This window comes from Equus quagga, chromosome 8 (assembly GCF_021613505.1).
Source record: "Equus quagga isolate Etosha38 chromosome 8, UCLA_HA_Equagga_1.0, whole genome shotgun sequence".
NCBI lineage: Eukaryota > Metazoa > Chordata > Mammalia > Perissodactyla > Equidae > Equus > Equus quagga.
The window spans coordinates 83933283-84077461 of NC_060274.1; positions in this window are offsets into that span (position 1 = coordinate 83933283).

The following is a 144179-nucleotide window of genomic DNA, read 5'->3' on the forward strand; positions in this document are numbered from 1 at the left end:
ACAAATCAAAACCACAGTGAGATACCACTTCATACTCATTAGGATGGCTATAATTACATAAATAAATAAAAACAGACAATAACAAGTGTCAGCAAGGATATGGAGAAGTTGGAATCATCATATATTGTTGGTGGGAATGTAAAGTGGTGTAATCACTTTGGAGAACAGTTTGATAGTTCCTCAAAATGTTAAACATAGGGTTACAAGGAAACAACAATTCCATTCCTAGGTATTGAATTGAAATATTATTGAATTGAAATATGAGAAATATGAATGAGAATTGAAAATATATGCTTATGCAAAAACTCCCTAAATGTTCATTGTAGCATTATTTCATAATAGACAACAAGTGAAAACAACCCAAATGTCTATCAATTGATGAATGAATAAACACAATGTGATACATCCATATAATGGAATATTATTCAGCAATGAAAAGGAATGAAGTACTGAACGTGCCACAACAATGATGGATCTTGAAGACAGTGTGCTAAGTGAAAGAAGTCAGTCACAAATGACCACATGTAGTATGATTCCATAAAATGAGATGTGCAAAATAGGCAAACCTATAGGATCAGAAAGAAGATTAATGGTTGTCAGGGATTGGGGGAAGAAGACAATGAGAAGGAGCTGCTAATGGGTATGGGGTTTCTTTTTGGGATGATAAAAATGTTCTGGAAGTAGCAGTGACAGTGGCACAACTTTGTGAATTTACTAAAAACTACTAAATTGTACACTTAAAAAACAAACTAAAAAATGACAGAGCAGTTAGAATGAAAAAAAAAAAGCCAATCATTTTGAGAAAAACAGGATTGCTCTAGGAACGTCATTAGGGAGGGCCTTGCGGAGAAGGAAAGGCTGTGGAAGTCAATAGTCTAGCATATCTCGGTGAGAGTCAGAAAAATGCCTTACCAAGGTATGACGACAGCTGCATTCCCTCTGCCACAGAGAAGGAGGCTGCTGGAGGACCTGGCTCCTCCAACTCTTCCCACATTGTCTGGGCTATGGTTTATTTTGACGAAACTTTAAGACAGCACAGGAGGGAGTCATTGATAAAACCCACAGAGAAAGGCCCAGAAAAATACTCACTTACAAAGTATGATATCCCAGTGCGAGGAGGACAGTGCTGAGGACTGCATGCCTCCTTCCTTCCTGGAATGAGGATGAGGTTTCCATCCAGGAACTGGATACAGGCTGTCTGAGTCCATTCAGGCAGCCATAGCAGAATACCATGGATGGGGTGGCTTACAAAAGACAGAAATTTGATTCTCACGGTTCTGGAGGCTGGAATGTCCAAGATCACGGCTCTGGCAGATTGGATGTCTAGTGAGGGCTGGCTTCCTGGTTCACAGACAGCTGTCTTCTTGCTGAGTCCTCACATGGCAGAGGGATGAGGGAGCTCTCTGGGGTCTCTTTTATAAAGGCACTAATCCCACGATTGGGGTTCCACCCTCCTGACCATCTCATCTCCCAAAGGCCCACCTCCAAATACCACCGCATGGGGACTGGATGTTAACACATGAATTTTGAGGGGCACAAGCATTCCGTGTATAGCACAGACCCTGTTCCCACTTTTCACATGTTGCAGAAGTATATTTCCTTTGTTGTTTGTCCCCTGTTAATTACATTAGATTCAAGACTGCCCTTTTTGTGGTTTATTTAAAATAGAAAAAAGAAAAAAGGCAGGGGACATACAACAGTAAGCAAAACAGACCCAAATCCCCATCCTTGTAGAACTTGCATTCTAGTGACTAAATGCTAAGTCTTTTTCTGGGGGCTTCTTATATACTCATTACCTTCTTGTCACAGCCTGATGAGCTAGCTGCTATGGTAACCCCCATTACCAGCGAGGAAAGCTGAGGCTCAGGGAGGCCTCATTATGTGCCTAAGCTTACCCTGCAAGGGAAGGGCCAGAATTTGAACCCAAGCATGTGACTCTAGGAAACTAAGCACTTCACCACCATGCCCACAGATCTCAAACTGTGCACCGAGGTGCCCCAGAGGCCACAGGGAACTAAAGGCCACTGCAGGAGCTTTTAATTTTTGAGGGAAACGGACATATATCAGACACCACATCAACTCCTACTCTTAAGTTGCTTGGGATTAAACTAATAAATAAAACCATTAGGTATTTTTTTGATGTAGAGGCACTGTGAAATATTACTAATATTAACAGCATTATATTGTGCTAAAGGTACTGTGAACTGAGAACGTTTGGGAAGTTCTGCACTATGCTATTGCCCATTTACATATCTGGTACCCCCTCTAGACTGCAAGCTCTTGAAGGCAGCCTGGCACATAGTAGGCACACCAAAAATGTTTGTTGAATGAATGAATGAAGAGCAGAAGTAAAGGGGAGATGGAAAGTGAATCAGAGCCAAAATATAAGTAGCAGGGACACCAGAGAGAAGAAATGGCAGAAAGGGGGTGCAACATTTGGGGAATAGAAATTATGTGGGGATCATACTGCAAAAGACAGTATAGGGTAATACTTAGCAAGTAGTTTCTGAAGCCAAACCTGGCTTTGAATCCCAGCTCTACCACATACAAGCTCTGGGATTCTGGGTAGTTATATGACTCCCCTGGGCCTCGGTTTTCTCATCCATGAAATGGAGTTAAGATAAAATTGTTAAGGCAGGTTAAATGTGCCCACGTGAATAGGCTGCTTAGAATGTTGTCTAGTGTATGGTCATTGTTAGATGCGTGCTTTTCAGAGTGTTATTTTTTGGGGCTCTATTCAACTAGGTTTATTTTTTCATGAATTTGAAGTCATTGGTGTCTAAGAGGAGAGGAGAGTAGCCAAGTTGGTGGCAGCTAGGGTGACCCATTACCCTGGTTTACCTGGGACTGGGAAGTTTCCCTGGAGATGAGACTGCCTGTACTAAAACCGAGGCAAGTCCTGGGCACACGAGTTGGTCGCCCTGGTGCCAGCTCATCTCTTCGTTCCTGCAGGGGATTTGACTGGAGGCTTGTTCCTAGCTCAGGAGGGCTTGCTTCCTTGGCAGGTCCAGAGAAAGCAACTGTGAGGGATTCAGGTTGTTTTGTGGCTGAGTGACAGGAGGCAGGAAGTGTGCAATTTAAGACAGGAAGGCATATATTGTTTAGATTTATATCAGCAACATAAGAACAGAGAAGAGGATCTGTCATTACCGACCTCTACAAGGCTCCATGTTGCTCAGACAGTCTAAGTTTTCAAGAGTTTTCAGAGAAGGGAAAATAATTGCTTTAATTAAATTTTATAGATAACTGGTGACTCAAACAGTATTGAATCATGTGAATATATATGAAAAAGTCTGCCTTCACTCCTATCTTCTAGCCAGTCAGCTCCCAACACACAAAGGTCATCCTTCCAGAGTTTGTTCAGCCACATACAAGAAAATCCAAACATGTGTTTTCATTTTACCTTAATTCTGGCACCAGCTGACCTTAAAGGTGGATGCAAGTTGTCTGGTCACTGGAGAGCTATACTGTGATAAATGGATAATTGAGAACAAATCTTGAAAAGGTTGTTCACTTTGGGGTTCACTGAAAAATTGGGGTTTGGGACCTGTGGAATTAAGGATGAGATCCTGAGAGGTAGTGACAACATCAAGGCCCAACCACTTCTTAGGGTCCAGCTACATGCCAGCCAGCCTTCAGTGATGGCATCTTTATCTTTCCACTCTCTTATTTCCATATAAGAACCGTAATTTTTAACTTATTCATTGTCAAGATTCACAACCACTTCTATAGAGATTGGCCCCACTGTTTTCAATGTTGTTGGTGGTGTTCATTTCATGTTTATTTCCTTTGTCATATTATCAGTTCAGGATGTTTGACAACTACCCGCTCCCATGCCTCCAAATTAACATCACTGCCCCCTGTTATCTCAGTTTCTAACTGGCGGTTTTAGTTTTGTTATGACTAATTCTATATTTAGGTGCTTGTCAATTCCGCTCCAAAAGCTGTGCAGGACAGAGGAGGAAGATGCTGTAGATATGCACTGGGTTTACCCAAACATTTTCTCCAATCCTCTACCATTCTGCCTTTCTGCCATCACCCCTCCCCAATTCTCCTTGCTATGCTTATGTCCTCTCTCTCTCTTTTTTCAGGTTTAACTCCTTCTTACATCTCAAAACTTCCATCTGAGTTCACTTACATTCTGACTGCAATACCTTCTTTAGAATTTCTTTGAATGATGGTCAGCTGGTAATAAATTATCTGTTTTCTGTTTCTTTACAAAGGTTTTTATTTCCCTCTTTATTGGAAATTATCTTCACTGGGAAATAAATAAAATTCTACATTGGCAGCTATTTTCTTTCAGCACATGGAAGATATCATTTCTCTTGAAAGTATGTTAGACCTTATCGCTCTATATTCCATGCCTCTTAATCTCTCTTCCTTTTTTCTCCCATTTTTTTTTTTTTCTCTTGCCTTGTTCCGGATACTTTCTTTCTTGTCTAATGTTACTGTTAACCCCATCTATTGAAGTTTTATTTTATTATTAGTTTCATTTCTAGACATTCAATTTAGTTCTTTTTCAAATATGCTGGATCACTTTTTATATTTTCTATATCTGGAGACATTATCAAACTTGTTTCTAATAATTCCAATACTTCAATTATTTGTGGGTCTGTTTCTACTTTCCGTTGTTTCTGCTGTTCCCACTCATGATGCCTAATTTCCTTGGGTGCTTGGTTATTTTGACTGTGTGCTTCTTGTTGCCTTTGAAAAATTATATGTGTTCTTTGAGGCCAAGAATAATGGTGCCCCTTCTGGAGAGAATTTGTCTTTGTTATTGCCACATTAATAACTGTACTATCAGTCTGGGATTACTTTAAACTAAACTCATGGCTTCAGGTTCTTTTGGACCACCCACATGATGTAAATTTGAGGTAAAAATCTTTGTGAGTGCTATTTTGTGGTTAACAAAAAAAGTCTCAGGATGGATGGGGTTTCCTCCCGCGCTCAGCCCAGCATGAAGGTAACTTCCCTTACATTCGGCTGGGGTTGGGGTCAGTGTTAGTTTTACATCTGGTTCCATCTTACCCTGGTGTCCCTTATTATTGTGGGGTTTTCTGTTATATTTCCCACCTGGAGTGGATTTGGAGCTTTGATTTTTTTCCTTTCACCCAACAAATAGAAGTTCAAAGTTGCTGGGATTGACAAATGATCTCAGGGCCTAAGTGGTTGGTGCACTCACTTTTTTCTCTGGGTTCCTGCTCTTGCTTAGGTATCTTTTTCATTTGTCACATCTTCCTTATCTTAAGGGATACGTTTTTTTTTTAAATGTTTTATCCAGCATTTTAGTTGCTTTCAGTGGGAGGATTGATCTGAATAATCTGGTTTGCCACTATCAAAAATATCAGTATGTGGGGCTAGCCTGGTGGCATAGCAGTTAAGTTCACACATTCCACTTTGGCAGCCCAGGATTCACCAGTTCAGTTCCTGGGCGCAGACCTACACACTGCTCATCACGCTGCGCTGTGGCAGGCATCCCACATATAAAATAGAGGAGGATGAGGACAGATGTTAGCTCAGGGCCAATCTTCCTCAGCAAAAAGAGGAGGATTGGTGGCAGATGTTAGCTTAGGGCTAATCGTCCTAAAAAAAAAAAATCAGTATAATCATCTATTTTTCAACTGCATACTTTTCTATCACATGCATTTACCAAAGTAATTTAACCACTGTCTTATGATGGACATTTGCTTCTAATCTTTTGATGATACTAATAATATTGCAATGAATGAATTTCAACATCTACTGTTTATATATACACATATATACATATACATATATATATAATATTTATATAACATACGTTTTCTGTAGGGTAAGTGCTCAGAAGTGGATTTCAGGATCAAAATGGATTACACATTTTTACTTTTGATAGCTATCATCAAGTTACACTCCAATGTACCAGCAATGTATGAGCGTATCACCATAGTCTTCCTAAGTGTTATAAAAAATAATATTTTACATTTTTCTGAGAAGAATTTTCAAAATCTTCATTTGATATTCTTCTGACCAAAGGCATTACTGGTGTTAGCATGAGGAAAAAGCTCAATGCTGGTGTCCATTTTTCTTTTATATTTTCAATTTAAGAGCCTCTTGATTTCATGTTCTGTTGGCATACGCTTTGGATATCCATTCAAATTACTAAAGACCTGGATGAAAATAATTTCTTGGTAAATCACTTATATTATACGCATGCCTAATTGCCATACCCAGGTCTCCCTGGGCCCCATCACGGCTCTGAAACATTTAAATGACTGTGCAAACGTAAATGGAGAAGGCAAACTTAAATAAGAGCAAGCTTAAACAAATTAAGATCTCGTTAGCTCAGGGACAATCTTCCTCAAGGCAAAAAAAAAAGGAAGATTGGCAACATATGTTAGCTAAAAAAAAAAAATTAAGATCCCCAATTTCAGGTACTTCATTTTAAAAAAAAGGAAAGGAAACACACAATAGCTGCACCAAATAATTTGAGATTTCTCTCAACCATCCCACATCTTTTCACTTTATAATGTAAACCTGAAGAGGAAGTCTATAGAAGTCTTTCACGTTGCAACAATGTTAATACTTTTTATTTTTGAAATAATTTCAAAATTACAGAGAAGTTGCAGGGACCGTTGAAGGAACTCCTACATATCCATCAATCACAGACCCCATTCAAATTTCACCCATTGTCCTGGTAACGTCCTTCATAGCAAAATGCTCCAGTACAGTATTATGTGTTGCCAGACCTCTTCAGTCTCTTTCAATCCAGAATAATTCCACCATCCTTTCTTGACTTTCATGACTATAATATTTTTTAAGAAAACAGGCAAGTTATTTTGTAGAATGTTCCTCAATTTAGGGTTGCCTGACGTTTCCTTATAATTAGATTCAGGTTATGCATGCATTTTCAGCAAGAATATCACAGAAACAACGCTAATTTCTCCTCGCATCCTATCAGGTGGCTCATTTCAATCTGGTGATGTTACATTTGATGTCGCGCTGGAAGGAGGCGGTGTCTGCCAGTTTTCTTCACTCGAAAGCTATTCTTCTCCCCTTCATAATTGTCAGTCTTTTGAGGGGAGATCCTTTGGGACTATGTAAATATTCCATTTGTCATCTAACTTTCACCCACAAATTTTAGCATTCATTGATGTTTCTTGCCTGAATTGGTTATTGCTAAGATTGTTGCCTAATGCAATTTTCTATTTCTTTTATATTTAATAGTTGGCCTTCCACTACAGGGAAGAGCTTTTTCTTCTTCCATTTATTTATTCATTTGCTTAGATTTGCATGGACTCAAGGATATTTTATTCAATGGGTCATAATCAATTGCTAGCACTATTTATTTTGACGCTCAAATTGTTCCAGACTTACCCAGCGGTTGGCCCTTCAGACTGGCTTCTCCATCCTTTCAACATCTCCGTATCATTTCTGAAGTACTTCATTACTTCCTGACATTAAATTACCTTTCATACTCATCTCATGCTTTTGCTGCTCCAGCCCTGAAATTAGTCATGTTTTCTAAGAACTCTTTTAACTGTTAGTGGAAAATGGTTTTTAGAAATCAAGATCTGCCTGCCAGGTATGGGCTATTGCTGCTTTCAGGATCTTCCAGTGGCTAGAACTATGATAAAACATAGATACATCTATACTCATTTTTCTATCTATCTATCTATCTATCTATCTATCTATCTATCTATCTATCTACCTGTCTATCTGTCTATCTATCTATCTATCTGTGTACCTACCTATCTATCTATCTATCTGTCTATCTGTCTATCTATCTATCTATCTGTGTACCTACCTATGTATCTAATGATATGTGTATATACCATGAGTTCACATCAGTACTTTCATTTCAGTTCAAACACAATACCACAGAGTTTATTATCCTTCTTCTTTTTTTATATTTATAATTCCCTTATCTAACAGCAAGAAATATGGCTCCATAATTCTCAATATATTTACTTATTTGCTTAACCCCCCATAAGCAACAAACCCCCTAACCTGCCGGGCTACCACCCATTCGACTTTCTGGCTGTCCTTCCTGCTTGGGCCTACCAAATGACTTTTTAAATGAACTATTAAGGAAGGAAGGATGGTAGGGCATTAATTGTAATACTGTCATGGATAAGCATGTGAGTAGAAAGTCTGTGAATCAGGGAAAGACAATACAAAAATAGGGATCTACCTGACTGAGAAGTGGTTATGAGTCAGGCGAGGCTAGGTTATGCTGTGGTAATAAATAACCCTAACATCTTAGGCATTTAAAACAAGAAATATTTATTTCTTGAACCCATGAAATTCACTATGGGCCCGTGCAGCTCTACAAACTGACAGCTCTTTGTGCGCTAGCTGGCACTCCAGGCTGCTTTGACCTCATTGTCCCTCTATCTTATGATGCTGCCATCTCAACACACGTCTTCAGGGATCTCCGGGGCTGGGGAAGAGAATGTAAGATGACCAACTCTTAAATACTTCCTCATGGAAGGGACACATGTCACCTCTGCTCACTATTTGTTGGTTAAAGAGAGTCACATGACCGCTCATAATTTCAAAGGGGCAAGGAAGAACCACCCTCCCCACTGTCCCTGAGAGGAGAGTAGAAAATGCTCATAAACCCGGGGAATAACCACCCGGAGCGTTTGTTCTCCCACCTGTTAGGAAATGCTAGTGATATTCAGACTGGTCAGATCCATCTATTTTTTTTTTTCTGTAAAGAAGATTTATTATCTCTAGGCAACCATAAATATTTTTGAAATCTAAGATAATTAGGATAACAGTCACATTATAGTGACTAAGAAAATAATTTTAAAATGATTTACTTCCAAACTTACACAGGACTTAAATCTGAATTTAGAGATGGTTCACACAGTTTCCACTCAAAAACTTTTTAGTAATTCCTTAAATCAGCAATTTTCAAACCTGGCCACACATTAGAATCACCTGAGGGTTGTCACACTCACCCAAATTTTCTCAACTTCATGCCCTCCTTAGCCTAGAATATTCTTTCATCGTATTTCTGTCTATCCAGTTATGCTGAGTAATTGTTGGTCTCCTTCCTCTCCCTCTTGAGTTGTTATGTCTAAATAAGTCTGGGCAATGAAAACCAAGCAGTGAGGGGGGAAAGATGCTCCTGGATGGCTGTATTTTCTGGAGCGCTCTAAGTGGAGAACAGCAGGGGAGAAAGGAGAGAGTAACGGCCCCATGCACTTGCGCACTGATTTCAAGTGTGCCATCTACTTTTAATTATTATTATGGCACTTCAAAGCATATTTTGTAAAATTAATAAAGTCTGAGTAATTTGAAACCTCTCTCATTTAGCCTGCCAATACATCTTTGCTGAGAAATGCGTAAGTGGGATTCTGAGAGAATGATTTGATCGATGGGTTGGGGACAGAAGGATTACTGAGGATTTTTATATGTTCTGAGAGCACCCTTCTATTTCAGGAGAAAAAGAATACGAATTCCATTTCACAGAAGCAAGTGCAGTTATCTCAGAGAATTACTTGTTTAGTAAAAAATTGAATTTTTACTCTAAACCATGCTCATTTTGTTTATATTAAATATAGAATGAAAAAAATTTAGAAAGCAAAAACAATGTTTGTGATTGAACTTTTACAAACTGATGCAGAGATGTCATTGAGGATATTTCAACTGTGTGAAGGCCTATATTAAATTTTGCATGATAACGTTGGTTTCCAGGATTTCCTGTTGAGAGTAGAGACCTTTACCAGCATTTACCAGCATATTGTCACGGAAGACTGCTTCTGCATGATGCTCTGTGACGAAAGCTTTCCAGATTAAACCCGTTTGGTAAACCATGCATGCTCTTCTCTCTCTCGGAGATTCACAATGTGTCTGCCTATTAAAACTCGGAGTGCTCCAACAGCAAAGATACTGTTTAAATTTGTTTAACTCTGTCATTCCCAAATTTGTTTGACTGTGGAACCTTTTTAAAAATAATAGTTATTACACCTTTTAATACCTGAAAACCTAGTGTCCTCTGGGGTATCCACTGGAAAACTCTGAATTACATACATCAATCAAATACAGTCCCTTGCCCAGCTAACCCTCAGAGTGTCCTTTCTGGAGTGGAGTTGCAAGAATTACGTAAATGTTTATATAAAGCATAATGTGATTTAAAACTGGCCATAAAGATTTTTTTGGTGGTAGCTTTATTGAGATATAATTCATATACCATCCAATTCATTCATCTAAAGAGCACAATTAATGCTTTTCGGAAGTTCACCCTTGTGCAGCCATCCCCGTAGTGAATCTTAGAACATTTTCATCACTTCAGAAAGAAACATCATCTCCTTTTGCTATCACCTCCATCCCTCCATCCCCCTACTCCAGCCCTAAGTAATCACTAACCCACTTTCTATGTCTATGGATTTGCCTATTCTAGATATTCCTATAAAGAGAATAATATAATACTTGGCCTTTTGTGCCTGGTGTCTTTCACCGAGCATAATGTTCTCAAGGTTCGTCTATGTCGTAGCATAGATCAGCACTTCATTCCTTTAGCAATAAAGTAATGGAGATTGACAGAAGACCAGGAAAGTAAGAAAGGAAATGAAGGCAGGACTGGTGAGTTGTCCTGCCGGAAGCTACCTGCTTTCTCCTTGGGAGTGCCACGGTGAGCAAGCACCCCGTCTTCCCTCTCGGGGTGATGAGGGCTCGGCTAGAATGGAAAATGGCCCGCCAGGGAAAGGAGTGCCATCTGCTTTCCTTTCTTCCCAGTCTTCTCATGGTTTTGGCTCCAAATCTTTTTACACATATGGAATTGACCTCCTCTGCAAAATCTGCTTCCTAATAATTGCCTGTGGATGGACACTGATGCTGTTCTTAGATATGCCGGACGTGAGGCTTGCACCTGTTTCTCAAAATGAATATCTGAAGTCAGAGATGCTCGTACTTGCTTTCTGCTTATTTCACAGCCCTGAGGAGGGAATTTCCATGGGGATCGCATGGAGCTTCAGTTAAACCTTTTAAAATGTTAAAATAGTCTGGAGACAGAGTGCGGCTTCTCTCCTGAGGCATCTCCCAGAATCACTACGGGGATATGATATTTTGTAAAGTGTCTCACAGCAATTTTCAGTAATTAGCTCATAAGAGCTCTGGGGGTGAGGAGAGTTCCTTTTCTTAACACAGAAGAAAGGCAGGATTTGGGCACAGAGTTTACTCCCAGTCATACTCCCCCCGAGAAGAGGAAAAGAAAAGGAACTTCAGTCTTCCCTGAGCACCTGGGATTTAGGTGGATTTTATGCAGGTGCCTTCTATTTGGCCAAGTCGTGTCTTTCACTTGCATCCCGTTGCCTGCTGCTTATTATCCATGGTTGAGTATAATTGGGTTGCAGAGTTCAAGGACCATAGGACCCTGCAACAGCTAGAGGGGGGCATTTTGGAGGTTGTTCTGGCTCTCGATCAGGAAATCCTGAGGGCCTGGTTGTTCGCTTCACAGGGAACCTGTACTTAGTCTGGGTTACACTCAGGGGAATATTGATTCTGAGGCACTGGAGCCGTGGAACCCCCCGCAATTTTATTCATTCATTCAGCTGACATTCCTTGAGTACTTACAGCTTGGAGACGATAGGGATACAGCAATACTCAGACAGCCCCTGCCCTCATGGAATTTATAATCTGGCTCAGAGTCTTCTAAACCATAGTTGTCTGAGGTCTCCTGTGGATTCCATGAAATAACCAAGGATCTCTCAAATGAACTCATTTTTGACCTGACCTCCCTAGAGAGACCTCAAATGAGCAGGAAGAAGCATTTACGTGCTATTTACATCCTATGTCCCAGCTACCCCTCTGCATGCTCCACAGGCCTCGTCTTTCACCTTCTTAGCCCACCTGCAAGTGGAGTTTTGTTATCACCCTGTGATGAAAGAACTTGAGGCTCAGCAAGGTTTATTTTTATTTTTTGTTTCTTTTGGTGAGGAAGATTGGCTCTGAGCTAACATCTGTGCCAATGTTCCTCCACTCTGCATATGGGATGCCACCACAGCATGGCTTGATGAGTGGTGTGTAGGTCTATGCCTGGGATCCGAACCCACGAACCCCGGGGCACCAAAGCGGAATGCACAACCTTAACCACTACCCCACTGGGCCAGCCCCTCAGCAAGATTTATTAAGAGACAGAGCCAGGATTGACTCTAAGACTCTCTGACTCCAGATCCCATTCTCTTTCAATGAATCAATTCTACTCCAAAAGACTAAGAAAGTTTGAAATTGACCTCAAGTTCAGGGGATGCCCAAAGGAACACTAACAGGTGACAAGGAGCAGTGTGCTAAATTCAGCAGGGACAGAGGCATTTTTGTGCCTTGAATCTCTTGGTGTGGTGGAAAGAGTGTGGGCTTTCATAAATCAGTGTGAATTAGATTAGTCTCCAAGTAATTGAAATTCCAAGAATCGTGGCTTAAAAATTAGAAGTGTATTTACCTTTCACATAAAACGGGGTATGAAACTCCTTGGTCTTCAGGGTCAGGGACACTTCCAGCTTTGTGCTTGTTTTTCCTCATTGTCCAAGATGGCTGCTAGAGCTCTGGATATCACATCCTTGTTCCAGGCAGCAGAATGAAAGAAGGGCTGAAAAAGGACGTGGCCCCTTTCCTTTGGAAACACTTTCCAGCTGTTCTACATAATATTTGCACTTCCATCTCATTCAGAACTTAGTCACGTGACCAACGTAGCTACAAGGGAGAGTGGGAAGTGTGGTCTTTTAGCTGGATGGCAGTGTGCCCAAATGTAAATTAAGGTTCTTATCACCAAGAAGAGGAGCCTAGATATCAGGAGGTAACTAGCAGTATTTTCTCTAATATATTCTATGCTTCTTTATTATATGGTATAATATTAGCTATAACCTGTTAACTTAACTGATTGCAATTTTTCATTCATTCAACAAATATAGATTGCTGCCTACTGTACGCCAGGCCTTGCATTAAGTGCTAGGTATACAAAGACCAATAAGACATAATTTCAACTAGATATCATCAAAATAAAAAATTTTGTGCATTAAAAGATACCATTAAGAAAATGATTCCCAGAGAATGGGAAAAAAATTTTGCAAATAATATATCTGATAAAGGAATAGTATCCTATATATGTTTATATATATATATATAACTCTTACAACTCACTAATAAAAAGGCAAATAACCCAATTAAAAATTGTGCAAAGGATCTGAACAGATGTTTCTCCAAAGAAGTTATACGAATGAGCAATGAGCAGATAAAAATGCTCAGTATTATTAATCCTTAGGAAAATGCAAATGAAAACTACAAAGAAATACCTCTTCACACTCACTGGAATTGCAACATTCAAAAAGACAAGCATTGGTGAGGATGTGGAGAGACTGGAACCCTCATGCACTGCTGCTGGGAATGTAAAACGGTGCAGCTACTTTTGAAAACGGTCTAGCAGTTCCTCAAAAAGGTAAACATAGAATTACCATATGACCCAGCAATTCCACTCCTAGGAGTTGCCCAAGAGAAATGAAAACGTATGTTCCCACAAGAATCTGTACACAAATGTTCACAGCAGCCTTATTTGTAATAGCCCCAAAGTAGAAACAACCCAAATGTCCATCAACAGATGAATGGATAAACAAAATGTGGTAAATCCATATAATAGAATATTATTTAGCAATAAAAAGAAATGAAGTACTGGTCCGGGCTGCAACGTGGATGAGCCTTGAAAACATTACGCTAAGTGAAAGAAGCTAGTCAGAAAAGACCACACATTGTAAGATTCCATTTATATGAAATGTCTAGACTAGGTGAATCTACAGAGGCAGAAAGTAGATTAATGGTTGCTTAGGGCTATGGTGGGGGATAGGGGCAATTGGGGGTGATGGCTAAGGGATGTGGGGTTTCTTTCACAATTCTAAAATTGATTCCAAATTTGATTGTGGTGATGTATACACAACTCTATGAATATACTAAAAAATGATTGAATTGTACACTTTTAAATGTATGATTAAATTAAATTGTACACTTAAATTGGGTGAATTGTATGGTATATTTATTACGTCTCAATAAAGCTGTTCAAAAAAAGGACACAATTCATGCCAGCTCATGAAGGATCCGGGATCCCAGGGCTTAGGAGTTTGGTGTCAGTGTGGAGCAGAAACAGAGCTGTGGTTCTCAAAGTGTGGCCCTGGACCAGCAGCTCCAGCTTCGTCTGGGGACTTGTTAGAAATGCAGATTCTCAGGCTTTGCTCCACATCTGTGGAATCAGAAACTCTGGAGGTGAGGCCCAGCAACCTGTGTCTGGAATGAGCCTACTAGGTGATTCTTGTGCACTCTCAAATTTCAGAGCTACTGGATTAGAGACTATGAAACGACTGAGGGAAAGCATTTAGCATGCTGTTTCAATACTCCAGGTCAGAGATGATGGTGGGCATTGGTGGCTTGAAGTAAAGTAACAGAGTTGGGGACAAAGAGTTGGATGGAGATTGCTTGAATAGGAGGAGGGAGTAAAAGTAATGTCCTCCCCTCCTCAAATCATCATGCTCTTAAAAATATTCTTTAGGCGTCTCTGGACACACTTCTAAAAGCATCCTAATATACTTACTTATTAAATTTGTGAGTCAGGAGGTAATGGTTAAAGCTGATGAAAAATAATGTAAAAGTACATTTAGATAGATAATGGAAGTAACCTATTAAAAGAAGTAAAGAAATTGTCATCAACATTTTGGAGGAGGGAAGAAAAAGAATAATAAAAATAAATTGGTCTCCATCCTTTTCGGCAATCTCTTGAATAATCTTGAACTTTTTGAATGATAATCTCTTAAGATGACAAATACATTTTTGAAAAGAAACATAAGCTTATTATGTAAAGAAGAACTAGACCCGGAAATGGTTAGAAGAAATTTCCCTGCTAAGGTGGTCAGGGTGGGGCTTTTGACTATACACCTTTCTGTACTTAAAAAGAAAATAGTTCAAAAATGGAGTGTTTATTGTTTAAAAAAACCCAGCAACCTTCTAATGAGGCAGATTATACTCTCTATTAATCTCACTAATCTGATCCCTCTTAAGGTATCAGCTACAGTTTATGAGTAAATCTGAAAAACCACGAGTTTTAAGAGGTAATGCCAGAGGATTGAACTGAATATGAGGAAAAGGTCATCTCACAGTAACACAAAAAATCTTGGGTGTTTCCTAAGCCTCAATAACTGTTATCTTTTCAATATGAGTTAACACCACAAGATTCTTGGTTTTCTAGTTATTTTTCTTGCCTAATTTTGAGCTGCTCTGGTCCTGTCCCCCAGGTATGAAACATACCTCTCTATGGATGTGTTTCCCTTGGTTCACCCAAATCAATAACATCTATTGGTTCCTTCAAGGCACTAAATTCTGTGTGTTTTTATACTTCACTGCCAGGCATCCCAGGAGAAGAGACACATTCCAGTCAGGCTTTCAGCCCCATCATTCCTCCAAACCTATTCCTTCAAGGCCCGTGGACTTCCGTGTTTCCAGACGCAGTGGTCAATTCTTGGTGCACGTTTATGCAATCCATCAACTCCAGCTGATCATTCACTGCCTTCACTTGGCTTTCAGGACCCCACTGTCATGGTTTTCAGACTTTGCTGGTTGCTTCTTTTCAGTCCTCTTGGTTCGTTCCACTTCTAAACATTGGCGTGCCTTGGAGATCCGTCCTCAGACCTCCTCTCCTCTCTAGCTACACTCACCTCGTTCCCTAAATTATCTTATCCAAGTCTCAGGGCCTTAAGTGGCATCTGTACGCTGATAACAGCTGACTTTACATCTCTAGCCCTTGCCACTATGAACTCCTGACTTGTACTTCCAGCTGCCTATTCAGTGTCTCCTCTTGGGAGAGGAACAGTCACTTCAAATTTGACAGGTTCCAAAACACTCCTCCTGCCAACCCTTATCCTTTTGCAGGGTTTCCCAACTCAATAAATGGAAACACCCTTCTTCCAGTTGCCTAAGTCAAAGCATATGGACTTATTCTTGTTCTCTTCCTCTCATTGCTCTGTTACTCTCCATCAGCAATAGTGCAGCTCTCCTACCATTTCTATTCTGAAGACTACTTCTCAACATCTCCGTTACCACAACCCTGGGCCAGGCAGCTAGCATTTCCACCTGGATTACTGCAATGAACTGTGTTCCCGTGTCCACCCTTGTACCTTTCCAATTAATTCTCCTCATAGTCGCAGAGTGAACCTCTTAAAACATATATGGGGTTATATTACTCCCTGCTCAAATCATCTAATGGCTCCCATCTCACCCAGAGAAAAAGGCAAAGGCCTGACTTTTTCCCCCAGGTGTGACCTTATCTAACATATGATACCATGATTCTCTTTCCCTTATCAGGATTGGTTTCACTTTGTTCTGGATGAATCCTTCTCCTGCAGCTGGCTGTCTTGAAAACATAGGCCACTGATCACAGAAAATCTTAAAAGAGAGTAAGTGGCTGAATCAGAGAATTTCTATCTGCTAAAAACAAACAAAATATAAAGAAAAAAAAAGAGTAGTGTGGATGATGCCTTAGTAACGGTGAATGTTTATATGTACAACAAATGACAATGTCAGTCTACAAACTTAAGTATTCCAAGGCTATACTTTATTTAGTTTTCTATAATTCAATTTATATCTAGAGCAGTGCTGTCCCATAGAACTTTCTGAGATGGTGAAAATGTTCTATATCTGGACTTTCAAGTGTAGTAGCCATCTACCATCCTGGACAGCACAGAGCCAAAGCCCCCATTCTTCCTCGTGGTGGAAGACACGATCAATGTTGAGCAAACTCAGTCAAAGCAGGGATTTCCCAGCCAGTTTGGGGGATCTCCCGCCTCTCTAGAGCCCTTCAGTTGCATCTAAGTTTTACAAGGCTCCTTGAGGGTCTCTCTTTCTCAGTCTTCCTACAGTCATCTGTTGAGGTGTCTCAGTTCTTATTTGGTCCCTGGTCATCGATCTCTCAGGTGACTGTATCTTCTGGTGTGCTGGTCAGCCCCTAGTATTATTTATGACCTTGTTGTGTGTATGGAGGGGGTGATGGTGAATATGCATTTGTTCTAATATTTGAGAACATTCAATTCTATTATAGAAAACAGGAATGGAATGGTGACACTCATAAAATGTGTTCAATATAGATAAGTAAGTTACTAACTTGTGAGACATGTTAAACACGGATAAAGTAGGGCTTATGAGTACTGAACACAGATAGCAAGAAATGGAGGAACTAAGAGGCACAATTTTCACAAAGCACTAAATACACATGGGGCATCAGAAGCACCTAACGTTCACGAGACACTAAGTACACAGGAAGCGTGTGAAGTGCTTGATATTCATGAGGTCTTAAATTAGCCACCCATTGGGGACACCCCTTCTGGCCCCAAATATCCTCTGCCAGATAAAATCCACAGCTGCTCATCAGGCTAGTTGGTGAGTCACAGCTCTGGCCAGGTCTACACACCCCTGTATCTCCCCCATAAAGCAAGTGTCTGTTAAGGTCCCAGGCATCTTCTGTCTTTTGGGCCTCTTGGCTCAGACCTCATCTTCGGTCCTTGCAGCACAGCAACAGCAGGGAAGGTGAGGAGGCAGGGAGAGGGGTGCCCATGAGCATTGCAGAATCCAGGTTTCAGGTAGTGTGGTCCTTCCACCTTGCTCACACCGTTTCCTCGGTATGTTACCTACCCCATCTCTTTCCCTTTGTTTCTTGCTGTGTTTTAAATTGAATTAATGAATTTTGTGGTTTACACATCTTAATTTGTTCTCTGAGCCTTTCTGATCCAGCACCTCTGGGGTAGCTTGCCTGGGAGTATACTTAGAGGCTACTGTGGTGTCAACACAATTTCCCTCATGACTTTAGGGGTAAATCAAAGTCTTTCAAATACTCTCCTGAGTGACTCGGGGAGCGAGACTGCTTAAGGCTCTCTCTGCCCAGACAGGCGGTACTTGTCTACTGCCGCTGTTCTGCCATGCTAGTGGGAGTTCGCTGCAAGATTTGTTGCTTCTAAGAGGCCCACCGAAGGAGTGAGACACAGCCATTGATTGCTCTCAGAGCCCCAAGTTTATCAGGGGTTCTACCTATTTGATTCCTTCTTTGAAACACCCACCAGTGTCTAAATAGCTTTCTCCCTCCCCATCCCTCAGTTTGAAGGGTCTGTATCTCCTTGGAAAGTGTTATTTTCAAATGTGTGGGTAATAGTATAAACTTTGTGCCTCTAGACCTTAAAGACCTTTTTTTTTTTTTTTAATTGGCCCAGCCCTGAGCTAACATTTGTTGCCAATCTTTTTTGTTTCTTCTTCTTGTCCCCAAAGCCCCCCCAGTATATAGTTATATATTCTAGCTGTAGGTCCTTCTAGCTCTGCTATTTGGGACACCCCCTCAGCATGGCCTGATGAGCAGTGCTAGGTCTGCGCCCAGGACCTGAACCAGTGAAACCCTGGGCTGCCAAAGCGGAGCATGCAAACTTAACTACTAGGCCAAGGGCGGTGCCCAGGACCTTGAATTTTGATTCTGATAACCCAGGTTTTGAAACCCCAAAATTTTTTATCTCAAAGTAGTGTTTCTAGTTTCAAAAGTCTATTTTGAAAGTTAATATCTCTTTTCCATCTCTTTGCATTTGTGTCATGGCAACCCTACTCTGAGGGCACACACATACACAGACACACACACACAAGCATACACAGAGACACACATGCAGACACACACACACAGACACACAACCTCTCTGCTGCCTGAATTGGGGGAGGATGAGGGTAACTTGGAATACTGGGAAAAGAAGCATGGATTAGTCATTAAAATACTGTTCTGCTCCATTTGTGGAGGATCACACATAGCTCTAGCAGGGACTTTTAAAGGAAGTCCAAAGTTATGTCCAGACCCAGGGTTCATATGATTTTACAGGCTGCCCACCCTCTGTGTCTTAGTTCGCTCTTATGCTTGTCTTTATGCAACAGCAAGTTGGTCGCTGGCAGTTCCACGACGACATTGTCAGTAGATTTCAGTAGCTTCAAAGGATACTATGATAGCTGGTTCTGAAAATCTCTCTCTTACCCTCTGTCTAATTCTACTTCGGAAGTCTCATAACTTTGGTTCTTCAAGGGATTGGAGAGAACATTTACTGATTTCCTTCTACATGCAAGGCATTGCTTTCCGAGAGCTCCCTTTTTAAAATGTAAATTCCCCCTGGCAGGGAAAACCCCTTAAGCCCTCATTATCTAACCCCTAGAATTAACTTATTAGAACCATTTCCATCTGTCACAGCCAGCTGTGATCAAGGCCTGTGAGACTGGAGTTGGGATAGCCGCCCTGAGGAGGGCATGAGGTAAAGAGCCCCAGGAGGAATAATGGGGCAATGAAAGGGGGTAGGGGGTGGACTTCCAAATCCAAATTTGCCTGCTCCACAAAATTTGCCCCCTGGTAGCCCTGAAGTGATTGATGTGCTAATGAAAATCCCTGTAGATTCATCAAAGTAGTCCTGAGAAGAACATTTCTGCATTGCACTGAGGGTAGCTAGTAGTTCGGGTGTAAACATGAAAGTAATGAAACTCATTGCTTTAAAAAAATTCTTTCATTTTGGCTTCTTCTATCACTCCAAATTATAGAGTTTTATCATCCCTTTAATGCTTAGAAATGCAAAATATTGATACTCAGATGAGAGAAGATGCTTATGTCATATAACCAGGCTGGCTCGTGACTTACTATTTATATTATATAGACTGGTCACAGACGATTAATCAGCATGTCTAAATTAAAATGATATTCACATAGTGGAATGCTACTCAGCAATAAAAAGGAAGGAATTACCATGTACCATGGAAGGAATTACCAAATAGCCATGTTGTGGCAGTGACCCACATACAAAATAGGGAAAGACTGGCACAGATGTTAGCTCAGGGCAAATCTTCCTCAAGCAAAAATAACAACAACAACAACAACAACAATAATAATAGTAAATTAAATAAAGCAGTTCATATATGCAGCCATGTGGATGAATCTCCAAAACTTATTGAGCAAAAGAAGCTAGACACAAAAGAATATATACTATACAATTCGATTTAGATGATGTTTTCGAACAGGCAAAACTCATCTGAGTTGATGAGTGGTTATCTGAATGGTGGTTACCTCAGTAGGGGTAAGAGTGGGGGACTAAAGCATGGGGGAAATTTCTGGGGTCATGGAAACATCTATCTTGATCTGGGTATTGATTATATGGATATACACATTTGTCAAACTCTTAGAAGTATACAATTCAGATGTGTAGTTTACCATATATAAATTATACCATAATGAAAAAAGATTCAAAAACATGGGGTGGGCCCCGTGGCCAAGGGGTTAAGTTTGCTCGCTAAGCTCCAGCGGCCCAGGGTTTTGCAGGTTCAGATCCTGGGCACGGACATGGCACCGCTCATCAGGCCACGGTGAGGTGGTGTCCCACATGCCACAACTAGAAAGACCCACAAGTAAAATATACAACTATATACTGGGGGGATCTGGGGAGTAAAAAAAACCATTTCCTGGCCTTCTGTTGGGTATCTTTCCTCCGAATTGGCCAACTGCATGTTGGCGGTCTGTCTGAGGTAACTGACAACATGGGTATGTCTGGGGGAGAGCCGTAAGGGCAAACTGTGCAACATGCAAATTGCTGTAAGTTGAAGTGCTATACATTTAGGGTTGCCTCCAGGTCATGTTATCAATCACCTTACTACATAATACCTGCTCTAAAATTTAGATGATACAAGTACATTCCGTTGATAACTGTTTTGGATTTTTGATTTATCCAGAATGTTTTTTAATAGGAAAAGTGCAGACAGAAATCCCTGCTTCATTTAAAAAAAGTCTTCAAATGGCTTACTCTTCTCTATCCCAGTCCTCAGGAATTCCTTCTGTTCAAGAAAAAAAGTAAGTAAAAAAATAAAGCAGTTCAGGGGCTAGCCCCATGGCAAAGTGGTTAAGTTCGCATGCTCTGCTTCGGCAGCCTGGGGTTTGCAGGTTCAGATCCCAGGTGCAGACCTACACCACTGTCAAGCCATGTTGTGGCAGTGACCCACATACAAGGTAGAGGAAGACTGGCACAGATGTTAGCTCAGGGCAAATCTTCCTCAAGCAAAAAAAAGAGGAAGATTGGCAACAGATGTTAGCTCAGGGCTAATCTTCCTCAGCAAAAATAATAATTAAATAAAGCAGTTCAGCTCTGCCCCTGTCATGTACTTACACGTACCTATACATTTCTTTCTAATTCACAATAGTAAATAAAAGTGTTGTGAAGACCTTAAGAGGCTTCCCTTCACCTCTGTTATGCACATGGTGGTCTGTGGTATAGGAGTATTTACCGCTTAGAGTAACTGATATCTCCTGGAACACTGGGCTGAAGTGTTTTTTTAAGGTTGAAATAATTCTGGAAAACCTATGGCATATTTTCCCACCCTAATATTTCTTCTATTCTTATTGAGAATAAGAATCATGATTATTTTCATAATTCATCTGCTCCTGTTGTTTATTCCTTTCCTGAAGTCATAATCCTCTCCTTGAGACATCCCAGTTGGTTGCTATGGAAACTATTACTTTGCTACAAACATAGAATTATGATTTACAATAAAGAATAAGCAGCAGAAGCAAATGAGCTTTTGGAAAAAAATTTAGTCTTAAGCCAAAATAAGACTAAAAACTGTTAAAACTGTAATAGAAGTTGTCCAAAGCTTTTCATCAGGCAATAATTTACCTGACATTTTCTCAAATGATTATTAGGTCCACTGATGAAGCATTTATGGTTTGAATACATTTATGGCACTAATACCTGTGTAACACAAGGTTTGCCCAAAGTTTTAAACCTAAAGGTTCAAAGCAACCAATGATTCGATATTAGTAATAATCACTTAATTTTTTCCTACCTTCCTACCCCAAAAATATAACTCTACTTCAAACGCAGCCATTTAAATTCCTAAGCAGTCACAGCTATGTATATACAAATATATATAATTCTGCTTTACGTTTTCTTTTGTTTTAATTAGATATATTCTTTTCCATATTTCTACATCATCTTAATATTTATAATTTTTATATTACATTTGAGAAACTACTTATCCTGGTTTCCTATTGTTGAATATATTGTATCAAATTTTTCTGGTGTTATAAATGAAACTGTTATAAATATCTTGACAGCAGATCTCGAAAGAAATTCTCTAGAATTAACTCAGAGAAGTGAGTTTTAGGGCAAAGAGTATGAAGATTTTAGCAAGGCACACTGCCCTACATGCACATCCTCTGGAAACGTTTGTTAAGAGGAGGGCCCTCACCATAGACGCTTAGTTTACGGCAGGTAATGTGTATGGCTTTTACAAGGCAGGGAAACAGGACAAGAAGAAGTTTCAAAGAATTTGGGGGGAGAAAGCAAACCTTCCATAGACTGAGGTCCAGGGAAGCTAAGCTACGTGACTCAGGCCTCGCTTGTGAGAAGAGCACATTCAGAAGCTGGTCTTCCCCTTTCACTTAATTCTTTCCACTCCACCAAACTGTGCTTCTCAGAGAGCTTGCAGAGTCTTGGGAAGTCCCTGAGGGTACTCAGCATGTTCCTGACTCCGTTTAGTTTGTGAATTTTTGTGTCCTTTCTCTTCTAGAAATGATTTCAGGCAGATTATACGGAGACATAAAATACAGTAGAATAATGCCAAAATAAAAAAGATAATCAGGTCAAAGAGAAAGTATGGGCAAGCAAAGTTGTTCCTCAAACTTATACTTTAAGATCATATGAAATTGGAAAAGATGTGATACAAATTTCACTCTGAGGGGCCGGCCCGGTGTCGCAGCGGTTAAATTCAGACGTTCTACTTTGGAGGCCCAGGGTTCGCCGGTTCGGATCCTGGGTGCAGACATGGCACCGCTTGGCACACCATGCTGTGGTAGGTGTCCCACATATAAAATAGAGGAAGATGGGCATGAATGTTAGCTCAGGGCCAGTCTTCCTTGGCAAAAAGAGGAGTATTGGCAGCAGAGCTGATCTTCCTCAAAAAAATTCACTCCGAGCTTCTTCAAGGCCAGGGGAAAGAGGGAAATAAAAGTCAGCTGCCCAAGAGGACAGTGTTCTCTGGGATTGAACTTGCAACTGAGCACCTCTCCAACACCAAGATATCGCTCAGTTGCGACAAGTGCTGCTACTGAAATAGGCTGGATTTAGCAAGCCTGGTCCCCGAAGCGCCTCACACTTGATGACTGAATTTTGATGACGGCCACCAGATGGGGAGGAATACAGGCTTGATGGGGAGAATTTAGGCATAAGTACTTGAGAGTCTAAAAGTGCTAGGGGCTGGCCCTGTGGCCGAGTGGTTAAGTTCGTGCGCTACGCTGCAGGTGGCCCAGTGTTTCGTTGGTTCGAATCCTTGGCACGGACATGGTACTGCTCATCAAACCACACTGAGGCAGTATCCCACATGCCACAACTAGAAGGACTCACAACAAAGAATATACAGCTATGTACCGGGGGGCTTTGGGGAGAAAAAGGAAAAAAATAAAATCTTTAAAAGTGTTAGACCCCATTTGAATTAGATTTTAAATACTTTTTTTTATTATAGAAGTGATATATAATACAGACTTATTGTAGAAAATGGAAAAATATAAAGAAGAAAATAAATGTCACTATAAATCTACTGCATCGAGAATTTTTCAAACCTTAGGTATTTTTCTTTCCATAGTTTTGGTTTTATATGTATGTATGTATGTATACACACATTTTTGTGTGTGTATGTGTATATGTGTGTATGTATATGTATGTATGTATAATACACACGCATCTGGAAACTCCAGACAAAGCAAATGGGAAAGAGGCAAATTGAAAAGATTCTCTGAAGCCCTGCAGTATAACTCTTGGAGGTTTAAAAGAGTCTCTTTGGGAGTCGGCCTGGTGGCGTAGTGGTTGAGTTTGCGTGCTCTGCTTCTGCAGCCCGGGGTTTGCAGATTTGGATCCCGGGTGTGGACCTGCACACCACTCATCAAGCCGTGCTGTGGCGGTGTCCCACATACAAAGTGGAGGAGGATTAGCATGGATGTTGGCTCAGGGACAATCTTCCTCAAGCAGAGATGAGGATTGGCAACAGATGTCAGCTCAGGGCCAGTCTTCCTCATCAAAAAAACCAAAAAGCAAACAAAAATAAATAAATAAAAGAGTCTCTTTGGCTTCATCATGGGTGGAAAGGAAATTAGGTTGAGGACTCCAAGTCCTTCTCATGGCAGTCCCTCTATTTTTCTAAGACTCATAGCCCTCAGTAACATATTGCAGTTTTCTATTTATGGGCCCCACACATTTCTTGCTGGGGTTAATACAATTATATGCGTGTTTTTTTATATTGTAAACAAACATATTTGTTCTATTATACATTCCCGTTGCCATTTCTAATATCTATGGATTTTTATACTTTTCTTTTGCTTCTAGATGCTTAACTAAATTTTCTTATAACTGCACATAAGATTTTTTTTCCTCTAGAGGTTTTCTCAAAAAGAAATATTTCCTGAAGATAATGATAATGTTATTGCTTCCTTGTCAACTGACAAGTTTTGAAAACTCAGTTTTATCTAGGGATTATCTCTCTAAATACGAATGGTATGCCAACATTCTTTTTCCCATCATTAAACTTTGTGAATCACAGTTCTCTCATCTATGATTGTTGTTTTCATTATCCTTTAACGAATACCTATATCTGAACTTTGGTATGATTAAAGAAAAAATAAGCTAACAAAAAAACAAAGAAAATGGACCTTTTTCAATAATTCTTGCTTTCCTGGTCACATCCTTCTTTCTCTCCCGTTCCTAAGAATCAGTTTCATAGCTGCGTTACAGAAGCACAGAACCAGCAGGCATGGAGAGCAACAAGTGCGAGCCCTGGAGGCAGCTGGATCTTCCTAAATTGTATAATGTTTTCCAGTTTGTCAGGGACCCTATTAAGGTACATAGAATTTACCTACAATTTTAAGTAACACTTCTTTTCCTTTAAGTTACATAAGTGACATGTCTGATGCAAGAAATTAAGGATACTGAAAAGCACAAATAAAAATATCCAAATTACCTAGAGTTATCATATCCCAAAATACCCTATCTGACCTTGGATTTCCCCACAAAGAGCCTTAGACAAGGGCTCATGTGCAGGTTGTTTCTTTTGGGAAGTGATGCCAGGGAAGAAGAGGGGAAGACCGGAGAGAGGGCAATAGGGCAGGATGGAAAAGCAATTCAAAGATGTGTTACCAGATTGCTCATCAGTCCGGGCCAGTAGGGCTCAGTCTCACTGGGTACCGTCTGAGGAGACGAGACATATAGAATGTGATGCAGATCGTCCACTCAAGAGATGGAGGAGTGGGGGATTATTCACTTGTCTCAGCTTGGCACAGCCTATTGCTCACATCTCTTGCCAGCTTTATATTCGGTGACATCAAGTTGGTGGCTTGAAATCGATCACAGTGGGAGTATTTACATCATGGAAACTGGTGAATCTATGAATCAGGGCTCTTTTTTGTCAGGGAGCTGGATGTTAAACATTTGCCAGCACACTGCTACGGTATTTACCCACTGGCTCCCATCCCCCCTTAGTCAAGGGTCACCTCTTGGGGCGAGAACTCCCCTTTTCCTCCAAATCTGCGCAGACCTCAGAAGGCCGAGGGGGTTTCTGCAGATGACTTACAAGGCTGAAAATAGCTTCTCTCAGCCGAGGCAAAGTGCTGTCAGTTTACACCTGCTCACCTCGTTTTGACAGCAAGAACTGAAGGAAAGAAGCTGGCTAAAGGGATGTGAGGCACAAGAAGTACCCATTCCAAGCAATATTAATGTTTAGACAGTTTCTTTCCATGTGTATGTGCACTCCTGTGTGCATACACACACATAAAAGCACAGCTTTGAACTCACCAAAATGGCATTATGCCAGCCATACTCCATTTCCTTCTCAGCTTCTGGTCACTTGACAATAGACGGTGAACATTTTTCATGTCAACCAATATGACTTCAGTGGTTGCAAATTAATAAATACACCAGAAAGTACATTACTAATCTTCCACTGTTGCACATCTAGGCTGTTTCTAATTTCATGCTTTACAAATACAGTTCTGGTAAATTCCTTGAAGTAGAATTACTAGGTCAGAGGGCATGCATATTTTTAAGACTTTTTGCCATATTGTCTAGCCCATAATATGTATATCAACAAAGCCTATACCTTATGATCTTTTGAAGTCTTTTCTAACTATATTATTCTATAATTCTCTCATTTTAATATGGAAGTACCAATCATTCTTGTAGGATTAGCATAAACCGCAATAAATAAATAGATTGCTTAAGTGGGGACCTGAAATTGGCCACCCCAAGATATGTCTCTTTGGCATCAGGATTATTTGAGGCTGATTGTTTTTGATAAACTGGGACAGGGAAGGAGGCTCTGAGGAATGGAACTTGCCCTTTGTTAGGACACATTTACATTTGTAAGGTAAATCTCTATCTGTAAATGTGCCTCCCTCTCTGTACCAGGAAGAAGAAAGGAGATGACCTTCTCTCTAGAAACTCTTAATCAATACCAAAGGCAAGGACTTAAATCTGCATTTTATTGTGCTAGTCTGGTAACCTCCTGTAACTGACTTCCCTCCCCCTCCCAGCGTTGGCGTTTCTTTGGGGACTGAGCGTCTTTCCTTGGGCTGGGAACTGGTTGCTGCGCTCACCTGTGACCTCCCAGCTCCGGACGGTCGACTTGCCTCCTGCTACAGCCACCGAGATGGCAGACCACTACCTGCTGTGTCCATCAAGCAATGTGCCGACAGGGCAATCTTGTGACCTTTGTGGGAGGGACATTTCAATCACGTGTGAAGCACCCCGTTTGGGGGTATATAACCACTATGTGCACCCCACTTCTTCGGTGCCCTTTCTTCCTTCGGGAAGAAAGGCCCCGGGCCATGGTTCCTCATAAAGCTTTGTTTAATTTTCTCTTGCTATTCTGTCTCATGTGAATTTAATTCGTTCTCCGGCCAGACGAACCCCCATTTGGGAAGAGGAAATGTCTTCCTCCCCTACACTTATGACACCATATCCAATAGCCTTGGATAGTACATACTTTTGAAAACAAAACAAAGATATTTTACTTTAATAGCTGTATCTAAATAAAGAAATAATATATTTTTTCATATTTATGATCCATAGGAACAACTTGTAGCAACCTAAGGACTGATTTTTTAGACTTTAAAACTTAAGTAAGACATTCCTATATCTACTATTAATCACCAGTCTTAAATATATTATTCTAGAATGCCTTTAGACTCAAGAAGGCTTTTGTCTATAAATCCACTTTACACAGCTATTTTATTTGGAAGACAGCATAAGGCAATGACAAATGATTCATTGTTCCTGGAGCAAAGTAATATCATTCCAGAACAAAAGGAAAGAGAAAAATAGTAACAAACATTGTTGTGATATTTTTGAATTTGGATTTATTCGATTCTTCAACACTGTTCTAATCTATCATATCTTCTGTTTTATTCCATGTCTCTAGTCAGATCTTTAATGACTAAAAAGAATGTTTGAAATCTCACAGATGGGCTCAGATATTTAGCAACTTAAGATGTTGTTACTGCATTCAATCCTATTGCTCTGTAAGAGATTAAAAAGTACAAAATCACTGTAGCAAAGCCAACACTGAGTTTTCCGAAAAGCTTCAAATTCACCGTTCACCACAAATACTTGTTGAGTACCTTTTCTGTTCTAGTTGCAGTGCAAGGTACTAGACATAAAAGAGTGAACCAGACAGACACCACCCCGGACCTCATAGAGCTTACAGTTAAAAACCATACTTCAGTGGAAGTAAGGAAATTAAGAAGCAAACACCCAAACTTCTACACGATGCCCCAGGCATCTGTTGCCTTCTCAGATGTTAAATGACCTCTCTGGGATCATTTCCTTTTTGAACAATGAAGGGCCTGGTATTGGCCTTACTTTTAAGGAAAAGCTCATAAAAGTGATTTGCCAGACTGAATCACAACCCAAAAGCACTCATTTTTATCACAGAAAATAACAAAGAAGTAGCATGAATAACAAACAGACCTATTTTAATTGATATCAACTGTATTCTTAGTCTCTCTCCAGGTAGTTAACGTCTCCCTTTTCATACAAATACATAGAGCTCCTCTGGAAAGATCAGCTATTGGCATAAGAGCGCTGTTGTCAGTGACCAAGGGCCCCAAGAGGTCAGCACAGTCTTCCAGGGCGAGCTCCTCTTGGGTAAAGTAACAGCCGCCTACCACTGGCGCCCGCTCCTTGGTGTGGCAAGAGGCCTCCTTCCCATCCTCCGCATCCAGTCTCTCACTTTTGCCACTCTTTCTTCATCAAAAGGCTTTCAGTAACCAATCTGATAACAAAGCCCAAAGAGTAATAAAATGTGAATTTTAGCAGAAAACAAAGCTTTAAGTCCAAGGAATAGGTAATTTAAGGCATTGGTGAACATAGAGAATATATTTGGGCAGGAGAAAAGTCCAAATATACAGAAATTCAAGAACAAAAGAAGAGAAAACTGGGGACAAACATTGCTGGGGGTGGGTGGCAGGCATCAGGCCACAGCAGGATAAGTCCAAACTTTGGAGGCAAAACACAGCTGGCTTCAAATTCTTTCTGAGCCTCAATTTCAATTACAAAATCAGCATAATGGCATCTACCTTATAAGAGAACATCTATTTTAGAAGAGTTTATCTATTTATAGTGCAGACTAAGTCTGATAATGTCCATAAAGCACATGGACTGTAGAAAGTACTCAATAAATAATGGCTATTGTCATTGTGCCTTGGAAATCAGATCACAAAGGTGGTTGTGAATTCTGCATAAGGGCACTTCCTCAACGCCTTTGCCTATCTGTAAAATGGGATACAACAGGGCTCTTGAGCTGAGTCTAAACTCCAATATTAGAAATAGTAATGGAAAGACATGGAAGGGAGGGTGGGAAGGGCAAACCAGTTTTTTAATTTATTTATTTTTTTATTTAATTTTATTTTTTAAAAGATTTTATTTTTTTCCTTTTTCTTCCCAAAGCCCCCCGGTACATAGTTGTATATTCTTCGTTGTGGGTCCTTCTAGTTGTGGCATGTGGGACACTGCCTCAGCGTGGTTTGATGAGCAGTGCCATGCCCGTGCCCAGGATTCGAACCAACGAAACACTGGGCCGCCTGCAGCGTAGCGCGCTAACTTAACCACTCGGCCAGGGGAACAGCCCCCAAACCAGTTTTTTAAAACTTGAGTTTATTTTTCCAGAATAAGGCAATGGTTCTTCTACTTTAGTTTGCGTTAGAATCACTCAGGAAACTTCCCCCTCCCTTTATATGTACATATAAACTGCAAACATATTGTGAGCCACAGATATTCTCTCCTCAGAAAGCTCGTTTTGAAATGCAGAGTCTGGGGCTCATTCCTAAGACATTCTGATTCAGAAGGTCTTGGGCAGGTCCCAGGGAGCCTGCATTTTTAAAAAGCTCCCTATGTCATTCAGAGCCGGGACAGCTGTGGACACACTTTGAGAGGAAGTGTGCCTTCCTTTCCACCTTGAGAATATACTGTCTTGGGAAAGTCTCTTTAAGGGGTCTTTTGGCAGTTCAAAAGAAAAGCAACTTTTTTCAGAAGTGGAAAGATTTAAGACAGTGAAAGCTAAATTGATTGGCAAAGTAAAATAAAAGTCCGCCTTCGTTGTGAGTGAGATGAAATCTTGGCGGATCGTTTCTTTCAGGAAACGTTTCTTTGTTCTTCAAATAGATTTAGACTACTGTGAATCTGGACATTACTTTGCTTCCCAAATAGTTCCCCCAGGAGGGCTGGAGCAGAGGTGGGCAGGAACAGTTGGACAAGGGAGGAAGTCTGGATTTTCTTTGCAGGTGTAAAGCCAGCAAAGGGGTGGGACTGGGAGCCCCAAAGCCCCACCCCTTCAGTCTTATGCATGACTCCCTTTGGTGTTACCTCAGACCGAATGTCCCAAAGATTGGGAAAGGTGCTATTATCAGGTTGGATCCTGAGGCATTGTCTTGTCGGGAATAGCAGTGAGATCATCCTGAAGGTCAGGGCCTCTTGGCTGGCCAGCCAACCTGGAAAGTAGAAAATCCTGAACTATAAAGTCCTCATTCAAGCATTGATTGGGGCCTGGGCTCTGGGAGAAGAAAACTGTGTAGGATGCTCTAGTCGGGGAAGGTGCCAGCTACTACAAAATGGTGGCCACAGGCCAGGGACCGAGGAGACAGAACGAGTAGGGGACTCCTCTTGGGAGGGGCTCTTTTAATGATTCAGCTTGAAGGTTTTTGCTTTTATTTTGATCTTTTACTTGTTTCCTTATGCTATTTCCAGTCCTTCAGTAAAGATGGGCACATTCAGCGGATTTTTCAACTCCCAAATGTAGAGCCAATACCATGTTCTAGGATACTTGGCAGACAAGAAACCTACCTCTACGGGGCTTTCTTCCTAACTTTAGATCCTGAGGTCAAAGGGGGATTAAGGAATGAGCTGGTGTCCAAAGTGAACAAGGCTGTGAGACGGGGTTTACACAAAAGGCCAACACTTGTTCGGAGCACCTGGCGGGTTTTGCTTTGGACCCAGAAAGATCTAACTGTTTAATCCCTCTTGAGGCTACCACTGATGGTCTGTTCCCCTTGCCCCTATAGAAAATCCTTTTTAAATTGGAGTTGCTCAGTACAAATTTTTACTAATGCTTTTGAAGAGCTTACGTGAGCAGTTTGAACTCTAAAATATTATAAAAGAAATTCCACTCTTTCCAGCTAGGAACATTGGCTTCTACTAGAAGCAAAAGTAGAAATTGCCTGATCAGTTTTGATGAAAATGAGAATTGTTTATAATTTGCAATTACTTTTTTGGCATCCACATGGAGTCTGTTTGCTCTCTGTAAGCAAGCTCAAATCACTCACCATCTTATTTTAATTTAAGAAAAAATTTTTCCATTACAGATGTAATACCTACTTCTATTGGAAATTTAGAAAATAAAAATAAATAGGCAGAAAAATTTTATCAATAGTCTCACAAATACATTGTGAAATATTTTTCTTCTGATGTATACATTTTTACATAGTTGCAATTACATAATATACATAAAATTGCACGTGCTCTTAAAAATCTGTTTTTGAAATATCTGCTAACTATCTGAAGCAGGAAAAAATATCACGTTGAAGTCTACTTACCCAGAAATACTATCCCTTTCCCTGAGCCTTTAGGTGCATTTCCTTATAATTCCTTAATTCCTTTTCCATACTTTTTTTTTTCTACAACATTGTAGTTATGTTGGGTTAAAGATTTATTAACGCAGCAACATTCACAGATCCTGTAAGAAAGAGGTTTCGAGAGGCTCAGTGACAGATTGTAGCTGTTACTTGGTGGTTTAGTAGTCTTTCCCAATTAAACCTCAATGACTCAGGATTCTCAGTATGACTTTTAAAAGTGCAGACAATCATCATTCATGTTCTATGACAGGGAAAAAAAGACCGTTATGTTGCCCTATGTCATTCTGCTTTTGTGCGGGGAAAGCACCTTTTCAAAGAAATTCTCCTGGTTTAGTTTCTTAACAGCGTGACCGGTGTAGCCATGGCTAGCAAGCTCTGGAAGAGAATGCTAGCCATTACTGTTGTCAGTGCCCATTAAACACGCAAAAGATTTCCTCTGAACTGAAAATGGAAGGATATGGCTCAATAAACCCATTTCCTGGCACTGGAAAGTGGAAAGAGGAGCCACAGGAGACGCCGTGTTGAAGGAAACGCAATAGTGCCAAGCTTTCCCGGCACTCGGACCCCCTGCTGGAGCTCCTGATTTTAGGTCCCAACCTGAGTAGGTGAGGGATCCTCTGGCCTTTTAGTTACAACTTCTTCTTCCTGGAGTTCTTAATTTTCAACTATAACTTGGTCATCTGAATATATTTTCTAGAAATTTCCTCAGGTAGAATAGAGGGATGATTCATGTTCTGACATTCACACACGTGAGAATGACACATGTAATTTCATTTACATATGATATTCTGATGTCATGATCCTTTTCCAAAAGTCTGAAGACATGTCTTCGTTGTCTTCCAGAATTCACTATTGTAGAGGCCAAGTCTGAGGAAAGCCTGATTTATACCCTTTTGCAGGTAGACTTCTCTTTTCTCCGCTTGTTTGGACTGTTCTTAATTTTTTCTTTTTTTAAAAAAGATTTTATTTTTTCTTTTTCTCTCCAAGGCCCCCTGGTACATAGTTACGCATTCTCAGTTGTGGGTCCTTCTAGTTGTGGCATGTGGGATGCTGCCCCAGCACGGCCCAATGAGTGGTGCCATGTCCACACCCAGGATCCAAACCAGTGAAACCCTGGGCAACTGAATTGGAGCATGTAAACTTAACCACTTGGCCCTGGGGCCGCCCCCTTTTCTTAATTTTTAATTTAGCAATTTTTCTAGAATATGTATAATGGAGATACTATTTTTGTCAACCCCTTGGATGTATTTTTCCTTTGTGTCATCCAGTTTACTTATTCATTTCTCTCTCTCTCTTTTTTTTTTTGAGGAAGATTAGCCCTGAGCTAACATCTGCTGCTAATCCTCCTCTTTTTGCTGAGGAAGACTGGCCCTGAGCTAACATCCGTGCCCATCTTCCTCTATTTTACATGCGGGACGCCTGCCACAGCAGAGGTTGGTAAGCGGTGTGTAGGTCCACGCCTGGCATCCAAACCTGTGAACCCCAGGCCACCGAAGCAGAACATATGAAGTTCATTTTTCTTTCTCCTGCATCCCTTCTACCATGAAGGCTGGGCAGGAAAGCCTCTTGCCCCGGGATAGAGAGGTCAGGATTAAAAAAGTTTCTACGGTACAGAAGGAAGGAGATATATTGTGGATATACTGTTGGCAGAAATAACTGGGCCTCAACTAAATTGAAAGAACATAGCAGGAGTTACTCCAGGGCCTGGAGGTGGAGGCTGTCGCCCACACACAGGCTCAGACTGCTCTGCCTCAAATACCTGCACGCTCACTTCTCCCTTCCTTCAGGACTCTGCTCACATGTCACCTCCTCAGGGAGGCCTCCTCTGTTCCTCTGCACTGTTCCCACTCCCACCCCCCGCCCCTGTGTTCCTGTCCCCCTCACACTGCTTTGGTTACCTCCACAGCGCTTACCCCACCAGACATAGGTCAGGTCTCCTTCTGTGTTGTCCAGCAGGCTTTTTTCTAGTTCTGCTTTGCTGGGCTGCATTGGACCCACTTCCTGGCTCTTGGTCATTCTGCATGGGTGGAACACGTGAAAAACTTGAGATTTCTCTGTTCCCACGGTAGCCCTTTCTTGTGGGGGTCATCCCCCTAAGACACAGTGCCACTAGCATCTCTCTCTTACCTCCTGCTAAGTTGTGTTCTCAGCGTCAGTCTCTAAACGGACGTGGAACTGACATCTATCCAGCTGGAATGGAAGCTGCATGAGAGCTTTGATATTCTTGTTTACTCCTGTATTCCTGTTTCTAGAACAGTGTCTGGATAGCACATAGTAGGTGCACAATAAGTAATTGTTGAGTAAATATATGACTGTATCTAATGGACAAGTTTGAGAGAAAGGAGTTAGTTTGGAAATGGGGGAGTTTAGTGTGAGAACCGGGGCCCCGACCACCTCGTGTATGACGGGACAGACTGCCTCTTTTTCTGCTTGGCCCAGAGCTTGTATTCCTGGGGCAAGACGATGGTGAGGGAATGAGTGCTTTTCTACCTAGATAGACAGTCTCTTTTTCTGGAGGCAAGAACTGGGAAGACCCACCAGATTCTGGGAGTGGATTGACTGGCCCTGCTTTCAGTGTCGTGGATTTTTGTTACCTGTGTCTTCATATGAGTTCTAGTAGGAAGGTGGGCAATGCTGTTTTGGGGTATCCACCCAGATTTGCCATTTCAAACTGGACATCTCGTTATTCTTTTAGTTTGTTTAATGAACGCTTCACAGAGAATGAAAAGATAAACTACAGGGAGCTCAGTTCATCCCCCAAAGGGCAGGCGAGAGACTGCATCTCTACGTTATGTCTGCACCACAGAATATTTCAAAAGAGTATTTTGTCATTGCTTCCAAGTATATACAAATAGTTTTTACTAATTTATATTGGCCACATTCACTATTCTTATTTGGTGTAGATTAGTGACTTTTTACTGTTTTAAAGAAAAAGAGCCTAAACGATTACTTAAAATCTTTGGATACAAATCGTACATAGGTTTCATCCACTTACAAACCACAAGAAGCGAAGATTAAAAGAAAAGTAACATCAAAAACCACAGAAACAAAATGTGTTTAACTGATTCTTTGGCAGTTTATTGATGTTGAGCCTTTTCCCCCCTTGAAAATATATAAAATTTCTCTTTTATCTTCCCTGAAGCCTGTTGGAATAAATTAGTGACTGCATAATTAAGACCCAGGTATTTTGTGCTATTTTGATCATGGGGTCCCCTTCTTATAATCTAATTTTGTATTTCAGACCACACATTCTCAGTTTGTTGATAATGCATTCAGTTGCAGCCTGAGATATTTTCAGGTCTAAAGCCAGGTTCACATTTTTGCTTTGAAGAGACAGAAATTCCAAACAAATACAGATGGTCAGACCATAATCTTAATTAAAATTTCTACTTTCCTGGATGTTACATTAAATATGGCCATAATGCCAAGAGAAATACGTGGAAAAATCCATTTGAATCCATATCCGGCTGCTTCCACACGGTATGGAATAACAGAATGCTGAGAAGGATGTGTTTGTGTATATGCATGTGAGACCATGTGTGTGTTAATCCAGCTCTCTTTTGGCTTGGCTGTCATACGAGTCATGTTTTGACCAATAAAAGATGGGTTTTAATTAAAATCTGGGGTTGGCCAGCTGTAGATCTGTTAACTTTTCCTCATAATTCTCAAGCACTAATTTAGATACTTTCTGAAGTACTGTAGTTTTCTTTCTCTTTTTTGTGCAAATCTGGAACATTTTAATCTTTCTTAATTAGCCCAGAATATTTACTTAGAATCATATGGAGATAATAACAGAAAGTATATTTAGAATTATATGAAGATAATACTTCATCTCCAGGGGCTGGCCCTGTGGACGAGTGGTTGGGTTTGCATGCTCTGCTTCAATGGCCCAGGGTGTCACCGGTTCGGATCCTGGGCACAGACACGGCATTGCTCATCTAGCCATGCTGAGGTGGCATCCCATATAGCGGAGCCAGAAGGACCTACATCTAGAACATACAACTGTGTACTGGGGGGCCTTGGGGAGAAGAAGAAAAAACTCTCATCTCCAAGAGAGTAATAAAAGTCATTCATAGGAAGGTGAAACGGGGCTTTCTTATAGAATTTGAGGGGGAGGAAGGGACCCAGCGTTGTTACTTGTAGATGAGGACTCTGAGTCCTGGAGAGGACAAGTGAGAAAGAGTTGTCTAGTGTGGCTAGAACACACCACACCCAGTGCAGGCTGGGCAGAGAGGGCTGAGAGGACAGCTGGGGCCACGTTTGATGGTTTGATGGGTCTTGGCCCTGTAGTACGACACCATCCGCAGTTTCCGCCAGCTGTCTTGGGCCAAATTCCCCAGAAAGATGAACCTGAGAGCAAGGCTTCCATGTGAAGTCTTTATTGGTGAGTGTGATCCTGGAGAGGGGCAGGGATGCAAACCAGGGACGAAGGATATGTTTTGAATTGGCCATCTCCATGGTCAACTGGTTGCTCTCTCCCACAGGATCTTCTGAGGAACCTAATGAAATGCACCTTGGGGCCCTCTTTTATGGGCTGAATTGTGTCCCCCCAAATTCACACATTGAAGCCCCTACCCCTGGTATTTCAGAATGTGACAGCATTTGGAGTTAGGATCTTTCAAGAAGTGATTAAGTTAAAATGAGGCTGGTAGGGTGAGCCTAATTCAATCTGACTGGTGTCCTTTTAAGAAGAGGAAATTTGGGGCTGGCCTTGTGGCTGAGTGGTTAAGTTTGTGCGCTCCGCTGCAGGCGGCCCAGTGTTTCGTTGGTTCAAATCCTGGGCATGGACGTGGCACTGCTCGTCAAACCACGCTGAGGCAGCGTCCCCATACCACAACTAGAAGGATCCACAACGAAGAATATACAACTATGTACCAGGGGGGCTTTGGGGAGAAAAGGGAAAAAATAAAATCTTTAAAAAAAAAAAAAAGAGGAAATTTGGACACACAAAGAGACACCAGGGATGCACACACGTGGAGGAAAGGACGTGGCGAGAAGGTGGTCATCCACAAACTAAGGAGAGAGGTCTCAGGAGAAATCAATCCTGCCGACACCTTGATGTTGGACTTCTAGCCTCCAGAACTGAAACAGTAAACCTTGGTTGTTCGAACCCCCCCCAGAGTGTGGTGCTTTGTTACGGCAGCACCAGCAAATGAATACACCCTCTGACAAGGGAGAAGAAAGGCTCAGAGTTTTGACGGGTGTAGTGTTCACTGCCAGCACTGCTGGGTGGCATATGTTCAGAGGTCAAGCACTTTCCCTGGGGTCTCCTGCATTGGAGTCAACAGAGATGTCCTAGGACAGGAAGTGACAGGAGCACAGCTGGTTGTTAAGGGTAGGGCTTGGTTGGTAGCAGAGGAGAGCCTGTGCAGGGCTGGGCTGCAGGGGGTGAAAGGAGAGGAGGGGAGGGAGGCGGCATAAGAGATGGGTACGGCTGAGAAGAGCTGAAGTGGTATTTGATACCTGGGTAATAATGACATTGATAAAGATAACAAATGGTAAGTACTGAGGACATTCTATGTGCTAGACCCTGGGCTAGGCGCTTGAAACTCTCTCATGTAACCCCAGCACCACTCTAGGATTTAAGTAACATTATTATCCCTGTTTTACAGATCAAGAAACTGAGGCACAGAGAGGTTCAGGAACTTGCCCAAGGTTGTAATGGCTACTAGCCAGTAACTGACTCAAGTTCAATTGAACCTGGCCCCAAAGCTTAAAGTCTTACTGCTTTCCTTGATACTGTGATTGAAACAGTGTTCACAAAGATAAATTTGAATAGATGCTTTAATTTATTTTAATTTCACACACAAGTTATTTCTTTAAGGACATACAAAGTATTCTATGCCGAAGATTACCATAAGAAGGTTAGTGTGGCAGAGTGGTTAAGCAGTCAGACTACAAAGCCAACATGCCTAGGTTCAAATCCTAGCTCCTCTACTTACTGGCTGGGTGACTTTGGGAAAGTTACTCAACCTCCCTGTGCCTTACTTCACACCTATGGATGATTAAAAGCTGTACCACTTCCTGGGGTCCTTGTGAGGATCAAGTTATTTAATATACATAAAGCACTTTTGATATTAGGTGTTTTTATTGTTATAGCATTTAAAAACATTGACCAGACAGAACTTCTTCCAATAACTCTTATCCATACAAATTTATTCATTCAAAATTATTGAACATTGCATGTGTATCTCTGAATTTTTGCAACCCTTCTGTTGCTATGTAAGCTAAGGGCCAGATTTTTCAAAAGTAGTCAAGTGTCAGCTGTTAAACATCACATTGCCTGCATCATAAATGAGGTCACCATTTGGCAAATAATTTCTTGGCAGGAGGGGTTCTTACCAACAGGGAAAATGAAAAAAATTAAATAAGATCCCCACTGCAATTTGTTAAGCATTTCAGACACATGGCTCAGCAGTTTTTCCAACTGCAGATTGCTTTTCCTCTCATCGTAGAACTCCGAGGGCTGAGCCGTGTGGAGGTGAACCATCGGGTAAATCCTTTTTTTCTGTAGCCATCATTTCTCTGCAGGTGAGGCTGTTTACCACAGGAAGAAGGTAACCGCATTATTCAGACACAGGCATGGTCTCTAGCTTAGAGACTTTATTATCTAATTGCTTTAGTTTAATGTGGGGAACCCAGCAGAATGGTTGCAATAGCCGTTCTTATCTCATTTCCTCCCTTTCAAGGGTAGACAGAGCAAGTGTCCTCATCTGTGAAATGAGGGGGCGGGACCGTATATCCTCCAAGGTCCTTTTTGGCACTGACATTTTGTGGCTTCAGATTCTCTTCTTCTTGGGTAATGTTCTTTGTTTCCCAATGCATTGAGTGGGTCCAAACATCTACATACTTATTCCAGTTTTGGCTGCTAGGAAAGCAAAAGGCAAGGTCTTACACGTCAGTAAAGTTTTACAATTTATAAGGTGCCTTCACATATGCAGGCTTTATAAAATCTTCACAGAAACCTCAAGGAATTTTAGATGAGGAGAATGAGACCCAGAGAAGTTAAGTGATTTGTCCAAGGTCACACAGCTTGTAGGAAGCAGGGCCTTAAAACAAGCCCTTGTGTCAATGCAGCATTAGTTTTAGTCTGCCACAGTGCCTTATACCCCAAGAGGACACGGTGACCTCATCAGGACTCTCTCCATTCTTTCAGAGAGTGGTCTAGCATTGACTCTGTTGGTTCTGATTTGGTCCTGTGGATAACCCCAAACCAATTATTATGGCCAACAGAAAGTAAGGCTTCTGATTTGGCCACGCCTAGTCACGGCATCTTCCTGAAATGTGGGGATAGACTCAGCTCCCCTGAACCACATAGCTGAAAATGGGAGAAGGAAAACCATGGGCAGTCATCAGAGGAAGAGAGAATATCTTTTCCCAGTATACACAGAGAAAGCAGTTCCCTCAAAATACACCTCAAAAATAAGTTGTTTTAAAATGTTTTATTTTGTATTTTGCCTTAATTGAATTTAATTTTTTGCAAAAGCCGTTTTCCCTTGAACTGATGTCAAATCAAATACTGACTACAGTGGTTGAGGAAACATAACCATAAAAGCTGAATCTTTTCAAGTACTGGGATTTCTGGAAATCCATATCCATTTTTGTGTGTCTGGGTCTCAGCTCAAATGAGACAAGCTCATTCTTTGGGACATGAAATAAGGATTTGGAGCTTTCCCCATCAGATCAAACCAACGAACATTTGTTGGACATCATACGTACAAGGGGCCCAAGGTAAAGAGAGGTGGTGGGCGGCCATGTTTCCTGCTTTGACTCTTTGACCCCGACATCTAGTTTTTCCCTCCTTGCCCTGGGAGCCCCAGATCTGATACCTGCGAGACCTTGTGCTTTGGGGGCATGCGTCATTCGAATCCCCTTTGGCTTAGAGAAGCTGCTCAAACGGTTGTTTTTTAAAAAACTGTTTTTGGATTATATTCTGTTGACCAAAACTTTCCCCTCAGTTGTCATGGCAACTTTCATATTGCGAGAGCTAGATGTTAGCCTAGAGGTTTGACAAGCAGATGACTTCCAGACAGAGGGCCTGATTTAGGACTTTTGGGCTGGGACACAGGGCTTTCACTGTGCTCAAAACTCGTTTACATAATGTGTAAACGGTTTCGATTCTCATAAGCTAACCTCTGAATCCACCGTGGAGTGTTTGCTTACATCCCCAGTCCCTACCAGGTATTAGTCAACTCATTTATTTCTATTTCTCAAGCTTCAACTAGGGGCTGACTAGTCGCCTACAGAGGTGGGTTAAGGAAAGTTTGTCGTCTTGCCGTTGTGGCCAGCAAGTTCGGTGCTAACGTGCTTTTATCTCCTAAGCCCTCCTCAGGTCGTGCTGGCTCCCAGGAACACTGATGGATGCCATCACGAACCCTCCAGCCCCAAGCCTGGCGCTGATGTGCCGTCTGGGACCACCGTTGAGGGGAATGTGGTCGGCAAGTCACAATTTGCCCAGTGAGAGCAAAGTGTTCCCCTGAAACTTAGGGCTGCAGCTTTTTTTTCCTCCCCGAATACTCTGTTTCATACCCTCATTCAGATGTGCCTTTTAATGATTCTGCTTTTTCAATGAGACTCTGTAAATTTATTTTTTGTTTTTGTTATTGTTGTTTGTGCTTTTACTGGGAAAAAGAGTTATCCGCGGTTCCAGTTCTTGAAACTAAAGCCTATTTCATTAAATTGTCATGAAAAGGGAGAATGGGGGTTTTAAAAAAGTTTTATTGAAGTCTAATTTACATACCATACAATTCACCCTTTTTAAGTATATAATTCAATGAGTTTTAGCAAATTTACAGAGTTGTGCAACCATAACCACAATTGGATTGTAGACCATTTCTTACCACCCCCCGCAAAGATCCCAGTGCCCGTTTGCAGTCAATCCCCCTTCCCAGGCAGCCAGCGAGGAAGGATGCTCTCTCCTTCTCTGCTCGGCTTCATTAGTAACCCCTGGAAGTTCCTTGTGGGATTCTTGAATGGCCATTGTTCCAGGAAAAAAAAGAAAGACACAAACAACAGCCTTTGTTATTTTTTTCTGGTTACAAAAGTAAGACGTGTTCCCTGTGAAACAAATTCAGAATTTAAATAAACGTGCTTAAAAAATAAGTGGGGGCCGGCCTGGTGGCGCAGTGGTTAAGCTCGAATGTTCCCCTTCTCGGTGGCCCGGGGTTCGCCGGTTCGGATCTCGGGTGCAGACATGGCACCGCTTGGCAAGCCATGCTGTGGTAGGCATCTCACATATAAAGTAGAGGAAGATGGGCATGGATGTTAGCTCAGGGCCAGTCTTCCTCAGCAAAAAGAGGAGGACTGGCTCAGGGCTGATCTTCCTAAAAAAACTAAAAAAAATGCGGTTAGTAACAGAAATAACCACAGTTAATGTTTTGGTATGAAATATTCCAGTTCATTCTTTTTTTTGTTATCAGCAAGTGTTTATGGTAGAAAATTTGGAAAATACTTAGAAGCACAAATAAGGAAAAACAAAAATCACTCAATCTCATTATTCAGAGATAAACTCTGTGTAGCAGTTAGCTTTTCCAGTGTGACAAATGGCCTCAAAAATCTCACTAGTGGACAACAATGAGCACTGATTTCCTGCTCACGGTTCTGTGGGTCAGCTCAGGTGGGTCCATTTCACGCTAGAGAACAGCGTTAGGTTAGTTCCACAGGTGTCATTTTCTGGCTCAGGCTCAGTGGTTACCTGGAACACGTCTGCCCAGAGGATGAATGGGAGCATGTGAAGCCCTAAGTTCTGAGTCAGACCAGGCACACCCCCACTTTATTCATGCTCCACTGGTGGCCAAAACAAGGTACATGGAGTCCAACTGCAGAGGGTGTGGAAGGGTACTCCTCCCATGGTGATGCTGGGAAGGGAGTCAATAAGTGCTGGGCAGTATGTCAGCATTCTGATAATGTTTTGATGTTTGTATTTTCTTTTTTCTTCCCCGACGTAATAGATTTTTATATAAAAGTTTTTTCTTTTATAAAAATGGTTTCTTTCCAATAAGCACATGAAAAGATGTTCATCACTAATCATTAGGGAAAATCAAATCAAAACCACAATGAGATACCACTTCACACTGTTTAGGATGACCTTTATTAAGAAAAACAGAAAATAAGTGTTGGTGAGGATCTGGAGAGACTGGAACCCTTGTGTACTGCCATTGGGAATAAAAAATGGTGCAGCAGTTATGGAAAACACTATGGTGGTTCCTAAAAAAATTAAAAATAGGGGCTGGCCCCACGACTGAGTGGTTGGGTTGGTGCGCTCTGCTTTGGTGGCCCAGGGTTCACCAGTTTGGATCCTGGTTGCAGACACACCACCACTCATCAAGCCATGCTGCGGCAGCATGCCACATAGAAGAACTAGAAGGACTTACAACTAGGATGTACAACTATGCACTGGGGCTTTAGGGAGAAAAAAACAGAAGAGGAAGATTGACAACAGATGTTAGCTCAGGACCAATCTTCCTCAAAAAAAAAAAATTAAAAATAAAATTACCATATAATCTAGCAATTCTTCTTCTGGGTTAATATCCAAAATAATTAAAACCAGGGACTCAAGCAGATATTTGTACACCTGTGTTCATAGCAGCCTTATTCCCAACAGCCAAAAGGAGGAGGCAACTCAAGTGTCTATTGATGGATGAATGGATAAACAAAATGTGATATATCCATTCAATGAACCATTATTCAGCCATGAAAGGAAGGAAATTCTGACACAAGCTACAGTGTGGATGAATCTTGAAGACATTATGTTAAATGAAATAAGCTCATCACAAAAGGACAAACACTGTATGATTCAACTTATATAAGGCACCTAAATTAGTCAAATTCATAGAGACAAAAAGTAAAATGGTGGTTTCCCAAGGGCTGGTGGGACCAGGGAATGGAAGGTTGTTACTTAATGGGCATAGAGTTTCAGTGTTTCAAGAGCAAAAAGTTCTGGAGATGGATGGTGGTGATGTTTGAACAACAATGTAAATGTACTTAATGCCACAGAACTGTACATTTATTTATTTATTTATTTTTGAGGAAGATTGGCCCTGAGCTAACTGCTGCCAAACCTCCTCTTTTTTGCTGAGGAAGACTGGCCCCAAGCTAACATCCATGCCCACCTTCCTCCACTTTCTATATGGGACGCCTACCACAGCATGGCTTGCCAAGTGGTGCCATGCCCACACCCGGGATCTGAACCAGCAAACCCCGGGCTGCCGAGGCGGAACGTGCACACTTAACTGCTGCACCACTGGGCCGGCCCCAGAACTGTACATTTAAAAATGGTCAAAATGGTAAATTTTATGTTATATGAAGTTTACCATAAAAACTGTTCTCATTACATATGGTTTTAATTGTCTTCATAACATTTCCAAGCCAATGAACATTATTTTATAACATTATTTTTAATGATTACATAGTTTCTCATAATGTAGGTAATTTAATTCCTTATTATAGGCATTTATTTTTTCACTTTTTGCTATTGTAAATAATACTTTTGTTCCCATCTCTGATTACTTTCTTTAAATAAATTTCCAGAAATGGAATTATGAGGTCAGTGGATATGAACATTTAAAAATGTAAATGTAAAAATCTGCATTCTCATTTCCTCATACACTTGCTCCTATGGCACATTACTGTCTTTTAAAAAAACGGTTTTGGCCAGATGAAAAAGTTTATTTCAAAGATGTTTTAATTTGCATTTCAAAGATTAGTAAAAGCTGAACATATTTTGATGTGACCTTTCCTTTTCTCCCTCTTTTCCTCCCTTCTCTTTCTCTTTTTCTATCTCTCTGTGTGTGAATTAGGTCAGAGCCATATGAATGGTAAGGTAACAAAAACAGTCCACTCTGGGTCCAATATGGGGGTACATTATCTGTAGATTGTTTGTTTGTTTGTTTGTTTATTTTTGAGGAAGATTAGCCCTGAGCTAACTACTGCCAATCCTCCTCTTTTTGCTGAGGAAGACTGGCCCTGAGCTAACATCCATGCCCATCTTCCTCTACTTTATATGTGGGATGCCTACCACAGCATGGCTTTTGCCAAACAGTGCCATGTCTGCACCCGGGATCCAAACAGTGAACCCCAGGCCACTGAAAAGCAGAACGTGCGGACCTAACTACCGTGCCACTGGGCCAGCTCCATGTTTGTTTGTTTATTTATTTATTTATTTTGCTTGAGGAAAATTCACCCCGAGCTAACATCTGTGCCAATCTTCTTCTATTTCGTATGTGGGAAGCTGCCACAGCGTGGCTGCTGCCAAGTAGTGTAGGTCTGTGCCTGGGAACCAAACTTGGGCTGCCAAACTTAATCACTAGGCCATGGGGTTGGCCCTAGATAATTTAAAACTAATAATAAAACCTACTAAAAGTCAGTCTGCACCAGCATTCTAAACAGGTCAATGATATAACTCCCCACCCACCTCAGCCAGGGCTGACCACTTCCACTCTTCTCCTTTTCTTCCCATTGGTCTATAAAATTCTTTATATAATATAGTTATTAAACATTTGTTTGACTTTCATGTTCATATGCGCTGTTTAATTTTGTTGACAGTTTTAACAATTGTTTTGAGTAAATGATTCATTCTCATGTTTAAAATTCAGAAAGTATAAAAGGGTCATCAGGAAAAAGCCTACCTCTTATTCTTGCCCCCCAGCTACTGAATTCTCCTCCTTCCAGGCAACCATTGTGATTAACTTCCTATGTATCCTGCCAAAAAAGAGTTTATGCATAAACATTTCTCCTCTCTTAATCAAATAGGAGCATTACTATAATACTGTTCAGTGTTTTGCCTTTTTTTCACTTGGTAATGGATGTTAGAGATCTTTCCATATCAGTAATTAAAATCCTTTTTTTTTTGCAGAAGATTAGCCCTGAGCTAACATCTGACATCTGCTGCCAATCCTCCTCTTTTTGCTGAGGAAGACTGGTCCTGAGCTAACATCCGTGTCCATCTTCCTCCACTTTATATGTGGGATGCCTGCCACAGCATGGCTTGGTGAGTGGTGTCATGTCTGCACCTGGGATCTGAACTGGCGAACCCCAGGCCGCCAAAGTGGAACATGTGCACTTAACTGCTGCCCCACAGGCCAGCCCCCTCCATTTTTTTTTTTTTCTGTAGAGTACTCCATTATATGGATGTACCCTAATTAATTTTACCATTTTCCTCCTGATGGACATGTATCATTTTGCACATGTACCAGTATATCTGTAGGATAAATGCCTAGGATGGAATTTCTACATTAAAAGATTTGCAGATTTGCACATTTGATATTGTTAAATTGTTCTTTCTATGGGTCTGATCAATTTGCACATCCAATAGTAATGTAACAGAGACTGTTTGCCACAACCTATTCACTGTAACACGGATGTTTACTGGTCTCTTAGGTAAGAAACATATTTTGCTGAACTATGTGAACTAGGTGGCTAACATCATGACATGTTATTCCTAAAGAATTCAGCATAAACTTCCTGAAAAATAACATTCTCCTGTATAACCACAATGCTATTACTACCGCTATAAACATTAACAAAAATTTCGTGACACCGGTAATAGATATTCCCTAGTCAAATTTCCCTGATTGTCCCAAATCTTTTACACATGTTTTACTTTTTAGAACCAGTTGTAGATCAAGCTTCACCTGTTATGTTTGATTGATATGGGTCCTTAGTTTCTTAATCTAGAACAGTCTCTTTATACTTTTCATCTGTATTAACTTTTTTTTCTTGTTGTTGAGGAAGATGGTCCCTGACCTAACGTCTGTGCCAGTCTTCCTCTATTTTGTATGTGGGATGCTGCCACAGCATGGCTTGATAAGTGGTGTATATGTCCTTGCCCGGGATCTGAACCCATGAATCCTGGGCCACCAAAGTGTAGTGCATGGACTTAACCACTATGCTACTGGACCAGTCCCCCATATTAGCTTTTTGAGGAGACCAAGCCAATCATTGTGTAGAAAGTTTGCCATTCTCAGTTGTTTGGCTTGGGTCCTCCTGGTGTTATTAACGCCACTCAGGCCCCAGGGAGATGCTTCTCCACACCTTCGTCCTTAGACCACAAAGTGATTATGACTGAGTTCTCTGCCAGTTTAGGGCTGTGCCTACTGCCCATGCTGGAGGGACACTGCTTTGGATTGTGAGGAGGAAGTAAGAGGTGGAAATACTTAATAAGGAGAAAAGACAAATTAACTCATAAAACTATTCTTCTCAGCATGAGTACCAAAACATTCTTGTGTAATGAAGTATTGCCATCCTGTAGTGCCAACCACCCATTTTCTTGCTTCTCTTCACATTGGAAAGAGGTTCTGGAAATGCTCATGAATTCACGTGGCGTTTGTAAGTTGCACATTTTGCAATATTAAACAATTTATACATACACATGAAGTATGATACTAATACTTATATAGGCAATTGGATGGCTATTGAACGAATTATAAAAAATTTTATTTATATAAAAATATTTAATAAGCTTTCATCAAATTTTCAAAAAAAATTAAACATAATTTCAGCTTTAAATACTTTTCATTAAAAATTTTCATATTTGTGGGGCCAGCCCTGGTGGCCTAGTGGTTAAGTTCAGCATGCTCTGCTTCAGCGGCCTAGATTTGGTTCCTAGGCATGGACCTACACCACTCATCTATCAGTGGCCATGCTGTGATGGTGGCTCACATACAAAATAGAGGAAGATTGGGAACAGATGTTAGCACAGGGTGAATCTTCCTCAGCAAAAAAAAATTGATGTTTGTTAATAATAAATTGCAGTTACCTTTTAATAGATCATTTTGAATATTTAGAAGAAAAATAGTATTTTTTGAAAGCACATATAAGAATAAATTTAAATTTTCTGTATTGTGTAGTTTATATTTTGTGATAAAATGCATTCAAATTTTGGATACTTTGAATGCCATTACATTTTATATTTCTAACCTTTTAGATTATTACCAGCTACAGGATGCGATTTATGTCAAATTGTTAATTATAACAACTTATTTAGAGATTTTACTGACATGAAGGCAATAAACATTAATATTATCCAAATAAATATACAGTAAAATTAAGTATATGTCTTTATTTTATTACGACATGACAGTGTATCAACACAAAACTCACATGTGCACAATAGTTCAGTCGTCTTTGCTACTTCCCCAGCTTGCAGTCATCTAAAAGTCCCTGTAGAAAAAGCATAGCTTTACACGAGTGTACCTTATAAAGGTGTATTTGTCAAGGGGCGAGAAGGAAATATGCTTTGTGAAAGTTGGTAGCTTGATTCTCAAGTTCTAAATGTTTAGACAGTGGCATGTGGGCCTCCTTGTGTTCTTGCACCCCGGGCCCCCTAAATGTGAGGGCACATTTCTCCGCTTTGATGGCTTGGTTAAGGTGGGAGCCACTGGGCCTCTCCCTTGGGACCATACATCCTCCCTTTAGTTAGCCATCTGTGGGGTGAGACTTTGCACTGTGTTTTAGCATCCATTGATAATGTTTGCCAAATCACTTATTACTTTGGGGACTAGAAAAAGATGATTTTTCTCATTCTATTATTGCTTCTACATTTATTAGATGACATTCTTCTATAACAAAGAGCTTTCCTTCCCTCCTTGATATCTTTTGCCCACTTTCTTTTTTTTTTGTTTCTTCTCCCCAAAGTCCCATGCATGGTTGTATATCTAATTGTAAGTCCTTCTAGTTCTTCCACGTGAGCTGCCACCACAGCGTGCCTACTGACAGACCAGTGGTGTGGTTCCACACCCGGGAAGCGGACTCAGGCCGCCAAAGCAGTGAGTGTGGAAACTTAACCACTAGGCCATCTGGGCTGGCTCTCATTTTCTTTTAATTTAAAAAAAATTTTGAAATACACCACTGTTGTGGCCATGAAATGGCACCTTTCAGATCTCCTGGAGTGAGGAGTATAATTGACTGACAGTCCAGCTGCTGCTTTTGAAAGCGCCTCCAAATTCATGCTTCCCTAGGTCATGCTTCCCAACGTTGATCCCAGCCACTGACTGGACATGGAAAGGACACTGTCCCTGCAGGATGGCAGCTCCTTGATGGGTGGCCTTGGCTCCTCACTGGCTGGGCTGAAACTTTTGTAGAACTGTGCTACAGTGCAGGGCTGTTCCTCCTCACCACTGCTTCCTCCTCCTCTCCCTCCCAGGTGTCAGACCTGCATGTGGTCCCTTCCAGGCATTTCCCTAATAAATCTCTTGCAAGTTTAACCCCGTCTTGGCTTCTTAGAGGACCTGAGCTAACACAGTCATAAATTCAAGAGTGTATAAAACACATATGCATACTTTACATAGTAATAAAATAAAGAAATAAAATAAAATAAAAAAATTTTAAAAATCTGCCAGCCAGGCTATGAAATAGAAAATCGCCTATAACCACCTCCTTCCTCTCCTTTACTTTCAAAGTTAACCATGTTCTGAATTTTGTGTTATCATTCCTTCCTTTTTCCTTATTGTTTAATCACTGATATGGGCATCACCAAGCAAATTATTGTTAATTTTGTCTATACTGGGATTTATGTAAATGAAATTGTACACTAGGTATTCGTCTATGACTTTATTACTCACTCAACATCACAGCCCATCAACACAACATTCAGATGTGTGTGGTCATAATTAAGGTGAGTTGACGTTGATATTTGCCTAGTTCTGATTCTATGCTTTATTCTTTTGTAGTAATTAGTTATATATTCTGGACACTAATCTTTTGCTAATTATGTTATAAATAGCTTCCTATCATTTGGGGCTTGACTTTTTACTCTCTTTTCGATACCTTTTGATGAACACAAGTAATCAAAGATATCTATCTTTTCCTGTATTGTGTTTTACTTAAGAAATTCTTCCCATGGGCCGGCCCCTGGCTAAGTGGTTAAGTTCAAACGCTCCACTTCGGCAGCCAGGGGTTTTGCTGGTTCAGATCCTGGGCGCGGACATGGCACCCACTCATCAAGCCACGCTGAGGTGGCATCCCACGTGCCACAACTAGAAGGACCCACAACTAAAAAAATACACAACCGTGTACTGGGGGGCTTTGGGGAGAAAAGGGAAAAAAATAAAATCTAAAAAAAAAAAAAGAAATTCTTCCCTCTTTTAAGATCTTAAAAGATAATCCCCTGCCAATGCATTGGCTGTTAAAGGTTTTATTTTGCCTTTAATATTTTAATCTTTAAAGTATCTGAAATTGATTTTTAATATGGCATAAAATAGGAATCCAACCCAACTTTTGTATTGACCTAATTTACATTGGTAAAATTCACCTTTTACAGTTCTATACATTTTGACAAATGTAGTCGTGGAATCACCACCGGCAGCAACATACAGAATCATTCCTTCACCCCCAAAGTCCCTTTGTGCTCCCTTGTAGTCAGCCTCTTCCCCTATTCTCAGCTCCCCGAAACCGTTGACCTATTTTTTGTCTCTACTTTTGCCTTTTCTATAAGTTCTGATGAATGAAATCATACCATACACAGCATCTTGAGTCTGCCTTCTTCTACCTTCTAAAATGATTTGAGAGTCATCCACATTGTGTGAATCAGTAGCTCATGCCTTTTTTTATTGCTGAATAGCATTCCACCATGTGGTTGTCCCAGAGTTTGTTTATCCCTTCATTCATGGAAGGGTATTTAGGTTGTTTTCAGTTTTGAGTGATTCCCACCAGCAACATAGGAAGATTGCTGTTCTGCATCTTCACCAGCACCTGATATTGTCTTTTGTTCTCTTAAATCTATTCTAATGGGTGCGTAGTGGTATCTCACTGTAGTTTTGATTTGATGTGATTTTTCTCTTAGGATTAATGATGTTAAACATTTTTCATGTGTTTATTTGCCATTTGCATCTCTTTGATGAAGTTTGCTTGTTTAAAATTGGGTTGTTTGTATTCTTATTATTGGATTGCAAGAGTTCTCTCTCTCTCTCTCTCTCTATTTTATTTTTTAAGGAAGATTAGCCCTGAGCTAACATCCGTGCCCATCTTCCTCTACTTTATATGTGGGACGCCTGCCACAGCATGGCTTGACAAGCGGTGTGTAGGTTTGCATCCAGGATCTGAACCAGTGAACCCTGGTCCGCTGGCCCCTATATACATTTTTTTAATATATTCTTAATAAAAGTCCTTGATGAGGTTGTGATTTGCAAATATTGTGTCCCAATCTGTGGCTTGCCTTTTCGTTTTCTTAACCACGTTATTTGAAGAGTAGATGTTTCTAATTTGATAAAGTCTATTTTATTAATTTTTTTCTTCTAAGGATCATGCTTTCTGTGTCCTAAGAATTCTTTGCCTAACCCAAGGTCACAAAGATTTTCTTCTAGAAGTTCTGTAGTCTTAGCTCTTACTTTGGGTCTATGATTCATTCTAACTTAACTTTTTCATATACTAAGAGGTCAAGCAATTATTTTTAACAAGAAAATATCACTATTCTGAAATATTCTATTGAAAATTACATGGGATGTATTTCAGCTACCTGATTCAGACTTCTTAACTGATGACCACAGAGAATGTAGGTATTTCCCTCCATTTATTATCATGAACTTTATTTTTTAACCAGAATGTATGCTAAAGTCCAAATCAAACAATCTACCCATTAGCCAATTTCCTTGGTAGCAGGCAAACTATCAGATATTCCCCAGTGCAGAGAAAATCTTGATTCTAAATATAAAAACATGATGTTATTAAGCTGAAAATACGAATCTCAAAAACGTCTAAGACAGACTTGCTTTACTTTTAAAATTTTAATGAAAATATTGTTTTAGTTAGTTCGTTTTTCTTAAAATTCCTATTTACTCAATAAGCGCATTTTGAAAATAAACCGTCAAGAGAGGTATTTTGTAATAAGATTCATTCTGATATAGGCTCAGAAAGAAGCCTCTTTCTTTAGCAGTATCCACCTGCTGGGTGGCCAGTGGTGAGGCCAGTTGATACAGTTGTGGACTGCACAGGCGCGTTAACTTTTCCTATCACCCCTGATCTTTTGAAGACAGTTAAGATTTGCAGTCTGTGTGTTTGTGTGCACACACGTCCAAGTCCAACTGTGTGTGCCTGCATATGTGTGTCTGAAGAGACCTAATGGGAACGAGAAGTCTCTTCTGCTTCATGCACGTGAGGAGCCAGCCCTTTGATGAGCGACTAGGGTTGAAGAGGCTGCTATCTAAAGAGGCTCTTGCTGTTGATCATACCGCCTCTCGGTCTCACCTTGGCCTGAAGCCTTTGTCCACAAACAGCAACTCAGCCTTTCCTGGGAAGTTTCTTCAAAGCACAGTGTCACTTACACTTTGAAATGATAACCCTTGCAGGTAGCAAACGGCGCTCAACGCACTCTTTGCAGAACCCCACATGTAAACATTCCCATGGAAAATGATCTTTTCTACCCTTTACATATTGGATTTAATAAGGGGTTAGTATCAAAGTCACACACAGAACACAGGGAAGGATGTTATTGAATGCTCAGCATGGAATCTACAAAATTTGTCTGCCGAATGCAGCCACTTTCTTTTCAGGGCTGATAAAAGCCAAATGGGCTGGAATGCTGATATGAAGGGGAACTGATTATAGTCACATTTTGGCTTTGGGCCTGGCTCTCTTTAATCTATCTTCTTTTTAAAGTCACGGGTGACAAGGATCATACATGCTTCTACCTGTGTGGGCCTGCCACAGCTGCTGGTGACCAGGAAGTCATGAAAAAAAACGACTCACTTTGAAATTCCATGGTACTGTTACCAATGAAAGAGTGGTGAGGATCTTAATGTCCTTGAAAAACTAAACAGAAGAAGAATCTTGGTGCTCAGCTCTATAGTTTAGTTAATACACTAAAACTAAATGTTACTATTAAAAAAATTAGATGGGGGGCCTGCCTGGTGGCGCAGTGGTTAAGTGCGCACGTTCCGCTTTGGCGGCCCAGGGTTCGCCGGATTGGATCCCCGGTGCGGACATGGCACCACTTGTCAAGCCATGCTGTGGTAGGCGTCCCACATACAAAGTAGAGGAAGATGGGCATGGATGTGAGCTGAGGGCCAGTCTTCCTCAGCAAAAAGAGGAAGATTAGTAGCAGATGTTAGCTCAGGACTAATCTTCCTCAAAAAAACCCCCAAAAAACAACTAGATGGGATTAAGTAAAGCTGCTCCCTTTTTAGTTTGGTTGGTTGGTTTGTCCCTGGGTGCATTTAAGTGAGTTCCTTTATCAGTCTCCAATTTCCGAATTTCCTGATTTCAGTGTGCAGTAGATTAGATTCCTCCTAGTTGGGCAGGTACAAGCCTGCCTCATTTGTAGCAGAGTGAACTCGAGGTCACAACCCGAGTTCATCCTGGTAACTGGCACATGTGACCAGGTGCCTTTAGAATAACAGGTTGCAGAAAGGCTCCAGAAGGACCAATGGCTACTAGGGGATTGTATCTCTTTTCTAGTGCTTAAAATTTCAGATGTTAATGACTAGTGTTTCTTAGAAATGTTGCAATAAACAATTTTATTAACTGAATTGTAGAAATATATATAATAAAATATTTTGCAGAAGTTCCTTTGTGGATGATGACTCTTTTAGAATTGAGGATTCTAAAGAACAAAGTTCAACAGGTACCAGTTGTCTTGCATTGCACTAAAAGGTTTGCAGATAAAATTTTAAATTGTTAAATATATATATTGCAGTAAGGCAGTATATAGCAAATGTGGGTTCTTTTAGCTCATATTTTAAAGTATTCTTTTACTCGGTAATTCAATTTCTGGGATTTTTTAAAGAATATAATTCAGGGGCTGGCCCCGTGGCAGAGTGGTTAAGTTCGCGTGCTCTGCTGCAGGCGGCCCAGTGTTTCATTGGTTCGAATCCTGAGCGCGGACATGGCACTGCTCATCAAACCATGCTGAGGCAGCGTCCCACATGCCACAACTAGAAGGAGCCACAACAAAGAATATGCAACGATGTACCAGGGGGCTTTGGGGAGAAAAAGGAAAAAATAAAATCTTAAAAAAAAAAAAGAATATAATTCAAAAGAAGGAAAAGCAAGGGGGCTGGCTGGTGGCACAGCAGTTAAGTGCGCAAGTTCCACTTTGGCGGCCGGGTGCACTGATTTGGATCCCGGGTGCAGGCATGGCACCGCTTGACACGCCATGCTGTGGTTAAGTGTCCCATATATAAAGTAGAGGAAGATGGACACGGATGTTAGCTCAGGCCCAGTCTTCCTCAAAAAAAAAAAAAACAAAAAAGGAAAAGCAGTATTCATTTAGATCTTCACAGCCAGGTTATTTATAACAGAAAAAAAAGGAAATAAATGTTTCACTAAAGGTAGATACTTAAGTCAATTGTTAAAAATCCGATGGTCTATTCTGTAGTTGTTAAAATGATATTTATTATTTCTATTTATAAATCTATAAAATGCATGTGATTCACTGTTACCTGAATGAGCAAAAGTGTGTGTAGATACGACTGAAACTACATAAAGCTATATATTCACAGGGAGAAACAATGACATGCTATTAAAAATAAAGGTGTCAGAGTGAGTGGACTGTAGAAGATTTATAAAATAATGAATTACTATTATTATTATTATTATTTTCGAGGAAGATTAGCCTTGAGTTAACATCTGCTAATCCTCCTCTTTTTGCTGAGGAAGACTGGCCCTGAGCTAACATCCATGCCCATCTTCCTCTACTTTATATGTGGGACGCCTCTCACAGCATGGCTTGACAAGTGGTGCCATGTCCGTTCCCGGGATCCGAACCGGTGAACCCCGGGCCGCCGAAGCAGAATTTGTGCACTTAACTGCTGTGCCAGCGGGCCGGCCCTGAATTATTTTTTATCAGTATTTTCTTTTTAGCAAGAAAAGACATTAGGGTATCTTTAAATTACTAAGCCACAAACATTATATCAAATTTACATAATCTTAAAGTGTGCTTCTTCAATATTCTTCATCGATTTCTGCAAAACCAAAAAAAGAAGATGCACCATAAGTGAATCAATTACATCACTAAGTATGCTGTTTAGTTCAGCTGACTTTTCTTTTGGTAGCAAGACTCGATGAAGAAGTAGTGCTTTGATTTCCATTCGGGCACAAGTTTCTCACCTTGTTGCAGACACGTCACAGACAATACTCTGAGCAGCCCTATTTTAGCTACACTCACCTTCTTTCTATTTCTCAAGCATGCCAACCTCCTTTCAGCCTTGCACTTGTTTCTTCTGCCTGAAATGTTCTTGCCAGCTGGCCCCATTCCTGAGTCCTTCTCAACACTAGGTCTCAGTTCGAACGTTATCATCTGACAGAGGCCTTCATTAGCCCACCTAGCTAAGGTTATATACAGAATTCCCTTTCCCTTTGCCTGGAGCTCCTCAGAAGATCTCCAACATTTGTTTGTGATTTTGGAGTGGAGTTGTGGGTAATTTTTTGGGTATGACAGTGACATGCTGGGATTGCATTCCAAGTGGGACCAGGACAAGGGCGGAATGGCCCTAGCAAGTCAAACCAGTTGACAGTTACCAAGGTGTGTGAAGAACCTGTGTCTTTCATCTGCAATAGGAAGACTCCGAAGATCTCACGAAGGATCTGGGAAAGGTCCACACTTAGATAGGTAGGACACAGGAGGGAGCATCTGCTAAAGGAAACGGGCTGAGATAAGTGACTCCAGAGGCCTCTTTACTTTCCCGTCCCAATGAATGGCCTGCATTATCATCATTCTCCTTCCAAAGTGGCCAATTGCCTTTGTTGTCTATGTGTCAAGAAGTCCCAGATGGAGCGGTGGTGGTAGTGGTGAATTTTGCAAAGGAAACACTTCCATCATGTGAAAAAGAGACATAATTTTAAGTAAGCTTATTCTTGGTAAGTCTATCCTTTCTGCACTGAACAAAATTCTGACACATTTTCTTGGATGCAGAGAGACTGTTGCTCTGGGATTGCCTGGGGATCCTCCTGCCTGGCACCCACCTGCTATCCCAGCCTTTCCTCTTCTCCTCACTCAAAAACTGACCTCTTTTACAAAGGAGCAGTGATGAAACTTTCGAGGTTTCAGGGGGCACAAGGATACCCAGCTTTGACGCTAAAATGAGGCAAAGCCTCAGAAAATCCACGGAGTAGGGAGGGGCCAGTGGCAGAGCTTTTCCAGCTTCCTAAATTCACAACCCTGTTGCTTTACGCTTTTGGTTGACTACACATATGCTAATAAAGCAATGGTTAATATTTGTATAGAGCTAGTAAGCCGGCTGTCCAGAAAGGGCCTGAAACAAACCATAATTAAACGTTGAAAATCGAAGTCGTGGGGCTTGTAGCAAAACCTTTCTTTCTACTTATTATGCTCCTTTCCTAGGTCAAAATATGACAAATGGAGTGGATATTTGATCTATTGGTGCAATATGCTTTCTGGTGTGGTTCTTTGTTATACCTGGGGATAAATGCACCACTAAGGATGAAGATGACAGTACCATATGGAGATAAAAGAAGAGAAAGAAACTGCTTCAAAAATAGCCTCATTGAACCTTAAAATCAATAGATTCATGAAATCACCCAAGCCTAGCATCTCTTCCAAATGTCCCAAGGAACAAATGTAAGTTTCTGAAGACTGAGTGTCGCGAAAATGTATTTGAGAGGACTCTGATATTTGCCTCTTATGGATTGACTGGTTTGTCAGAGAGGATTAAAATTCTTCAATATTCAAATTTCTTTGTTAACTTTTTTCTCTAGAAATCTCATAAATAGATCTCTTTAAAAAAGTTTTTGGCCCCAAGATAGTCTAGCAGTTGGGAACAGGGACTCTGGACGCAGGTAATGCAGGTTCAAATCTCAGCTGTCAAGTACTCAGTCAGTGACCCGGGCAGGTTACTTAACCTCTCAGCCTCAGTGTCTTCACTGATATAAAGAGGGTAAAAATAGCACACATCTTGTAGAATGGTATGAAGACCAAAAGAGCCAATCAAAGTAGAACACTTAGAACAGCGCCTGGCGTATAGTAAGTCCTTGAGAAGTGCTTGCTATTGTTATTTTAAACCTAGTGGAACAAAGCATTAGGTTAGGCATTGGTGGAAAAACACTTAGCTGAACTGGATGAATATTCTCAAATTTCTTAATATTAATGTGCCGTGTAGGCAGGTCCAAAATTTAAATATGCAAATCTTGTTTGTAGTAAGTTGTGTCGATCAGTGTTCCTAGGATTTCAACAAATAAACCCTAAAGTGGTGGTTCTCAAACTGGAGCTTGCACCAGAATCATCCGGAGGGCTTGTTAAAGCGCCGGTTGCTGGGCCTCACTCCAGAGTTTGTAATTCACTAGCTCTGGAGTGGGGCCTTAGCGTTTTCCGTTCTAACAAGCTCTCAGGGGCTGCTGGAGCTGCTGCTGTTCCACGGACCGCACTTTGAAAAGCACCCCTCTAATATTACATGGTATTACATGGAGGAAAAATCCCCCCTCCTTTCTTTTTCTGTGAGGAGCAGCCTTCCTGTGGTTTCCTGGGTACTGTAGACTTCTTTACAAACAACTTGATCCCTTTAATTGAATTAAAGTCTCCATTTACTATCTTACTTCATCTCTGCAAGTACTCCCCAGACAGTTCATCTCTAGCCCAGGGCATTGGTGTTCTGCTTGTTTGTTTTGTTTTTGTTTTTAACGTTTTGCTTGGGAACATTAACTTTGTGTAAGACAGATCACTTTTTGCTTCCTGGTAGTGGTTACACCAAGTTACCACCGTGTGATCTTGGGCAAATTCCTAGTCTAGCTTGGGTCCCTAATCTGCAAAGAGGGCGTCGCCTCTCACTTCGCGAGGGCAGTGGGAGAGTTGAATGAAATCATGTCAGCAAGTCCTACGTGTAGTGCCTGGTCTAGGACAAGCGCCTGGTAAATGTGAGCTATCGGCATGCAATAAACAAAACAGGAAACTGAGACCTTGAATTAAAGAGCAAAGTAAATGGAAAGTAATAGACAAGAAAATAATACCATTTTGGAAGAGAAGGGATGGAGTGAGGAGGATTTTAATTTTGATCAGATTAAGGAAGCCAAGTCACCAGTTACCTTAGTTCAGCACCTAATAATATCATGCATGAGTTAAAGCTAATTTACTGCAGTATTTTGACTTGTTTCGATTTGAGGGGCTAGAAAGATTTTCCTGGGATTTACTGAAATGTTGTAGGAGTTCTACTGTCTTTCTTTTCTATCAGTGCTCTTTATATATAACCTCTAGGTAAAGGAAACGCTCTAATTCATCTTCTATCTTTTTATATTGTGAATGCAATGCTTTCTCTTCCAAATGATTTATTTCCTTGGAGCACACATTTTCCAAAGAGCATTTCAGAAAATCACAACCTCACATAATTTGGCAGGAGTTACTACAACAGGATAATTCCTTTTTGCAAATGTTTAGGGTTCTTTGGAAGAAATTTTTAGTCTCACTTTTGCCTAATATTATTAAGCGTATTCTTTTCACACATTCTTATTTATCTTTCTGGCAGTTCCAGATACTATAAGGTTATGTCTACAAAAGTGGATCTTTGCAATAGATATATTACAATTCTAAACAAGTCTCCCAAAACTTCCTCTTAATATAAAACAAAAGAGGCTATTGTTGTCATTACTATTGTTGCAAAACAATTTCTAAATTTATTTTGTGAAGGAGGCCCCTTAGAAGGAAGGGAACTTTGTGAAATATAATCTTTTGTGGGGAAAATTTTATGTAAGTACCTCTCTTTCACAGTGAGGCGATCCAAAGAATGCATCATCAAGAAAATGAATGTGGCAACGAAATACAAGCTCGAGGCTTTGCAGTAAAATGGGAGCTCAAGGCTTTTCCTCTTCCTTTTTAGCTTAAATATTCAAAATGTGCATATAGTTCCCAATTTACAAACACCTACAAACGACCCACCAAACATATAACTTTGATGTGGCTCCTCATAGTTTTGTTACCAGAGCTCCACTCATGGGAATTTTCAGGGGAAAAGTCTAAAAAAGAAACAAATGAAAAAAATCTAATTGGAACCTTTAGAGCAGTGGTCCTCAAACTTTAGGTTGCTTAGAATGACCTGCAGGGTTTGTTAAAACCCAAATGTCCATCATGGGTAAATGGATTAACAAATGTTTTACACACACACACACACACACACACACACACACTGGAATATTATTCAGCCTTAAAGAGGAAGGAAATTCTGACACATGATACATCATGGATGAACCTTGAGGAAATTATGCTACGTAAAATACTGCAGTCACTAAAATGCAAATATTGCATGATTCCACTTACGAGGTATCAAGAGTACTCAAACTCATAGAGATAGAAAGCAGACAGTTGACAGGGGCTGGGAGGCGGGAGGGATGAGGAGTTGCTTCATGGGAACAAGAGTTTCAGTTTGGGAAGATGAAAAAGTTCTGGAGATTGGCTCCACAATACTGTGAATGGACTTAGCGCTACCGGATTGCACACTCAAAATTGCTAAGACGGGAAATTTTACGTTATGTGTATTTGTTACAATTAAACAGTTTTTTAAATAAAAAAAGAGAACGGGGAAGAGAAATTGGAGACCAAGTATAAAACTCTGGGATGGGAAGGCGAAGAATGGGGCACAGCTGGAGGTGGAAGTGAGGTCAAGTGTTTTGTTCTTATATTGTGATCCTAGGTTGTCTGCTCAAATGTGGGAAGAAGAATTATGTTTGTTGATCTGAGAAAGCTTATGCAGATTTCCTCTCTTTCAGGTAGAAGTTTGCAAGAGAGTAGGTGTGCTAACAGGCAGGCCTGAGCTCAGGAAGGACCAGGTGAGAAATAATAAGGTAGACGAGATTTTGAATTTACAAAAAAGGAAGAATAGCATCATTTACACCCAAGTTCATGGTGATTATTAAATAACACATGAAAAGAACTTGCCATAATATGTGGCACTTAGTGCTGAAGAAATGAAGATAGTTACTGTTAGCTATTGTTTATATTTCCTATTTGAAAAAGGCAAAACTTACCTTTTTGGTATTTCTTTTAAATTTGTGAATTACTTAGTATTTTAGAAAAACTCAGTTTTCCACCTGTGTGTTTTCTTTACTTCTCACATAGAACCCTTCACTTCTGGTCACCAAATGCGTGTGGCTTTTTCCCCACAGCAAGCAGTTCTCCATCACACCAGGTGAGTGTCCTATAATTCAATTCTGACAACATCCACCTGGAGATAGCGTCAGATCCCACAGATTAAGCGCTCAGTCCTCCAAGCCTGCCGCCCCTCCTCCGCCTTCAGATACCATCACAAACCCAGGTCATCACCTGCGCTTCTGACTAACTGGCTACAGGTTGGAGGTTCCTAGGACTCCCCCCACCCCCTTGAGTTCTACTAATTTGCTCACAGATTTCAGAGAAACATTTTACTCACTAGATCACCAGTTTATTCTAAAAGGACACAACTCAGGAACAGCTGGTGAAAAGAGATGCACAGGGGAAGGTGTGGGGAAGTGGGGCAGAGCCTCCGCACCCTCTCTGGGTGCACCACTCTCCCAGCACCCCCAAGTGTTCACCCCCAGGGGAGCACTCCAGGCCCAGTCCTTTTGGGGTTTTACATGGCTTTATTACATAGGCATGATTGATGAAATCGTTGACCGTTCATTCAACCTCCAGCCCCTTTCCCCTCCCCGGAGGTCAATGGGTGGGACTGAATGTTCCCACCGTCTAGTCTCAAGCTTGGCTCCACTGGCAACCGGCCTCCATCTTAAGGTACTTTCCAAAACTCACCTCATTCATATAACAAAAGGCGCCCTTAAGGCTCCTACCACTTAAGAAATTCCAAGGCTTTTAGGAAACAGATATCAAAACCAAATATACATTTCTTATTATAAATCATCGTATGACACTTAGGAAACAATATTAGGGTACTTTATTAGAATAACTTATATGGTTAAACAGATTTAATTGTGGTTCTTTTGTCTATATCCCGTTCTCCGTTTGGTTCTTGAATTTTTTTATAGAAGGAGTTGAAATAAATGAGAATTTTCCCCCTTAAATTTGACTTGGTTGATTTTTGCCACATATGGAAAAAATGAAAAAGACTATTTTTGTAAAGCAATGGTTGCTTGTGGGTTAGAACGAATCTCCCTATTTGGGAAGGAGGATGTGTATATCTTCCAGAACCTTTACCTTGGACCATAAGAAAAAAAACAATTTGCCTTGGCCTTTTTGAAAGACCCTGGTTATCTAGGCTGCAAGAAAGAGGCACACTCAATTTCGTGAATTACCATTTCATGTGAACAAAAACGAAGTCTTTATACCATTCTTAATTTGGTTTCTGAAAGGGATTTAGATAATTGGGGTAATTTACAAAAGAGTATGTTCTCTCTGGGGCCAACCCTGCTTTTTCCATGGGTTGCAGACTCTCTGCCCCCTTGTGGCCTTTTGGAGGGTATTTTTTACTGTTTCACATTTCCAGGCTGTTTTGAGAGCAGGGAGACTGCCTGGTTCCCTGAATACCAGATGCGATTGCTAATCACATTTGCCCAGATGGGGGAGGAGGCCCCTCAGCCTACGGGACTTAATTTCGGAAATTTACTTTCCGAGTGAAGCGAGAGAGAAGATTGCTTTCCAAATTGAAGGGAATTAGGTTACAGGCATTTGCTTGTGTGAGGAGGCAGAATCCCAGAACAGGAAGGAAATCTTCAGAAGTTTTTTAATTCGATCTGGACTCCAGAAGACATTCGGGACAGATGGGCAGGGGCCTCGTCTCCGCGTTGCATCTTCCTGTCTCTCTTCTCTCGGACAGTGGGATTATTCTTTTGAAAACGTTATTTATCAGAAATATATATATTTATAAAACATTTGGGAAATGCTGAAGAATAAAATAAAGAAAATAAAAATTATCCATAACCCTATCACCCAGACATGGTCACTAATCACATTGAAGTTTAACTCTTTGAAGTGTTTTTTGATAGAGAGAAGTTATATATACACTTTTGCATTGGATATATAATAAAGTAAGGGTTTCTGGATAGTAGAGAGCAGCCGTTGGCAAAATGTGGCGGGGGGCCAAATCCAGCCCATAGCCTGTTTTTGTCCGGCCTCTGGGCTAAGAATGGTTTGAGATTTTTAAATAGTTGGAAAAAAATAAAAGAATAGCATTTCATGACATGTGAAAATGATACGCAATTCAAATTCAGTGTCCATAATAAAGTATTATTGGAACACAGCTGTGTGTATTCGTTTATGTATTGTCTATGGCTGTTTCTGCACCACAATGGTAGAATTGAGTAGTTATAGCTGAGACTGTAGCCCTGTAAAATCTAAAATATTTACTATCTAGCGCTTTGGAGAAAAAGTTTGCCAATCTCTGATACAGAGTAAGCTTTTCCAATACCCTTAAATATTTTTCAAAAATAGGACAGCAAAGTCATTGTTCATGTAGTTTGGTGGGATGGAGCCTGCTTTCTTCTTCTCATTCTCCTGCTCTTAAAAATATTTTCTTTCACAGTGGTTTTAAAAAATATGTTTATTGTAAAAAATTCAAATATACATAAAAGAAGAGAGCACAATACTGCCATATGCCCATCATTTGGATTCTATCATTATCAAGATTTGCTGCTTTACTTATTTTTTCGTTTTATTCTTTATTGAAATATTTTAAAGCAAATTATCGAGATCATGTAATTTCATCCCCGAAAGTTGAGCAAAGTTCTTTAATTATAAAAGTAGCACCTGCTCATGATGATACTAAAGTAAATTAAAACAATACAGGTGTATGTAAATACATGAAGAAAAAGTGGAAACCCCTTTTTCACTTCTCTCCACTCCCTCCCCTGACAGTTTAGTGGATATCCTTCCAGCCATTTTCTGATGTGTATAGATATAAACTTTTTGTAACATAGATTAACCACTTAAAAAATAATTTTGGAATAAAAGAACAGAAGAAGAAACCCAAGTGAAAGGGCATATGGCAGCACTCCAAACTGGTCCTTTCATGAGACATGAGTGAGGACTGGGACCCTCTTAAGTTATTGGTTGGGGTAGGATATGTTTTCTTCCTCAAACGCCACTCATCACCAAGAAGCCCACATCATAAGCCAAGATTGGGAAGGTGGTGTGGTGGGGACACTCTTCCTGCTGCCCTTTGCCACCACCACATCTAATTTTTCAGGTAACAGGTGAATGCACATAGAAGAGTTTAGGCCCCCAAAATGAGAGTCACTGTACTTAATCCATCTTACTATTTTTTAACCTTTTATTTTGAAAACAAAACTCAAATTCAGAGAAAAGTTGCCTGAATTGTGTAATGAACTACTATATACCCTTAACCAATATACCCTCACCAATTATTATTGCCATGCTTGCTTTCTCTCTCTCTCTCTTCACACTTATTATTATTTTTGTTGTTATTATTGCTGAACGATTTGAGAATAAGTTGTAGATACCATGACTCTTTGTTCCTAAATCTTTCAATGCGCAAAGCATACTTTTTTGGAAGCTTCGTCTTAGAGTATGTCCTGAAGCCTCATGCAAGAGCCTTCAGGTCTGCTAAATGTCATTTCCTCGTAGAGTTCACTTGAATGAGTGTTTGTGGAGTTATCTAATCACTTTTGAACTATAAATTGACAAATTATACATTCTCTTCAGTTTTTTCATTTTTCTGAAAGAAAAATGTTTACAGTGGGAATTTTGAGTGTTAGGATTTGGGGTGAATTCTTTCCGTTCTGTTATTTCTTTTTCTGAATTGCACGTATAGTTTTTAAAAATAATAGCTTGACTGAGATATTATTCACATTGCATAAAATTCATCCCTTTGAAGTGTAAGATTCGGTGGGTTTTGGTCTATTCACATAGTTGTACAATTGTTACCACTATGTAATTACAGAACATTTTCATCACCCCCAAAAGACCTTGTACCCATTAGTAATTTCCCATCTGCCCCTACTCCCCTCAAGCCTCTGGCAACCACTAAACCTACTTTCTGTTGCTATATATTTGCCAATTCTGGACATTTCATAGAAACGGAAACATACAACATGCATCTAGCTTCTTGCACTTAACATAATGTTTACAAGCTTCGTTCCTGTTGTAGTACGTATCAATTCTTCATTCATTTTTATGGCCAAATAACATTCCATTGGATGAATATATTACATTTTGTTTATTAATTCATCAGTTCATGGACACGTAGGTGGTTTCCATTTCTTGGATATTATGAATAATGCTGCTATGAACATTCACGTACAAGTTTTTGTGTGGAAATATATTTCAGCTTCCTTGGGTATATACCCAGGAATGGAATGGGTCATATGGTAACTCTATGTTTAAGCTTTTGAGGAACTACCAGACTTTTCCCAAGTGGCTGCACCATTTTACAATCCCTCTAGCAGTACACGAGGGTTCCAATTTTTTCACATCCTTACCAGCAACACTTGTTATCCATCTTTTTAATTATAGTCATCCTAGTGCATGGGAAGTGGTATCTCATTGTAATTTTTATTTACATTTCTCTAATGGCTTATGATATTGAGCATCTTTTCATGTGCTGATTGGTCATCTGTAGCTCTTCTTTGGAGATGTCTATTCAAATTCTTTGCTCATTTTTCTGTTGGGTTGTCTCTTTACTGTTGAATTGTAACAGTTCTTTACATATTCTGGATATAAGACCCTTGTCAGCTATATGATTTGAAATATTTTCTCCCATTCTGTAGGTTGTCCTTTCACTATCTTGATAGTGTCCTTGAAGCACAAACATTTTTAATTTTAATGAAGTCTAATTAATTTTTTTTCTTTTGTCACTTCTGCTTTTGGGATCGTCTCTAAGAAACCATTGCCTAATCTAAGGTCATGAAGATTTATACCTATGTTTTCTTCTAGGAAAGTTTTATAGTTTTAACTCTTACATTTAGGTCTATGATACACATTTAGTTAATTTTTGTATGTGGTATGCGATTGGGACATATGAGATATATATATATTTTTAAAGATTGGCACCTGAGCTAACAACTGTTGTCAATCTTCTTTTTTTTTTTTCCTGCTTTTTTTCTCCCCAAAGCCCCCTGGTACATAGTTGTATATTTTAGTTGTGGGTCCTTCTAGTTGTGGCACATGGGACACTGCCTCATCATGGCCTGACAAGCGGTGTCACGTCTGCACCCAGGATCCAAACTGGTGAAACCCTGGGCCACTGAAGTGGAGCGTGTGAACTTAAACACTCGGCCACGGAGCCAGCCTCTCTCTCTCTCTCTCTCTCTATATATTTGTGTGTGTGTGTGTGTGTGTATGTGAGGAAGATTGGCCCTGAGCTAACATCTATTGCCCATCTTCCTCTTTTTGCTTGAGGAAGATTGGCCCTGAGCTAACATCTGTGCCCATCTTCCTCTACTTTGTATGTGGGATGCCACCACAGCACGGCTTGACGAGTGGTGCTAGGTCTGCACACAAGATCCAAACCTGTGAACCCCGGGCCTCCAAAGCAGAGCACATAAACTTAACCACTACACCACCGGGCCGGCCCCAGGACATATGATATTTTTAAGAATAAAAATTAAAAAGAATTTAAAAATAAGTTTATACTCACAACAAACTAATAGCTTTCAAACTCCTAAAATATTTTTGCTTCTAAATTTGTATGCCCGTAGACTAGACATTTAAATTGATCGTCATTAGACTGAATTAGAAAAATAAATACAAAAACAAAGTGAGGTTTTCCTTTTCTAAAAAGATCTGGTGATGGACTTGTCAGATGGCTGCTGCCTGTGACATTCTGCATAAAAAAGCATTCCACACCCCCATTGTTCTATTAACTGTGTTTTTTGTCTGAAAAAAATCTCATTTATTTACAAGAAATCTAAAGACAGTCGTGAGATTCTAGGTTATATATATATATTTTTAAAGATTTTATTATTTCCTTTTTCTTCCCAAAGCCCCCAGGTACATAGTTGTATATTCTTCGTTGTGGGTCCTTCTAGTTGTGGCATGTGGGACGCTGCCTCAGCGTGGTCTGATGAGCAGTGTCATGTCCGCGCCCAGGATTCGAACTAACGAAACACTGGGCCGCCTGCAGCGGAGCGCGCGAACTTAACCACTCGGCCACGGGGCCAGCCCCTCTAGGTTACATATTTTAAACAAAGAGGCAACCAATAATAATAGAAGTTTGAAATATCCAACTAAAAACATATTAAAAAATGGCCCATGAATCCCAAAATAATGTTTATGCATGTTATATGAAGATGAATGGATTTTAAAGTTTCTAGTTCTCATTTTCATAGGTCATAACAAATTGGAGGGTTTCTTCTAGATGTATTTTCCTAATTATTATTTTATTTTATTCTTTTTGTAAGGAAGATTAGCCCTGACCTAACATCTGCTGCCCATCTTCCTCTTTTGGCTTGAGGAAGATTGTTGCTGAGCTAACATCTGTGCCAATCTTCCTCTGTTTTATGTGGGATGCTGCCACAGCGTGGCTAGATGAGCGGTGCTAGGTCTGTGCCTAGCATCCGAACCTGTGAACTCTGGGCCACCCAAGTGGAGCATGTGAACTTAACAACTATGCCACCAGGCAGGCCCCCCTAGTACCTTATTTTTATATCAAATTGTAAGTTCTCGAATATAGGCACCTTGTCTTAATCACCTTTTTTTCTTCAAGTCCACAGGGCAGCTGTGTATGCTGGTCTGGACTGTGTAGTGAACAATTCTAAAGAATGCCTGGAGTTGAGCAGCGTCCATCTGTCCAACTGTACACAGTGGTCCTGACATGCACAATAAATTATAGGCAGAAAGTCTTGATACATATATATTTTTTTCCGAGGAAGATTAGCCCTGAGCTAACTGCTGCCAATCCTCCTCTTTTCGTTGAGGAAGACTGGCCCTGAGCTAACATCCATGCCCATCTTCCTCTGCTTTATATGTGGGACGCCTGCCACAGCATGGCGTGCCAAGTGGTGCCATGTCCATACCCGGAATCCGAACCGGCGAACCCCAGGCCACCGAAGCTGAATGTGCACACTTAACCTCTGCGCCACCAGGCTGGCCCCTCAGTATTTTTTTGTTGAGTTGAAATGGATTCCCATCAGTTCCCTCTAAAATCAGTGGCAGGTTCTTGGTGAGCAGGGTGCATATGAGGCAGGCAGTAAAAAGTCACCCAGATTACTGTTTGCATTGAAAGCCTCTGTTACATCTTTCCGCATATATTAAGACAGACTCTAGTCTTTGTCTATGACTGAATTAAGCAAGGAAGAGGTTGGGTGGGCAGGCAGTGTACATCCCAGGAGGCTGACTTCATACATGTTGCATGTTTCTTAAGGAACATTTTCTATCTAGAGGCTGCGTGCGGTATCCGACACCTGTGTCCTAGTCATCCACCTTGTGTTCCTTCCTTTTCATCACAGAATTGAACTTGGCTTCCAAGTAAACAACACTGGTTTTTGAGTGACCGGGCAGCTGTTACACTTTGGTGAGAGAGATCTCCTCATCTCCCCTCTCCCCCTGCAATTCTTGTTTCCCTTTCCTCTCCCATCATCTCCCATCACTTTCTCTGCTACCCCCACCTCCTCTGGCTTCCTCTACCCAATTACCACACCAGAAACCGCTCCTGTCTCTCTCCTTTCCCAAGGAGACGCTTCCTTTATTCAAGTGCTTAAACAAATCAAACAAAGTTTCCCTTTTCCTTGAACCACCTGCTCCGAATACAAGCGGGAGACCAATTATAACCGAGGAGACAAATCCCCTTTGAACAGCTGATCCAGAGCTGGATTTGGAGGCTTATCTTCAGTCTGAATCACAGGGTCATGCCAGGGTCATCCCTCGAGCAAATCGTCCCCTTGGCTTCCACTGAGCTTACCCTGAAATGTGCAAACTGGGTCTCTTTCCCATGGATTATGAAGCTATTCGGTGAAGGCTGCTCATTTGATGTACTAATCAGCATCTTGACATAACACATGGGAAGAGTTTAAAAGTTTGCCTTTGTATTGCAAGGCTTCTGGGGTAGTTTCTAATTATGTCCTGACAATCGCAGACAGAGGCCTGTGACTGTAAACCTGAAAAAATAACTTCCAAAGAAGCGGGCGGAGCTTCTCAAACTTTTGTGTGTATACACATCATCCGGGTATGTCGTTTAAATGCAGATTTTGATTCAAGAAGGCTGGGGTGTGGGCTTGAGAGTCTACATTTCTAACAAGCTCCCAGGGGAAGCTGATGCTGTGGTCCATGGGCCACACTTTGAGTAGCTTACTTTAAGTGTAGCTGGCCAGGAACCTTTCTATTTGAGGCATAATTAGTGAAACTTGGATTCCTTAACTACTACCCAAGGACCTCCTCTGTGCAGCTCCCCCCAGCTGCCCAAACTCAGCTGGATATTTCCTCATTTTTGCCACTCACTACTTAGTTCAAATCTCTATTGTTACAGCGATCATATCGAATTATATTTGTTTACATGTCTGCCTCCTAGACTGAGCACATAGGGGTAAGAGACCCACTCTCATTCATCTTTGGATCAGGGACATCCAGAACAGCACTGGGTAAACAGTAGGTCCTCAACAGATAGATATTGAATAAAAGAAAAATTGACAGGTTACACTCATAAAATTTAAACAGCTTATATCTGTCCTAAACATCATAAATAAGACAGGCAAATGACAAACTAAGAAAAATATTTGCAGCCTATAAAGATCTCTGATGAATTGTTATGAGTTGCACTCTGTCCCCCAAAAAGATATGTCGAAGTCCTAACCTCCGGTACCTCAGAACGTGAAAGTATTTGGAAATAGAGCCATTGCAGATGTAACTAGCTGAGATGAGGTCCTACTGGGATAGGGTGGGTCCTGAATTCAATATGACTTGACACAGACAGACACACAGGGAGAACTTCGCGTAAAGATGGAAGAAGAGATCGAAGTGATGCGTCTACAAGCCAGGGAATTCTGGGGACCAGCTGCTGGAAGAGGTGAGGAGGGATCTTCCCCTAGAAGCTTAGGAGGGAGCATGGCCCTGCCGACAGCTTGACTTCAGACTACTCGCTTCCAGAACTGTGAGAGAATAAATTTCTTTTGTTTTAAAGTACCTAGTTTGTAGTTTTTCTTATGGCAGTCCTAGGACACTAATACACTAACAATAAGAAAAAAATAATTTAGTGGCAAAGGAGTCCAAGAATCCTAGAGGCAGGGCACAAACGAATAAATGCAAATGGCCTACAAACAAGTGAAAAAGGTTCAAGGGCTAATAACCAACACAGTACAAACGGAAGCAACATTGAAATGCTATTTTTTAATTATTGCTGTTTTTATTATTTTAACTATTTTATAATATTAAAATTATTCTCAATTAGAGAAAAATAGTATTATAAGGGTTCAGGAAAACTGACCCTCTGCTATGCTTGAGCCACCGTTGCCTGTTGATTTGACCTCCAAATATATCTTAAATTCTTCCATGTCTTCTACCATTGCCTCCTTCCAAGACACCATTATTGACCTACTTACTTGGATTATAGCAGCCAGAAGGAGTCTTTAAAAAAACATAAATCAGACCATGTGACTCTTCTGGCTTAAAACTCTTCGATGATGGCTTTTCTTGCAATTAGTGTGGCCTCCACCTTAGCTCCCTCCCTCCCAGTCCCTGTGCTCCAGCCCACAGCTTCCTCCAGCTCCTTTGCGGAGTTCTTCTCACAGGGCCTGTGCGCCTTGCTAGTCCCTCTCTCGGAATGCTTGTCCCTCCACTCTTCACCTTCAGGTCTCAGCTGCAATGTCACAGTGTCCTCCAGCCCAGCCTAGATTAGGTCTCTGCATGATATTTTCTCATGATGCTCTGTTCTTTTCCCTCCTGATTTATCACAGGTGGATATTTGCTTAGTGTCTCTCTCTCTGTCTAGATTGTAACTCTGTAAAGGCTAGTACTATATCTATTTTACTCTCCACTGCAACTCAGACTTTGGTGTGGAACCAAACACATAGCAGGCACTCAATGTATATTTTCTGGTTGAATAAATAGAGACAAATTTTGTAAAATAGGCCAAAGGTCTTAGAAATATGTATATCCTTTCAATAGCAATCCTATTGACAGGAATATATTTTAAGAAAATAATTAGGGATATGTGCTAAATTAGTTACAGTGCAACTTAGGCAAAATAAATAATAGCAATGAAGTAAGAAAAAATGTCCCCAAATGACCAGTTTAACAAATTATTGTACACTAAAACGGTATTATGCAAATACTCGAACTGATGTTGCGGAAATATGTTAACTGGAATAATTTCTGTGATCATATATTTTTGCAAAAGTAAAATGTATATGATATATATTTTTATATCGTTCTCTAATGCATAGAAAAAAATTTCGAAAGATACATACCAAAATGTTAATTGTGGTTCCTTTTTCAATTTGTTTTGATTTATTTAAAAAATTTCTTATATATATTCTTAAAATATTGTATAATAATCATATTTCTTACACAATTAAAATAAAAGTAATTAAAATTTTTATTGAATGAATGAATGAGTGAGTGAGAGTTACCTGGTTTGAATTTTAAACTTTTGTTTCTACGAAAAATAAAATAGCTAGTAGAAGCAGAAACAGTTAGTATTATAAGATGCCATTTAGATCTCAGGCACCGTTGGCCACTTCCTGACAAGCTTATGCTGTGAAGGGAAGATGCTCCATCTGTAAAGTCCCAGACCTTTCACTGTTTTTCATGGTTGAAGGGTTATTTTATATCTTTCGTTGGCTGAACGCTTTCTTTTTATACAGGAGTCTTTTTTTTTTTTTTCTGTCTTTGATTTTAGGTAAGAATTGAATGCAGAAATCTGCAATTTCTCCCATCAAAGGAATTCCAATATTTTGGTAGGGATCCAACAACAAATTCCACTGGGTAGACCAAATATTGTCCAGAAAAAATGGGCTCTGGATCAAATTTATGAAAACATGTGAATGAGTTTTATCATTTGAAAATTTTCAGAGGTAAAACTATACGGAATCTTAAAACTTTATTTCTGGACCTGTCTTCCCATCAGGAACTCAATGACCTTCTTGGGTTCTCCAGACACTCTTGTTCGAGCCCGGCAGAGGTGAGCTGTGTTCCTTCTGTACTTCCGCCCTTAGCAAGGTTCCTCGGTTAGGGTCAGAGGGAGCCTTTGTCATATTCGTGTATAAGCACAGTATTGGTTTGTTTCCAGTTTTATGTCACTCAAAAGCTCTAGATTTGACTGTGTAATGCTGTTTCTTTACTAGAAAGAACAAGTTAAGGGAACACACTTGTGTATCTATGCATGTGTGTTATACACATATATATAAAATACACACAAATTTACATATTAATAATGAGTCAATAACAATATAAAATTGAGGCAATTTTTAATCAATGTCCCGCAGGTAACGAAACTGTAAAATAAATAACAACAAATAAAAGGTGTTTAGAAACCAAACCTAGACCCATTTTGTTCCAGCGTACACAAATCTCTTCCTCTTGTCTCAGTGTCTGGAAAGTTATTATTTGGGGGGGTGGAGAAAGGAAGTGGGGAGGAGAAAATTCTTACATATACTCGCAAGTTCAAACTAAACAACTAAATTAATAAAAGTAATCCCCCCTCCCCCCATTAGAATGCTCCCTCCCCTGTGATTCCAGAGTACTTACTCCTCTGGGTAGTTTCCATTGCTCCCCTTGTTTGTCGCTGTGATCAACCCTGTCTCCAATACTTCCTACCTTTGTGGCTTCGAGGCCTCAGTGGCCCCATTGAAGTTTCGCTGGGAGTTAACTGAGATAAGGCATAACTTGGCATGGTGGCTAATAGATATTAATAGCCTACTATTTTGTGTTTCTGTGTCTCTCTTCATCAGGAGTTGTGTCTATTCCTCGGCATCCTCCTGGGTACCTAGCAAAGTGATCAGAACATTGCAAATGCTCAATGAGTATCTGTGCAATTGACAAGAAATGCATCAAGCTCTCTTTCCACCAGCGTGTGTTCTAACTCAGGCTAACTCTCCAGGAAGTGCAACCATTTCTTAATTCCTGCTCAACGCTTTTTGGGATGTGGGCGAATGTAAAAAAAATTAACAACCCCTGTCTTTTTTGATGTGACTCCTTTCATCATTTTCTTTCCATTTAAATAGAGGAAAACACTTTAACTTTTGTGCATTTTGACTTCAGTCCTTCACTAGTCATACATCTCCTTAGCTATTAGCTCCAGATTGCACTTATTTTGATATCAATTATGTCTCAGATTTTCTGGTTTAAGTACTTAGTTTCTTTCTGCCTACTTTATTTTGATCTTCTTCTTCTTTTCGTTTTTAAATAACGACACAGCTACTCCTGGACATTCTCAGAAGGATTCACAAGAGGCAGAGACCTGGGACTATACTCAGGGAAGATATTTGGATTGGGGGTAGGGAACAGGGTGGGAGGTAGACGTACTTTTCTCTGTATACCCCTTTATGTCTTTTGAAGTTTGTATAATATGAATTTATTACTGTTCAAAAATAACAAAGAAACAGCTACCTCATTGGGCTTCTAAGTACTTACTCATTTTTTCACAGGGAGACTTCGTACCTCGTTTCTTGAGTCAGTCAACAAACACATTCTAAAAATTCCTTTAAAAAACATTACTGGCTTCCTCTGACCTTTTCTTTTTCTTTTTTTGCTGAGGAAGATTAGCCCTGAGCTAACATCTGTGCCAATCTTCCTCCACTTTATATGTGGGTCTCTGCCACAGCATGGCTGATGAGTGGTGTAGGTGTGTGCCTGGGATCTGGCCCAAGAACCCGGGCCACTGAAGTGAAACATGCCCAACTTAACCACTACACCTAGGGGCCAGCCCCTGACTTTTATCTTGAAACACTAGTCTCAGTCCATGAACAATTTCTTTGAGAGTAGCTTTAACCGTTATTCAGATGTATAACTTCTTTGTGTCTGTACACAACAGGTCGCCACTTCAGTCCTTCAAAAACACACACACACACACACACACACACACACACACGACATGCCCAACAACTTTGGGAAGGAAATCATTGCTAACTGCATTGCCTCCTAGGGAGTGGCCAGTTTTTACAAAGCCTTCCCACTGCTAAATTGTTCCTGCATTTTTTTTTCCTGCTTTTTCTCCCCAAATCTTCCCAGTACATAGTTGTATATTTTAGTTGTGGGTCCTTCTAGTTGTGGAATATGGGACACCGCCTCAAAGTGGCCTGATGAGCTGTGCCATGTCCACCCCCAGGATCTGAACCGGCAAAACCTTGGGCTGCCAAAGCAGAGCGTGCAAACTTAACTACTTGGCCACGGGGCTGGCCCCTGTTCCTGCATTTTGACAGTCTGGACAAAATGTCCTTTTAAGGCCACTCTATTTTTCCCTCCTGAGTCCTTACCAAGACTCAAACTTTAACCTGGAGACGTTGTCTGGTTCCTATTTTCTGGACTGTTATGTGCCCTTGCCCATGGCTGAATAGAGATTAATGCCTGGGAGAGGGAAGCCATTACTAAATTAGTATTCAGATTTTGGGGAAGACAAATCTTTGTAAGCTTAAGTTTTTCTAAGATACTTGTGGAAATTCAAATACATCCAAAGGGTACTGATGACAGATACAAAGGCAGAAGCATTCAGTTTAGGTAAAGTCCCACATAATTAAGGAGGATAATATAAAATTAAGTAACCTGCTTAAGGAATGATTTTGCTAATAAGTATTCCTGATCTAGAACCAACTACATAAATTCTGGGCCCAGTGAAAATGGAAAATGGAGAGTTCCTAAGCAAAATGATTAAGAATTTCAAGACAGTGACAGCAGAGCTCTAAACCAAGTGTGGGCTCTTCTGAGCCCAGGGTTCTGTGTGGCACATGGATTGCATGCCTGTGAGGTGAGTCCATGAGGCAGGTCCTGTCACTAGCTAGGACATGTTCTCTATATGGCGTCGTGATTAAGAGTGTAGATTCCAGAGACAGAAGATCTGGATTTAAATCTCTGCTTTGCTAGTTACTAGCAGAGAGACCATGAACAAGTTATTTATTTTTCTCTGGGTTTTAGTTTCCTCATTGGTGTAAGGGGGAAAATAATGTCACCAAACTCAAAGGATACTTACTGTGAATGTGAAATGAGCAAGTACATTTAAAGTGCTTTGAGGGGCTGGCCCCATGGCCGAGTGGTTAAGTTCGTGCGCTCTGCTGCTGTGGCCCAGGGTTTCGCCAGTTCGGATCCTGGGCACAGACATGGCACCGCTCGTCAAGCCACACTGAGGTGGCGTCCCACATGCCACAGCTAGAAGGACCCACAACTAAAAAATATACAACTATGTACCAGGGGGCTTTGGGGAGAAAAAGGAAAAATAAAATCTTAAAAAAAAAGTGCTTTGAATGACGCCTGGCATAGTATGTGCTCAATAAATGTTAGTTCTGAATATACACAAACAACGCACACACAAACATTGCCCTACATTGCCCTACTGCCTGTAGGGATGGCATGCACATCTTTGAAGTTCAAGACCACACCACTTCCCCTTTTCCCTTTTTATTTATTGAAACAATTTCTGCATGTGTATCACAGTTCTGTTAAAAGGTAGCCTGCTCCTGGGGCCTGCTGGGTGGTGTAGTGGTTAAGTTTTCACACTCTGCTTTGGCAGCCTGGGGTTTGCAGGTTCAGATCCTGGGCATGGACATATGCACCTCTCATTAAGCCATGGGGGTGGCATCCCACATACAAAATAGAGGAAAATTGGCAACAGATGTTAGCTCAGGGCCAATCTTCCTCACATACACACAAAAAAAGAAGTTAGCCTGCTCCTTTTCAATCCCAAGAATTTTAAACGCTGAGTAAAATCCTCAGAATTTGCAACCTGGAGTAAAAGTCAAATGCCTGAATTTGCCTGCATCTTGCAGTGCCAACACAGCATGTGCTAAAGACCACAAAATGGGCTCGGCCTGTTTTCTATTTCTTGCTCTATTACCTGGTCTGTGTGGCTTTAGATAAACTACTTTTCTGTGCTTTGTTTCCACAGCACGATTTATGCTATTAGTGGAGAATAAAGCCAAAAGCAAACATTTATACACCCTGTTCTAGTTTGATAGGATATTTATGTAGGTATGGGTGCCATATAAACACCAGCCAGATCAAAGCGGTAAGACTTCTGCAAACACTGCGCCCGTGGTACGAGAGGAGGCCGGCCAACTTCCAAATTGAGCTCATCTTGGGAAGGATTTTCCTGAAGGGAGAAACATCCCCTGGTTCACTGGAAGCGAGTACAGAAACCACTGCCTGGGGCTTCTGCCCGTGGTGCAGCGGGAACAGAGCTGGGAGAAGAGCCTGAGCTGGGGCGACCTTCCCCCTTGAGTCCCTTCCCTGGCCCTTTCCTCGTCACCTAAGGTGTTGGGACACTGTTCCCTACCCCAGAGGGTGGTTGTAAAGGTCAAGACTACATATGGGAGAATGTGTTGTGAACATATTCAGCTCTCCTCTCTATTGAAATTTCAAGAGAACAGCTAAGGAATATGCAGCTGTCTGGTGGACAAAAGACGACACTTGTGAAGGTACTTCTTCCTTCAGGAGTTCCAGGGACTAGAGATTTGCATAGAAAAAAAAGGAGCCATTCCATAATGCAGAATAATCTACACAAAGAACCAAAAGCTGGTGCTCTCCAGTCAGGCAGACCTGGATTTGGGTCCCAGTCTGGCTACTTACCAGCTGGGTGACTTTGTGGAGATTGCCTGATCCTTCTCCTCTGTAAAATGGGACTAACAGATGGTTAGTGTGTAAAATGGGACTGGTCAGATGGTTCCAGGTTGTTATTTTCTAATTAAATGAGGGAATGCCAGGCAAAGCCCTTGGTGCTGCGCTCCTACTGTTTAGGACTCCACTGGGAGTAGAAGAGACTAACCTACAGTGACAAGGGCAAGATCCAGCCCAGCACGACCAGAGAACATTGTGCCAGGAATGATTTGGAACTGTGCCGTCTCTTGTGGAACACTTGCTTTGGCTCAGAGAGTCAGAGGGAATGTTCTAACGTTATTCCTTCACAAAATAAATCAAAATCAGTAGCCACTGATCATTGCCAAGGGGGCCTGTAAACACCTTCTGAAAAAGAGCCCTACTTTTAGGCAGCTTTAGGCAAGTTTTACCTGCCCTCTAACCTGTAACTACGGACTTTCAAATCTATAAAAACTGCATTCAAATAGATATATTTCAAAATGATTGAGGTCAGAAGTAGCTCTTCTAACTTTCTTGGACCATGATAGTCCTGGATTATGAAAGAACATCATGATTGTGAAATTGGGGACTTCTGGCAGCTTATTCTAAAGACAGCCAAGCTCAACTTTATGACCATGGCCTTGAGACAGTTGAAGCTCTTCTCTTCTGATAGCGGGCATTGTAGTGATTTGCTCAGCGCCCCCTTGAGGGCTGGCGAGCTCATTCTCCAGATGCCAGGAGCACAGCTCACAGCCCAGTTCTCTCAGGGCACTGTCCCCTACGGAAGGGAACCTTGACAAGGTCACACCCTATCAAGGACTAGGAGAAGGGAGGATTCAGCTCCTTGCCTGGATTTGGGACAACGTGAAGGGCTCCAGAGCTCCCCGAGGGATCTATTGACATCTTCACTGCAACTGCTACTCTGTTCTACATTTCTCTCTGCCCACTCCCGCTTCCTTCACTGCCTTCCAGAGCTATTTCTAAGAGCACTGTTACAGTAAACTCCTTCATAGGGAACCTGACTCAAGATACTTCTCTAGGACTATCTTCCGACAGCTTCAACAATCTTACAGCTGTGGTCTCCATCAGGGATGGTTTTGCCCCCATTTGGCATTGTCTGGAGACATTTTGGTTGTCTCCAGCTATTGTCTGGAGCTATTTCTTGACCCAAGTCAGGTCAGGCTGCATTCGTGTTACAAATTTGCCACGTTTAGTAAATATTTGACTTTGCAGAATGTGCCTGTGAGGGCCAATGGTGACTCCCCAAGGAGTGCAAGCCTTCACCTCATTACGGGCCAGGAGGTTGGTGAGGTCTGCACCCTCCTCCTCTCCTTTGGTCAGAAGACACGTTTGAGGGGTTAGAGCACAGTCCCCTGAGGCGTTCTCATTCCTAAAGTTGTGCTCACTGTGACAGCTTGCCCAAGTTAAAGATGTGAGACGCCTCCACTTTCGTGGATTATTATTGGAAAATAACTGGAATCCAAGCCAAATTCCAACAACATAGTCCATGGAGATGTCGGAAAAAAACCCAAAATGATCCAAGTGTGCTATGAGAAATTTACTCTATAAACCTAACAGGATGTAGTTATTGTTAAATGGATATATTCTCTACCACTTCTACACCTGTTCTGGAAGGATCTTTGATGATAACTGGGAAACACCAGACAAAAATAATATTAATTTTTTTTTTTGAGGAAGATTAGCCCTGAGCTAACACCTGCTGCTAATCCTCCTCTTTTTGCTGAGGAAGATTGGCCCTGGGCTAACATCTGTGCCCACCTTCCTCTACTTTTTGTGTGGGACACCTACCACAGCATGGCTTCATAAGCAGTGCGTAGGTCTGCACCCGGGATCCAAACCAGCGAACCCCAGGCTGTTGAGGCAGAACATGTGCACTTAACTGCTGTGCCACCAGGTCTGCTCTAATATTAATTTTTTGATAATTGATCTTTAGCTGAGACTTTTGCCTACTCTGGAATCTACTTCAGGCTTTGGAGGCAATTAGTATTGGCCAGTATTTGTGATTGGAAAATATGAAACACACGTTACCTCCAGTTTTCTTGGTAAGGAGATTGAGGCTCGGGGAGATAAGTGACATGCTTATGTTGCCTTAGCAACTAAGTAGCAGAGTCAGGACTCAAAACCTGGACATCTGACACCAAGTCCACTGTTGTTTGCTCCACATCATACTTGATTCTCCAGGAATTAATGTTTCAGCTATAGTCTCCATTCAGCACCTTCTCAAATATTATTCAATCTCCCATCTCCGACATTTAAATTCCCCGTACCCAAGCCCTACTTCGAGTGGGGCCTTCCCTTTTTGACCGTGATACTCATACTACAGAATCAGTGATAACTTATTCTTAACCTCAGTCAAAAGATAAAGTATTCATCATGAGATGTCCCCCACTAACTGGGGTTCCAGACCAATTGTATGAATAAGAATCAGTATATAATTTTACAGCTTTTGTACTCAAATGTACATGATTATATCTCATTTTTGCATTCATTCAACAAACAGTATGACATTCTGGCATTAGCGATACAGTGTCAAACAAGATGAAAAGCTTTCCTGCCTTCTTGGAGCTTGCATTCTACTGGAGGGAGGGCATACAATGAAATAAATGGACAAGACAATTTCAAATTATGAAAATTGCTCTGAAGAAAATAAAATGAAATAAAACATTGCCATGTGATAATGAGAGAAGACCTCTCTGAGGAGGTGGATTGAGCTATGATCTAATGACCTAAATGACAAAGACATGGCTCTGTGCAGGAGGGCAGGAAGCATTTTTCAGGTAGAGGGAACAGCATGCAAAGCCCTTAGATGCGAATGAGTTGGCTGCTGGGTTCCTTTAAGAGAGAAAAGGGGTGAGTGTGACTAGAGCCCAGAGGATGAGCAGGAGAGGGGACACAACCTTGTGGGACGAAATCTTGCCAGGCTTTGTGGGTCAAGATAAGGAGTTTAGATTTTATTCTAAGAGTAATGGGAAAACACTGGTGTTCTAAGCTCAGGAGTGACATGATCTGATTTACATTTTCCAGATTCCTCTGGCTGTTTTGTGGAGAATGGGTGGTGAGTGGGCAAGAACAAGAGCCCACAATCCAGTTGGAGAAAGGCTGGATTAGCCAAGGGCAGTAGCAATGAGGTGGAATAATTTTGAGATACAATTTAGGTAGATCCAATAGGATTTACTGATGGTTGGGATGCGGGGGCAGGATGTGAGGGAAATCGAAAAACTGTAGATGATTCCCAGGCTTTTGGTTTGAGGAGCTGAGTAGAAGACAATGCGTCTACTAAGATGGAGGAAGGAATAGGGTGTGAGGTGGGGGTAAATTCTGTGGAGGGGAAAGATGAATGATGAGTTCTTTTATGGACATGTTAAAGATAAGATATCTATTAACCATTAAGTGAGGAAAGCAGATAAGAGGAAAGGAGAGGCTGAGGAGAGAGATTAAAATCTGATTGATAAGGAATCGCCCATGAGACAGAAGGAAACTCATAGATTGTAAAGTCAAGGAAGCAAAGAGGGGAAAGTGTTTTAAGCAAGAGAGACTGGTTAGCTGTGTCTAACGCTGAAGAGAGATCTAGTGAAATGAGAGAAGAGAATAGAAGTTAAATTCCAAAACTGGGAAAATGCAAATGAGAAGGGAACAGGAAGCCAGGACACTTAGCCTAGGGATGCAAACGGTTTGCACCTTGGCTGCAGTACGTGGATCAAGAGGAAGCTGTTGAAATAGTCGCTAAAGGTAACTTTGAACACCCTCTGCCGCTGCCGCCTTCCTCCACTTCCCTCTCCATCTCACCCCAGTTGTGAAGCCCTGAGCTTTCCATCATTCGAAGAGTGTTTAATACCCTCTCCTAACCGAGAGGATTTCCCCAAGTGAAGTGGAAAGAGAATGTTGACAGGACCATGGCCTTGCTCCATCTGTGCTCACGGTCCCTTGAGTTGCCTCCTTTCTACATCACGCCTTCGCCACATCACCCTATGACCAGAGCTGCTAGACACGGCAGAGGGACTGAGCGTTGACTTCTTTGAGCCTCAGTTTATGTTAAATGAGAGTTTTGGACAGGAGGCTCTTCAAGGCCTCTTCAGACTCCAACATTGTATAGATCCCAAGTGGTTCTGTTTCATTTACCAGCAGTGGAAAGCAGCATGCCAACCAGTTGTTTGGTCGATTTACTCAAAGCAACACATTTCCCCTTCTTGAATTTGCCTTAAACAGAGGGGGAAATGTAGGCTGCGTCATTCCCAGCATGTAGAAGTTCGGTCTGAGATTCGTAGTATCGCAGGGTACATTTACTCCTTGCTAATGGTCCCTGAAGCTCATTTCGGTTTTAATCGTGTGAGCCTAGCAAAGCACAGACGCTTGGGTTTGTTAACAAAGACTCTGTGAAATCAATACAGAGAAACCTTGGGTTATATGAGACCGCTCCCACTCTGTGAATCATACTATGTGATATTTCCTAAAAGATAATGGGTTTCAAAACCAAACATAAATCTTCAGTGACATCTTGGCTATTTGTCATGTTTTCTGGCGGTGGAATTACTCCAGCTTCAATAAAATCCATTTGGTGGTTGAGTCGTGGATTAATATCTGATACAATCCTGGTCTTAGGACCATAAGAAGTAAAGTGCAGGAGGAGGGAAGCAAGTTTGCAATTATCCTAGGGTTCTAGTAACCCTGATGCCAAACCTTGGCCCAGAAATTGTTCAAAAATTGCAAAAAAGCAAATAATGTGGGCCTTTGACTATTAAGTGCTGTAAAGTGATACTATGTTCTTGAAATAGTAAACATGACTTCCCCATGTGGCTAAGTGCGCTCAACACCGCCAACTGAAACGCAAAGCAAATCGATTTGCATCTGTTTTGTTCACGCCATTTTAATTCCTGGCTTCTCATTTGAATCCTTCACACCGTATAATCTCACCTCTGCATATTTCTCGACTTAGCAGAAATATTTTCCCCATGACAAGGAAAATGAAATTGATTTTCCGATTAAATGGCTTCGGTTAGTCCTTCTGAGTTAATATTGTTTCTCTGTGACAGATGAGTCAGCAACATTTATTGAGCCCCCACTGGGCAAGAAGTATTTACAAGGTGTTACATGAATCTATAAGTACAATAACTTTGTGGCCTTCTTAACCCATCCATGCTTGGAATTAAGCAGCTATTTCTCTCCAGATGCCAGGTTAACACCTAATTCTCTCAATGTTGTGGAGAGAGGGAAGGTTGTCTTGACAACACTTTGGAAAAAGTCAACTAGAAGAATTTATTTAACCTAAAACTGCCTTCTTAGCAGTTGAATATGGATGCAAGTTCTATATGCATGTAATTTAGGTCAGTATCTGGGTAGAAACCTCTTTTTAAAAAAAGTTAATGAAAAAGTAGATAATACAGTCATATGTTGCAAAAACTAGAAAGGTACAAAGAATATGCAGTAAAGTGTCTCCCTCCCACCCCAGTCCCTCGGGAGCCACTTCCAGCCCCACGGGTCTCCACTGCCTTCAATTTCCTACGTGTCCTTCCAGAGACATTAAATGCATATGAAAACAAAAACAGATGTATTATTTGTTTTCTCTCTCTCTTGTTTGACACAAACGGCACATTTATTTTTCTGAATATGTTTTTCAAATAATAATTTTTCTTGGACATTCTTGCATATCGGCGCAGAGAGAAATGCTCCTCCATCCTTTTTTAAATTGAGATATATGTAATTGACGTATAATATTGTATTAGTCCGAGATGTACAACATAATGATTTGATATATGCATGTATTGCAAGATGATTACCACAATAAGTTTAGTGACTATCCATTACCACACATAGTTATAATTTTTTTTCTTGTGATGAGGATTTTAAGATCCATTCTCTCAACAGCTTTCAAATATATGATACAGTATTATTAACATAGTCACCATGCTGTACACTGCATCTCCATGGCTTATTTATCTTATAACTGAAACTTTGTACCTTTTGACTCCCTTCACCCATTTCACCCACCCCAGCCCCCCTCTGGCAACCATTAATCTGTTCTCTGTATCTAAGAGTTTGGGCATTTTTTTAGATTCCACGTATAAAGTGAGATCATCCTCAGCCTTTTAAATGACTCCCTACTATTCTTTTGTGTGGATGTACTGTAATTTATTTAACCAGTTCCCTATTGATGGATTTGTTTCCTGTCTTTACTACTACAAACCATGTACAGTGGATAATTTTGCATTATTGTCACCTTTCTTGTGCGTGAGTCTATTGATAGGGATAAATTGCTAGAATTGGAATCACTGAATCAATAAGCAGGGTAAATTTTTAATTTTGGTAAACATTGCCAAGTTGCCCTCCACAAGGACTTTATTAATGTACTTTTCCACGCAATGCATGAGAATGCCTGTTTCTCCACAGGCACTCTAACACAGTTTGTTATTATATCTGCTCTTTTGATTTTTCCCAATCCGAAAGGAGAAAATTGTATCTCAATGACTCTTTGGGGAAGGGCAGGTGGCAGATCAAGAGCTGGCTCTAGATAGAATCCGGGCCTCCTGTTTTTCAGTGCAGAGCTCTTTCCTCCAGAGCCTCACATGGGATGCGCAAACAACACAGAGTAGGTGCGCAGCATATATTTACTGGATAAATGCAGAAATGGATGCTTCGGCAAGTGGGGGACAGCTTGATGGAGATGGAATGGTTAGTCATGTTCTAATTTACATCCCTCTTATTATAATTGTGCTTGAACGTTGTTTTGGGTTTCATGTCTTCATGTTTCATCTTTTTCTTTCCTTTTATATCCTGTGCAATTACATTTTCCAACTGGTGGCCATTTGTACATGTGAAAGTTATTGATAGCTGTACCATTAGCTTATTGAATTCTCTTCTTGCTTGTGATAGTTCTTTAGCTGATTCTCCTGGGTTTTCCAAGCACACATTCCATATCATCTGCAAATAATTATAATCTGATCTCCTTGTTTCCAATGTTCACACCTCTTATTTCTTTCTCTTGTTGAATTGTGTTGGTTAGCAGCTCCAAACAATATGACATGACAATAGTGACAGTGTATGTCTTTGTCTTGGTCCTTGCGTTGATGTAAATATTTTTACTTTCCTCATTCAGCAGAATGCTGGCTTCTGAGTTGAGATTGAATATTTTTTCATATTAAAGAAATATCATCTATTCTATTTCCTTTTAATTAAGAAGATTTTAAAAATAAGGTGAAAAGTAGATATTGATTCTTTAAAAAATTAAACATAGAACTACCTTATGATCCAGCACTCCGCTTCTGGGCATATGCTCAAGAGAAATGAAAGCAAGGACTTGAACAGATACCTGTACACCTGTATTCAGAGCAGCGTTATTCACAATAGCCCAAAGGTGGAAGCAACCCAAGTGTCCATCAACAGATGAATGGATAAGCAAAATGCAGTGTATACATAGGATGGAATATTATTCAGCCTTAAAAAGGAAGGAAATTCTGACAGATGCTGTAGCATGGTTGGACCTTGAAGACATTATATTAAGAGAAATAACCCAGTCACAAAAGGACAAATAAGGTATGAATCCACTTACATGAGGTAACTAGAGTAGTCAGATTCATAAAGACAGAAAGAAAAATGGTGGTTTTCAGGGGCTTGGGGGAGGAGGAACGGGGAGCTATTGTTCAATTGGTACAGGGTTTCATTTTGAGAAGATGAAAAAGTTCTGGAGATGGATGGTGGTGCTGGTTGCACAACTATGTGAAGGCCACAAAGCTGTATACCTACAAATATTTCAAATGGTAAGTTTTATGTTATGTATGTTTTACCACAATACAAAAGAGTAGATGTTGAGATTTATCAAGCATCTTTTCAGCATCTATAAAAAGGATCATGTGAGTTTTCCCTTTTGGTCTAAAAACATGGTGAACTAAGTTAATAGATCCCCCAGCATTAAATTATTTTTGCATCTCTCAGATTAACCCCTCCTAGGTTATGGCATAATTCTTTCCCAGTGCTGCTGGATTCTTTTTTGATTTTATTTTGTTTATTATAGCAAAATTTACATAAAATGAAATTTGTCATCTTAACCATTGAGTGTACAGTTCAGTGGTAGTAAATACATCCATAATGTTGTGTAACCATCACCACCATCCACGTCCAGGACTCTTTTCATCTTGTAAAAGTGAAACTGTACCCATTAAAAGATAAACTCCTCAGTCTGCCCTCCCCTTCACCCTGTCTCAGCCTCTGGCAACCACCATTCTACTTTCTGTTTCTATGATTTTGACTGCTCTAAGTATCTCATATAAATGGAGTCATACAGGATGTGTCTTTTTGTAACTGTCTTATCACTTAGTATAATGCCTTCAAGGTTCATCTATGTTGTAGCGTATTCAGAGTTTCCTTCTTTTTTAAGGCTGAATATAATTCCATCCTATACCACATTTTGCTTATCCATTCTTCTGTCAATGGACACTTGGGTTGCATTCACCTTTTGGCTATTGTGAATAACACTGCTATGCACATGGGTATATCAATATCTTTTTGAGACCCTGATTTTTAATTCTTTTGTGCATGCCATATCTAGAAGTGGAATTGCTGGATCATATGGTAATTCTATTTTTAATTTTTTGAGGAAGTGCCATACTGTTTTCCACAAAGACTATACCATTTTGGATTCCCACCAACAGTGCGCAAGGGTTCTAATTACTCCACATCCTAGCCAACAGTTGCTATTTTCTATTTTTTTGATAGTAGCCATCATAACGGGTGTGAGGTGGTATCTCCTTGTGGTTTTGATTTGCATTCCCTAACGATTAGTGATGTTGAGCATCTTTTCATGTGCTTATTGGCCGTTTGTAATCTTCTTTGGAGAAATCTCCAAGTCCTTTGCCCTTTTTAAAATCAAGTTGTTTGTTTTTCTGTTGTTGAGTTTTAGGAGTTTTGTATATATTCTGGATATCAATTCTTTATTAGATAGGTGATTTGCAAATATTTTCTCCCATTCTGTGTGTGGCCTTTTCACTCTATTGGTAGTTTTTGTGATGCACAAATTTTTAAAATTTTCATGAAGTCCAATTTGTGTATTTTTTCTTTTGTCACCTGTGTCTTTGGTGTCATATCCAAGAAATAATCGTCAAATCCAGTGTCATGAAGCATTTGCTCTGTGTTTTCCTCTAAGTATTTTATAGTTTTAGGTCTTGCATTTAGTTCTTTGATCCCTTTTGAGTTAATTTTTGTATACGGTATTAATTAAGGGTCCAACTTCATTCTTTCGCATGTGGATACCCAGTTTTCCCAGCACCATTTGTTGAAAAGACTAATTTCCCTAAAGAGTCGTCTTGGCACCCTTCTCAAAAATCATTTAACCATACACAGGAGGGTTTCTTTCTGAGCTCTCTATTCTCTTGCACTGGTCTATATGTCTGTCTTTATCCAGTACTTTTTTGGTTTCTGTAGCTTTGTAGTAAGTTTTGAAGTCAGGAAGTGTGAATCCTCCAGCTTTGTTCTGAAAAGTAGTGCTGGATTCATTTGTTATTATTATGTTCAAGATTTTAAAAATCTGAGGTCCATAAATGAGATTGTTTTGCCTTTCTCGCCTTCCTCCTTTCCTCCTTCTCCTCTCCTTTCCTCCTTCCCTTCCCCTCTTCCTGCCTTTTGTGCTAGGTCCTGTGTGTTTTCTCTTGAATTCTCCTTACTAGCTGCATTGTTCTTCTCTGACTCAGCTGCATCAACATCACCTGACTATCCCAGCTGTATTTCTACTTAGCCACAAAATTCTGAATGTTTTGTTCTGTCTACAAATTACTCCTAATCTATTCTGAATAAAGAATACATCCAAAGGAAAGATAGGCAGCTTTTCAAACGATTCGGCCATGTGAGAGTCCAGATAACAGGGCTTTGAATAATATTAGTGCATTTAACAAACATTTGTCAATCATCTACGCATCAGGGACTATCTTAGATTTGGGGAATAAAAATATGATTGAGATAAGACTTTTGTTTGGGGGAGACAGAGAAGTGAATCAGCAATCATCGGGCTGTAAGAACAGTGCTTTGCAAGAAGTTTGCCCAGTGTGCACAGTGATAGGCACCTGGGGGTGGTCTCAGGGAAGATGCAGGTGCTGAATCCACCTCCTCAATTGTTGTTTCTTGTAATATATGCCTCTTTACTTAGACTCAGAATTGGCATGTAGCCTCACATTTGGCAAAATCATCCTCTTCTACTTATCCCAATGTTGTCCCAGTATCCAAAAAACCTTGTATGACAGTTTGCACCTTCTTTGGAGTCATGATCTCCTTAGATAGTCCTGTGAAAACTTCAGATCTGCTTAGAGTGTAAGTGGGCTGCCCAAAGGCACACAGACAATAAGTGGTGGAGTCATCTGAGGATTGATTGACAGTGTCAAGAAACAAATTTGCTGAGTTCCCATTGTATCCTGAGAACAGGTCCTCGGAGACGCCGGAGAATGTGAAGCAGAGCCCTTCTGAGAAGGACTAGAAATCCCTAAGAGGTAACAAACACCTTTGCCTTACTTACGCAGTGCAAATCTGAGCCTACAAACGCGGCTCTTTCCTCTCCACACTGGAGGTATTTTAAGACTTCCTGTGTTCAGCCTGTCTTTATCTTTCTGCTAAAACTGCCAACAAAAGTGCCAACTCATGCCAACCGGGCTAACGTTAAATTCAGGTTATTTTCTTATGTTTATGCTCCATCTTGCTCTGCATTTGTTCCAGGGAAGATTTGCAGCTTCTGTCACTTTAAAATGTCCCCTGGAGTTACATTTTGTGACATCTTGAGCAAGTCTCTCTGACAAACTGAGTACAGACTTGGGTCCTCTTGAGTCATGGAAATGGGGGTTGCGCCATCTGCCTACCTGACAGCGGCATGAACGCTGTGTGGTGCTGATTATTTTCAGTGACTCTAACTTTTTGTTCCTCAGACATTTGCTTCTTGGAATCTACATCTAAAAGCAACCTATGTGTATTTCATATCGAGCATTTTTTCCCTTTTGGAGAAATTCTAAACTGAAGAAACCAACTAATTCCTACACACAATTCTGTAACAGTGTATTCTAGGCAAAATGCAATGCTAGAATACCATTCAAATTCTTTACCAGAGGGTTAGTTACAACAGCCAGAGAAGAATGTGGCTTTTGGAATATTTAAGTTTAGTGTAATTATAAATGTTTATAAGCTGATGATGCATGAACTCTCAAATTATACATCTGCACTTAATTTTATGTTGAAGTGTTTTTAAACCCTCAGAAAAAGATGTTACCAAGTGTTTCTGGTTCACTAAGTGTGCTATTTTTAAAAATTCATAATAAACGCAAAGACTCATCCAACACCTTCTCATAAAATTTGATGAGTGAGAAATCAATTTCTTGTAAATACTTCGGGCTAAGGAGTTCAGAATCTCCTTGAATCTTAAACATTATGACCATTGCTATTTTGTATTTCTTCTTAAAAGAGGCTACAAAATTAAGCATTCATTGGCTTAAGATGGAAATAAATGTGACAAGATCACAGTGCGAATGGAGAGGGTAGATTACCCAGGCCATCGTCATTCCCCGTCTTAGCTGGCACTGCTTAGCGTCCTGATTTTGGAGGATTCTTCCCCTGCCAGAAACAATCTCATTGGAGTCAGAAATTCAACCAAACGTATTGCCACTGGGTGGCACAATTGGAAGTCTGTAAAGAGATTTGGGCTTTAAAAGAGTGCTTTTCCCTCCCTCTGAAGGACTGAGATTTATAAACACAAAAGCTGCAGCCCGTTGTGATTGCTTTTTCTTAGGAACTGTTTATAAAAGTGAGGAAGTCTGTGGCCTTTCAAAGAGTGTGGATTTCACGTTGGAAGTCTTTGTTATTCTATATGAAATTAACTGGAGTATTTTCTAGGTTTGTCTTCTTTTTGATCTGGCGAAAGCAAGTAGGGGAGGAAGAGGGGGATTTTGGACGTGGTTACAAGCTTGTTTGCAGAGAAAGTGGCTATAGCTTTTAGGCTCTGGCATCATTCTCTGTACCTGGATGTCTAGTATGGTGGGTTCTGATTGCATGTAACTATATAAATTTAAACTCCAATTCATTAAAACAGAATAAATTAAAAATTCAGACCCTCAGTCACACTAGCCACATTTCAATTACTCAATAGCCTCAGGTGACTAGTGGCTACTTCCTTCTACAGCGCAGACAGCAAACATTTCCATCATCACAGAAAGTTCTATTGGACAGGGCTGGTGATATCCTTTTATTATTGTTCTCGAAAGAATAGAGAAACAATGGATGTTTTCTGCTCATGCTACCGAAAGTCCTTGGGAAGTGTTATTTGCTAGCACTGATTGTGCAATTTGAACCAAAACACATTTGCTTTACATTTACCTGACATTAAATAAATGTATTTTGCAATCCTGCAACATTGTGTTACCAAAGTTTAGAAACTATGGCAGTTTAATATACGCACTGGATAGCATGTTTGATTGACGTCAAAGTTATCTTAGTATTTATTTGTATACTGCATATTATAAAAATCAGTTCAGAATCTGTATCACTAAGATTTTGATAGTTAAATGTAATTATTCAGTGATTCCTCATCTCTCCAGGTCCATTTTTATGTAATGTGTTGTCTTTTTTTTTAATGTGTTGTCTTTTTGATCCCTGTCATATTCTCTATTCATTTCTTCTTTATACTGTTTTTTTTTAACCTTAGGTGTTTCATTTCAGTCATGCAGAGAGGGCTGCTCACCTTCCTCGGCCTTTGACTCTGCATCCCCTCTACGGGGACCGCTTACACCATACTTTCCAACTTGCCCACGTAACGCCGGTTCTCAAGCTTTGGCTCCCACTGAGGTCACATTCACATGCCGACTGAATGGGCTGTGAGAAGATCACTTGCTGTGTAATATTTGTGGAAATGTTCAGAAGTTTTGATTACCTTTATGTGCTGCCCAAGCAGCAGAGCACACGCACCCTCCAGCACCTGGTGCTTGTGGATGACAGATTCAATGCTATCAACAGTTACTGAGCATGTCTTTTGTGCCAGAGCCTGTGCTTGGTACCTACGGGTACAAAGGTGTATTCAAGACTTAGTCTCTGCTTTTGAGGCGTTCACATACTACCAGGGAATGACTCACATTTACAAAAACCCCCGCTGAATATTTCCTTTTGCCCAGAAGCTTTGGAACTACGGACAGTCCGTGCCAAGATTGGTGGAGTGTTAGTGTGTGTGACTGACTGTGATGAAACAGCTTTCACGAGATATACGGGAAACCAGTCTCATTTTTTAATATTCATCTTTCTCTTGGACAAGGGTTGTCAAGTTTGACTCCACATTAGAACCTCTTGAAGATCTTTTAAAAAGTACTGATCCTCAGGGCAGACTCCTTGAGCAGTGGTTCTGAGTGTGGTCCAGAGACAAACAGCATTAGCATCACCTGGGGACTTGTTATAACTGCAGATTCTCAGGCCCTGCCCCAGACCTCGGGAGTGAGAGACTGGCTTCGGGGCCCAGCAATCTGTTTTAACGAGCCCTTCAGTGATCCGGATGCTCGTGAAATATCAGAATCACTGCTCTAGACGCTCTGATGTCACGGGTTGGGGATTATGATCTAAGTGTTGGTCTTTTTAACAGGCTCTCCAGGGGGTTCTAAGGTGTGGACAGATTTGAGAACCACTGCCGTAGGGGAAAAGATACTCAAACTTCCCTTTTGATTTGGAACTGTCCAGGTTGACACGGCTTCAGAGAATCAGTTGTTTCAACTCTCCTTGGATTGTGGTCAAACTGTCAAGAAGGGATTTTCATGCTTTTAAATTGCGTGAGGGCAAGAGTCCACTCACTCTAGACTAGGGTGTGGGGAACAAAATTTAGAATTGACCAAAACCCTTTGGGAAATAATCCTTAAACTGAAGTAGACCAGTGCTAGTCAAACATTAATGCTTGTACAGATCACCTGGGAATCTTGTGAGATGCAGCTTCTGAGTCTGGGTCTGGGATGGACCTGAGATTGCGCATTTCCTACAAATGGCCAAGTGATGCTGATGCTGCTGGCCTGGGGACTTTGAGTAGTAATTTAGAAATTAAGACTGAGGTCCCACCCCAGGTTTACTGAATCAAGATCTACCTTTTAATAAGATCTCTGTTGTCTAAAGGTACTCTGTACTCTAAAAAAAAGAAAACCTTCTAATCTCTAGAAGATTCAGCCTTGAGATGAAGTTTTGTTGTGCTGGGTTTGTTTTGCATCTCCTAGAAGAAGAGGGTGTGTGAGGTATAGTGATATGATCGAGGTCCTGGAGTTGCTGCCTAGTGTGACAGAAACAACTGTTAAAAAACAATATTAAAAAAAAAAGAGTTAACTATGTTCACTATGTGAGGTGATGGTTGTGTTAATTTTCTTGATCTTGGGAATCATTGTACAATGTATATGTACATGACATCATCACGTTGCACACTTTCAATCTATACAATTATATTTGTCAATTATTCCTCAATAAAGTTAAAAATAATTTCTTTGGATTTGGTGTGTATTCTTAAAAAAATTCACCTTGAGACAAAATCCCTTGGAGGTTTGCTGAATAGCAAAAGTGACTGAATGAAGTTAGATCTCTGATCTAACTTTTTTGAAACTACTTCGGAAAATAATAATGTGATTGGGTTGAAAAATTTTTTAAAACATTTTATTGAGGTCATATTGGCTTATAACTGTGTAAATTTCAGGCATACATTATTATATTTCAGTTTCTGTATAGACTGCCTCGTTTTCACCACCAATAGTCTAGTTTTTATCTGTCACCATACATACGTGCCCATTTACCCCTTTTGTCCTCCCCCACCCCTTCTCCTCTGATAACCACTAATCTGTTCTCTTTATCTATGTGTTTATCTTCTACATATGAGTGACATCAGATGGTGTTTGTCTTCCTCTGTCTGACTTATTTCACTTAGCATAATACCCTCAAGTTTCATCCATGTTGTTGCAAATGGCAAGATTTCATCTTTTTTATGACTGAGTAGTATTCCATTGTGTATATATGCCACATCTTTATCCATTCATCCATTGGTGGACATTTAGGTTGTTTCCAAGTCTTGGTTATTGTGAATAATGCTGTAATGAACATAGGGGTGCAAATATCTTTTTGAATTAGTGTTTTCATTTTCTTTGGATAAATACCCAGAAATGAAATACTTGGATGATGTAGTAGTTCTACTCTTAATTTTTTGAGGAATCTCCATCCTATTTTCCATAGTGGCTGCACAAGTTTACATTCCCACCAGCAGTGTATTAGGGTTCCCTTTTCTCCACATCCTCTCCAACACTTGTTCTTTCCTGTCTTTTTAATAATAGCCATTCTGACAGGTGTGAGGTGATAGATCGTTGTAGTTTTTTTTTTTTTTTTTTTGAGGAAGATTAGCCCTGAGCTAACATCTGCTGCCAATCCTCCTCTTTTTTGCTGAGGAAGACTGGCCCTGAGCTAGCATCTTTGCCCATCTTCCTCTACTCTAAATGTGGGACGCCTGCCATAGCATGGCTTAGCAAGCGGTGCCATGTCCGCAACCAGGAGCCAAACTGGCCAACTCCAGACTAGCAACAGCTGAGCCCCTGGGCTGGCCCTCATTGTAGTTTTGATTCGCATTTCTCTAATAATTAGTGATGTTGAACATCTTTTCATGTGCCTGTTGCTCATCTGTATATCTTCCTTGGAAAAACGTCTGTTCAGATTCTCTGCCCATTTTTTAATTGGATTGTTTGGTTTTTTTGTTGTTGAGTTATATGGGTTCTTTATGTGTTTTGGATATTAACCCCTTATCAGATGTATGATCTGCAAATATCTTCTCCCAATTGTTAGGTTGTCTTTTCATTTTGTTGGTGGTTTTCTTTTCTGTGCAGAAGGTTTTTAGTTTGATACAATCCCATTTGTTTATTTTTTCTTTTGTTTCCCTTGATAAAATGACATTCAAAAAGATACTGCTAAGACCGATGTTGAACAGAATACTGTCTATGTTTTCTTTTAGGAGTTTTATGGTTTCAGGTCTTACTTTCAAGTCTTTAATTCATTTTGAGTTAATTTTTGTGTATGGTGTAAGATAATGGTCTACTTTCATTCTTTTGCATGTAGCTGTCCAGTTTTCCGAACACCATTTGTTGAAGAGACTTTCCTTTCTCTGTTGTATGTTCTTGGCTCTTTTGTTGACGATTAGCTGACTGTGGATGTTGTGGGTTTATTTCTGGGAGCTCAATTGTGTTCCATTGATCTGTGTGTCTGTTTTTCTGTCACTACTATGCTGTTTTGATTACCATAGCTTTGTAGCATAATTTGAATTCTTTATGTCTTCTTTGAGTTCTTTCAATAATGTTTTATAATTTTCAGTGTATAGGTCTCTCACCTCATTGGTTAAGTTTATTCCTAGATATTTTATTGTTTTTGTGGTAATTGTAAATGGGATTGTATTCTTGACTTCTCTTTCTGCTAGTTGGTTATTAGTGTACAGAAATAACTGATTTTTGTATGTTGATTTTGTACCCTGCAACTTTGCTATATTTGTTGATTATTTCTAAAAGTTTTTTGGTGGATTCTTCAGGGTTTTCCATATACAGAATCATGTCATCCACAAATAGAGTTTTACTTCTTCCTTTCCAGTTTGGATCCCTTTTATTTCTTTTTCTTGCCTAATTGCTCTGTCTAGAACTTCCAGTACTATGTTGAATAAGAGTGGTGAGAGTGGGCGTTCTTGTCTTGTTCCTGTTCTCAGAGGAATAGCTTTCAGTTTTTCACTGTTAAGTATGATGTTGGCTGTGGGTTTGTCATATATGGCCTTTATTATGTTGAGGTGCTTTCCTTTTATACCCATTTTATTGAGAATTTTTATCATAAATGGATGTTGGAGAAAATTTTAAAAAATAGATAAGCAGAATATTTGAGTAAATTAGAAAATTTAATTTCTTTTATAGTCAATGTAGTATATTATTTAAGCTGAAAATTATTTAAACTAAATGAAGTGTGAAACTTCAGTATCCCTTTTCACAACATTAAAATATTAATCTCTAGTTTTGAAACAGCAAATAAAAAAGCAGCTTATTTCATATTACATTAAGCATTTCATTAATAATTTAAGGGCTTTTTGGGATTGATTTTTAGCTTCTACTGAGAATAAATACTGATGTCAAATTATTTTGGAAACAAACATATCATATATGATTTTCTTTAGTGAATATATCAAGTTAAAAATCTCAGCTTGAGTGATTCAGACATATTAAGGCTAAAATTTACAATGGACTCAATGTATTTTTGTTATGTTTATTTTTAAAAAAAGTCCGACTATGTAGAATATAATTATCTAAACCATAGGATTTCAATACAACAAATTCATAGAATTTAGAGCTAGAAGAGGTCTTGGATGTTGAATCCAATCCCTCATTTTATAGAAGAAGAAACTGAGAGCCAGAAAGTTTTTGTGCTCTTCCAAAGTCCCAGAGAGCTAGGATTTGAGTGGGGTGGGCTGGGGCCAAGAGAGGCAGGAAGAGCCTTGAACGCCCTGCTGAGGAGTTTGTTGGACCCTTTGGACATGACCTCTCACCTTCCGTGGAGAGCCAGCCTTCTGTCCAACAAAGAAATTAGGCTCTAAAGCACCAGCTTTAAAGACCAATGTGGAAAATCACGTTAGAAGAAAGGAAAACCACATCTGTTTGGCTTTGGACCCAGAAGAATTACAGAAATCACCTCTTCTTTGCCCACCAATTATGGTGATTAAATTACTATAAAAATCAAACTTGAAAGAAAGCGAATGCTATTATTCTGTTTCATAAGATGATGGCGGAATAAGGAGCTGCTCCCCCCACCTTCTCTCACCAATTTTTTTTTTTAATTCAGAGCAGATATCTAATTTGCTAGTCTTAATTAGCAATTATTTGCAGCTTGTCTAATTCCAAATGTTTGTACAATATATGTTTAGTAAGCAGACCTGTAGTGAACCTTACTTATTTGGGTAAGAGCTGTTGGCCCTTGAAAATATAATGTTTGACTGGCCCAATTCATAGGCATAATTTTTGAGGCCAGTTGAAAATTTGGGTCCTCACTTACATGTTGGCACAGTTAACTAAAACCTGATAGAAAAACAAAGTAATGTACGATTACAGTTTCATTTCACTATAAGAAAGAAGCAATAAAACATTCTTTAAAAATATTATAACAATAAATCAAGAGGGAGGGACTATTCAGTGTTTATCTAGTTACCACTCAAGCATTTTAATGTAGAGAGAACGTTCTCTCTGCTTTCTTAGCTTTGCCATATGTAAAAATATACAAACACCTAATAAACGTATGCATGCCTTCTGATTAGGCTGTTTGACACAAACATTTGCATGGTTGTTGAAGATGAATAGGAATTGTATATTGTGTTGGAACTTCTAGAGTCAGGAAAAGAATAGGACTGATATAAATATCCAGTTTTGCCTCCCTGTGGCCAACTTCTTGCTTTCTAAACCTTATGGAAACAGTCCAAAATATACACACATACATACATTTTTAACTTCATACTATTGCAAATAAGAATTTGAGAAATGTGGACTTGATTAATGTTAACTGGATTTTATAATATTTTATGCACGTGTTCAAAAATAAAGTTTAAATAGATGCAAAGAAAAATATCTATTTAACTTACATTGGCAATAAAAGTGATATAAAATAAATACAGTTTTAATATAAAAATCAGGCAATCTTGTTAATAAGAGAATAAACAGCTCCAAAGAACAGCTGCTTTTTTATGAGTCCGATATTGGCATTCAAAATGCTATAACACAGCTCAAATATACAAATAAAACAGTGTTACTATAGTACATAATGATAGCAAGGATAAACATAAGGCTACATCCTGTTTTCTTTATCTAAAAGTCTTCTATTAAAGATGTGATCCTACTGTCAACCTAAAGACATAAAGGGGTAAACCGAGGCAAGCTCGAATGACCAGAAACTGAGTTTATTTGGGAATAGTAGAGGAATTGCCATTTGGGAAATGCGAACTGTAGCAAGCTACAGGTGAGCCCACCAAAGGTTTGAGGTGGGCTATATTTATGGGCAAGGAGTCCAAAGAGGAGGGAAGTCCAGTCAGAACCCAAGCGGTAAGTTCACCGGCTTGAGGATGGGGAGAGAATCTTGGGGGATGCTCATCGGTCAGAAGATAAGCTCTGGTTTCTCTAAGTCAGGCATTTAGGGCAATCTGTCTCTCAAGTCTTAAGTTTCCTGTTCCTGAGGGTGCGTACGTGAGATTCTCCATTTCATATCCTCTGGTTCCCTTTTAGGTTGAAATCCTTTCACTTCGGTCTTAGGGAAAGAAAATAATGTATAAGGTCTAATAATTTTGTTTTGTGACCAGACCACAGAAGCATATCATGGTTTAAACACTGTCAACCTAAATAAAGAGGTAAACTGAGGCAACCTTGAATTACCAGAAATTGAGTTTATTCGCAGGGGAATTGCAATTCGGAAGACGCCAAGTAACAAGCCCTAGGCAGCCGCTGAGGGTTTGGGGTGAGCTGTATTTACGGGCAAGGAGCGCAAAGAGGGGGTCAGTCCAGCCACAGTCCAAGCAGTAGGTTCATTGGCTTGAGGGTGGGGAGAGATTCTTGGCGAATGTTGGCCAGTCAGGAGATAAGTCTCGGTCTTCTGTAAATCAGACATTTACTGGTAAATCAATCCCTCGGGTCTTAAATTCCATTCTTCCGGAGGACGCATGCGTGAGATAGTCCATCTCATATGCTCCAGTTCCATTTCAGATTGAAATCCTTTCACACCATGCATCAAACGCTGTCCCAACCAGAGACTCACAGGACTCGAGGATACGTAAAAATCCATCTAATGATCAGCTTATGGGAAATGCTCAGCTCCACAAGTAAGCAAAGAAACGACGATTTAAACAAACCATTGTCTTCTCTCCCAATTAAATGCTCCTCCTCACCTCCTGCCCCATCAAATGCAAACCCCCAATTTCCATGAGTGTGGAAGGAGGGAAGGAATAGCACCCTCCTACCCTGCTGGTTGGAGTGTCTGTTGGTTCTTTTCCGAAGTACAGTGGCACTGGTTATGGAAAACTGCAATCTTGCTCATATCTCTTTCACTTAGGAAATTTCTAAGAAAATGAGAGGTGTGTGTAAATATTAATGTTATTTATAATTTAAAAAAACTGGCATAAATATCCAATAATTGGGGACTAGTAGATAAATTACAGTATACTTGTGATATATATACATTATATATGTATAAGTATGTATATGCATATGTATATGTATAAATTATAGTATACATGGAATACTACATAATTATTAAAACTCACATTGTGGAAGATTCACTTGATGGAAACATTTTCATGTTATATTATTATGAGGGAAAAACAGGCTGTAAGATGGTAAATACTGTATGACAGATTCTGATAAAAATGTGTACACATTTGTAGGGAAAAAAGGCTGGAAGTATATACACCACCGTGTGTACAGTGATTATCTCTGGGCTTTATATTTATATATGACTTTCTTCATTAAGATCTTTTTCATATTTCCCAAATTAGCAACATGCCTGTCAAATTAAGTAATTAAGAAAAAATACAACTTTTTGAAAAGTTTCTGTTCTTCCGTCTCCTGTTCGAAGTTAGAAAGCTATGAGTTGCCAATTTCATCCAAAAACCTAACCTAGGAAGATGTAGCACTCCTCTTTCAGTGGAGTTCAAGGCCACTTCTTCTATAATTCACTTTCATAGCCTCTCCTGCTCTTCTTCATTTGGAACACAACCCTGAACCCACATCTTGGCTTTTTAAAGATTTTATTTTTCCTTTTTCTCCCAAAATCCCCCCTGGTACATAGTTGTGTATTTTTAGTTTTGGGTCCTTCTAGTTGTGGCCTGTGGGACACCACCTCAGCACGACCTGATGAGCGGTGCCATGTCCGCACCCAGGATCCAAACTGGTGAAACCCTGGGCCGCCGAAGGGGAGCGCGCAATTGGCCACAGGGCCGGCCCCACACACCTTGGCTTTTTAATCTCCAATCTTTTTGGCTTTTCTTTTCCAGTCTTTTGCTGTTTCTTTCCTCTTCTCTTAGTCTCCTCAGACAACATCCCAGGAAAACCTGCTTCCCTCTACTGAACAAGGTCCAGAGGACAGCCCTTTATTTCCTTCAGTATTAGTGCAGATGTCAGAGGAACCGGCTTCCCCTGGGAATCTCTCTGTGGCTCAGTCAAGCTGCCCCAGCAGTTTTGAGAAGGAGCAGGTACTGAACCCAAAACTGTTGTCTTCCCCTTGGGCTTTCCTGGTGTGACACAGTGAAGAGTGTAACCATCGGAAGCAACTTGCTGACACGTTGAGGCCTCCTGAAGTGACTTCATGGAATTGATGGTGACTCACCCATTCATATCTCCTAGGAGCAACCCTTTCCCATCCTCTCCGGGCTTCCTCAGCGCCAGCCTTCATAGTAATATCATCTGTCTCTTTGACTTATTTTCAAACTTCATTATTTTATTTTAATTTTTCATTGTGATATATAATAAGAAATATATATTTGGTCTTTGTCCCATTTCTGGCACAGAATTCCTAAAACTCTTGGAATTTCCTAAATGATGAGAGCAATAAAGGTGTCTTTTGTTATGAAGGTCCTCAGGCCACCCAAGGATGGGGGCTGGGTGCCAAGGGCGCCAACCCTGTGATGAGAGGGTTGGAACTTTCATTCCCACTAACGTATCTCTGAGGAAGAGAGGAGCTTGAGATTCGTTCCATCACCAATGGACAATGATTTAATCAATGCCTATAATGAAGCCTCCAGAAGACCCAAAATTCTTGGTGAACACATGGAGGTTTAGGGGGGAGGGGGTGGCGCGCTCAGAGAAGGCGTGGAAGCTTCATGCTCTTTCTCCATACCTTGCCCTATGTGTCTCTTTTGTCTGGCTGTTCCTGAGTTGTACCCTTTTATAATAAACCAGTAATCTGGTAAGTATAATGTTTCTTTGAGTTCTGTGAGCCGCTCTAGCAAATTAATTGAACTCAAGGAGGAGGTCGTTGGAACCTCTGGTCTATAGCCCGTGGATCAGAAGCATGGGTAACCACCTGGACTTGTGATTGGCATCTGAAAGGGGAGGGGCAGTCTTGTGCCCTGTGGGATCTGATGCTATCTCCAGATGGATAGTGTCAGAATTGGGTTGAATCGTAGGACACCCAGCTGGTGTGGGAAACACACCCCACACATTGGAACTGGGTGCAGAACCGTTATTCATTCATTCATTCATTTACTTATTGTTTGATTTATTGATGAAGTAATACATTGCCTTGTCAACTAATTCAAATGATACAGAAGTACAGCATATACAAAGCTTCCCTTGAAGTCACAACTATTGCTGTGTTGTGTGGGAATCCATCTAGATATTTGTCCACACATCTACAGCATTGTGTGTGTATGCATGTGCACCTATGTGTATAAATGGACGTGAAGTACAGAGATTTTTTTTTTATTTATTTTTTATTTTTTCTTTTTTAAAGATTTTATTTTTTCCTTTTTCTCCCCAAAGCCCCCCAGTACATAGTTGTGTGTATTCTTCGTTGTGGGTTCTTCTAGTTGTGGCATGTGGGACGCTGCCTCAGCGTGGTCTGATGAGCAGTGCCATGTCCGCGCCCAGGACTCGAACCAACGAAACACTGGGCCGCCTGCAGCGGAGCGCGCGAACTTAACCACTCGGCCACGGGGCCAGCCCCTACAGAGATTTTTTTTTTTTTTTAAGTGGATTGTTCTTTTCTATGACTTGCTTTTATTTAGTCATTCTGATGCTGACAGCAATTTAGGTTAATTGCAGTTTTTCATTATTATGGTCAACACTGCAGTGAACGTCCCTGTATGATATCTTTGTGCCGCCTGTTTGAGAAAGCCAGGCTTTCTTTCCTAGGCTCCAGCTGCAGCCAGCCACAACGTCATTAATTCAAACAGTTGCTGTTTATATCTACTGTCAGCAGAAACCCACCAACTGTCAAGCTGAAGACTGGTTGTAATAGTTATCGTTTACTGAGTGTTCTCTGTGTACCTACTGAGCTCCGCCTTTTATATGTCCCCATTTTGCTGAGAAGGGCACTGAGGCTCAGAAGGGATATGGGCCATCCCTTACAGCCATCCGATGGGCCACTGCGTAACTCTGAAGTATCTGCCTCTAAACTCTGCCCGTTCTCCACTCCACAACCTCGGCTCTCTGAAGCTACAGCCCATTCCTAAGTGAGCTGGTGTCCTCCAGGGCAAACTCCCAAACCAAAAGTCTTTATTGCTCACAGTGGCACAAGATTCTAAAAGCGAGATGAAAAGAAATCGGCATCGGTGCACGCAGATACAATTTGATAGTCATAAAAAGGGATTCATGAATACATATGAGACGTGAACACGATGACTGAAATCGGTATCTAATAGACGGCAATGTTTCGGCTTATTTGCTTTTGCAGTGTAAGTGTAGCTCCAGGAGCTTTTGCCTGTTCAGATGTACTTTTTCTTTAAACTTTATTGTTTGCTATTAAACCTGATGCAGTGTTCCGTGAGATGTTAACTCTGCAGATAAAGGATGATGTCAGATGCCTTCGCCCCTCCCCCAGTGCCCCTCAGCCGTGCAGAAATTCACACTCAGCCACCATGAGATGTAGCTTCAGAATCCTTCTCAAGCTGGCATTTCAGGTGGCCACTACAAATCAGTTGGACTTCGCTGAGAGCTCACATCTGTCATCTGAAAATTTAAATTCTTTCAACACATTATTTGTTGAGCACTATGTGTCTGGCACTATGTTGGGTCCCAAGGGTGCAGCTGTGAATGATACGAATTTGGTCCCTGATCTTATGGAGCTGACAGGGTGAGGAGGACGACAGACGATGACTGAAAATCTAGTTCCAAACATATTGACTAGTACACAAAGGAAAACACGGTATGGAGGCAGGTAACCTGGTCTTGGGAGCATTGTTCCTTAAACTGAGCCCTGAATGCCGAGTGGGGTTCTCAGTAAGCAGGGCGGGGCTCAAGGGTGGCTGCTCCAGGCCCAGGGAACAGCCCTGCCGTGGCGCTGAAGATAATTCAGGGAACACAGAGAAACCTGGCGTGCCTGGAGCCTGGGCACCCTGGAGGGGCGATGTAAGAGGTGAGTCTATGTGGAGACACATCCAGAACAAATCAGGCCAGGATTTGGGTCAGTTTCCTAAGGCAATGGGAAAGCTTAGAAGGATTTTTGTTACATAAATTAAATAGATTTGCCTTTTTTAAAGACAGGGGATTGAAGTATAAAACAGAGTCTTTACGTGGGTCAGTCCCTCCTCATTTTGCACTATTTGAAGAACAATTTCAATTTGAAATTTCCTAAGTCCCAGTTAGGTAGAGTGGACTATGTCAGCAGCTGTAGTACTTAGGAATGAAACTAGCAGACAGCTCTGTAGCACTAACATCGCGCTAGATTTTACAACTATTTTTTGTGTTGTACAAACATTTAACTGATTTGGATATCACCTCATTTGATGTAGACGGTATTGCTATCCCCACTTTACAGAGGAGAAGCCTGAGGTGCAGAGGGGTGAAGTAGCTCACCCAGGCTAGCTGCTGGTGGGGTTCAACCCAAACCCAGGCAGTCTGGCTCCAGTGTTCACGCCCTGGTGATGAAGCGTTTGTTCCTCCCCTCCAGGAGCTTACCAAGCTGTCTGTCCTTGCCAGGTCCCAGCACAACCCCTTCAGGTCCAGCCCCACCAGCTCCTGGGCCAGTTCTCTCCTCACCATGGCAGGAATCCCCTCAGGACCTGCATCTTCATCCAGGTATAAGGCCCGTTATTAGTCTTCCATTTCCTGTAGCGAGTTGAGACTTCTTCTGTTCACCCCTTTTGATGGTGGATTTTGTGTGTCATCTTTGGTGGGCCACCAGATATTTGGTCAAACATTATTCTGGGTATTTCTTTGAGGGTGTTTTCAGGTGAGGTTAACATTTAAATCAGTGGCCTTTGAGTAAAACAAATTGCCCTCCACAATTGGATGTGTGGGCCTCACCCAATCAGTTGAAGGCCTGAACAGAACAACGACAACAAAAATAGAACTCTGAGTGCAAAAAGAATCCTACAGCAGACTGCCTTTGGACTCAAACTGGATTACTGGCTCCCTGAGTCTCCAGCCTGCCAGCCCACCCTGCAGATTTTGGACTTGCCAACCTCCGTAATTGCATGAGCCAATTCCTTATAATAAATCTTTCTTTCTCTCTATATACACACAAATCTTATTCGTTCTGTTTCTCTGGAGGATGCTGACTAATACTCCCTGTATCTCCAGCATTTGGCTGAGTATATGCTCAGTAACTCTGAGCGGCATTAACAAGCCTGGGCACCTGCCCACAGAGCCTTAGCCTCCGGCCCTTCTCTTTTCTCCTGATCCCACCACACATGCCCAGCTGGTTTGCCTGGCTTTCTGGCTTGTGCTCCTGATTCTTGCCTACCTTATTCTGCTGGGGTACCGGTTTGTCCTTGATCCCGATCTCCTGGCTGACATCCGGCTTCATCTTCACCAGCTTCCCAGTTTGAAGGCCTGGTTGGTATTGCCTGGCCACCTAATTACTGAGCTGTCTTATTTCGTTTTGCCAATGCCAGGAGAGCTCACCTACCAGGCTTTTCTCCCTGAGGCTGGCTCCTCTTCGATCCTGATTCTCCCAGCTAGGAAAAGCTCGGGCTTCCTTCATGCCCACTGGAAATCACATTTGGATTTTGACTCAAAGCTCTACCTCCCTCCCTTGTCATCTTCAGAGCCAGTCACATCCCTGGCGATAGCTTCTGGCTCTGTGTGGATCTCTTTGGTCCTGGCTCCCTCCTTTTCCCTTCTGATTTCTGCCACTGCAGTCTCAGCATGGCTGACTTGAGACAGCGAAAGGGCAGGATATACATGTGCTTAATCGTAAAGAAGGAAGGTGATAAGGACTATAACAGAGGCTCACGCCAAGGGCTGGGGGTGTCCAGCGAAGGGAGAGAACACTCTCTACTGGAGGATGAAGGACTTCATGGACGCGGCTGTTTTGTGCTGCCTTGGAGGCTAAGCCAGACTCCAGCAGGAGGAACTAGACATGGGAGGGTGGACGCACACACCTCAATGTGCATCATGAGCTCGAGAGCAGCAGAGGATGCAAAGACGCTGGACCACGGCGGGTCCTGGGGGTGGGGAGGAATGGAAGGGACAGTGGTGGGGGTAAGGCTGGACAGAATCATTTAATGCAAAAATTTACTCAGAACGAGAAACAAAGTGTTCCTTTGTCCCTCGACTAGATTTACTCCTGCAAAATAATCACAGAGAGGTACTTTGTCTGAGAGTTTATAACATGAAGATTAGAAAGCAATATTTTTGTACTTTTTTGATGGCTGTTTGGTGCAGCAGCTCTGGGCTGAGAGTGTGGAGACCCGGATTCCAGTCCCAGTTGAACCCCCAAAGAGCTGGAAGAGCTTCGGAAGATCTCACATCCCGCATCTGGGAAACAGAGGTGGCTGGAGTGAACTGCATAAGGTCCAACATTTCTTTTTAGACGTGAAACTTTAACAGTTTGACAGAAATTTTGCTCTCAGGCTTAATTACAAGAGCAGAGTTATAGATTTATATATATATTTTTGTAACGAGTTTAATTATAAAATTTCAGACATATACAAAAGTATGTTTACCCAGTTGTAAGATCTTCTCACATTTGCTTCATCTAGTCTTTTTCCCTCCTCCCTCTCTTTTTTTTTGTGAGGAAGATTGGCCCTGAGCTAACATCTGTTGCCAATCTTCCCCTTTTTGCTTGAGGAGGATTGTCCCGGAGCTAACATCTGTGCCCATCTTCCTCTGTTTTGTATATGGGATGCCGCCACAACATGGTTTGATGGGCAGTGTGTAGGTCTGTGCCTGGGATCTGAACCCGCAAAGCCTGGGCCGCTGAAGCAGAGCATGTGAACTTAACCACTATGCCATGGGCCGGCCCCACTTCCTCTCTCTTTTTTGATTGAATTTTTAAAAATCATTGACATGGTGTCATTTCACCTCTACATGCTTCAATGTTCTGAAATATATGGACACACAAAAAAGAGTTACAAAGTCATTGTTACATTTAATGAAAAGAACTTTGTATCATCTAAAATTCAGCTATAATAGAATTTTCCCAAATGTCTCAAAAATATCTGTTTACTGGGGCTGGCCCCATGGCCTAGTGGTTAAGTTTGATGTGCTCTGTTTTGGTGGCCCAGGGTCCATTCCCAGGCACAGACCTACACCACTCCTGGGTGGCCATGCTGTGGTGGGTGGTGACCCACATACAAAACAGAGGAAGACTGGCACAGGTGTTAGCTCAGGGTGAATCTTCATCAAGTGAAAAGAGGAAGATTGGCAATGGACGTAAGCTCAGGGCGAATCTTCCTCAGGAAAAAAAAAAATCTGTTCACTGTTGTTTTATTTTAATCAGATTCCACAGGTGACATTTGGTTGTTATGTCTCTTTAATCTCTTTTAAAGGACAGATATCATTTTAAATGCAGACAAAAAGTGTTCTTGTGAGGCCAGTGAGGGTGCGCCTGAGCTGCATTTAAGGAGACAATGCAAATAGCGTTGTGATCAGGCACCCCTTAATTGGCTTCCCTCCTAAGAAAGGCAGGTACTGTTTCTCTCTCTCTGTTCGTTTTTCTTGGACTCTTTGGCCTTTTGGACCTATTTTCACAGACATATGCAGAGTTTTCGCTGTGGCCACATCATTGAAACCAATGGGGACTGAGTGGTTATGGTTAAAATCCTGTGCAGCGCCTTGAAAATCTATCCCCGTCTCGTGGAACAGTGATCAGAAGCAGACCTTTGGAGCTGTCTTCCTTTTCAATTTTGGAAAACTTTTGGTCACATAGAATGTACTTTATATTTTACCACAGAAAATTAGTGCAGCCACTGATGTGCTCGGTCCCTTTCTTTAATTTCCTCAGTTTCCCACTGACTTTGATTTAGTTCCGTGTTAAGGCACATTTATCAGAAAACACGAAGGCGGGAGCCTTGGGAGCTGGTTCTGGCTCTGCCGGCGCCTGGCCGGTGTGATCTCAGGCAAGCTACAGCCCCTCTCTGGACTTCTGTTGCGTGTAATTAAAGACCCTGACCAAAACAACCAGAGCAGGGAATAGTTGACCAGAATCTCTCTGTCTCTGCTGTCCTCTTCCCTCCCTTTTCAGTGACCATTCCCTGCTTTTGTGGCCCCTTCCCACAGGCCCTTTGTATTTCCCATGGTGCTCTTGGCTGTTACCCCGTCCCTCCACCTCCTTCAAAGTCAGTCCTTGAAAGGGCCCTGTGCTCTGTATCCCTTTGTTCTTCTCTCTCACGGAGAGAACTTCTTTAGAGTCTGGAAAAGATCTAATGAGTGAATTAGACTCTAAGATACAATTGGCTGTTACCAACTTAATGTTGTCCTCCTTTGGGATCATTTCCCTTTCACTGGATGAAAATACTTAGCTAAATGATAGACAAGGAGAATTTTGAGGCGCCAGTGCCCAGCTGGCTTATGAGCGCCTTCTGGCTGCCCTCATATCACAGCCTAAAGGCAGCCTCTTATTTTGCTCATAGAGGGCGGGTTTGAGGGCAGCCAACGGAAAGCATCTTTGTGAGGGAATAAAACACCCACCACCAAGATTTCACAGAGGGGAGGGTAGAGAATGGTAGAGTTGCCAGAAACGGTGGGTATGAGTGGTGGGCTGCTGTGATAAGAGCTGTGCAGCCAGAGGGCAGCATGGTGGCTTGAGGGACCAGGAGCACCCAGACAGTCTCTGACATGAGAAGGAGGAAGGAAGTGGGTGGAGGAGGAAGAATGTGGGTCTTGAGACTTGGGTTTGAATCCCAGTTCAGGCATTTCCTGGCTCTGGAAACTTGGACAAGTTACTCAACCAGTTTAATCGTCACTTTTCACCTGTAAAAATGGAGCTGGTAATATACCTATCTCATAAGATTATTGTGGAGACTAAATGAGATAATTACTATGAAAGTCCCTGGTAAACGGTAGGCCTGGGGTGCCCCCGTCTCCAGAGATTCCTAGTGACCAGGTATTAGTATTTTTTTAAAGCTGCTCAGGAGATTTGAATATCAGGGTTTATAACAGTTGTGCTAATAGATTTTAGTTTCTTTACATAATTCAGATGTTGCCCAGGGATCAGACCTGTGTTGCTAAGCTGTTGGTTCCTCATTTCCAACAAAGGAAATAAGGCAGGCCGGAGAACCTTATCAGACTCGTGGAATTACAGGATTGAATAGCCATTCAGTCCAATCACTCATCTGCTGGTTGAATACTCTTTGCATTATTCTTGCCAAGTGGTAGCCTAGGCCAGTATTTCTCCAACTTTAGCAGGCATCAGAATCACCTAGAAAGCTTGGTAAAACCCATACTGCTGAGCCTCAGCCCCAGAGTTTCTGAGTCATAGGTTTGGGGTGGGGCCTGATTATTTTCATTACTAACATGTCCCCAGGTAATGGTGACGCTGCTGGTCTGGGGACCATGCTTTTGAGAACCACTGATCTAGACAATGTTTGACTCCCTCTAGAAACAGGGAACTTCCTGCCTCATGAACCTAGTCACCCATTTTCTGATAGCTTGTAGCATTGACATACTTAATCTGCTAGAAATTTCTTTCTGATATTAATCTGAAATCTATCTTCCTACCCCTTTTACCTATGGGCTTTTTGTCTTGCCTCTTTGACAGTAGAGTTAAAAATTATTCATCCTTGTCTTAACAAAAAACATTTTTATTAGCTTTGGTTTGTGATTCACTATTCTAAGGCTAAAAGAAAACCTGACCGTATTGATACTCTGGAAGTATAGTTAAAACCTTAAAGTATTCTAAGGGGGAAAAGTCTGATCTTCTGTTCCTGGGATAACTTCAATTGAACAAACGTATTTTGAGTGCCCAATGTGTTTGAGGAATGGGAGATACCCAGGTGAACAGCCCTTCAGGAATTCCTTTGGAAGGCTGGAATAGCCACTCCCAGCTCAATGGCTATGGATTTTTAGTGATGGACGGGTCAGTACTCCTCCGTGGTTCTACCACAGCTCTGTGTACTTATGGCCATTCTAGCAATGAAATGCATATTTTGGCACACACACAACTTGCTCAAGAAATAAAAATTTAATAGACATATATCTGAAAGTTTCTAGCACTTCAGGGAGATTTTGAGATTTATTCTAGCATACCATACAATGAGTTTTATTGGGAACTGCAAAAATGCATAATTTTAGTAGGAATAGGTAAGCACAAAACCTTGACACCACTGAAAAAATACTGGCTATGCCAAAGCAACCCCCATAAAAGTTTGCAGAGAGTTTCAGAAAAGAATGATTAGGGGCTGAATTTTTAGTGGAGCTTCAGCCAGGGCCTCATTTTTAAGGGAACATAGCCACGTTTCCAAGGAAAGAGCAGGTATCTGCTGTCTGTGAAGAGAGGCTACCCTGCTGATTCTTGTAGCTATGTGAGGAAAGATCATGGACATGGTTTTGTTCATATTTGGTGAAAAATCCTAATTGATAATTAGAGGTACAACAGGCTTATTCAATCAGACATGTTTTAGGAAAACACTTTAAGGTGAAATGACAGTGTCCTTTTGCATTCAAAGGGGTGGAAATTTAAGTATTAGGCAACTGGGCGTTCTTCTCTTGGAGACGACGCTGTCCTCATTACCCATCATCACCCCTTGGCCTAAGCTAAGATCGTTGACTTCTTGCTGTGGGTTGTAAGGTGCGAATCTTGGTCCCGCTAGGTTACAGGGCTTTAAAGCACCGTTCCTTTGTGAACTTAACGTCTCTGAGCTTCATTTTCATTGTCCACCAAAAGCAGGAGAGTAACACCTGCCCCGTAGATTGTTGTGAGATAGAATGTGATGCTATATGTGAACACTCAACACACACAGCCTAGTGACCAACAAGTGTCTCTGTAATAGTTCGGACACTTTGGGGTGAGGGTCAGTGAGCAGTGACACATCTACCCCAAGGAGAAGAAAACCAGATGGTCAATTCCTGGAGAGGATGTTACTGAGAGCTGATAGCAGTTCTTCCCAATCCGTGTGTCCTGGATGGCTGGTGTCCAAGGAGACCTTAAGACGTATGCTGTGAAAAAAAGGGCCCTATGGTCAATACATTTGGCAATGCTGCTAACAGGCGCGTTAACACATTAAGGGCTGTGAAGGGCCCCACAGTAATGAAACCTGTTCAATTCTATTTAAGTAAGCATTTTCTAAACTTATTGCAGTGATAGGAGCTTATTTTCATGACAAGACTATCAACACTCTGTGGGACCTGGTATCCCTCAGGGCACAGTTTGGGAGCTGCTAATGGAAGCTCTTTAAAGCAGTAGGAGAGACTTTGTCCTTGGTACATAGTGTGGTCCCAGCCCATAGTAGGTATGGCATGTACATTGGTTGTGTGTGTCTGCCAATTCCTGATGATTCTTGCCAAAACAGTGACTTCCTGGGGGCACAATTCATTTGCATTGTCAGCAAGAACAGGGAATACAGCACAGATCTTTCCCCCATAAGCCTCTGTTCCCACTATGCTGCCAGGTTAAAGAACTTCGTTGAACAGACTTTGGACCAGTCTGGCCACACTTTCTGGAGAAGTCTCAGTGAGGGCTGTTTGCCCCGGTTATCCAAAGCAGAGGTGGCTGCCTTTTGTGAATGACTCTCCTGGGTCCGACCTGAGCGATAGCCAGATGCCGGAGAATCCTGAAGAAGAGGATGCTTCCACAGGGCTCTGCAGAGAACATGATCGCCAAAAGCAGGCGGGAGACACTGAATAAAGCGTTCTGTTCTCCAACAACAGATTTCATCATTGTGAGGTTCACACAGGGTGTGTTTTTATTTTATTTTTCCCAGCAATTTCAATCCTCATTCCTCTCAGAAAGGAATCTTTTGTGTTTAGCCTCGTCTGGAGGCTTGGTAAACTTCCTGCCTGCACCAGCTCTTGACTCACCTTCGTGTGCGGACTTGTTGTGGCAAGGGCAGCTAACACTCACAGTCTTCCTTCCCTGGGCTCTGCACATCGCCGGCTACACCTCTTCAAACGTGTTCCCTTCCGTGGAGAAATGAGCTGTAGCCAGAGACAGGCTCTGTGACACGGAGGACTGGCTGACTGGCTGGTTGCCCCGAACGATAATCTGGAAGCGATCAGTGGAGGAAAAAGATAACACAGCTGTGATTTTCAAGGAGACAGGTCTCGGTTTTTCTACCTGCCAACCACGTTTTCTCTGAGGAGTTTTTCCGCAAGTGCTGTAAAAGAGACCTTTTAATCTTGTTTCAAAACCCAGAGACCCAAGTCTTTCCAGATCTTGGGAAGAAAGCAGGCCAGGGAAAAGCGTGTTGCGGAGGAGCCTGGGGTTTATAAGGAAATGTAGCGAGGGAGGGCAGGCGGGCTGAATGCCATTGCAATTCCGTGTCTTAGCTTTGCATGTGCTTGAAAGGACTTGGTGCGCTTGGCCTCCAAGTCCTTTTTCCCCCGCAAGTATGATATGGTTTTGGAGTGGGGGCGGAGGGCGTTTCAGAGGTTGATGAACATAAATCTGTCAGTGAGTGATTTTCAGGCATCTGCCTGGAGCAATTGCAGACAAACACAGGAGTTACTGGAGCCACAGAGATGCCTGACAATGCCTGGGAAAACCTGAGCCCAAAAGATTACCTTGGACACTGCTGGGCCAGGGAAAGAGGCTGTGTCAGTAATAGCTTATCATTTAACTTTGGATCTGAAAGGAGAGAGAAAAGAAAGAGAAAAATCAATCAGGATCGGGACCTTGGGAGTTAAATGTTGTTTTCCTTAGGAGCCAACGAATGCTATAGAAACACACAGCCAGATCCTGGCAATGTCTTTGTACAGCGGGCATCTCATGTCACTCCTGCCACCAGGCTGGCTTTAGCTTAGCGACAAGGCCTGGGAAGTCCCCAGGATGTGGTTGCAAAGATTAACTCAACTGGGGTATTTCATCTTAGCACATAACTGGCAGAGTTACTTACTATTTTATAGCAGATATTTCTGCTGCTTAGTCCAGCATAGTTGAATCAACAGCTGTTGCTGTGGTTACGTTTAAAAATAGTTTTAAAATTACTTGTTGATTCACAGTGTAGAATGCATGTGGTAGAAGGCAGCTGGGTGCCTGGGGCTTCTCTGAGCCTCAATATCCTAATCTTTAAAATGGGGATAATAATACTCGTCTTGCAAAGTTGTTGAAAGAGCTGGCCAGAGCAGGGCCGACAATAAATATGACTTTGCCGCTCATAAAATGCTAGCTTTTCGTTCAGAAGATCAGTCATGATTTAAGAGGCTGACATACTTATGGAATTGACATCCACATGGGTTTTTGGCAGGAACAAAAGGAGATCCCGTGTTCTATAAGATCCTTTCCATCTCCTCCCCGATGGTATTTATCCGATGATTCTCTTCTTTCTGCCTCTTTGTCTCTCATTCAGTTTTTCCCTGTTGCAGAGGGCTAAATTGGCACCTCACTTGAAAAGATTGGGAAATGCTGTGAACAGGGTTCAGATTACCCTATGATGGTGTAATGTGGAGAAATCCCCACCACCGTGAAACCAGAGTTGGCACAGCAGTGACCACCTTTGAATCAGAGATGGACTTCTGGCTGTTGTTTCCTATGTGTCAGAAAGCAATCAGCTGGTTTCTCCTTTATTCCACCTGGGCATCCCATAAACTTCAAATTTCAAAGCACAAAACTTCAGACTTCAAAACAAACTTTGGGTGGGCAAGGGGAAGAGCAACTTCCTAATACCTTTGACTTCCTGCATCTCCAAATTGCTGGAGCACCAATAGCTGCTGCTGTGCTGTGTGCATTAGGAGGCAGATTACAGGAGCCGAGAGCAACGGCTTTGTCCTTCTTGAGACAGACATGGTTTGAAGCTCAGCTTCACAGTCTGCAGTTATGTGCTGCGGGGCATGTTAGTTCACTTTTCTGACTTTCAGTTTCCTTCTCCTCCTCCTTCGTTGTCTTATTGCAAGGATTGAATTAGGTGATGCATGTAAAGTATTTTGCACAGGGCATTACACATTAGTAAGTCTTCAGTACATGTTTATTAATTATAATGTACAGTGTGTTTTAGATAATTGTTCTGTATGGGTCACGCTAATCTCTTCATTTCAGTTTTAAGTACCAAAAGGAGGATTGAGTCTCCCATTTCTTGAGTCCCACATGGGGTCACCACAGCACTGACTAAATACGCAGAGTAGACGGTCATTCAACATTTGGAGCATTGGTCTCTATTGACAAGGCAAAGTGAACCATTAGCAGAGGAAAATTGGACCCAGAATCTACTTAAGACTCTTTAAACCATTTTTTGAAAGTTTCAAATACATTTCTGGAATTTGCCAGTAATACTATAAGAGTGGTATTTTTAAATAAATTCTTAATATTTCTAGCCAACTTTTTCCAGATAAATGAAGTTATCTAGTTTTAAAACCTGCCAGACATTCCTTGTATTTATCCCTAGGAATTTTTTTTCTGTTTGGAAAGGTTCTGACATTCCAATCTACCATAGTCTATGTTTCTTTTCTATAAATTCTCTAATATAAAGCTCGTTCCCTCAGTTCAGATTACCACAGGGGGATGTTCAGTGTGATACGGGAATGTCGTATTATTGATATAGCCAATCTGCAATGTATTGGTTCCAAGAACAGGAGGCAATAATGATGCCTCAGCAAGCAAAATGCAGATGTTCTAGAAATATCCATTCCAGAAAAAAGTGTGTTGCAGAAATGAATAGGTGCTATTTGTAAGAGTATGTGCAATTCTTTTTCTCAGTTTCAAATACTTGAAATACTATTGTGTTAAATAGAAAATGAAAGTATTATTTATTTCAAAAAATGTATGATTAACAATATAAGTATTTTCAACCTCACTGACTCTCCTTAGGGCCTCACTTTCCCACCACGATGCCTCATCCTCAAACTTCCCTGAGAGAAGAGCTGGAGCACTTGGCTTGACCTAGGGGACACATTCAGACTGAGAGAGACGGAGAGGCAGAGCCAGTTTCTTGTCCAGGGATTGTGCCAAAAATGTCCTGTATTTAATTGTATAGAGTTAAATACTGGACTCATAGAAGAGGCGCATGATACCATTCTAAATTTTAAGCTGGTGTATTGGAGAGGGAGAAATTTCTCGGTTCACAAAAATCTAATTGCTTAGGCTTTTGCAAATTGATAACATATCACCTTGAAATGATTATGGGGGAAGAAAAATGAAAAGTGTCAGACAAGTCCTTCCAAACATTATCTACTTAACAGATTCCAATTCTAGACTGATGTTGTTATCTGTAGCATTTCAATCAATTCAACTAAAGGAGACCAGCTTATCTGTACATAAAATGTGCTGATTCAGTTGGTGGGCTGACACATGAGGTCATTCCTATCCTGTTTTCTAGTTTCTTTGAGGTCAGAGGCTAGAACATACTTCAAGACCTGGGCCCTAGCTTGGAAAGGACAAGGAGCCATAAGGTAAAACCTCAGGAGAGCAAAAGGAAGAAGATGGCACCCTATATTAGGTCTGCCATATTACTTGGTCCATATAGAAGGCCTGTGGGTCAAGGAGCAACTGAATAACTCATTGGTGAGGCTAAAAAGCGTTGGATGTCTTACAGATTAATCCCTATATGCCTTATTTATTCTTCACTTGTGTTACTCAGTTACGGAGGAGACCTTTACCCATAACTTGGAGTATTTTTACCTCTCAATGTTGGTAAGTTGCAGGACAGCCTTGGGTAAAAGAGTGAGGATGTCTTATCTTGTGATTCTCAAGATTCCTAACAGAAGGTAGACAGTATTTTCTTTGTTACTCTCTGAACAAAGGATAAAGAGGAGGCTGGACCTTCAGGTCACTTCCAGCTCTCAATCTCCCTGTGCCTCCTGGGTGTACATTTGGAGTTGGTGGAGGTGGATGTTCTTGAACCCTCCACCCTACCCTTCCCCACTGCCCAACCCACCCTACTCAGGGGGATCGCCTCTGGTGTTTGCTTCTTCATTTATTATTTACATAGTCTGTTTCAGGTGTTATCTCCCATGTGTTTGGAGACAGTGTTGATTGATAAAAGCTTCTGGGTGGAAGAGGTCTGGCAATGTAGCTACACTTTTTAATATTTATTCTAATGGAAATAATTCCCCTTTATAAAGTCTTTTCAGTACAAATTTTTTTTCTTTAATATATTCTTGATGTAGCACCAATCCGTTGTGTCCAACATAGATTATAAAGGGCGTGGATGTCTGATGAGGAAATGATTCCTTTCTCAAAGAGGTTATGTTATTCCCATAAAAGCGAATCCAGAGGCCTTAAACCCCAGAGGAGCCCGTCCAGGGAAGCTGGTGGTTGCAGAGAGAAAAGCCAGTAGTTTGGAAAGAAACGTAAACGAGAACATTGACCACGTAGGAGTCGAGCTCACGGACTTCCTTGCCCAGCTTCCCTTCTCCGCTGCTGAATTACAGCCCCGGAGCCTACCTGAGTGCTAATGGCCTATTTGCATCAAGACCCTGTCTTGCGTAAATACCCAGTTCCAGAATTTAGGAAATGTGGTGAAGAGTGCTCTATATGAAGGTTTCAGGTCAAGTGCAGGCCCATATCCTCAGCTGAGATAATTACTGGTGAGGAATAAATTATGCTTGCCTATGCTTGTTGTCTATTTAAGCAAAGATACTATTTTAAATATCAGAACTCTCACTTCACACTCCAGAGTCAAGATTATTCAACACTTCCATTAATTGTGGGTTACTAAAGCGGAAGACAATCCTTAAATTAAGAAATAAATAATTAAAGTTTTATGTGTGGGAAGGCAAATGTAAGCAAAGTGGATTCATATTCTGAAAGTCCTATATAAAAGTAACATCTTTCGGGATTAATAAAGATGCAGGTACAAGAGTATATAATTGATATATAATACACAGAAGTGAAATGGGAAAGTCGAGAATTACAGACTGTGGAGAGAGACTACCTGGGTGCTAATCCTGGCACTGCCACTCACCACCTGGGAGACCCCAGGGAAGTTACTTAACCTCTCTGGGCCTCACTCTCCTCATCTGTAAAATGGAGCAATCATAGTACTTATTGCAAAGGATTGTCGAGAGAATTAAATAAGTCAAAATATATAAAGCACTCAGAACACTGCCTGACAGTAAGTGCTATAAAAGTATTAGCTTTTTAATAAAAAGCATTCTTTTTGTCTGCCTCCTATTTTTCCTTATCCTTTTCCTCTGCCTTTTCATCATCTTCATCATCATCATCTTCGTCATCATCCTTGTCATCATCATTATACATACCGAATGGCTGGGGCTGTCTATATAATTTGCTGGCACAGTACAAAATGAAACTGCAGGGCCACTTGTCTGAAAAGCAGGAAAAAAGCTTTTTCCTTTCTTTTGCGTGTGTGCCTCTCTCAGCCTATCATGATGTTCTTTATTTGCTATCTAATGACACACCTCCTTTCAAACACGAGGATACTCCCTCGGGAGTGCAGACCCTCCCAGATGCCTGGGGACCCTCCCTGTGACTTGGTGCACGTAAGTGCGTCTCTGACTCTGACCCTCCCTGTGCTTGTGTTTAGCTCCCCCGTCTGGGGTGGGGGTTGACAGAGATCCTTGGGTGGGGCTGGAGGAGCAGGACAGCCGGCAGACAGCCCTTTTGCGGGGAGTCAGGGGGGAGATGGGAGGAGGGGCTGCCTGTGAGCAGGGGCTCCAAACCCTGGCGAAGGTTTCATAGGACTTCACTTACAAAAAACACCTTCAAAAATAAAATTATTAAGAATTTTCAAGATGATGATCACAGAGCATTAAAGCCCCAAATGTGGGCCCCCTTCTGAGCATGGGACCCTGTGTCACACGTCAAGAAGCTGGCACCGAAAATAGCTGAATATTTGTGAAGTTCATTAGCAGTCAATTAAAACCCCATTTTGATTATCAATGATTCTTTGGTTTAAGATGTGGAAACTGGATTTCGTTCTCAGTTTTGGTGAGGCCAACACAAACTGGGTAAATCGTTTTATCCGTTTATGAAGCTCAGAAAAAAAAAAAAGAAAAAGTTATGTTCTAACCAACTGGTCTGCCAGGGAGATATAGAGTAACTTTTACAAAGATCTGTGTGCTGTCCTAACCAAAAGCATTAAGTTAGCATTTTCCAAAGTGTGTTGCTTGAGAAAAGGGTTCTGTAGGGAAAAATTGGGTTACTGGGCAAAACAAAATTAACAGATTTAAAAATTCAGGACTACTTACTTAATAGGACTAAATTTTTTTCTGATTATTTACCTTATGTCTTATTCTTTTCTAATTATTCATCTTCAACTTTGAAAGGAGTAGATAAACGTGGAAAAAGAGAGTCCATTTAGCAAGCTGAGATGTTATCAAATTTTGAATGAGTTTATCTTATAATTAAAGCTGGCCTCACAGTTTTTCAACCATCTCACCTCCAATGATCTGTTCTTTCACTTCTAAGGCTGTTCACTCCCAAGACCACATTCTTGACCCCCTCCTTCTGTCCTTTAGCTCACTTATTCTAGAACTCACTAGCAGTTCATCCACCTTGTCGTGTTCTCCAAACCATTGACCCACCATCACTTTTTTTTTTTTTGAGGAAGATTAGCCCTGAGCTAACCTCTGCTGCCAATCCTCCTCTTTTTGCTGAGGAAGACTGGCCCTGAGCTAACATCTGTACTCATCTTCCTCCACTTTTTTTTATATGTGGGACACCTACCACAGCATGGCTTGCCGAGCGGTGCCATATGCGCACCCAGGATCTGAACCAGTGACCCCTGGGCTGCTGAAGCAGAATGTGTGAACTTAATGTCTGCACCACTGGACCGGCCCCTGACCATCACTTTTGATCACGTCCCCTAGGGCCCTCACTTCCCTCCATATCTAGCCTAAATGCCATGTTTCATCATAATGGACGTTATTAACACCCTGAATTCTTGCATACTCATCCCCACTGAACTTGGCTGGCAGAGTCCCAGTCCTGGTTAAAACCATAACTCCTTAGTCTGAGCTAGTACATGGCTGGAGAAAAACTCACAACCGTGCTGACTGTTCTTACTGTAAACTCTTGTTCTCAAATCTCAAATGGATGTTCAACATAGCAGCGATCATATTCACTTCATTTTCCCACTCTTCAAAATTACTGTTTCGTACCTTCTCCTCCTCACCTGCTCCCTATTTCTTGTCTCGTGACCCTGTCTCATTCTTCACTGGGAAAGCAGAAGCAGCCAGGAAATAATTCTCTTATTTTTTCACCAGTTAGTCTAGCAGTACCCTTTTCCCTCCCTCTGTATATCATAATAAAGTGTCCTTGCTGCATCCTATCAAAGACTTATTGGTACTCTCTATCTGTCCTCTTACTTTTCAGTTCATTAACTCCTGCCAATGTCTCCTCTCCTGCATCCCTGCATCACAAATGGCCCTACTTTGTGTAGGGGATACAAAACTAGAGCAGAAAAATGTGCTCTAGTATCTCCTGTCTAAAAAACAAATAAAAAACAAACTTTCCTTGACTCCATTTATTCTTCCAGCTTCTGTACCATTTCTCCATCCCCCTTCGTAGCGGTCCTCTTTAAAGAGTTGCTACAACTGCTGTCTCCACTTCCTGTCTCACATTCTCTGCTTAACTCAGTCTAGTGGGGTTTCTGTCTCCGCTACTCCTACTGCGACTGCTCTTGTCAAGGGCACTGTTACCTCCAGGTTACCAAACTGAGTGGTCTTATGTGACACTTCCTCATTTTTGAAATCCTTTTAAAAAAGTAAATCTTGACTTCCGTGATGCCACATACTCCTGGTCTTCCTCCTACCTCGCTGGCGATTCCTTCTCTGTCTCCTTTGCTGGCTCCTCCTCCCTGATAGATCTCTAAATGCCAGAGGTTTCTGGAGCCCATTCCTGAGCCCTCTTCTAATCCCAAGCAATATTTCTTCCTCTGGGTGATCTCTTCTAACTTTCAGGTCTTCAGTATAACCTGCACACCAATGACTCCCAAATCTGCGCCTCCAGCTCTGACCTTTACTTGAAATTTCAGATTTTCTATAGCCAACTGTCTATCTGACATGATCATGTGGATGTTTGATAGGGAGCTCAAACTTCTCATGGCTGTTGGAGCAGAACTGTAGATATTTTACTTACTCCCCAAATCTGCTTCTCTCCCAATCATCCCATCTCAGTAAGTAGCCCCGTCATCCACTTAGCGGCTGAAGCCAAAAATCTAGGAATTATCTTCATTTTCTCTTTTCTTTGCCATTCCATGTCAAATCTATCAGCAAGACCTGTCAGCACATCCTTCAGAATACACCCATAAACTGCCCACTTTTTCCATCCCCAATACTACCACTCTACCACATGCCATCGCCCTCTCTAGCCTGAACAACTACAATAACTTCCCAATTAATTTCTCTGCCTCCATTCTTCCACTATTATAATCCTTCCTCTACGCAGCAGCCAGAGAGATGTTTTTAAAAATATGTAAATCAGAGCATGCTTAAAACTTTCCAAAGCCTTCCTCTGACATTGGGAATAAAATCTAACCTTCTTGTGCTGGTTATAAACTGTACCTGGTCTACACTTGGTCAATCTCTCCATCTGTCTCAAAGACTCTTCCTGTGTCCACTCTGCATTCTTCAGCCACACTGTCCTTCTCTGTTCAAACACGCCAAGGTCATCTTAACCAAGGAACCCTTGAGCTAGTTGTTCCCACTCCTGGAATTCTCTTCTCATTCAGTAGCTTCTTCGTCTAATTCAGATATTGGCTTAAATGTCACCCTTGTTACTTATATAACTATGGGATCATGGATTCCTATTTTATTCAATGTGCTATAATCAATTACCAGCATTATTTATTTTGTTGTTCAAATTGTTCCAGACTTGGCCATTAAGAGTCTCCTCAAGCTGGCTCCTGTGTCTTTTGGAGAAGTCTCCGTCATCTTTTGAGTACTTTTCTACGTTCTGGTACAAAAAGATGTTTCAGGCTCATTTTATACCTTCTCTGGAACCAGCCGTTTCTTCAAGGAGCTTTGATTCCTTTTAGTAACCAAGATATGGGCTCTAACTGTGCTCATTGTTACTGGAGTGTCATTGCTTTTAGGTCTTCTTAGCAGACAGAATTAGGATACTCTGTCTAACTATCTATCTAGCTAGCTGGCTAACCAGCTATCATCTATCTTAAAAACTATGAGCTCACACTGATACTCACAATTTCAGTCTAACACTACATACTTTATTCTAGCTAACTCCCTTTCCATATTTGTAGGTCTCTTTTGCAACAGTGAGAAACCTGGCTCCCATTATCCTTGACATATTTATTTGCTCAGTCTCTCCATATGTAGCCCATCTCCTGCCCACATGGACTGTCTTCTTGGCTACAGCACTACTGAGTCACATAAGCCCATGCCAGTTGTGAATCCGTGCTCCAGACCGAGTGTTGTTCCAATTAACTACTTATAACTTTCCAGTAGGTATTCATTCATTCATTCAGTTAGTCATTCTTTCATTTGTTTATCTTGCAAAAGTTTGCTGAGTATCTAGCCTAAGTCAGGCACAATGTTGAATGCTGTGGATACACCAATGACCAAGGCAACCAGATAATGACCTCATGGCTATTACTCTTGACCATATGTCTCTACTTTAGACGTATTTGTCTTTATTAAACTTTAAAGTTTGTTGCACATAAGTATACCTATACACCTATGTTATATATAATTCTCATTATAGAATTAGGGCCCAGTCATTCTTCACTATCCTTTGGCAATATCCATGTAGTCCCAAGTTAAAGAACATACTAGTTAGGTGTAGGTGGATAAACATATGGACACCTTATTTGGTAGACTTTATTTGATTCTGATTCTGGAACACAGAGTAGACATAACCACAAAAGCAATCCTTATTTCTCTCTGGTATGTTGTGTCTTGACCATACCCAAGATTTATACAATTTGCCTCCAAGAAATGCTTCAAATTTGTGAATCTGCATTTTGTCGTGTATCTCAGAGTGACATCATGACCTGATTCATGGCATATATCAAAACACAATGAGCTCTTATAAAGGAAATAAAATTTAAATATGCAGCCCTAATACTCATCTGCAAGTTAGCAGTGTTTCTTTCACATAGTAGGTGTTGGATAAAAATTGGTTATTTGAATTAAAAACTTGTTATATATATAATTTGTGTACTTCTGTAGCATGTGCTGCTTAAGACTTTTAGTAACAGTATTTGTCACTTGTCTCTACCTTTCTCACTTCTCCCGTAGTTTGCCATTTCTATTGCCTTTGTAATCCGACCCTTTGAGAGCTTTTAATTTTTTCTTTCATTTTTCTATTTGCTTTGGCTGACAAGTCCTCCTGAAGAGTCTTGGCAAAAACATTCTTCCGATTTTTAACATCTGTAAATATAGGTTTTCAGAACTTCACTGGGATAATTTTTACACTTCCCCCTGAGAGAGAAAACGCTAACACAGATATTAGAAATTGTTTATGAGGCCTGATTTGTGGCAGATAAGATGGCTTCTTAGAGACTCAATTTGGGGATAAATGAGTTACTTTATATTCCATTTCCTTTTTCAAAAAAACAAGTCTGGTTTTGTTCAGACCCCTTATTACATTTAGCTTCTGTTCTCATAATCCATCAAAATTACTAGCTGAAAGATCAAAAAATAAAAATAAGCATTCCCATTTTGAAGCAGACTGTTTAAATAAGGGCAGCACCCCTCAAACATGTGGGCCGAGGTCCTATTTGCTTCTAGGATTTCCTGCAGACCAGAGTCACTTGTCTGCTACATCCAGTCAACTCTGAAGAATAGATGAGAATGAGCCACTCTTTCTGGATGACAGCTTTCTGCAACTGTATTCAGTCTAAGCCTGAAGTCCTCCTTTGGTTTAAGCCTCCCTTTTTAGTAAAATTCCATTTATAAACTTTGTCTTCATTATATGTCATGCCTATGGCTGACCACAAGAAAGGCACTAAGAAACAGAGCAATTGACACAGACTCAGACACAGGAGGCGAAGATGGTGCCTCCACCGTCATTTTTGGCGAGATGCAGATCTCGCTTTCAAGTAGTTTCAAATGTCCTCGGTAAGAGAAGAGCCTTCAGACAAGGTCTGTGGGTGTTAAGTGCTGTGTAGTTGGAAGGTGTGGCCAGGTTTCCATGAGGATGCCCTAACTGTCAGAAGGCTCTTAAATGCGCATTCCAAATGACAACAAGGATAAGATTTACTAGGCACTTACTGTCTGCACAGATTCCTCCAAGTTGAGGGGGAGTTCATCTAAATGTATCCCCTTATACCGCCAGCAGGTGCTCTGCTTTTGGGAAGCACTTCTCAAACTTTATCAAAATTAATCACTTGGCAGAGAGTGTTTAAAATGCAGATCCAGGGCACTGCCCGGGATTCCATTTGCATGTTTAAGTTGGGGCTCAGGAATTTGAATTGTTCACAAGCTCCTGGTGTAATTCAGCTGTGATGGACCATACTTTGAAAAACATTGTTTAGGGTATTAAGGGGACTCTTGGCGTCACCATAGGCATCTTTATGCGACAGATGACATTCCCAGAAAGCTGTATGCAAAAAATACATTTTTGGTGAAGCCAGTCGAATTTTGTCTGTGACTGACACTGTCCTTCTGAGAGGCATTTCTGATTTATGTCCATAAACAGTACTTGAAATAACCACTGAAGCTTTGCTTTCTGAGGTGTATCTTCGTGGTTCATTTTGTAAAGCCAAGAATCCATTTTTTGTGTGTGAATAATCATCCTCTGATAGATTAATATGGATTAGTATTATGGGGAGATTTCTCGCAGAAAGAGCAAGCATTCTCATTTCATGGAACAAAGATGATTGTCGAATCTACTAGCTGAAATTAGTTATGTCCCCTTTTCCTGCGTTATTTTTCTCTTCTTCACGATAGATATGATTACAGTTGTGCTGCTAACAGGCTGGAGTGGAGGCTATGTTTGTGATTGTGTTTCCAGAAGCCTCAGACTATGGGGAGTTCACCCTCACACTGGCCTTCCAGCTACAGAACGGGGCGACGCTGGGGAGAAGAGTCTTTGAATGGGGGCTGCTGCCTCTCAGGCTGGCTCTGGGCCCAAGGCTCCCGCACTCAGAAAACAAACCCAGATTCAAATTTTAAACATTCATAAAAATCAGAATGGTGATATTTTTGACCTGCTGCCAACCTGTTTAACCTTTTTTCTTTCATTCTTTCTTTTTTTTCTTAAACTGAATTGCTGGAATATGGTGTGTAAGATTTTGGAGCCAACAATTTTTTCCCCCTGTTGGAAAAAAGTTCCCCAGAGTGAGAAATTGCGTGTCAGGTTTTAGCCATGGAAGGGTGCAGCTCTTTGTCACTGATAAAACTGCAATGCTCCTTACATAATGTGACAGTTTATGCCCTTGGCATCTTGCGGTGTTAAGGGGGCTGAGGGGCATAAATTCTCCTCATGTTAAGACAGGAGTAGACCTCACAGCTTTGACTGTGCCATCCCATGTGGCCCTGATTGGAGAAGTAAAACCAAACCAAACACACTCAATGAGAGCAGATGCTTAAGTACTTTTTAAACCGATGGCTTTGTGGAGCTGTTTTCGCTTAAGGAGAGAATAATTTGAAACACCTTTCCCACCAGTTCATCCGCTGGGGCAGCGGCTAAGCAGCTCCATGGGGCCTCTCCTGCTCTCTCTGCCTGCAAGGTTAGGTCCAGCGAAGGGTGAGTGCGGCCCAAGCCGCCCTCACTCGGCCACGGGTTTCAGAAGACATCTGTAAATCATTGTGCAAAACCGAAAAGTACAAATTCACCACAGCTCGACTCTCTCGAGTTGAGTCTGATATTTCCTGTTTTGAAGGTTTCCTTGGTATCTTACACATGGGCTGTGAAACACCAGCTGCTCTCAGGGACTTGAATTTATATTCCCTTTGATCAATTATCTTACCCAATTTCTGGATAATTGAGAGGAGGGTCGAACCATCCCCTTATGTAAATATAAGACCTAATTTTTAAAAATCCAGTCTTTTAGCACCTGCTATAGACAGAATTTTGCCTTTGTTTTCCACATTTAATTTGCCTGAGCTGTGGGGTCCTTTCTCTCTAATGATATTAAATACCCTAGTGTTTTGTAGCCAAAGCAAATGGGAAATATTATCCATGGCAGATTTAATGTAATAGTGAGCCTTATCTAAGATTCTCACTCTTTGCTAATTCATTTAATCTGTAGTATCTTTAGGATCCTTGCAAAAGAGAATAGCAAAATTGAAGCAGCAGAAGCAAAAAAACCCACCACAGACAACGAGCTAGGTCTCCTAGCTGAGGGGCAGATTGAAAGCAACAGCACCGATTTTCATTAGGCTGTTGTATTTTCCTTCCTGGTAGAAATTCTGAAGTGACGGTTAGGGCTTATGCATGGTCGTAGAGATTGAGACTTGCAATAATTGAACTTGGTTTGTCTAAAAGCCAAAGCAGCTGAACAAATATCCAACGGTGTTCCCGGTATTATGACATTCGTGTGTCAGGTACTGATGAAGCTTAACAAATATTTCTATACGAGGCCTGACATTCATCAAATGAAAATCCCCATTTAACCTCTACTTGAATCCTTCCGAGGGTAGGTTGCTGACTATCCGTGGGGAGACCTGGTTCACCATTAGTCAGTTCAATCTGTAGAATGCTTCTCCTCGCTAGTGGGGCCAGATTGTCTCCCTGAAGCTTCACTCGTTTATTCAGTTTATGAATCAAGTTACTGAGCACTTTGCCTACACATTGGTGGCTCTGAGATGGTCTTTGGTTTTGCGGAGGTTCTGGCCTAGTTCAGTGTTCCTTATTTCTTTATTATTCCCTTAAGGAGCTTTTTTAGACTTTTTCTCCTAATTGTTCCCCCTTCGCGAACTTTTCATATCACAGATATACCCTATATCTGTTTATGTACTGTATGTGTATCTGTGCTTTTACAATAAAAAGTAAGGTTTTTTTACTCTCCAAGAACCAATTTCTGCCCCTTGAGTGGGTAGCACCCCTACTGAGAATGTGCGGTCTGGTGGGAATGACTGACATGTGAGCAAATAACTAAATCCCGAAATACACGCCAGAGTACCCTCTCTTCTACCCGTATTCTCTGCCCTCTCTTGCTCCTACACCTGGCACATACTTCTGGAAAGACTATATCATATTTCATTTTAATTATTTGTTTAGCCATTTGTAGTGGGTTGAATGATGCCCCCCTCTCAAAGACATGTCTTCCGGAACCTGTGAATGTAACCTTATTTGGGAAAAAAAGGGTCTGCAGATGTAATTAAGTTAAGGATTTGGGGATGAGATCATCCTGGATTGTTCGGATGAGCCCTAAATCCAATGACAAGCGTCCTTATAAGAGAAGGACTGAGGGAGTCTTGATCTGGACACAGAGGAGAAGGCCATGTGAGATGAAGTCAGCAATTGGAGCGATGTGGCCACAAGCCAAGGAAGGCCAACAGCTACCAGAAGCTGGAAGAGATTCTCCCTTAGAGCCTTTGTAGGGAATGTGGTCCAGCCGACACCTCGATTCAGACTTCTGGTCTTCAGAACTGTGAAAGAACAAATCTCTGTTGCTTAAAGGCAGCAAGACGGTAGTAACTTGTTATAAGAGCCACAGGAAACAAATCCTCCATCTCTCCTCCACTCTCCCCTGGTCTCCTAAGGCATAGCATCTCTTTCATCCATGTCTTCCTAGTGTGTAGCTGGTGACTGACACATGGTAAGTGTTCAGCTGACGTTTGCGTGGTAGGAACAGTGAGTGGAGAGCGACTCTGAGCTTACTGGTCCTCTGCTAGATGGACCTGGAAGTATCCGGGGGCTACGACCATGTGCTCCTTCCCTTCTCTCCACTCTCCCCAACCAACTTCTTCTGTGCAGGCTGAATAGTCCCATATCACATATTTTCATGTTTAGAAATGTGCACTTTAAAAATGCAAAAATGTTAAAAAATACAGACACACAGTACTTTATATAAACTGGATAATGTTGCATAGGCTCTTCTGTAACCTTCCTTTTTTCTCATTAAATAACATGTCGTGGGCATCTCTCCATGTCAATAAATGTAGCTACACATCATCGTTTTAATAGCCACCTGGTTTCCATTGTATAGATTACTATAATTTATTTAACCAATCTCCTATTGATGGATGCTAATGTGCCTCTTAAAATGGAATAGCCATTTTGACATAAGGTATTGTAAATCTGGCCACACCAATATAGTGGGACTATTATTGCTTTCGACTTGAACACTACACTTATTTTAACATGGCAGATGATTTCATTAGCTTTGCGAGGTAGCTGCTACCTTCGATAGCAGCTTGCTATCTTCTTTTGACCTTGTAATTAACCATAACCTCTGTGTCTTTTAACCTGAATAGTTATGAAGTGGAGTGCTCCTAACTTGTGTTTGAGCAATTGATCATATATGGTTTAAAATAACTCATGTGAGATTTTTACATAACCATAATCATAGCTTAGGCACAGTCTTATTTCTGCTTTTAAATTGAACTCTATATCAGAAACATTTTTTTATCCTATTGATTTTTCTTTAGTTTAAACTTTTAAGATTTTACACTTATCCTTATTTATTATTGGGAAAAATGGATTCCTCCTACCATTTCAACCTGCTGAGATAATACTGGGACTGCCCTTTGTGCTCTGTCATACCAGTCATTCACACCTAATAAGCAGGTACTTAATTTTTTCTTCTATGTTGGGGATGCACTGTTGACTAGTAGAAGGTGAGAGGTAGAACTTTGACTCTCACCTCATAAGGCTCCCCTCCTGGTTGGTATTAAGCTCCTAATGAACATCTTGTCTCCCATGACTCCGCTTGCTACAACACCTCCATCAGATCGTACTGGCTTTTGTCCTGGCCCATTTAGGACAAGACTTGCATTTTACTTAGTCTTGCAATCCCCATAATACTGAGTACAGTGCTTGATGTGCAACAGAAGAGGTGCTCAAGAAACACTTTCTATTTTAAATTGAATTGTCCCCAAGAATATAATGACTTGTGTATGGTAGATCCACAGAGCCTCTTAGCAATCAGCACTTTCTCTTGCCCTTGCTCATTAATCATCCATTTAATAATCCATTCTGGAATTCACAAGGGATTGATGCCAAGCTTATTGGATTATATCCACCTTTACCCCTCTCTTGAAAGTCAGGAGCCGGAAAAGCATTGTGCAAGAAATGGGGCTTCGAGTTGGCATTGATGGACAGGTATGATTTGAGTAGAGCAAAGAGAAGAAAAGGCCATTTGGAAACCAGAGTTTCTTTGTAGTAAATGTGGTTGGAAGACAGAATTGTTCACAGACACAGAGAATAGTTTTATGTTAGTGAAATCTTAGTTAAGTGAATACCGGGACAACTTTGAAAAAGGGAATGTGGTCCTGGAAGCAGAGAATGGTCTATGCCCCAGTGAGACATAGATGGAGAATGGCAGAGGAAGACAGGCGATTCTCTGCTTCCCGTACCACATTCCCTTTTTCAAGGTTGTCCTGGTGCTTGTTCAACCGAGATTTCACTAACCCCGTGATCTTTAAATGTAAAACCTCAAATATGTAAAAACATATTTATTATCACCTTTCTCATCTCCTGTTTCCTGCCTAGATGTGGCTGTAGTGCCCAGCTCCAGTGTGGAAGGATGGTGGGGGCGAGTAGGAAGACCAAAGTGGTACAGAAGCCCTGTTTCGTCATTAGCTGGGAAGGGCTGAGAAAGTAACTGCATAGGATACAAACCTCATTGATTCAGACTAATTAGCAGTAATACAAGTGGGAGTGCAAAGTCTGAATTACTGAATACTTAGACAGAGAAAGGAGGATTGTAGGTGTTCAGGAACTCAAGCTGAATGAACAATGCTTACACCTGCAGTGTTTCCTACAACACCGCATTGCGGTTACTGAGTTAAAATGGCAAGATCACAACATTTAAGATTTCTTGAGTTTCAAACTTCTGTAAAGTTGTAAGAGCCAAAAAAAGAGCTCCTCATTACTGTTAATGTCCCCCCATCTGTATCTGCAACTCCTCCCTCTGTCCCACCTCTTGCCAGGCCTGTGAAGCCTTGAAAGTCCCAGGTTACAGGAGGAACAAAACAATATCTGAGTTTCATTTGTCACTTCTGAGATCCCACTGAGCTATCTCTGTCACTTGGTGCATGAGAGTTTGTGGTGATGGAGGCCAAGTGGTGACAGGAGGTGGTAGGTTTGGTCCCAATTCACCCTTTAGGGCAGGGCAGGCTCTTTGAGTAGGGAGGTGCCAGGGGGTGTCCTGTTCATTGCAGAGGCTCAGCCTGGCACACTGTTTAAGGGGGCATGAGGTACCAACATTCTGTCTTGATCTGGCAGATGCTCAGCATGGAGCCAATGGGAAATGAAGGGTTGCCTACTGGGAGGGTGGGAACTATTGACCTGCCATACAGATCCTCAGCTCTCATCCAGGGTCTTGTGCAGCAGTGGTGCAGCTTGACACTCGACAGGAGAAAGACTATCTCAGCGTGGTGCCCCAAGCAGAAGCCCAGCCCTACAAACTGCAGGGATGGAGATGGAATAAGGTGGGGCCTCTGCTCAAGCAGAAGATTCAGATACAGACACCATGTTACCAGAAGGGGGACACTATAAGTGTCACAGTTTGGGTTCCCCAGGAAATAGATTCTGAAATGCAAATCAGCATGCAGGATCTATTTGGGAATGCTCTGGGGATCAACATCTGTGGAAGGAAGAGATGGGAAGCAGGATTGAGCAGAGAGAGAAGTTAACTGAGATGCCATCCCAACAAAGGCCTTAACTGACCCCGTGGGGAATCTTGGGGGAACCCTCAGAATTGTCCTGAGTTTGAGGGGGAGGCCCATTGTGGTCAGGCCTTTATACTCCCACGCTGATCAGTCATTGGATTGGGCTGCACTGGAAGGAGGCATGACTTTGGGCCAGACCCTTTTCTTCAATAGAGGCAACTCTCAAAGACAGCTAACAGCTGAGGGCCATCCTCTGGTCGTGCTCCCAGCAGCTGGGGGAATAAGTCCTTCCTTCCTGAAAGGGGATCTGGGAAGCACATCACAATATCCATCACAGTAAGTTATGACTTGGGGGACATGAGTGCCCAATGGCCATGAATGATAGAATTGGAACATTAGAACTTTGGTCAACATAAAAGGGAAGACATAATATTATATTAAATCCCACTGGATTGACCTCGATGGGAGGGGAGGCCAGAGGGAGGGAGTATGAAAGAATGGAAGGGGCTGGCCAAGACCGTATGCATACTTCCTCTCTGAACCCAGTTTCTCTGGTCCCTGGGGTGGAATGGGGGAGCGGGGAGGGCAGTGGTGGCTGAGTCTACACAGATTAAGGGAACCCAGTTATGAGAAGCTGAGGAAGACAGAGATAGGGAAATAAAAGGACTTCTGTGGATTTCATGGGACATGTCTCCCTGTTTGTTCTAGTAAATCTTGTACATCCTGACCCTGAGGCTTTATAATGCCGTAAAAATGTTCAAATAGTCAAGTCTACTCATCATGTGCAAACATTCAATTTCAATTTTAAGAAATGCTTGTCAAGGCATTGATGCAATTTTGTTCCTAAATTAATATTCTTTTATTGTGAGATTTCCAGGGTGTTGTTCCAGCCATTTTGTGCTTCAAAACCAGGGCAGGAGATTTTTTATTAATTAATTTATTTTTAGAGAGCCTTATCCTTTCTCTGCACGGCTCAAAGTGGTCTTTGACTGAGTACCATTTGGAAGGCAGGAAGGAGGCAAAAATTGTTTAGATTGAGTCCAAGAATAGAAAATTCTTGTACCAAAATAACTTTCCCCTTTAAAAAATGAAGTGAGTAAGCATTGGGGAAGTCATATTAGAGCATGCTTCCACGTCAGCATTTAATGTGTCACAACATTTGGCTCCTCTTCGCAAATTATGAGACTTTTCTAATTCCTAAAGTAGCATTAAACAGCTGTTGTTTCTTTTCTAAATAATATTGACTCTGCCCCTCTCCCCAACCTGGACTGTCCAGGTTTCAATAGCTTGACTTTTCAAAGCAATGGCGTCAACTTCACTTTGGAATCCTTTCCCGGATTGTGAATGTCCACTTCTCGTGGGGGTGTGACTCCACATGAAACGGTCAGGAGTCTGCTGTTCGTGAAAAGACTCAGCTGGAGCGGCATATGGACAACACACTTTCAAAATGGGGTTATTTCATAATTGCCTCGACTCTGTCCAAGAAAAGAGAACACATTCAAATTCCCTGTAATTCAAACCATTTGTTCGTGGAGCCCTCCATCCTGAGCTGGGGAGGACTGGTATCCTTGAGAGATGGTTGTGTTCCAAATCATCCATGTCTACCTGGTTTGAAAGTTTCATTCTGGTCTTGGTGCCCTGGGCAGGGAAGTTGCATGAAGAGAGGCTCTCCAGTTGAGGGCGATGAAATGCTGCTTTGAGCTGGGCATGGGCTGTGTCCATGTGCTGACATTCATGTGTTACTCATCTGAATGCTCCCACCCGTCAATCCAGAGGTTTGCTGTGCAGAGGATCACCGGTTCTATGTGTGGCTTCTCATTCCACATGGGAGGGCAGGGCATGGCAGGAGATATTATGACTCGGGGAGAAAAACGAGGGCTCAGGAGCTGAAGAAAACTAGCTCTGCACCTCATCGCTGGCACATTACGAGCCTTAAGCAAGTCATTTTACCTCTCTGAACATCAGCTTCCTTGTTTACAAAATGATGACACACATACACACATACACACACTTACCTTGCACAGCAGTGGTGAGAATTAGAGATAATACATCTAAAATGCTCAGCATACTACCTGGCACATAGTGGACACTCCATATATGGAAGTTACTATTGTTGTTAGCTATTCATAAATAAGTCTGTGAAAAGGGTCTTTCTGTATAATCTAAATCCCCATTATGCTTGTTTTGTGCCCAATCTGGCAGCAAAAAAGACTTGCTGACAGCATCCATCTTTCCATTCACAAGTCACATGAAATATATGGCCTTTTTCCTAATGGGTTCCCAAAGGTCTGCTAGGTTTCCTGGCAATGAGACAACAATTCAAGCCGGTCCAGGTACAGAACAAAGTTGTGCCAATAGCCACATTGCGTGCACGGAGCACTCCCCACTGGGCCATACATGCGGCAGCCGTGTGTGCCAGCCTCTCAGGCCTGGCTCACCAGGCAGTTGCATAAATTGCTTCAAACATGAGGTTATTTATGGTACAACCAACCCTGGCTTGGCTTAGCTCTTGTTCTCGTTTCTTAAATGATAGTATTAGTGCTGTAGAAAGATGTGCGATGGAAGAAACTGAATTCCACAGACAAACGTTGCCAGGTGCAGGCTTGCCGTTGCGGTTGCACTGGCCCTTGTCGATTTCTCGTGGGCTCTGTCATTCCAGGCTCTGGGGTGGCGATAACTGCCCTAAGTGAAGACAGTCCACAGCAAATGGGAATGGCTGGGCAGAGAGCGACAGTTTGATTTTTCGGTAATGTTGAAGTTGTAAGGGCTCTCAGCAGGGTGTTCTGGCATGGCTATAACCTTAGAAGTAAAGTTAAAAGAAAATATAGAGTACCTATGATGATTTCCAATTTTTGCCTCTTAATTTGTCCCTCATCTGAAGAAGCTTACATAGCAGGAAGGGTCTTTCATTCTTAGCTTTCCCTAATTTTCAAGTCAAATTAGCAAAGCATTGGAACCACATTTAAAATGTAATGGGTTTTATAGATTTTTCTCACCTAAATTGTCCCCATCAGCCGGCCCTGTGGCTGAGTGGTTAAGTTCACCTTTTCCGCTTTGGTGGCTCAGGGGTCACTGGTTCGGATCCTGGGTATGAAGCTAACCACCACTCATCAAGCTATGCTTTGGTGGCATCCCACGTAGATGAACTAGAATGACTTGCAACTAGCATATACCAACTATGTACTGGGACTTTGAGGAGAAAAAAATAAAAGGAAGATTGGTAACAGATGTTAGCTCAGGGCCAATCTTCCCCACAAAAATTTTTTTAAAAAAATTAAACAATAAATAAATTGTCCCCATCCCTAGTCAACCTAGTGTCCATTTGTGGTGGGAAAAGGGAAAGAGGGGTGGGTGTAAGCCTTGGCATTGGTTTTAGGAGAAAGGGCCAATATGTGGGGTGTAAACTTTTGTAATTTTGCTTTTTCTCTGAGTCCTTATTCTCTGTGAACCAACTGAGAAAGGAGGCCCATAATTGGCCCAGTGGGACTTAAATCAAATATTTTTTTCAAGCCATGTCAATGTGTATGGTCATCTGCTTAATCGGAGACCTGAGCTCTAGTGATGTGGGGACACCAGGAGATGATGCACAGCTTGGGGTTGTGACTGTGGTGGTTGATTGTCTTTTACTTTGATACCTGTGTTTTCACCTCCTCTAATAATTCATTCAATCAAATGAATATTTGTTCAGATGCTTATTCACCTCCTCCTATGTGACATACACCGTGCTAAACACTGGAGAAATAGCTGTGAATTTTCTTTCCTGTGTAGCTCTGGGGAAAGGGTGCTGTGATGTCCACCGAAAAATCATCAATTCTTATTTTATTTGCAGGTGAATTACTTAATGAAATTATTGCTGTGATTCTAGTCAAGGCTTTTTAACTCACAGACCGGGGGTTATACAGAGGCAATTAGAGAGGGAAATTAACACCTTGAATTTCCCCTATGGATGCAATAGGCATTCATCCCTCATTAGCGAGATGCAGGGCAGAGTGCTGACTTTTGTCCTTCAGTGGCACAAAGGGAAAAGTTAACCTAAAGAGTATACTAAGGAAATATATCTATATCCATGTGTATTATTATATCTATATCTACTTAAAAATAATTCATTGTCTTCTCATCTGATACCCTCCAAAGTGTTCCATTCTGAGATGGAGAAGAGTGGCCACTTGTTGAGGGTAAGCCACCCGAGTAAATGTAGTGTTATCCTTGCTACTTAGCACACGTTGCTTCTCCTCTTGGTGTGCAGTCCTTCCAGTTTCCTTTGGGAAAGCTCCCTTCCTTCATTTTTACCACATGGTGTGGGTGGAATTTTAACTCCTTTAAACTTTCATGGGAGAGTCCTAGTTGGCTTAAGCCAATACCTATATCTGTGTCTTCTGGCTACAGTATTGGTTCAGGGAGAGGCCATCAATCCGATAATATCCATTGAGATGGGACAAAACCTTTGCTAGGATTTCTGGGAAAGAGAGATTCTTTTATTTCCTCCATGGAATCCACTAGATTGCACGGTGTGAGGGTGTAAGAATGAAGACAGACATTCATTTTGTGATCCCAGGGAGAGCCCTCAGCTTCAGCGGTGAGGCAGGGAGAAGAGGTTACTGTGTGGGGATCTCGAGGATAAAGCCAAACTTTAAAAGGAAGAGCAGAGAAATGGAAAGAAGTCAGATCATTGATGATACTGTTTGAACTGCTAGATCCAGCCTCACCTGAAGTCAGAATTATCTCTGGACTTTCCAATCATGTGAACCAATACATTCCTTTTTTCTTGAGTCTGTTTGAGCTGGACTTTGTGTCAGTTATAACTTAGAGTCTTAATGGGTACCACGGATTTTGAGCTCTTCCTGAATTTCCATCAGATAACTTTATGTAATGATAGAAGTAAAATGCATTCCAAAGGCACTCATAAATGTAATCCAAACGTGGATTATATACATCTCTGCTCAAACAAGTTTAGAGCTGACTGTTGTAAGTGGCTGGGGTGGCAGGGAGAGGTGGGAACTGAACCTATGCTTGAGTGCAAAAGGCATTTGAAATTATTTTTTTGAAAATATATGATTTTCTGGAATAGGTTCCACTCTCCTGAATATTTTCATGGAACATATCTCCTAGAAAAACACTCCTAGGACCTTGCAGTTACTAACATTAGGTTTTCCAGTGTGCTCCGTGCTCTTCTCCACACATAGGAGTTAGTTTGTATTCTGGACACACATCCAGTGGTTGCAGGTCTACGCTGCTGGGCTGCATGCAGGAGGAAGAAAGATGTCTGTGAAGGAGCCAGGAAGAAGGCAGGTTGCCCGCGCCGAGAATGGAGTGTCTCTTATGTTCTTTGATAACTTTGAGATTTCCCTTTCCTATTCCTTTCTCCTCATCTATTAATGAGCATGAACTACATCCTGGCCTTTAATCATTGATATCATTTCAGATACACTTTTTCAATATCCTCATCTCTCTTTTGCTCCTTACGAACATCTGTTTCCCAGACCCACTCTTCAGAATTGAGTGTATACATGGCAGCTTTCCCCATCTCTGAGCCATGGAGCTAAATTTCCTATGCACCTTCAAGCATTAAATTGAAAATTAAGCTAAATGTACCATATTTTGTTATAATTACAGTTTAGAAAAAAATCCTTGTTAATTAGGTATCCAAGAAAGTTATGCGGTCCATATGCTATGGAGGAATTTATAGTCCACAGTAATAAAGTTTGGTAATAAAGGGATAGTGATGAGTGAAAGGGACAAATGTAAATTAACATTCCCCGAATAAATCAAACAGTTTAGAAAACTGGGCCATTCATGGCAACCACATGTGACTTGTTATAATTGCCAGTTTTAAAGTGTCTGATTTTAGTTTCCTCAAAAATTTTTTTAAAAAACAAATTGACATGATTTGAAGCTTAATATTCTGGTATTATTTGACAGTCACAGAGCTCCTGAGACTGCCATATTACAATCAGAAATTATTCTAATTGTTCTTCATAGGGTCTTTGGCACTGGCTTGGATAATGATGGAAATTAGTGAGTTTTACCCAGACAAGGTCCTTCCTTCAAGGAATTTATCCTCTACAACTATCTGCACTGGCCTGAGCTGCAGTGGGAACAATCTGTCTTCATTGACCCGGAAGAGTCCCTTAGTTGGTAATGATGATTGACATCCTGTTTCAAGGGCTTTCTCTGGGCCAGGTCCTGCACTGAGCTCTTTATATGCATTAATTCTTTTCATTCTCACAGTCTTCAGAGGGAGTGTATTACCTAAGAGTTTTTCTCAGTTGTAAGTATGAAAAATACCAACTAGAAATGATTTATGTGATAAAGAAATGAATTGTCTCTAGGAATAAAAGGTTTAAAGATAATGCAGCTCTAAGATTGGTAAATTTATCACTTGACACTGTTAAGAGCCTGGATTCTTTCTTTTTGCTCAACTACTCTTGGCGTATAACTTTGTCTTTGGATTGGCTCCCTTCTTGGTCACAAGATGACTACCACAATTTCAGGGGTTACATTCTTCATGTCAGCCCCAGAGGAAGGAGAGTGGACCCACTTTTCCTTGCTCCCCATTTTCTTTCAAGCCAGCTTCTGCCTTTGGAGAAGACTCTCATGGTAGGTGGGGACTAGGTGTTGATTAGGTAAGCAACCACATCTACTGCAGGTAGATGCTACCGTGATCCCCATTTTACAGATAAGGAAACTGAAACTGAGAAAGGCTGAGTGATGTACCCAGCATCTCTCTGTGAAGATGGGGTTTGAACTGAGGCAGTTTGACTTTACAGCACGTGTTTCTATCCACTGCACTGAACTACTTGGCCGTGGCAAATATCTTCCTAACTCTGAGTGGGGCCTTGGGTCAGTTTAAGTGAAAGAAATAGGTGAAAATTGTTTTTGATTTTTCTTGTCTTTTTTCTTTCCTTCAGAAGAGCCTCTTTTTGTCCCCAGGGTCCTGTCCTAGATCCCATTCACTGATAGGGAAGGACAGGTTCCAGGAGAGTCAATGGGAGGGACAGTAAACTTGGCCTTAGAGTGAGGGATAGCTTCCCAGAGAAAGTGAGTTACATTATCTCCAGTGAGATCTGAAGAAGAGAGATTAGCCATATAAAATAAGTAAGATGTGGGGATGAAATGGACAGCAGGGTGACTGTAGTTAATAATACAGTATTGTATATTTAAAATTTGCTAAGAGAAAAAAAATTTGTAACTGAGTGTGGTGATGGATGTTAACTATACTTATTGTGGTGATCATTTCACAATATATAGATATTTCATATCATTATGTTGTACACCTGAAACTAATATAAAATGTCAATTATATCTCAACTAAAAAAAGAGAGATTAGCCAGGTGGAAAGTGTGTGTGTACGCATTCATGTAGGATAAAGTGTTTCAGTAGAGGGAGCAGCATACAAAAATGGAGAAGGGGGTGCAACTGGAAAATTGCAAGTAGTTCAGAATAACCTGTGTCAAGCTCAAAGGGTGGTGTAGTTGAGAGAGAAGATTCTAGCGGTAAAAAGAAGTGAACCATTAAAAACATTATTAAGCATGTTAAGGAGTTTGAACTATATCCTGAGATCAGCAGGCAGTGATTACAAATTTTTAGCAGAAGAGGGACTTGATCAGAATGCAATTTTAGCATGATCTCTCTAACTGCTGGGTAGAGAGTGGATTCCTGTGGTCTTAAGGCTGTGCTTACAAGTCCAAATTAAGTGGAGGAGCAAGGCCACTATCTGGCTAACTCAAGCGTCCCCCTCATGGCATGAGTTGGGGCCTCCCTGAGGCCAAAGTCATGGCTGACTTTGTTGGGTGACTCATCAGCCATTCCCAATTCCCATCTCCTTTATCCATACCCAACTTCAGAGACCGAAAAATCCAGATACTTGCTTTCCTCATGGCTCATTTAGGGATGGTCATGTCACCCAGTTTGGCTATGGGCTTCTGGGAAAGAGTTTAACTTCTTGATAATAGGAGAGACACACTAGAGGCCACCTGTTGCCTGAAACCATCTTTTGACCCTAAAGTGACATGACTAAGGGTGAACACCCACATGGGGCAGAAGGATAGAAGGGGCCTGGGTCCCTAATGACATCACAACTTCTCCAAACCATTGGGGCCTAGCCACCTCCAAATGTCTTGTTTAGGAAGCAATAAATGTGCCCATGATTTAAGCCAGTGTTGGTGATGTCTTCTGTTACCCATAGTAGAAAGCATCCTTAGGAAAGTGGCATGCATTAATTCAACGCAAGAGATTTTCAATTCTTTATTTCATTTTGATTACATATAGACTGTTTGAATTCTTCAAGCAAGAGAAGAAAGTTTCTACAACACATTTATTACACTGGCAGTTTGGAAGATGGAGCTTTGTGAAGTTTCTGCTCCCTTTGGCATAAAATGTGCATGTACGGTGCAATTCCCCCTCTGACCAGGGCAGACAAGGCCTGGAGAACTCCTTCAGCCAAGGCTCCATCTCTTGCTGCCTACTCTTGGCATAGCATTGGAATGAAGTCCGTTTGGCCTGTGACTGGATCTGAGGCACCAAAAGCTATAGAAGAGAGGATCGTGACTTTTTAAAAAAAAGTTCCTTGAAGTTTTAATAAGGCTTTATGTTTGGGGAAAAATATTACTTACAACATGCTTTTCCTTCAAGCAATTTATGTTAATAGAAGAGTGTCCTAAAGAAAAATTAAACAGAGCAGTGGAGCATGTTATATTTTTCTCAAACAGACACGGCACTTTTATTGGAATTCTAATGAAATATACACCCATAAAAATGCTCTCCCCACCCCCTGCCCCCACCACTTAAACATGGCTGCCTGTAGTCACGTGAATGGAGTCCCCAAGTCAATGTCCACTGATTAACTTGTCGTCTGGGGTCTGCCATCACCTAACAGGATAAAGCTAATCCGAATCGACTGCCTGCCACGTTTTTATGACATGGAGCTATTGAAAAGCACAGCAATAATTAAGTGGGAATGTAATAGGGGAAGCTCTCTCTGAGCTCGGGCTGTCACAGAGTGTAACACCTGATATGGCTTCCCTGAGCACCAGACCCCCTGCAATAACACTTTTTATGCTACTTTCTGAAAAACGGTGACTCGAGTTGTCCATCAGTGCAATTTCTTCTGAAGAGAGCATGACAGCTGTGGCAGGTACAAAACAGAGGTGCCTTGTTCCACTGAGTGACACTAATTATGGATAAGGGCTTTGTAAACACGCGTCTCCATTTGGGGGAAGTGAACAACATCCAGTAAAGCACCTCCATAACCAAAGGAGGTCTATAAACAAATAGAAAATAACGGCACTTTTCTAATTGAATGCAGATAGGTAAATAAACCAGGGGGGCACTTAGTCCATTTTAGATGCAGTGAGTCATTTTCTGCTCCTTGACAAAGTGAAAAAGGCAGTTGGCTCTTGAGGTTTACCCAGGTGTAGATGCTGGAAAGGCTTTCCACCTACACAGCTGCTATCTCAATGAAAAGTGTGTATATAACACATGTACGTGTGTGCATACATGGGTTTGTGTGCAAGGCTCTCTTAGAAATAGATCTTATTTTACGACATCATTTTAGGCAATGGTTTGGCACTCTGGCATTTAACTTGAGAAGAAGTGATAAACATATTATTGACCCAGGCTGGCCCACCAAGTAGGAGCTGAACTAGAACACAAATAAACCCGTGGGACAATCAGTAGGCTTGTGGGGGTTCACCTTAGAAGCCACACTCACCTGCTGTATTAGTTAGGCTTGCATTCAGCTGTAAGTGAGGAAAACCCAAAATAACAGCTCGGACAAGATAGAAGCTCCTCTCCGTCTCGTGGAAAAGTACAGGAAGTGGTTCAGAGCAGCTCTGGTGCTCACAGAGTCAGGGACCCAGGCTCTGTCTACTTCACCGTGCTGCTTCACCACGGATGGCCCACATCCCAGGGTCACCACCACCAGTGGGATGGAGAAGGATGGAGAAGACTTGAAAGGCACACGTGCACTGTTTCTCCTTTAGGTTCCTGGAAGCTGCCACATGATATTTCTCGTCGACCAGAGCTAAGTCAGTCCCATGGCCTTATTTAGCTGCAAGGGGGTGAAGATGTGTCTCTGTTCCTGGAGGTAAAGAACATTGTTACCATAAAGAAGGGGGCCATGGATACTGAGAGGACTGCTAGAAAGCTCTGCAGACTTGTTTGTATTGGGGAAGAAAGCTGTTTTGCAGCATGTAGTAAGACAAAACCCCCGGGGCCCTGGATCATTCCCATCTTCCTCATTCTTCTTTCCCAAAATCCCTCACCAAAACCACAGAAGGCGATACTTGGGGTAGGCCAAGAGGCAAGTCCTAGATGGAAGAATATTTCTCGGTCTCCAGGGAGGGGTCATGGGGAGGCTGCGTTGCTGCTCCCTTCTTCCCAAATCTCACTTTGCTGCCGTCCAAATTCCGCGACCATCTTTCTTCAGCATGAGGCTAGATTCTTGTTCAAAAAGCAACTTCCTCTAGAAATGAATTTCAATGTCTATCAGCTTTTTATACTTTAATTTGAATGGGTTTCTGAGTTTCCTATCTTTTCTTGAAAGTAGAAGTCCTTACCAGGAAAAAATGGGGTAGGCGTGCTCATCTAACTTGTTAGAGATGGAAGGAGGTATAGTAAATTAGGTATTTAAGTAATTGTATGAATGAGTTAGGATTTTACTATTTGCAGCCATTGGTTAAGAATTCTATTAACCTGGCTTTTAAAAAAAATTATCATAAAGCAATCCCCCCGTCCCGACCATGGGGTCTATTTTCATTTAAACAATTAAAAAAAATAAAGAAAAAAATATAACCCCAAATCCTTCTTTTCCTTTCCTCCTAAGTTTTTATCTCTCTAGTTTAGAGATATGTGACTTTGCGTGCGTGAACGTATATCAGCTACAAAGTGCTCCTGGAGGGCATGAAGTGTATGCATTGGAATTATTCTACATATGACGAGAACTAAGTATATACAGTATTGTGCCAGAAGTTCATTGTGGAAGCAGTTGCTTGGGGTAGTATTTAGTGCCAGTCTATTCAAGTCAGAGCATTCACTGAAGAATTCTCAGAAGTGGCTACAGCTCGTGAAAGGGAGGAAAGATCCCTAAATCAAAAGGAGAGGGCATTTTGGGAGTTCTGAGCTGAGCAGGGTGGGGGAGCAGGTTAAACTCACATCACTGGATTCAGTATATGCTGACTGATAGCAGAGGAGGAGGCCAGTGTGAAGAAGGAGGCTGAGCTTTGGGGTTCTCCAGTGAAGGAGCTGGATGTCATGCGTTCTCCTAGGTGTCTTGCATACACACCTTCATTTATTTCTCACAATGACCCTGGGAAACAAGTACAGTTATCTAGTTTTACAGATGAAGAAACTGAGACCAAAGAAAGTAGAGACTGAAAGTCAAAGCAGGGGCTTGAATATGGGGGCTGACTTCATAGGCTCTGTCTACTGTACCACCCTGGGTTATGACATAGGGAGGCAGAAAAGAAGAGCTGGTAAACTGGTTTAACACACAGCCCTCACATCTCCCACCCCCTTCCTCCCACCCCCAACAGTCACACTTTCACCAAGGCTGTGCCAGATGCTCTGTCTCCAGGACTTGACATGGCCTTTAGTGGCTGGTAGGCCAGTGATGATGGTGCATGGCTAGCATCAGGATCACTGCGGTTCTTGGATGTCATAGCTGGTCACCACTTCCTAGTGGACGGGACAAGGCCTGGGAGCTCTGGTGGTTAACCAAGGCGTGTTGTTTTCCTTTTAGACATTGTCTTGCTTCCCAATTAGCCAGGAGTTTTGTTTTGCTTTTAAGTCACGAACACCCCAGCTGTCAAAGTCTTTCCTTCCCAAACATCTGCAGCCATTCTGCTTTGGGCCATGAGCTCATCTGATCTCTTACTCCAAGCCGCCTCGCGCTTGACCTGGTCTTGGCCATGAGAACTTCAAGGAAAGGCTAACTGGTAAAGTGGTATTTGTGAGTCACTCTTCCCTCTGAGTCAGAAGTAAAACAATGCCTCATCGTATTAGAGGGAGTATGGGGCCATCCTGCAATGAAAACCAAAGGACCTTCACCCTTAGTGCAAATGACATTTCTGGGGTGCAAGGTGACTTGTGATATATATTAGGGGCCTGTTTTTGCTGAGAGTGAGCATAAAACCTCAGGGCAGCCAGATGAACTATTTTCCCTTCTTTCTTCTCTCCTTCCCTCCCTTCTTCCTTTCTTTCCTTCCTTCACTCTTTTTGACTTTTGACTTCTTTCAAAATAGTAAAACCTGATCATTCAAGGAGAATTTATATTTCTCCTTAACATTTTGATCAAGGAACTTATTTTTTTTTTTAAAGATTTTATTTTTTCCTTTTTCTCCCCAAAGCCCCCTGGTACATAGTTGTGTATTCTTCGTTGTGGGTTCCTCTAGTTGTGTCATGTGGGACGCTGCCTCAGCGTGGTCTGACGAGCAGTGCCATGTCCGCGCCCAGGATTCGAACCGACGAAACACTGGGCCGCCTGCAGCGGAGCGCGCGAACTTAACCACTCCGCCACGGGGCCAGCCCCCAAGGAACTTATTTTTAATATTAATTCTATTGTTTAGCGAAATGTGGCAGAGTGGAAAAAATACGGGGTTGAAAGCAAAAAAACAAACAAACCAAAAACCAAAAAAAACAAAAAGGGGTTTTTGAGTGGTGGCTTGACAAATTGAGAATTGAGAGATCTTAGGCAAGTCACCCACCCTATGAAGCTGCATTTCCTCAAAGGAAATATGAAGACAACCAAATGTGTCTTACCCCCACCCCAGAGTGTCATCAGATACTAGTGAAATAATTTGTGTGAAAATGCTTTGTAAACTCATGTGTGTCACAAACATGGTCAGTGGTTTAGGTTCTGGTTTCAGACAGAGCAATCCTTACACAATGTGACTTGGGGAAATGACTTTGTCTCAGTGTTTCTCAACTGGGGGCAATTTTGTCCTGCCCCAGGGATAACTGGCAGTGTCTGGAGACATTTTTGGTTGTAACAGCTGGGAGACAGGATGCTACCAGCATCTAGTGTGTAGAGGCCAGGGATGCTGCTGAACATCCTACCATGCACAGGACAGCCCCCACAACAAGGAATTATCTGGCTCCAATGTCAGTGGTGCTGAGGTTAAAAAACCTTGCTTTATCTGAACAAACCTCAGTTTTTCTCATCTTAAGGTAACACAAATAATAGCAATAGTACTTATTGCATAGAGTTTTCACGCAGGGTGAATAAAGTAACACAACTAAACTATCACCCAGGGCCTGGCATTTGTTAAGTGCTCGCGGAAGCCTATCTTGTGCTCAGTGTTCCTGTAGCTGCTCTCCCAGAATCCTTCCTACTTGTCTGCAATCCTTAATTATCAGTCCTTCCTAAACTTAGTAAATACTCAGATAGTTTTGGCTGCCTAGTATTCATTCCCCCACTTCAACAGCACAGCAGTTTCCTTTTTGAGAATTTCTTTTTCCCGATTATGTGAGGTCTTGGTGGGAATGTAAATCCAGACACCTCTCTCTGAGGAAGCAGTGGGCCATGTCCTTCCTCTCCCTGCCCCTGCACAGCCCGGGAGGGGTCATGCAACCTGACTTTGGCCAATCAAACCATCTCTTCCGGGACATTGACTCTTGAGCATAAGAAGTGATGAAAACACGTGGCAGCATGCTGGGCTTAGAATTCCCGCTGTTAAGAGTATGTCAGCTTCCCTACTCCACAGAGCCTCTTGGTTCCTCTCTTTTCCAGTGCCTGTTCTTCGGCCTCTAGTGGACCCAGGAGGGTTTCCAGAGCCTTCCAATACATTTCCAGAGGTGGCTCTGTTGGTAGCAACCAACACTCTTGATTGATCACTTACTCATCAATGACTCAATGAATAGAACCACGGGACTGTATGTTTTGTGTCTGTTGGTACAGGAGATGAGGTTGGGGCTAAGGATTTCCAGCCTAGATGATGGCAAAACAGGGAAGAGCTTCTAATTGTATCTTTCCCAATAGCACTGCAGCAACATTCAGTTCCACTTCTAGAGCTCACATTCTTTATCCAAGTAAAAGCTGAATCTTCCTCCTCTAGCCAAGTCCTTATCAATAAACATAAATTAGCCAAGTGTTTTAGCTCTGTCTTGTGGTGAACCTTTACGTTTGGCCAACAGAATTGGGCAATAATATGATTTAAAATACTGATTTAAGCAAATTCTCAGAAGTACAGGGTATATTTACTGTAAAATCCACATTTGAAACTATCCTTTTTTCCAACTTTCTCTCTCATGTTTGCCAGACTCTATGTTAGCATCTGTATAGAATAGAAACTTACATTTTGTGTCCATTTGGGAATACTCTAGCCAAGCAATGACACTGGCTAGTAATAAGCACAAGGAAGAGCAATTGGCACATTGTTAACTGTTGTGTTTAAGTTGTTTCTCTGGACCAGATGTGTGACTGCTTGGGAAAAAATATTTGATGATCCTCACTTTCTGTTTTGAAATAATAGCTTCATAACAAATCACATTTATTAGTGGTTTAAAATTTGCCAAGCATTTAAAAAAAATTTTTTTAAGGAAGATTAGCCCTGAGCTAACATCTGCTGCCATTCCTCCTCTTTTTGCTGAGGAAGACTGGCCCTGAGCTAACATCCGTGCCCATCTTCCTCTACTTTATATGTGGGACGCCTACCACAGCATGGCTTGCCAAGCGGTGCCATGTCCACACCTGGGATCCGAACTGGCAAACCCTGGGCTGCCACCACGGGACGTGCGAACTTAACCGCTGCGCCACCGGGCCAGCCCCAGCCAAGCATTTTTAAGTTTACAAAGAATATTGTGCATGTATCTTTTCTCATTATAAATATAATCTATGAAATTCGAGTGTATGAGAAATTTAAGCAACTTTTATTTTCTAAGGGTACAAAAGACAATATTTGAAACAGAAATTCAGAGTTCCAATTCTTGAATTTGTCCATTATCCTCAGCAGGAAGCACTAGCAGTTATTCAAAGCTTAGGCTGGATAACAGGAGCCATAATTAATATGTATTTATAAAGTCATATTATGTATTTACATATACCCGTGAGGGTAGTTACCACCTGGAGGATATTGAGTAAGGCATAAAAAAGACAACTGGATAAACAAGCTTTGCAAATTTTTTAAAAATAACATCATTAAGTCTCTGATGAAGCCAGTTAAAAGTTTAACACCTCTGAGGCTCAGTTTTCTCATCTCTAAAGTGGGGATAATAACAGTAATTATTTCAGCTGATTGGATGACTAAAAGAGACCACGTTTATACAGTTTTAAATTTATTTGAAGGGTTTGGTTTTAGACAAGGATTTTATAATTTCTAATGCCAAGAGGAGAAAATATGTTCTCAGTTAAGACTTTTTGCTAAGGATTAACTCAGCTAAACACTAGAAATAACTGCTGTGTATCACTTTGGGTCAATTAAAAGAGGACATTGGTCATGAATGACACATCTAGAGTAGCCACATATTTCAGATGGGAACCTAGGACTGGAGAGACCATGGAATTTTCCATTACTATTGACATCTAACTCTCCATTTCTCTCCCTTCTCAGTATGTCAACACAAAGCAGACATTTTTGGTCTCGGGACATGAAGAAGGCAAACACATAATTTTCCTTCCATCAGTTTGGATGCAGTCAAAAGACACTAGCTAGTGACCTAAGCTTGGGCTACTGACCCCAAAAGGAGCGAATGATGCTTGAGACCTGAGCCCCACGGCTGTGGATATGTCCTCCCCTTGTTGAATTCCTGTCCATTCTTCAAATGGGATCCCAAGTAACCTCTCTTCCATTTAGTCTTTTCTGATTCTCCAACTAGCTTGGATCTCATCCACAGGAGCATGGGTTTGAACTCTCTTATGGAACTTATAGTGGGTCTGAACCCCACCTAGGTTTTGAGCACGTTGAGGGTGAGAACCACATCATACTCATTTTTGCATCCTCTCTATTCTCAATATAATGCCTGGCATAGAGTGGCACTGTGGCATCAAAGGAGTACAGACTTTGGAGGCCAACAGTGCTGGCTTCCCACTTCCTAGCCACATAACCCCAGAATGCTACTTCATCTCTCTAAAACTCTTTTTGCCATCTGTGAAATGTAGGGAATAGTGCAGATCTGGCAGGATTTGAGGTGAGCATTATTATCAGTCTCAAACATTAGTTTCTTCTTTCGTATTCCCTTGGTATGCATTATTTCTGATGTAATTGAATTAACATGCACAAAAAGGTTTGACTCCACATTTAGAGGAACAGAATTTGTAGTCAAATCATATTCTAATTCGAAACTGTGAACCAAATGAGGCTTAGAACTAAAGTTTAGGTTAGTTGAAATGGAATAGTAAAAATCGAATTGCTTATTTCTCTAAAATTTGCTGTCAGTCTAATCTGCGAATGGTTTAATGTTTGGTATTTTCAGTTTATCTCATAATTAATTTATGTTTTCTCAATTGGACTTTAAAACTTTCTGTTGGGAAACTGCAGAAGCTTGAGCAGAAAGATGCTAGAATAGAAGAGAAGAGAATAGAAGAGAAAATGCCAGCCTTAAGATCATATGATTGTGGCACCACTGCTCCCTGGTGGTGGCGTACTCAAATTGCAGGAATATTAAGAAAAAAACAGCCCTTTGAGGACGAGTCATGAAGAGATTGTTCACAAGGATACTTTCTTGCTGACCAATTCCCCCACATCTATTGCTTTTCCTATTAGTGAAAAATGAAGGGGCTGGTCCAGTGGCTGATTGGTTAAGTTTACACGCTCCACTTTGGTGGCCCAGGGTTTCGCCAGTTCTGGTCCTGGGCACAAGCCATGCTGAGGCTGCATCCCACATAGCACAACCAGAGGCACTCACAACTAGAATTCACAACTTATGTACTGGGGGACTTTGGGGAGAAGAAGAAGAAGAAGAAAAAAAGAAGATTGGCAACAGATGTTAGCTCAGGTGCCAATCTTTAAAAAAAAAAGAAAAGGACAAAGAAAAGTGAAAAGGCTGGATGTACACTTGCCCACATTTCTTCCAGCTAAATCCTCTGGGCTTTAGAAGATGATGGCACATCTTACCATGTCTGATGTCATAACTGACATCACTAACAGAAGCACAAGCCTCCTGGGCCATGCATCCTCTTCTAGACTCCCTCCCATGTCTAGATAATGTGCATGCTTGCACTCTCAGTCTGTCATTAGCAAACTCCCTTGAATCCTCAACCTCTTCTCTGAATTGTCCTTGACCTTCTTGCTCCACCTGCATCTACCTCCGCCTTAAGTGGTGGTTGCTTTTTCTCTCATGTTCCATATACCTCAGGGCATTGCCATGAGATAGATGTCCTCCTAGCTACCTGTTACCCACTAGAAACTATTTGTCTTTCTTCATCTTTCAGAAATCCCAGTCCTTTAAAGCTTACAACATCCTACTATTCCATCCTACCTTCTCTTATAGCCCTCTTCTATTAGCCTCCTAGTTATGCCCCTTCATTTATAAGATTGCTACCTTGTTCGCTGTCTTCTTGTTCATTCTACTCCTGTTATTATTCTTGGTGACTTCAACATCCATGTAGGTGACCCATCCAATACCCTGGGCTCTCAGCTTCTTAACTTCGTCACCTCCAATTACCTTTTCCTCCATTCTACCTCACCACCAATTCCCTCGATCAAACCAATAATTATCTCCTCTAAAATATCACTTTCGAACATCCTTCTCTCCGATATTTTCTATTCTTTTATCACATTTATTCTATTATCTTCATTCCAATAATGTCTTGACCTTATCAAGACCTCCAGTTCTTTGATCCTACAATATTTTTCTCTGTCCATCACCCTCTTCATCTATAAACATAGTGGCACTGGCCTCTGTACCCACATCCTATACCTTCTTTACTATGACAATGGAAGATACATTCATGCTTCACTTCTGCTCTGGATTCTACCCTCTTACCTTTGCTACTGAATTATCCCCTTTCTTGCATGCATTATTAGTTTTTCCTTCTCTATTGGATTCTTCACATCAGCATACAAGCATGTTCTAGTCTCTCCTTTCTTTATCTACCTTCTCTTGATCCCACCTATCCCTCCGGCTACTACTCCCTTTCTCTGCTCCCCTTCAGAGCAAACTTTATTGACAGTTGTCTTCACTGGTGGTCTCTACTTCTTCACCTCCTATTTTCTCTTCGACCTACTCCAACCAGGTTTCTGGCCCCTTCAGTGTACTGACACTGCTCTAATCAAGGTGGTCAATGACCTGCCTCTTGCTGGTCTAATTCTATTCTCATTTTACCTCTCAGCAGTGTTCAACACAGCTGGCCACTCCCTGTTTGAAACCTTTGTTTCTCTTGGCTTAAATGTGTTGTTTTCAAACATTTTTGCTCTTATAGCCTCTAAAAGAATTTTGTAAAATTTTGTAGACCCTTGCACATTTTTAGACTTGACATCTATATTTTTCATCACAAGTTTAAATAGCTGCAAAGGATAGAATTTCCAGTATGTTATAAATATTGACATCTTAAAATAAAACTGTTATATTGCTCTTTTTAAATGTGCCCAGTGGAATCTAAACATCATAGAAATTTGATACTCACCATCAACCATTTAGAAAATACACAGACTTCTTTAACAGTTAGAAATTTTGCATTGTTCCTTTTTCCCCTTGGATTTATATTTTCATTCAACTTTCTGCACAAAAAATTTTTTCCTAATGTAATATATTTTATCACTCTACCAATTCTGTGTAATTAAGTTGTGCATATAAATTGAAAGTAAAACAAAAAATTTTCTATTACTATAAGACTCTACAAATTAAAACATTTCTTTTAGATTCAGTTATCATTACAGCTATTTATTTATACACTTGATCAAAATCACATAAGTATTGTATATTATGAATTTTGATGAAAAAGTATTAACCCAAAAAGAGAATTTTATTATAAACATAAATTCCTGAGTTGGCTAGAGCTTTTTTCCCCCCAATTAGTTCATATATTCATGGATTCTACGGCTTATTGTTATAATAAGACAGAATTCAGTCTCAATTCTCTCCCTATTTTTTTCTTTTTAAAAAATGTAAGGTCTGAGAAAATGTGTTTATATAAATAAGTAGATAGAAATTTTGTTTTAGAAATGCTTTTCAATTCTTTGAACTCCTGAGTTATATGCCAAAAAAAGTTACAGAATAATTTATCACAAAAAGTGTTTTAATGATTCACCAGCTCTCAATTAGGTTCTCCTCCAATGCTGTGGAAAGCAAAAAATTGGACATCACCTGACTTGTCTAAAGCTTTGTTAGCTAGATATTATTAATTTGACCAGACTGACTCCGTATTTCTGTTTCTTTGTTTGTGCCTAGAACATTTTTACCCTGCTGAGCACTGCACTCTAGTAAGATGTGGGAGACAGGTGATGGTGAAAGGAAGTCTTACTTTTCCTAGGCACATTATCAGGCAGGTAAGTTTTCAGAGAGAGTGGATATGAAGTTGAGGATCTGGAAATCACTTGACTTAGAACTGTCTAGGCCTATATTCCCCTTGAAAAATCTTTGCAGCCTCTGAAGACCTCTGAGTTTTCTCCTAACTCAATAGCCTTTCCTTCTGAGTGCCCTGGCTGGCTATTCCTTCTCTTTTTACCTCTAGATGTTGAGTGCCCTAGGCATCATTCCTGGGGCCCTTTCATTCTGTTTTCTGGCCATCTCTTCCCTAGGTGATCTTAGTCAGTCCCAGTGCTTCAAATACTGTCAATAAGCTGAAGCTCCCAAACTTATATCTTCTACCATGTCCTTTCCCCGCAAGCTCCGATTCATATATCCAACTTCCGACTTGATTTCTCTGCGTGAATGCCTAATTGGCATCCCAATGACCACGTCTAAAAGAGAACTCATGATTTTCTAGCACACTTCTAGCCAACTTGTTCCTCTACAGCCTTCCACACCTGAGAAAATGGCAACATCATCCTACCAGTTGCTAAATCCAAAAACTTAGGAGTTATTCTTGATTTCTCTTGTCCATCACCGCCTACAGCAAAGTGCTACCTTCAAAATGTATCCCAAATCTACCTGCTTCTCTTCATCATCTTCAGTGTTCTCTCCCTAGTCAGAGACACCACCATCAGGGTTCACCTGGAGGCTGTGAGACCTCTTTATTGGTCTCCCTGTTTTCACTCTGCCACCCCCCACCCAAATGATCCGTGCTCCACAATGAAGCCAAAGTGTCTTCTGGAAACATCAATCAGATCACGTCACTCCATTGCCTGAAACACTATATGAAAAATAATCCCAGCTATTTATCTGGGTCTATAAGGCTGTGGTCTGGACCCTGCCTAACTTTCTGATCCCAGTTTCACGTCTGTGTCTCCCTGGAATACTGAAGTCTGGCCACACAGACCCTCTTCTAGTTCCTAAACACTCCGAGTTTCCTTTTTTCCTCAGGGCCTTGCACTTGCTGTGTTCTTAGTCTAGAGTTCTCTTCCTCCATACTGTCCCATTGCTATCTAATTTTCCTTCTTCAGACATCAGCTCATATAACATCTTTTTTAGAAGTGTTTTCTGACTAACTTCTCCATCCCATTCTTCTTCTTTTTTTTAAGTAGGCCCTATCCTGCTAGAAACGGACCATTTCTGTTGTTATATATGTAAGCTCCCTGAAAGCAGAGATCTTTCCTGTCTTACTTATCTCCATATCTCCAGTATCAAAAGTGTGTCAAACACATAGTAGGTGCACATATTTGTTGAATGGATGCAGAAATTCTCACTGTGTTTGCTGCAGTTCTTTTTAAGTACAGGAGCATGTCCCAGTGGTATTTCC